General features: G+C 41.5%; 5 protein-coding genes and 16 non-coding genes across 23 annotated transcripts; 10 read left to right on the top strand and 11 right to left on the bottom strand.

Moving 5' to 3' along the window:
- Positions 1-4,368: 4,368 nt before the first annotated feature.
- Positions 4,369-4,450, bottom strand: TRNAS-AGA (transfer RNA serine (anticodon AGA)). The gene has a single exon. It is a non-coding gene; the product is annotated as a tRNA-Ser (tRNA).
- Positions 4,451-9,618: 5,168 nt separating this feature from the next.
- Positions 9,619-28,311, top strand: LOC132432681 (zinc finger protein 184). 3 transcript variants are annotated; one of them, XM_060023399.1, is made up of 7 exons: positions 9,619-9,764; positions 9,948-10,012; positions 10,308-10,451; positions 17,454-17,521; positions 20,942-21,068; positions 21,427-21,522; positions 25,204-28,311. In XM_060023399.1, exons 3-7 carry the CDS (start codon positions 10,445-10,447, stop codon positions 27,162-27,164), a joined length of 2,259 nt encoding a protein of 752 aa, XP_059879382.1. In that variant the 5' UTR covers positions 9,619-9,764; positions 9,948-10,012; positions 10,308-10,444; the 3' UTR covers positions 27,165-28,311. The 3 variants fall into 3 exon arrangements, with proteins under 3 accessions (XP_059879382.1, XP_059879381.1, XP_059879383.1); XM_060023398.1 differs by having other exon boundaries at positions 9,619-10,012; XM_060023400.1 differs by lacking the exons at positions 9,619-9,764; positions 9,948-10,012 and adding an exon at positions 10,021-10,062.
- A 7,625-nt stretch (positions 28,312-35,936) lies between these two features.
- Positions 35,937-44,169, bottom strand: ZNF391 (zinc finger protein 391). The gene is made up of 3 exons (XM_060023441.1): positions 44,145-44,169; positions 37,872-37,983; positions 35,937-37,091 (listed from the first exon to the last, which is right to left on the bottom strand). The coding sequence occupies exon 3, from the start codon at positions 37,011-37,013 to the stop codon at positions 35,937-35,939; it is 1,077 nt and encodes a 358-aa protein (XP_059879424.1). The 5' UTR covers positions 37,014-37,091; positions 37,872-37,983; positions 44,145-44,169.
- A 29,650-nt stretch (positions 44,170-73,819) lies between these two features.
- LOC132432955 (zinc finger protein 665-like) lies at positions 73,820-90,941 on the top strand. The gene is given in 5 exon segments (XM_069541058.1): positions 73,820-74,645; positions 74,648-74,854; positions 74,857-75,579; positions 82,657-82,788; positions 90,445-90,941. Coding segments are annotated over 5 exon segments (2,385 nt in total).
- Positions 83,947-84,019, top strand: TRNAK-UUU (transfer RNA lysine (anticodon UUU)). Its single transcript has one exon. It is a non-coding gene; the product is annotated as a tRNA-Lys (tRNA).
- A 411-nt stretch (positions 90,942-91,352) lies between the features above and the next one.
- LOC132432679 (POM121-like protein 2) lies at positions 91,353-94,403 on the top strand. The gene is given in 9 exon segments (XM_060023394.2): positions 91,353-91,658; positions 91,660-91,798; positions 91,801-91,889; positions 91,891-92,223; positions 92,225-92,372; positions 92,375-92,799; positions 92,801-93,635; positions 93,638-94,147; positions 94,150-94,403. Coding segments are annotated over 9 exon segments (3,039 nt in total).
- A 6,781-nt stretch (positions 94,404-101,184) lies between these two features.
- On the top strand, positions 101,185-101,258 carry TRNAT-AGU (transfer RNA threonine (anticodon AGU)). The gene has a single exon. It is a non-coding gene; the product is annotated as a tRNA-Thr (tRNA).
- A 2,241-nt stretch (positions 101,259-103,499) lies between these two features.
- On the top strand, positions 103,500-103,572 carry TRNAV-UAC (transfer RNA valine (anticodon UAC)). The gene has a single exon. It is a non-coding gene; the product is annotated as a tRNA-Val (tRNA).
- Positions 103,573-106,817: 3,245 nt separating this feature from the next.
- TRNAR-ACG (transfer RNA arginine (anticodon ACG)) lies at positions 106,818-106,890 on the top strand. Its single transcript has one exon. It is a non-coding gene; the product is annotated as a tRNA-Arg (tRNA).
- A 738-nt stretch (positions 106,891-107,628) lies between these two features.
- On the bottom strand, positions 107,629-107,702 carry TRNAI-AAU (transfer RNA isoleucine (anticodon AAU)). Its single transcript has one exon. It is a non-coding gene; the product is annotated as a tRNA-Ile (tRNA).
- Positions 107,703-108,231: 529 nt separating this feature from the next.
- TRNAI-AAU (transfer RNA isoleucine (anticodon AAU)) lies at positions 108,232-108,305 on the top strand. Its single transcript has one exon. It is a non-coding gene; the product is annotated as a tRNA-Ile (tRNA).
- A 2,243-nt stretch (positions 108,306-110,548) lies between these two features.
- TRNAM-CAU (transfer RNA methionine (anticodon CAU)) lies at positions 110,549-110,620 on the top strand. The gene has a single exon. It is a non-coding gene; the product is annotated as a tRNA-Met (tRNA).
- Positions 110,621-111,970: 1,350 nt separating this feature from the next.
- On the bottom strand, positions 111,971-112,052 carry TRNAS-GCU (transfer RNA serine (anticodon GCU)). The gene has a single exon. It is a non-coding gene; the product is annotated as a tRNA-Ser (tRNA).
- A 3,269-nt stretch (positions 112,053-115,321) lies between these two features.
- On the bottom strand, positions 115,322-115,393 carry TRNAM-CAU (transfer RNA methionine (anticodon CAU)). The gene has a single exon. It is a non-coding gene; the product is annotated as a tRNA-Met (tRNA).
- Positions 115,394-117,636: 2,243 nt separating this feature from the next.
- TRNAI-AAU (transfer RNA isoleucine (anticodon AAU)) lies at positions 117,637-117,710 on the bottom strand. The gene has a single exon. It is a non-coding gene; the product is annotated as a tRNA-Ile (tRNA).
- Positions 117,711-118,239: 529 nt separating this feature from the next.
- TRNAI-AAU (transfer RNA isoleucine (anticodon AAU)) lies at positions 118,240-118,313 on the top strand. The gene has a single exon. It is a non-coding gene; the product is annotated as a tRNA-Ile (tRNA).
- A 738-nt stretch (positions 118,314-119,051) lies between these two features.
- On the bottom strand, positions 119,052-119,124 carry TRNAR-ACG (transfer RNA arginine (anticodon ACG)). Its single transcript has one exon. It is a non-coding gene; the product is annotated as a tRNA-Arg (tRNA).
- Positions 119,125-122,369: 3,245 nt separating this feature from the next.
- Positions 122,370-122,442, bottom strand: TRNAV-UAC (transfer RNA valine (anticodon UAC)). The gene has a single exon. It is a non-coding gene; the product is annotated as a tRNA-Val (tRNA).
- A 2,241-nt stretch (positions 122,443-124,683) lies between these two features.
- On the bottom strand, positions 124,684-124,757 carry TRNAT-AGU (transfer RNA threonine (anticodon AGU)). Its single transcript has one exon. It is a non-coding gene; the product is annotated as a tRNA-Thr (tRNA).
- A 6,809-nt stretch (positions 124,758-131,566) lies between these two features.
- LOC132432678 (POM121-like protein 2) lies at positions 131,567-134,623 on the bottom strand. Its single transcript, XM_060023392.2, is given in 8 exon segments — positions 131,567-132,116; positions 132,118-132,334; positions 132,337-132,688; positions 132,690-133,181; positions 133,183-133,749; positions 133,751-134,086; positions 134,088-134,176; positions 134,179-134,623. Coding segments are annotated over 8 exon segments (3,048 nt in total).
- A 7,323-nt stretch (positions 134,624-141,946) lies between these two features.
- TRNAK-UUU (transfer RNA lysine (anticodon UUU)) lies at positions 141,947-142,019 on the bottom strand. Its single transcript has one exon. It is a non-coding gene; the product is annotated as a tRNA-Lys (tRNA).
- Positions 142,020-143,569: the final 1,550 nt, after the last annotated feature.

Raw genomic sequence — 143,569 nt, 5'->3', positions numbered from 1 at the left:
TTACTTAATATTGCAACATTTAGGAATTTTCTATTTATCTATGCTATTGATATTGATTTTTATTTAGTTGTACTGTGCTCAGAGAACATATTCTGTGTGATCTCAATCTTCTGAAATTTGTTGACACCTGCATTATGCTTACCATTTGGTGATTTTGTTAAATGTTTCATGTATACCTCAAAAACAGAGGTATTCTTCAGTTGGGTATAGTATTAATCCTATTGCTTAACATTTTCTGACTAAACTTTTGTCTGTTTGTTGCAGTAGTTATTTCTATAGAAGTGTTAAAATATTCAACTATGATTATGGATTTTTGTATTTCTCCATTTAGCTCTGCCAATCTTTTGTTTTCTATACTTTGAAGCAGTTATTATGTGCATATAAAATTGTTATATCCTTTTACTAAATTGACCCTGGAGGTTGTGAAATAGCCTCATTATTTCTAGTAATGCTACTTTCTCAAGAGTCTACAAATACCACATTATTATCACTAAAATGGTTCTGGTCTGCCTTTTTTGGTTACTTGTTCTGATATGTCTTGTACATTCTTTTACTTTAATCCTTTTTTTTTAAAACAAATATATTAAACTGTATGCCATATAAAGAACATGTAGTTCGGGGTAAATTTTTTCCAGTATGACAATCTTCGTTTTTTAATTGAAATAGTTAGTCTACTCACATTCAAGATAATATTTATTTAGTTAAGTTTAAGTCTACCATCTTGCTCTTCTTTTAATTTTGCCAGTATGTTCTTGTTCTCTAATTTCTGCTTTCTTAACCCCTTTTAGATTGAAAGTATTTATATTATTTTACTTCTTCTCTTTGGATTGATTTTTACTTATATTTTTATTTTATTAAATTTACTTTTATTAGATTTACTCTTAAACAGTTGTTGTTTTTGATGCTATTGAAATGGAAACTTTAAATTTCCAATTGTTTGTTGTTGGTACGTATTAACACACTTGATATGTCGTATACTGACCATGAAACCAGCTACTATGTTAATTCACCTATTAATTCCAATTTTCAAATCTTTTATTTTTCTTTAATCCAGGAATACCTTTTATTATGTCTTGTAATGCACAGCTGCAAGTGAGGAATTCTCCTTACTTTTGTTTGAGTTAAACCATCCTTACTTTGCTTTAATTTTTCTCATTTTCTAAATTTAGGTGTAATTTGCATACTGAAGAGACCATAAATCTTGATTATACAGTTTGATGAATTTTTACTTATGCATATACTTGTGTAATAATCACCATGATCAAGATATAGAATATTTTCTATTCTCTGAAAGCGTTTCTGTAAGATTGATATTATTTATCTCTTATTTGTATAGAAGAATTCACAAGAGATTCTACCTAGGCCTGGAGGTTTATAGGAGTGACTTTTTAAATTATGGATTTAATTTTTTAATAGGCATAAGACAATTCAGATTTCCTATTGCTTTCTGTGTCCCTTGTGATATACTGCATTTTTCAAAGAATGCATCCATTTTATTAACTGCTTCATGTATATTGACATAAAGATGTTTATGATACCATTCTTGTTTTTAAAATATATCTAAAAAATAAACAAATAAAGTATATCTAGGATATATATGAATATCAGCTATTTCCTTCCTGTTGTGGTATTTTGTGTTTTAACTTACTCTTTTCTTTATTAGTTATTCTTGTTTGGGATTTATCTATTTCATCAATTTTTTCAAAGAACCAACCTTTTACTTTGTTGATTTTCTCTGATGTATGTCTGCTTTCCATTTACTGATTTCTGCACTTATTTTAATAGTTCCTTCTACTTTTTGCATTTAAGTTCCCAATTTTTTATAGCTTCTTGAGTTAGATCACTGATTTCCAACCTTTTCCTTGTTCTAATACTTGCAACTAAAGACAAAAATTTCCTTCTAAAAATAGTTTTAGCTACATTAGACAAATTATGATGTGTCATATTTTCATTATCATTCAGCTCAAAGTATTTTAAAACTTCTATTGTGTTTTCTTCATTGATCCATGGATTATATAGACATGTATTGCTTTCTTTCCAAACATTCAGAGTTTTCTGGTAGTCTTTCTGCAATATACAAAGATTGAGCCTTTGTTATGGTCGGTCTATTTAGTTTTTCTTTACTCTGAAGACATAGCCCTTGCTCTTCTTGTTTGGTCCTTACAGCTGGGTTTGTCACTTACTACTTAAGAGGTATGCTTCTGAAGTCTCAAATGACAGCTGATAGTGTTTATCGGGTTCCCTCCAACTGGGAGAGGTATGAACTTAGTTCTCCAGAACTAAGCAGCTGCTGAATCTCTACAGATCATTAGCCTTCCAGCTGCTCTTTCCCACAGAGTTTTGGAACATCTTCCTGTGTGTGTACAATTTAGGAATTAGCCGATGCTGTAAGGAGAATTTATACATGGAAATTTGAGCTCCTTCTCTGTGGTTCCCTCATCATCTGAATTTTGACCCTAAGGTCCTATGGATTTTGGTAGCCAAACACTGACGAGTGTCTCCTCAGTCCAGGGCAACTGCTTCTTTCCACTTGGAGTCTATTCTAAAATGCTGCAAAATAGAACATGTCCCTCAAGGGCAAGCTCTTGTGCAACTCATATCATGTGTTTCCCTTCTCTCAAGGATGTGGCCCTTCAAGCACTGCCTGTGTTGATTGCTCATCCATGCCCTTATAGTTCTTATCTATGATCAATCATTTTTTCCTCTGTAAAAAATAAAAAAGAATATTTTGTCTATGATGAAAAGAATTAATAGTTAGAGACAAATGAGATTCAATGTTAGTTGAAAAGGAATGGACTTTGATCACTCAACTGTGCAACAGAATTACTGAAGAAATAATCTAGTGTCTGGCAGTGCTGCATAAAAATATTAACTTTTAAATTCTACTAAATTTTATAAAATGTTAAAAATTAATTCTAAATTAAAATTTCAAATTTATTCTTATATTTTGGAAGGATGTTCCTTCATTAAAAAGAAAAGCTGTTTGGCTTTGAACATGGCCCACAAAAATACTGATTTTAAGACTCATCCATTCAGCAATTGGTCCAAAGTATGTATCATGTTTTGAGTGAACATCTAATTCTGAACTTATTCATTATTATAAAGGAGCATAGAATAATTTGGATTATGGCCACACCTTCCCATCATACATGTTACTGCTGTTTTGAATTATAGTACCATCTTATTTTCATATCCCCAAATATAGTCATTATTGAACAATACTGTTTTAGGCACGCACTCTCTATTTAGCTCTTCTCATGGTTATGAATTTTCTTGCTCACTGTAGCAGTTTGCATCCCATTCCTTCATCAATTCTAAACTCTTATTCATTAATTTACTTCTTATCTCTTTTATATCTACGGTTCAAATTGCATATCTGTGCTTTTAAATGTCAATGAATATATTTTTCATTTATAGTTTTATTAGTCTTTTTTTCTTTTAACTTTTTATTTTAAAATAATTTAATTTTGAAATAATTTCAGAGTGACAGAAAAGTTACAAGAATACAGAGAATTCCTGGTTATCCCAGTCCCCAAATGTTAGCATATTTAGCATATTACTGCATTTTCTTTTCCTTTTCTCTCTGTCATATACATGAGAGAAAAGTACACACACACATATATATGCTTTTAAAATATATACTCTTAAATGTGTATATATGCATGTATTTTTAAGTACATATGTACACATAATAGTATATATTTACATCACATCAAGATGTAATCTTTACTTGTCACCAAACCGGCTGTATCACTTGGTATTTGTGGAGAGGCCATCCTCTCTTCATGTTACTTCCTGAACCCCAGTCCTTGGTGGTTAACTAGAAGAGAGACAATGGCCAACGTGTAGCGTAATTGAACTATGGTCTCCAGCATGACAGGTAGAGATATACACTACTGCACTAATGTGGAAAACACAGTATGCTACTCTGGAGGAATTTCCATACAGTTGCTCACTGTTGTCTTTATTACGTCACTGTGCAGGCTACGCTTCCTGCTATCAAGCATACATTATGCGATTCAGCGTCCGAGCCGAATCTGTCCAAGTCTAGCCTTGAGTCCACTCCAGTCCGTCCCTCACTTCCCAGAACAGGCAGCACAGAGGGGCGGCCGGCCATGGCGCTATGTGACAACCTTACGGTAAAAGACAAAAAGGAACCAGTGCACCGGTTCCTATCTATACTCACAGCCATGATCTGAATCTACTGAACACGGAGGTAGTTGCTAAACCCTACCAGGGGCATCCGTTGACTCCAGAAATACTTTCAAGTTTCCAAGGAAGGAAGTGCACAGAGGCAAAGGAAAAAGAGGTTGCTTGCAAACCTATATAGTCAGGTAATAAGCTTCGTATTTTGCTCGCTAAAGTTAACGTAGTCGGCAGGATTCGAACCTGCGCGGGGAAACCCCAATGGATTTCTAGTCCATCGCCTTAACCACTCGGCCACGACTACACGAGAAATACCGAATGCTGTTAAATACTTAAATAGAAATTTCACTGGCTGATGTAAGGTAAGGACAAAAAGGGAAGAAAGGATAAAAATGAGCTGGAGTGCAAGAAAACGCACTCTGCAAATTGGATAGAAACCCTCAGGTGAAGTGCAAGTTTGGCGTGGAGGCCAACCTCGCTGGGCAACTGCGGGAGTCGAGAGCCTTAAAACGGGGTGTCCTCACCGCATCAGCAATAGGTTTTCCAGACAACTTGAGGCCTCTGTAATGTCCTCACCTGGAACCAAACTAACCTCCCAACGAAGTGGAATCAGACTGTCATCCTAGTTTTAGGCCTGATACGTGTAGCTTTTGTTTGAAACTTTCAGGCACTGAAGCTCCTTGAAGAGCTAGTGGCTAGTGGCTTTCAGAGAGGAACTTAGTTCGATGACTTGCGTCCTGAGTAAAGGGCGAGGGAAATGATGCAGAAAAGCCTCCTTGCATCCCCTTGCTCTGGTGTCCCCAAGTGCCGAGCCCACATCAATCCTAAGGGAACATCAATCCCATTGTGTTTGCACCGTGGTTTGCATTTCACAGTGTGTTTCCACGCTCTCGTCACGTTAAGAACAAAATTTATAGATGGTTCGTGAGTTCCTGTCGCCCCTGGAACCTGGCTACCTTCTAAAAGGAAGATCCTAGTTTGATTTTTGGCCAAGACAGGAGTTCATGTTCTCGAAATCTAAACAACGCAAATATGTTTCCTTTCCCCCTTCTTACTTTTCCATCTGAGTCAAAACTGCGGGTCACGTGTTTTCCTGAGCCTGTCCAGTGCAAACAATACTGTAATTGGCTTTTGTCTACTTCTTGGTATTATTTACTAATGATTTAAGAAAAGAGGAAGACGATCACAAACAGAGAAACCACGTTGCCTAAACAGAGAAGTGAGGAAGAGGGACGAGAGGGAGAGGGAGAAGGAGAGGTAGAGAAGAGAGTGAGACGAAGACAGAGAGACGTAAGATGTCCAGTGGTTTTATGGCAGACGACCTGCTCTGACAGGAGAGGCATGAAGCAGTTTTGATAGAAATTATACTATAAAAGATTGCTGTCCATAATTTATACATATCACTTTATTCGATGTATAGATTTTTATCAAGCATATATATATATTTTTTTTTCCTTAAGTCATTTGGAACGCTAGTTTTGCCTGAAGTTACATACCAAAGAAAACCTTGTGCTTAAAAAAAAAATATATATATATATATATATATATATATATATATATATATATATATATATATGCAGGGGCTTCCCTGGTGGTGCAGTGGTTGGGAATCTGCCTGCTAGTGCAGGGGACACGGGTTCGAGCCCTGTTCCGGGCAGATCCCACATGCCGCGGAGGAACTGGGACCATGCGCCACAACTACTGGGCCTGCGCTCTGGAGCCTGTGAGCCACAACTACTGAGCCTGAGTGCCACAACTATTGAAGCCCACGCAGCCTGGAGCCAGTGCTCTTCTGCAGCAAGAGAGGCCACCCAATGAGAAGCCCGAGAACCGCAATGAAGAGTGGCCCCTGCTCACCGCAACTAGAGAAAAGTCCGCGCGCAGAAACAAAGGCTCAAGGCAGCCAAAAATAAAAATAAATAAATAAAATTAAACATATATATATATATATATGCAAAACAGAAAGCAATTAGTGATGCATTTGAAGCAAAATTATTTATCAACAGGAGTTTGTTTTAGGGTAACAGGGAACAAGGACTGGACACAGCTGCAACTTTTACTGCACTGAAAAAAAGTTTAAACATATCAGAATAGATCTCAGTAAAGGAAGAGCCAGGGTTGAGTTGTAAGAAACACAAAGTAGTCTAGTTATTATTTTAGGCCGAAACTCGAAACAACACAAATGTCCACCTACAGTAGAAAAGACATATTGAGAGGTTTTCCCAATGTAATACCACACCACGAGAGTGAATGAATTACAAGTACACACAACCACATGGATTAAATCTCACTAACTAATATTGAGTGGAAAAAGCCAGACAAAAAAACACATATTATAGTGCCTTCCAACTTTTGAAAGTTCAAAAACAGGTGAAATTAATGTTCCTTGTACAGTAGAAACCAGGGTAATGATTACCCTTGGTAGGTAGTGACTGGGAGGTCCCACTACCCTCGGAAGGAGTTTCTGGGATTCTGACAATGATTTTGGTTCTCAGATTGGGTGCTGGGTATATGGATGTGTTTGCTTTGTGTAAATGCATTGAGTGGTTCGCTTTCATATGTTTTTTGTGTGTATCTGCTAAGCTATGGTAAATATTTTTCTTTTAAAAAATTATTCATCAATATGATGCAATACTTTTGCTGCCATTAAAAGGCATTCAATGCATGAATATTTATTGATGACATACTAAGATATTCATTATGTATTTTTTGAGTAAAAAAATCTGGTCATTACCAAAATTATGGCCATTGTGCAAAAAGATACATTATTAAGGTAGGGTTGTATCTTAAATTATTAACCTATGCGTTTTCTGTGAATTTCCATCCTTTTCTGTTCTCTATTTGGTAACCGGAGTTAATTAAATGAGTTGATTCAAGTAAAGTACCTAGAGCTAGGAGCCAAGTAAAAACTCAAGAAACTTTGACTTTTATTCACTAGATTATACCTTATATGCAGAGAGTGTTTCTTATTAGTGTTCGGCACATAGTAGGTACTCAATATTTTGCATATACACTCAGGAAGTATCTATATGCTGCTTGCTATGGTTGCTTACTTTTTTTATGTGTACACCCAGTTGCTAAAACTACAAAGAGAAGTCACTGAGGACAGAAATTTTACATATATATATGTTTTTTCAATACATATGTATTTCAATTTGTATCGAAAGCCTCGTTTGTATAAGGTGTAGCTGAAAATTTTCCAAACGATCAAAAAAATGGCTCCTTTTGCTTAACAGGTCCTTTCTCAATTTGTCTCTCTCCTCACATATTTTGCTATAAATAGCACACAGAAACCAGGATGCACTTTCCACTCTTTGCTTGGAAATCTCCTCAGCTAAATATTCAAGTTCATTGCTTACAAGTTGTTTTTCACCCAACTGTAGAACACAATTCAGCCAAGTTCTGCCACTTTACAACAAGAATCAGTTTTCTTCCAGTTTCTAACTACACATCCCTCATTTCCTGCTGAGACCTTAAGAGAAGCACCTTTAACATTTACATATTTTTAAAATTAATACACTTTTTAAAAAGTTTTAGGTTTACAGAAAAACTCCATATGCTCTCACCACTGCCCCTCCCCCTAGTTTTCCCTATTAACATTCTTGCATTAGTACGGTGCATTTGTTACAACTGATGAGCAAATATTGATAAATTATTATTGACTAAAGACCATAGTTTATATTAAGGGTTCACTCTGTGTGTCTGACATTCTATGGGGTTTGACAAATGTATAATGACATAGAGCCACCATTACAGTATCATACAAAATAATTTCACTGCCCTAAAAATCCCCTGTGCTACAACCATTCATCCCTCCTTCCCTTCCCCAAACCCCTAGCAACCACTGATCTTTGCTGTCTCCATAGTTTTGACTTTTCCAGAATGTTATATAGTTCGAATTGTACAGTATGTAGCCTTTTCACTCAGCAATTTGCATTTAATGTTCCTTTGTGGAGTTTTTTGGTAGCTTGATTGTTCATTTCTTTTCATTGCTGAATAATATTACATTGTATGGTTGTACCGCAGTTTAGCCATTCGCCTATTGAAGAACATCTTGGTTGCTTCCAAGTTTCAGCAATTAGGTTTTCGTGTGCGCATAAGTTTTCAACTCATTTAGGTAAATACCAAGGAGTACAATTGCTGGATCATATGGTAGGAGTGTGCTTAGTTTCGAAACTAAGGACTGTCCTGCCAAACTGTCCTCTAAACTAGGACATCTTGCACTCCCACTAGCAGTGAATGAGAGATGCATTCTTTCTTAAACTTAGGAAATTGTTCATCTCTTTACTAGGGATTCTAGTGCTAAAGATTAAAAGTGGGAGCTTGGGACCAAAGTACTACATTCAAGTCTTAGCTTCCCCATTTATTGGTTATGTCACCTTGGGCAGGTTACTCAACTCATCTGTGCCTTAGTTTCCTTTGTAGTAAAGAAAGAATAATAATGAACAACTTCATTAGATTGTTTTAAGAATTAAATAAGTCAGGTGTAAAGCACTTAGAACACTGTCTGGCACATAGAAAGTGTTAAATGATAGCTGATTTCATGTGGTCTCTCCTTCGTGATGGGCAATCATCCACATGTTGGCTTTCCATCCTCTGTCCTTTATATCTATCTATCACTTTCTTCTATTTCATTCACCTTTTTCTTTTGAACCATGCAGCTTTAAAAGAATATCCTATACATAACTGATTCACTTTTCCATAGCATCAATTCAGTTCTTCTCCAGTACGATTTTAGTTATGTTCCTGCATTTTAAATATGCTTGCACGTGTTTTAATCCCTTTTCATATAATGTTTTTATTTCAGACTGTTCTCTCACAGCTTTCGTTCCTGTTTCACTTAGGCCATGTCTTCCTGATTTCCAAGTTTAGTGTTTTGTCAGTCAACAGGCTGAGTGACTTGACCTTAGCCCCACTATACAAATATGGAGATGCACTGAAGCACAGTAAAGTGCTTGGGCCACACATTTAAAAATACAGAAACCTACCTACTTCTGTTGGATTCTTTTCTCCCAAGAACACACCGACAGACTGGCGTTGGGCTCCATTTGAGAGTCGTGGTTGAGCGTCAATATAATGGGTCACGGCTAGAATTTTTTAAACAAAGGGATAGAACACTAAATACAATGCAGGACAGGTAATAAAGGCAAGTTATGCATTGTGAAATGTTTGCGTTTTTAAATTATATATGTGTGTAAATGTGTATTCTTAAAATCAGTCCGGTGACACACGCTTGAGAGTCACTGCTCTAACGCATACTTTTACCTGAGACGTGTACGAACAAACGACTAGTGGGTACAACACTCGTCCCCGCTCCACTGGATTTCATACGTTGGCTTTCTTCTGGGAAATGGAGTTTAGCGTCGTGGAGCACTCTGGGAATCGTAGTCCTATGTGTCCGCGGGGCGCGGTTTAACGCTAGCGAGCGGGTGGGGGGTGGGTGTTCTCTTCTCCCACCAGCGGAAGTGGCCGTTGAAGCCGGCTGTAGGCGTGAAAAGAGCTTGGCGAGGGGGAAAGTCCAGCTGCTTCGGCTCACTTCACTAGGTTTGGTGATTGTCCCAGAGCTTCTGGACCCGGGATCAGAGTGCGAAAATCGCTCTAGCGGGAGGGAAGCCCAGGTATCACTATGGCAACCGCCAGCCCCTCTGGCCGCGTGACGTCACCCCTCTCTCTCTCCGCTTGAAGCGGCCTCTGCGAGAGGGAGCTGGGGAGTCCTCGAAGGGGGCTCCCCTCTCCTCCTTTAGTGTGGGACTATTCCGCCCCGATCCCTGGGAGGGCTTTGTTCTTTTGTTCCGGCCTAGGAGGAAGGACGCGAGCCGAGCCCCGCCCTGTTTGTCCACCTTCCAGCTTTTCCGCTCCGCAACAGGTGTGTCTTCTTGAGCCCGCGGGGGTGTGAACCCACAAGTGTGCACCGAGGTAACCGTCCGAGTAGGTGGGCGCCTCTGCCCAGATTCTAGGGTAGGCGCCAGGGGTCTTTTGGAATCTGGGGCCGAACCTGCGTACTCGATCTCCATTCTGTTTTTGTTCAGCGGGAGTGCCACATGCCTCTTTACTGTTCTCTCCGGGCACTTCTCTTTTCCAAGGACCTCTTGGCCACTGTGCAAAACTCTTGAGGTGTGATTTTGTGACGGTTGCCGCTGACCCCATCTTGTGTCTTTTAGGGCAGCCAGCTTCACTGTGTGTAAGGGCACAGACTCGTGCCGGACATCTGGGCTCCAGAGAGAGGACCCCACTGGAGGGACGCTGCTTGGGAAACCCTGGTGTCCAGATTTCAAGAGGAACGGGATGAGCACCTGAGATGGAAGGTAGTGGGGACGACTTGGGAGAGAGTGGGATAAAGGGGGCAAAAGAACAGCCATGACATGAAGATTGAATACTTGACAGAGCTGGAAGAAGTGGAAGGAGGGAACCTTATATGACGATCGAGAAAAGAAACAATTACATCATAGGGAGAGATTCTTATTTACATTATAGGGAGAGACTTGGAGGAAGAGTTAATTCTGCTTGGCTTTGGGATTGGGGAATGAAAAGGAGTAATGATTCAGAATGTCTGTGACCCTCACATGATTTCTATTTATTAAAAATTAGAATGATAATCTTACAGTCAGAAAAAATCTTGGTAATCATCTCTTCAATGTAAGAATCAGTTCTGAAATATCCTTGGCGGATGACCATCTGTTAAGCCTATGCCTGAACAATTGTGGCATTAAGCTCCATTTTGGGTGCAGACTATTCCCTTGTTGGTGTTTTCTTTTTTTAGTTCCTTATATGAGGCAGAAGTGCCTTTCCCTGTAACTTCTGTGTTGATCTTAGTTCTTAGTCCCCAAAAGCAAGAGACTGCTCTCTCTTTAACATTGCTGCCCTTCAGATATGTGAATTCAGCTGTTACAACTCCTACTCACAGATTCTTTTTCTCAAAGCAAAATAGCCTCAGTTCCTTTGATGGGTCTCCATGCGATATATCTAGACCTCTTCTCTAAAAACTCTACTGCATGATAGCATGCTTCTTAAAATGCATTGCCTAAAACTAAACAGTCATTTAGATGTACTTTGAAAAATACCTTAAAGTGTGACATACTATTTCTTTTGATTTGGATATTTCTGCTGTTTAGTATCAGATTGTATTTGCTTTTTAAAAAATCAGCGATATTATGCTGTTAGTCCTAGATCTTTTTTACATAAACTGCTGTGAACTAGATTTATGTCATCCTTGTATAATAGACTTGTTTTTTATCCTTAATGTCAGGACTTCACATTTATTATGATTGTTCACATTTTTTGGCCAAGTGTTCCAGCTTGTCAGAATAATTAATAATTAATATTAACTTGGTTGTTCAGTGTTTTAACTGTTCTTTCCAACTTTATGTCACTAGCATATTTAATGAATATTCCTTCTCTTTCTTCCTATATGTCATTCAACAGGTCAGGGTAAGGACAGAGCCCTGTGATATGTCACTGTAGACTTCTTTCTGCATTGTCATTGTCTTTACATTCTGTAGGTATGGCTATGCAGTCAGGTTTGGTTTAACCTAGCTGCTATCATACAGTCCTTTTTCTCGGATTTGTTTAATATCATTAGAAATCTTAACATTATTTAGGTTTGAGCTATACCTTATATTTGTTCTCAGCTCTTTTTTTCTAAAGATACAAAGAATCTCTGTTTTATTTCTCACAACTGCATGTGTATCTACAATTATCTCAAAACAAAAAGTTTGATGAAAAAATCAACTGTTTCATTCTATCACCAATGAGCAATTGGAAATTGTAATAAAAATAATAATTCCATTTATAATAGCATCCAAAATATGAAACAAGAATATAAACCAACAAAAATATGCAAGATCTCTACACTGAAAGCTACAAAATTTTGCTGAGAAGTTTTTTCCAGCTTTATTGAGATATAATTGACCCTGACATTGTGTAAGTTTAAGTTGTCCAGTGTTATGATTTGACCCACCTATATATTGCAAAATGATTACCACAATAAGGTTAGTTAACCACATTGGTCACCACACATATTTGGTGGGGTGTGTGTGTGATGAGAATGTTTAAGATTTATTCTCTTAGCAACTTGCAAGTGTATAATACTGTATTGTTAACAATAATTACCATACTGTACGTTAGATCTCCAGAACTTATTTGTAACTTAAAGTTTGTACCCTTAATCCAAAATCTCCCCATTTCCCTCACCCTCCAGCCCCTGAAAACCCTCATTCTGCTCTTTGTTTCTGTGTTCGGACCTTTTAGATTCCACATATGAGATCATGCAGTATTTGTCTTCCTCTTATTTCACTTAGCATAATGCCTTCAGAGTCCATCCATGTTATCCCAAATGACAGGATTTCCTTCCGTTTTATGACTGAATAATATTGCATTATATATGTGTATGTGTATGTACATTCCCACTGTTTGTGGGAATGTAAATTGGTTTACCCACTATAAAAAACAATATGGAGATTCCTTAAGAAATCAAAACTAGAACTACCATATGATTCAGCAATCCCACTTCTGGGTATGTATCCAAAGGAAATGAAATCACTATCTCAGATATCTGCACCTCCATGTTCATTGCAGCATTATTTGCAAGAGCCAAGACATGAAAGCAACCTAAGTGTCCATCAGTGGATGAATGGATAAAGAAAATGTGGTATATATTTATATTTCCATAGTGGCTATATCAATTTACATTCCCACCAACAGTGGACAAAGTTTCCTTTTTCTCCACATGCTCACCAACACTTATCTCTTGTCTTTTTGATAATATTCATTCTAACAGGTCTGAGGTGATATCTCATTGTGGTTTTGATTTGCATGTCCCTGATGATTAGTGATATCAAGGACCTTTTCATATACACTGGCCATTTGTATGTCTTCCTTGGAAAAAAATCTATTCAGGTTCTCTGCCCACTTTTAAACTGGATTATTTGTTTTTATGCCGTTGAGTTGTATGAGTTCCTTATACACTTTGGATATTAACCTCTTATCAGATATATGATTTGCAAATATTTTCTCCCATTCCATAGCTTATCTTTTCATTCTGTTGATGCTTTCTTTAGCTGTGAAGAAGGTTTTTCGTTTGATGTAGTCCCATTTGTTGCTTTTTCCTTTTGTTGCTTGTGTTTTTTTGGTGTCATATTGAAAAGATCATTGCCAAGACTGATGTCAAGTAGCTTTTTCCTCCTGTTTTCTAGGAGTTTTACAGTTTTAGGTCTTGTTTAAATCTTTAGTCCATTTCAAGTTAATTTTCATGATTGGTGTAAGATAGGGATTCTGTTTCCTTCTTTTGTATGTGATTATCCAGTTTTCCCACCACCATTTGTTGAAGAGACTGTCCTTTCCCCATTAAGTATTTTTGGTCCCTTGTCAAATATTAGTTGATCATATATAGGAGACTTTATTTCTGGGCTCTCAATTCTGTTCCATTGGTATCTGTGTCTATTTTATGACAGTACCATATTGTTTTGATTGCTGTAGCTTTATAATATAGTTTGATGCCTCCAGCTTTGTTTTTCTTTGTCAGGATTGCTTTGGCTTTTAGGGGTCTTTTTTGATTCCATATAAATTTTAGAATTTTTTTTCTATTTCTGTGAAAAATGCCATTGGAATTTTGATAGGGATTACATTTAATCTACAGATGACTTTGAGTAGTATGGACAGTTTAACAATAGAAATTCTTCTCATCCATGAACACAGGATGTCTTTCCATTTATTTGTGCCTTCTTCAAATTCTTTCATCGATGACTTATAGTTTTCATTCCACAGATTTTTCATCTCCTTGGTGAAAGTTATTTCTAAGTCTTTTATTGTTTTTGATGCTGTTCTAAATGGGATTATTTTCTTTATTTCTTTTGCAGATATTTCCTTTTTAGTGTATAGAAACACCACTGATGAAATCACCTCCTCCTGTCTTTACTGATTGGCTTTGGGAGAGAAATATCCTCCATCAGCAATTCTGTTAGGGATTCTGAGGCTTTCTCAGATCTTCTATGCATACGTCTGCTCCATGCTTTTTGTTCCCTCTTGAGGGGGATTCTTAAGATTGTATGCCATCTCTTAATCCTGCAAAGCCAGGCTGGGTGCTAACAGCTTCACCTTTGCTTTTCCTTGGTGGTGCTAATGCTCAGGTGCTTTTGGTAGCTTTCTCCAAATCATGCAGAGTCAGGCTGGCTTTCTGTGTGTGTTCATAGCTATATAAAAGCTCCTCTTGCCACCATTAGGGTGTGCACAGAGAGCTGGCCATAGGTTGTGGGGAGGGTGTATAGGAGAGGTGCATGGAGCATTGCAGTTGGGAGGATCCACAAGTGAAGCATCCCCAGTGGCTCTTTGTCAGGCTTCCTGATTGAGTCTGTGAAGTGGTTAGTAGGATCCATGTTCCTTTGATATACCCTCCAAGTGCCACGGCTGCTGTTCTCCCAGCTGCTCTCTTCCCCTCATTCTCTTAGGACACCTCAGTATTCTGGATGAGGTGAGAAAGAAGTGGATATCTTTGGTGGTGTCCCATACTGCTGGGGAACCTGGGCACTCACATGCTTTCACTTTTTTCCGTGAGAGAAATCACAGGCCAAGAAGGCCGCCTTGGCACTGAGCTGTACCTCCTTGAGGGTGATGCTGGTAAAATGAAACTGTTCCTCTTACCCTCTTCAATGCATCCATGTTGGATTTTTTGTTGTTGTTGTTCCAGTGGTGTGCTGGAACTTCTGTGCTAGACTCCTGGACTTCCACAAAGACACTCTCAACCATGGATGATTGTCTAAATCAGTGTTTTTTGTGGGGAAGATGGTAGAAAATTCTTATTCCACCATGTTGATGACATCCCTTCTCCCCTTCTCAGCTCTTTGCCTCTTATATCTTTCATAAATATTCTTTTTAATTCTAACTTCCTCAGAATTAAATCAGCCCAAATGGTTTCATTTTAAGGCTTTGCCTTTTTTTTCTTTTTGGGATTTTCACGATTGTATAGTTAGGATTAACTTTCATGAGCCTCTGTCCCTTATAGTCATGGTAATATTTGTAACACTTACTGAGCATTTACTATTGCCAGGCACTTAGTTGGTTTCTATAGCTGTTACTGTTGTTGGTTTTGTCGGTTTCTGTTACTTGGAATCAAAATCATCTTACCTAAGACATTTCTCTTTATTCTATTTTCCTAAAGTCTTGGGTACATATCTGCCTATGTACAACATTTCCTCAACTTTCCTCCAACTTACATCTTCATTTTCTTCTCAAGATTTCTTTTACAAGACAGTTTTCCATTACTGGTCAAATTAAGTCTGGAATAATAGTTCCTTTTATTACTTCCTCTACTTTCTGAGAATCGGACTTTCCCGTCAACCATTACTCTGAATAGACTTCCCCAAGAGCAAAGTTTGTTTCTGTTTTGTTTATTGATGTGTAAGTTACTACATTAAGTGCACAGATCTTAAGCGTACCAGTTGATTAATTTTTATATATTATATGCCAGTGTAACCACTACCCACACTAAGATATGAAATGTTTCTAATGCCCCAGAGGTCTCTCTTGTGTGCCTGCTCAGTCAGTAACCCTCCAGAGGTAACCACTAGTCTAAGTTTTTGTACTTAATATACAGGCACACCTCAGAGATATTGTGGGTTCAGTTCCAACCACTGCAGTAAATCAGATATTGAAATAAACTGAATCTCATGAATTTCTTGGTTTCCCAGCGCATATAAAAGTTATGTTTACACTATACTGTAGTCTATTAATTGTGCAATAGTACTATGTGTAAAAAAAAAAGTATATACCTTAATCTAAAACTATATGTTATTGCTAAAATATGCTAAACATCTTCTGAGCCTTCAGCAATTTATAGTAGTAGCATCAAAAATTACTGATCATAGATCACCATTACAAATATAGTAATAATAAAAAGTTTGAAATATTGCGAGAATTACCGAAATGTGACACAGAGACATGAAGTGAGCAAATGCTGTTGGAAAAATGGTGCTGATAGCCTTGCTCGACATAGGGTTGCCACAAGCCTTCAATTTGTAAAAACAAACATGGTATCTGTGAAGTGCAAATAAAGTGAAGCACAATAAAACGAGGCATGCCTGTAAATGTACTCATACAGTATGCATTCTTTTCTTAAAAATTTTATTTATTTATTTATTTTTGGCTCGTTGGGTCTTCATCACTGTGCATGGGCTTTCTTTAGTTGTGGCGAGCAGAGGCTACTCTTCGTTGAGGTGCGCGGGCTTCTCATTGCGGTGGCTTCTCTCGTTGCGGCGCATGGGCATCAGTAGTTGTGGCGTGTGGGCTCTAGAACACAGGCTCAGTAGTTGTAGCCCATGGGCTTAGTTGCTCGGCGGCATGTAGGATCTTCCAGGACCAGGGCTCAAACCCGTCTCCCATGCATTGGCAGGTGGATTCTTAACCACTGCGCCACCAGGGAAGTCCCAGTATGCATTCTTTTGTGTTTGGCTTATTTTGCTCAGTATTGTTTATGAGATACATCCGTGTTGTTAGGTAAAGCAAGAGCTCATTCTTTTACACTGTGGGATAATATTCTATTGTATGACTATATCACAGTTTATCCATTCTGCTGAAAGACATTTGGATTGTTTCTAATCTGGGCATATTATAAATAAACCTGCTGTGAACAGTCTTGTACAAGTCTTTTGGTGGACGTAACCCCTCATTTCTCTGGATATATGCGCAGGAGTGGGATTGCTGAGTCATAGGGCAGGTGTACATATAGCTTTGGTATATACTGCCAAACAGTTTTTCTAAATGATTGGTAAATGTTTACTTCCACAGCAATGTACAAAAGTTCTAATCTCTCTGTATTCTTGCCAGTAGTTAGTATTGACCATGTGTATTTAAGTTTAGACACTGTGGTAGGTAGGTAATATAGATAAGTATATGTCGGTGTGATATGTAATTTATACTAATAGCAACGTTTCAAAGGGCATGGGAAGACTTTTGGAAAGTAATCTGATTATTAATTCATATTTTATATGTAGCAGAGAAGGCAGCAGAAATATTTTGCCTCACTTAATGAGGAATGTAGATTGAGTTGTATGATCCATGTGACTGTAAGTATCTAGGGGCAAAATTGTGAATCTTAAAGTAATGCTTTAATTCCTAAGCCTACCCATGAGAGTACGAGGGTCCTAGTCAGCAGTTACGTTTTTTTTTTTTTTTTTTGGATTTTGAGAAGGAAATGGCTTCTCAAATGGCAGAAATAGTTCCTGCTGTTTTCATATAGAAAAATAAGTGGATTTTGTGGATTGCTGGGAACAGCTAACTTGGACAGGATTCATTGTGGTTTCTTTTTCCTCCCCTAGATCTGTCTTCTCCAGAGTCTGCCCTTCTCCAAGGGGGACATACTTCACTCCCATCAGCTAGTTTTCAGGTAAGTTGGGATTTCCTCAAATGTCATTTCAGTCGTTAGAGTGGGATTGTGTATTCTTTTGCTGTGGGTTATGTTTAGCTGAAAACCAATGTTGGCAGTTCATTCTGGGCTCCCATCTGCCAACCACTTTTTTCTTAGCTCTGCCTCTCCAGCTTAACTAATATATTCACCACTTAACTTCTTGCTTACGTCTTGCCATGTGCCACTGATGAGAGAGCAGAAGAAGTACAAAACTTGATACTTTACCTGAATAGACCAAATAACTGCTAAATATTAAAAAGGTGAAATGAGTACCATGGAAAACAGAGACTCAACAAAAACGTATGTGGTCTGGAGGGGTTAGGAGAGTTTCTGCAGTTCTTGCTTTTTTCCTCTGTAGCTCTCTTCCCTACAGTACTCTGTGTGAACTCTAGTCGCCTTGACTTCCCCAAACTCTCAGCATTACCTCTTCAGTTCAAGGAGTCTGCTGGTTCGCTCCTGGGTTCCCCTTCCCTGCACCCCTGCCTGGACACTCTCAAGGTAGTAAGCTGGAGCAGTTGTAGGGCTCACTTCATTTGTTTACTGATTCTTGGGGATCACTATTCTTTGTTATCTGAGATTCAGTGCCTTGGAAACTGTTGTTTCATATGTTTTGTATGGAATTTGTTGGTTATTTTAATGAAGGAGGGTAAATTCAGTCCTGTTAATCCCATCTTGGCCACAGCTTGATCCTTTTGAGGTTTGGTTTTGAACTGTAAGCTTTGTTAGGGCTGACCTAGTGTAGGCTTATTCTAGGACTGTGTTTCATGGGGTCTGTGACTACACTTTAGTTCAGTGATATGCTAGGATGACCCACCCAACCCAGCAGCATAACTCAGGGGTAGGGATCATTACAACAAAGGATACAAAACGCATCAGAAGGACAAAGATATTTATAAGAATCCAAAGAAATCAGGTGCAGGCTTCCAAGTCCTCCTTGTGTGATGATCACACAGATGTACTTTCTCTAGAGCTGTTGTCCATAGAGACAGAGAAATGTCTCTACCCAGGAAAGTCTTCTTGAGTCTCACAGTCCAGAGTTCTTAAAGGGAGCTGATCACATACATCAGCGTGTACTTGCTCTTGACCAGCCATGGTGCAGACCTCAAACTAGGCACCACATGTGCATCGTAAATCTTCATGTATACTTTAAACAATGCTGACAGTCTGGTACATCCTGTCCCAGTGCTCCAGGCACACAATAACATCGTCAATGGGTGACTATATAAACATTAGTTTTCAGAGCTTGTTTAAGGTTCAGAAACATGGATCCAAGTGTCCCTGGAGATTAGCAAGGATTGGGCAAGCCGGACTTGCTGCTTTAACTCTTTCCTCACAGGCTAAACTTCTGCTGCTCCTAAAGCGCGCTGGAACTGTTTGTGGGAACTGATTGTGCGTATGTCTTCTTAACTCTGGGTTCAGTTATGTCACATTGGTAACTTGATATGGCCTGTGGAGATAGTATTTACACCAGAGTTTTGGAGCTCCTCCTCTTTGTATCTCCCTTCTCTCTAGTATCTACCCTGCAAATTCCCTGCCTCTGTAGTCCTGAGCTGCCACCTTTGTTTCCTTAGTTCAGTGAGACCACTGTGTCTTGCTCAGTTTCTGCCTCCAGGCAGGAAACTGAAGGGTCTGTGGGGCTCATGTGATTGTCTCCCTTCTCTCAGGGATCACAGTTCTGTTCTGTCTGCTGTTCAAAAATACGAAAGCACTTGTTTCAGTTTGAGTTTTACAGTTGTTTACTCTTGGAGAGCTAGTCCAGTAGCTCTGTCGTGGTTAGAAGTAGAAGTCCCAATAATTTATTTATCTATTTTGAAACAAAATTAACTCACTTGCCCAGTTTCAAATACATAATAAATAAAGAAAAAGTAGGAAGTTCCCCTGCATTGCCTCAAGAGTCCCACTAAACAGTCGCACTGATAATATTCGGTAGTGTATTCTTTTAGCTTTTTCTCTGCATTTACATACAAACTTTCCTATTCATAAAAATAAAAATGGGATAATACCATGTATGCTATTTTTAATATGATATATATTTCCTAATCAGTACATATAGAGACACTTTATTTTTAAAATGTCTACATAAGCTGCTTTAGTATGGATGTACCATGAATTCTTTAACCACTATCCTATTAATAGACATTTAAGTTTGCTTTTTTTTTCCCCTCACAATGTTGCAAGGAAATTTTTACATATGTCTTTGCACCCTGAGGTGTTTCTAAAGAATAAATTCCTACAAGCTATAAATCTGGATTGAATGATATATGTATTTAAAGTTTTGATAGATCCTGGCAGAGTGCCCCCTGATAGATTGCATTAGGGCCCTGTTCCCACCGTAATACACATGAGCACTTTAAGCAGTGTTCACTAATCTGGTATCTCATTGTTTTATTATGTTTTTCTTGGAGTGGAGCATCTTTTCATGGTTTGTTAACAATGGTTTGGGTGAATTGCCTGTTTGGGTTGTCGGCCTTTGTTGGTTATTGTTGTAGGTTGTTCATTTTTTCTGCTAATTAGTTGTAGCAACTCAGAATATTGCATTTTATTTATGGTTTTCTACAGAAGTTTTACATTTTTATGTGGTTTTATGTGTCAGTCTCTCTGTCTTATAATTTTTGCCTTCCACATATCAAGCTTATAAAACTATTTTTCTGTCTTTTATTCTATTTTATTTTTGCTTTTTCTTTAAAATTCAGTCTCTAATCCAGCAGATATTTTTGTGTATGCTGTGAAGTAGGGAACTCACCTTAGTTTCTTTTCTCAAATAGACAGCATTTGTTATGACACCATTTAGTGAATAATCCAGCTTTTTAAAACTAATTTGAAAGTTGCTTAATCCCATTTAGTTCTTATAAACATGGCTATATTTTGGGTTTCTCTGTTTTTCATTGAGTTTTATTCCATACTAGACCACTCTGTTCTAATTTATCTTTTCTTTCGGTATATTTTGGTATGTTACTTAGTATATTTTGAAATGTGGTAGGGTAAGTCTCCTCCTCAAATTCTTTCAAAAACGTTTTTGTTTTTGCACTTACAGGTAGTAAAACATATTATGGATGTTAATAGGTATATTCTTAATACTTGATATATCTTGGAACACAGAGATCATGATGATGATGATTATGAAGATCAATAACAACAATAACAGTGGCCAACATTGACTGAGCACTTGTTATATTCTAGACCTTAAATTAAGCATTTAATATTGAACATTGCTTATTTAATTCTTGCAATAGTCCTATGAGTCAGGTTTTGTTTTTATATTCATTTTACGAAGGAGAAAATATCAAAATCATTTTTCAGATAGCCCAGAGCTTGCCTTACTTCTGTCAGTATTGCTAACTTTACCCCTTTCTGAGGTAAATCCTTTATGGCTAAACAGAAATATGTTTGGTATTTCAGGAATCAGTGACCTTCAAGGATGTGATAGTGGACTTTACCCAGGAAGAATGGAAACAGCTGGATCCTGTACAGAGAGATTTATTCAGGGATGTGACATTGGAAAATTATACACATCTGGTCTCTATAGGTAAGGATGACTTCTCTGCGTTACTATCTGGGGGTGTGTAGGAGGAGGGTGCTCTTGTGCTTAGGTGAGTTTTGCCATTAAGGAACCAAAGATTCCTAAACTTTGAAAGGTTTTGAAAAGGTTTCTACTCTCTAGCAACTAGAAGGACAAACTAATAATTTTTCTGAACCCAGATCAGTTCCCAAGTTATACCACATCTGGGAATGTATAACATGGAAGCTATATGTGCTTTATATGCTTTACTCCATCTGATTTGTCCATGTATCCTTTCCTCTAAAGACAAAGTGATGAGACTGAACTCTGATACAGCACTTTTCTCTCAGTGCAGACAGGTAACTTTTTTTACCCCTATGAGCAGGACTCCAAGTTTCCAAACCTGATGTGATTTCCCAGTTAGAGCAAGGGACAGAGCCATGGATTGTGGAGCCCAGCATTCCAGTAGGTGCCCTTGGAGGTAAGTAATGGATACCCGGCAGATGAGTGTTATTGACACTAACCACCAGCCTGATGAGAGGATTTTACGTCTGAAATGTAGATGTACTTCTCTTTAAAGTGGCTCCTGTGGAGAATGGGAAGGCATCTGGACTCTCTTTTTTTTTTTTGCGGTACGCGGGCCTCTCACTGTTGTGGCCTCTTCCGTTGTGGAGCACAGGTTCTGGACGCGCAGGCCCAGCAGCCATGGCTCACAGGCCCAGCCACTCCGCGGCATGTGGGATCTCCCGGACCGGGACACGAACCCGTGTCCCCTGCATCGGCAGGGGGACTCTCAACCACTGCACCACCAGGGAAGCCCTGGACTCTCTTATGCTTTGTCAAAACAGTAAATGTCTCAACATGTATTCTAATTTTGTACTCCTTTCAAAGGAGTTATTATCCTTCTTGCTTTTTTCTAAAGGCAACTTCTTGACATGGAATCTGGATTCCTCCTTTCCCAGCCTCCTTTGGGGCCCTGGTCTCATAATTATTACCCCACTTTTCACCCTTACAGTTTTCTTTTTGGATCTACAGCCTCCACCCCCAGTACCTTCAAACAGAAATAGGTAACCTAAATTCCAAATACTTTCACTCAACACTGTTAATCTTTCTGGCTACCATCCAGTCTGCCTTCTTGCTTTCCCAACCAAACTGTGCAAAAGTGAGTTCCATACCTGTAGCTGTCATTTCTTCATCACCTGTTCCTGTCTTAATCTCATTGTGTAGCTTCTGACTCTATCACTTATTGGACTGCCCTTGAAATTTTGAATAACTTTCTTGTAAACCATCAATTCCCAAACTGCACAGAGAGACTTGTTCAAAGATCTGACCCTGAAAAAATGTACAAACTTAGTCACTCTAGGTAAGGAATGTATCTCCAGATTTAATGAGGTAGGAGTAGGGGCTCCTTTTTATGGGGAGAAACAATGCATGCCATGTTCAAATTTAGCAAGTACTGGATTAGCTAAAATTTAGCAGGTTTCTTACTGGAGGACCACTCAGAATTTTTTTTTAATTTGTAGTTGGGAATTATGAATTTCCAACAGAGTGCATAGAATGTAACATTTCTCTCCCCCGTCCTCCTAACGGTGATTCCGTTTTTTTTTTTAATATTGCACCTTTAAAATCTTTCTTTTAAAAGATGGTTTCATGGGACTGCCCTTGCAGTCCAGTGGTTAAAACTACTCCCTTCCAATGCAGGGGGGCGTGGATTTGATCCCTGGTCAGGGAACTAAGATCCCATGTGCTGTGCAGTGTGTCCAAAAAAAAAAAAAAAAAAAGATGGTTTCATGGAACACAATTTAGAAAACTAATTTTTTAAAAATAAGAACTTTATTAACTTGTGCTTATAGTTTGTTAACTTTTGGAAAGTTACTCTGAGGTGGCCACTGGCCCTGGGCCTTGTCTGCGTCATTTTCCTATCCTCTTCTTTAGGCTGTCTTGGTGACTTGGCCCCTGCAGAATTGTCATTGTATTCTGATATATATTCTGTCTTACTGGTCTATGTTGTTCTTTTACAACCTGGATGTCAGCACCTTCTATTATCTCTCCATGCACATGGGTGTCTGAATATTGTGGTCAGTGCGCTTCGACTTTGCATATAGTAAAGTGAGAATTGCTTCCTGCAGTAGGAATGGTGCTGTTCAGTCTGGCTTTCTGGAATTTTCTCCAATCCTTCATTCATTACCCCACCTCTGATATTCTGGTAACTCTTTTGGTTAGTACGTGGACAATATGACAATATGTATGATATTGGTCACAGTCTGTTGCATGTTTATTGCTTTCAACTGGAACTCCAACTTGAGCTAGAGATCAGTCACTCCCACACTCTTTTTGCCTTTAACAGCATCCGACTCCATGGTCTCCATATCCTTTTCCCTGTGAAGTACTTCCCAGGAGCTATTTTTTATGGCTATCTGCTGTACACGTATATCCTTAGTGTCATTTTTGTTGATGAAAACATCCATTTCTTATACTGATTGGCTGTTCCCCAAAACTTGTGTTACATTAATTGTCTTGTCCCTGCTGGAGAAGCACTGCTGTTGTGAGGCTGCCTGCACTTCTGCATGCTGATGCATGCTGTACCATTTCCCATGGTACCAGGTATGGAGAGGATGGTAGGCAGCTCTAGGTCCCTGCCTTGCTTCTTATGTTTGCAGTGATAATGGTGGTGACAATGACTGGGCTGGCAGCACAGGAGATTCAGGGTTCTCTGGGGGTCTGCTGTACCTTCCCGTTACCAGTGGAACCAAAGAAATGCTGTTTTATTTTATTTTATTTTAAATTAATTGATTTATTAAGTTGGCTGCGTTGGGTCTCCACTGCTGCACGCGGGCTTTCTCTAGTTGCGGCGAGTGGATGCTACTCTTCGTTGTGGTGCACAGGCTTCTCATTGCGATGGCTTCTCTTGTTGTGGAGCACAGGCTCTAGGCACGTGGGCTTCAGTAGTTGTGGCACACGGGCTCAGTAGTTGTGGCTCATGGGCTCTAGAGCACAGGCTCAGTAGTTGTGGTACATGGGCTCAGTAGTTGTGGTTCATGGGCTTAGTTGCTTCACGGCATGTGGGATCTTCCCAGATCAGGGCTAGAACCCGTGTCCCCTGCATTGGCAGGCGGATTCTTAACCACTGCGCCACCAGGGAAGTCCAAGAAATGCTGTTTTAAACACAGCCTTTTTTTCTTTACTGAATCTGCCAGCATTGACTACCCTGTCATCTTTCTTGTCTTGGCAAAAAACAAACTATCCCAGAGTAGACAGTAGAGTACTGTAACTCTATGTCCTGATTATGTACTTTTCTGGTTCTCATTTTCTTTTTAACAACTTTGGTTCTGTGTTTCTTATATTCTTTTGTTTGCTTGCTGAAAAACTGCTTTCTTTCGTTAGTATATTTTATTCGTCCCATTACCCTAAACATCCTCAAGGATCTTCCTCCATTGCTGCTTTTTTTTCACATACATTCTTATGGCTTTAGCTATTCTTTTCCTTCTTCTTTTGAGCTGATATTTTCTGTCCTATATTTGAACATTTTAGTTATCCTGCTACTTTTGGCATCTTCCACCCCCACAAACACCATTATAGTCTAGTCTTCCATTTCTCTTCCTAATTCTCAAAATGCCTAGTGTTGAACTCGGTATCTTCCTCCACCTAAATTACTTCCTTTACTATTTACAACTTTCTCATTTCTAGCAGTGATATGACTATTTTGTCCGTTTTCTAGGCTAAAAATCATGGAGCCATAGTCATGTCTTGTGTTTATCCTGTCTTGAAATCATGGTTCTTAGACTTTTTGTTGCTGTTCACTGGCAAGGAATCCCAGTTCAGACTGCCTCCTTTAGATTCAGTCCATCTCTGTCTCCTCTTATCTATCTCTGTGGTCACTTTCTAAATTTACTATCAACTTAAATGGAGTTCCCTTACTGGTTCTTAGAGATTATCTGTGAAGTTGAATTAGACATTCTCTTGTTACTCTCATATTTTATTTCTCGTTCTCCTTAGCTCTTTCCAAATTTCTCCCTAAATAATAGGGCTGTGTTTGAAAATCCTCAGAATTTGCTGTGGGCTTTATTTTTAGTTTCATTAGGTCATTCCCACAATAACACTTTTGTTGTTGTGTTTGTTTTTTTTCCCTCAATTCAGAGAATACTGACATTTTCTCTTTCAGACTGGGAGACAAGACCAGAAAATAGCATATCAGTCTCAGAGCTGGACGTTTCTGAAGAAGAGCCATTTCCAGAGGCAATAGTAGAAAAGCACAAAAGGGATGATCCTTGGGGTTCCAATGTCTTAGAAACTGGGGAATCTGAAGGCAGTCCAGAAAGGCAACAGGCAAATGAACAGGCCCTGCCAAGGGAAATAAAAATAACTGACAAGACAGTACCTACTTTGAAGAGAGACCATGTAAATAATGACTTTGAAAAAAGCATCAATGTGAGTTCAGACCTTTTAACACGAAAAGAAGTATCTCCAGAAGAGACCTCTACCAAAACAAGTGTCAAACAGAATTTAAAGCCAGTTAAAAAAGAGAAATCTTGTAAGTGCAATGAATGTGGGAAAGCTTTTAGTTACTGTTCAGCTCTTATTCGCCATCAGAGAACACATACTGGAGAGAAACCCTACAAATGTAATGAATGTGAAAAAGCCTTCAGCCGGAGTGAAAACCTTATAAACCATCAAAGAATTCATACTGGAGATAAACCATATAAATGTGATCAGTGTGGAAAAGGCTTCATTGAGGGTCCTTCTCTTACTCAACATCAAAGAATTCACACTGGAGAGAAACCCTATAAGTGTGATGAATGTGGGAAAGCCTTTAGTCAGAGGACCCATCTTGTTCAGCATCAGAGAATTCACACTGGTGAGAAACCATATACTTGTAATGAGTGTGGAAAAGCCTTTAGCCAGAGAGGCCACTTTATGGAACATCAGAAAATTCATACAGGAGAAAAACCTTTTAAATGTGACGAATGTGATAAAACCTTTACCAGGAGCACACACCTTACTCAACATCAAAAAATTCATACTGGAGAGAAAACCTATAAATGTAATGAATGTGGGAAGGCTTTCAATGGACCCTCAACATTTATACGTCATCATATGATTCATACTGGTGAAAAACCATATGAATGCAATGAATGTGGGAAAGCCTTCAGTCAGCACTCAAACCTCACTCAACATCAGAAAACACATACTGGGGAGAAACCTTATGATTGTGCTGAATGTGGGAAATCCTTTAGTTACTGGTCATCCCTTGCTCAACATCTAAAAATTCATACTGGAGAAAAACCTTACAAATGCAATGAATGTGGAAAGGCCTTCAGTTATTGCTCATCCCTTACTCAGCATCGGAGAATTCACACCAGAGAAAAGCCCTTTGAATGCAATGAGTGTGGAAAGGCTTTCAGTTATCTCTCAAACCTTAATCAACATCAGAAGACTCATACCCAAGAGAAAGCTTATGAATGTAAGGAATGTGGGAAAGCCTTTATTCGGAGTTCATCTCTTGCTAAACATGAAAGAATTCATACTGGTGAGAAACCCTATCAGTGTCACGAATGTGGGAAAACCTTCAGTTATGGCTCATCCCTTATTCAGCATAGGAAAATACATACTGGAGAAAGACCTTACAAGTGTAATGAATGTGGGCGAGCCTTCAACCAGAACATACACCTTACACAACATAAGAGAATTCACACAGGAGCAAAGCCTTATGAGTGTGCCAAGTGTGGCAAAGCCTTTCGACATTGTTCATCTCTGGCTCAACATCAAAAAACTCACACAGAAGAAAAACCCTACCAGTGTAATAAGTGTGAAAAGGCCTTTAGCCAGAGCTCCCATCTGGCTCAGCATCAACGAATTCACACTGGAGAAAAACCCTATAAATGCAATGAATGTGACAAATCCTTTAGCCGGAGCACTCATCTGACTGAACATCAGAATACTCATACTGGAGAGAAGCCTTACAACTGTAATGAATGCAGGAAGACTTTCAGCCAGAGCACTTACCTCATTCAGCATCAGAGAATTCATTCAGGAGAGAAGCCCTTTGGATGTAATGATTGTGGAAAAGCCTTCAGATATCGTTCTGCTCTCAACAAACATCAGAGACTGCACCCTGGCATATGACTCTTCTAGGAACATCATAAACACAGGGGATGCATTTACTCTAGTTTGTCCTTTTAAGTACAGAAGAATCAGGGTGGATTGAGAAACTGCCGAAAATATTTTTATTTTTCACCGTCATGCTGTGGAATGGAAAGTACATTGGGCTGAAGTAAGCCAATTATGTTGTTAAGCAACTTTGTGACATTGGCAAATTCAGCCATTTTAAGCTTCAGTTTCCTCTGTGAAATGAGGGATTTGGAGTAGGTCATTTCAAAGGTCGTTTGGAGTTTTATATTCGGTTTTGTATATTCACAATATATTCTTGAATAGGATTATTGTACATCAACATTTTGCTATGTTGCATCTAGAATGTATGTATTTATGCATGTTTTGCCAATAGAAAACATTTATGTTTCAGTAACTAGACTGGAGATCTATCATGCTCCTGTTCTAACACATTTAAGTTCTTTAAGTAACCGGTTCCTAATAAAAAGAATTGTAAAGTACCCTCAAATTAATAATTCAGTAATATATAATGGCTTAAGTCAGTACAAGTGTTAAACCTTCCTACTATTTTCTCTCCTAGTATGTTTTAACATTCTAGAAGTTTATCACAACTACATAGATCCTCTACTACAGCTTAAACCTGTGTTATTTAACCCCAGTTACATAGTGGAATCACTTAAGGAACTTTATAAAATTCTGTTGCCAAGACCCCACCCCCAGTGACTGGCCTAGGGGGTGGGATCCTGGCTTCAGTTCTTTTTTTAAACTCCTAATGTGTACCCTGGAAAGAACAACTGGATTAGATTTCAGTACTCATTTCCTTCGTAGCTTCTTGTGGCTCCTCCTAGAAGCTCACAGATTAGCTCTTCAGTACACATAATGTACTGAAGGGGATGTACACATAATGTAATTTTGACTGTTACCTTGTTTTGTAAATTGGTTTCTCATGAACTTTGAGAGGTAAGGTCAAATTTGTTTCCTTACCAAAGTACAGAAATTAAACGGCTGTATAAAATAATGGTCATTTTACTTGCTTTTCCTTGGCCACCTGTTATCACAAGCAGATGACAGTGTGAGTGACACTTCTGAAGATGGGCAGCCCACAGCCTGCATGGCCATTTGTGGCAACCCTGGTCAAGATAACATTTGAGCCAGAAATAAATATGGGTCTAGCCATAAAGAAATGGGCCCTTATATTTTCTCTAGATACAGTCTAATTATCAGGTCTACTCTTTTAAGAGTAACTGACAATTTCCTAGCCTGGCCTTGAGAGTAGGAGCTCTGAGAACAGGAGGTAGCACAGAAGTTGATCATTATTTATATAAAAGGAGCTCAAGACCCTTCCCACAAAGGAGGTTTGGGGGAGTGCGTGCTGCAGCTTTCTTCAAGTGAAAAAAAAATTCAGTCATTTTTGCTTATATAAATGCCAGTGACCTGCATCAGAATTTTGTCACCTCCTTAAAGAAGATGCCAGACAGTGAAGAACAGAGTTCAGGAGATAAAGTAGCCATTTAAATCTCAGGACTTTTTTCTGTCATAGTTTTGAAATATCTATGAAGAAATGTCATCTTGGTATTTTTTAATTTCTCAAGGCTTCCATTATGTAGGAATTTTATTGATCCCATAGCAGAGAGGTGGACACTAGCAGAGAGGAATGGATCTCAGGTTATAGGATATGCTTTGGTTGGAATCTGAGCCACTCCCACAGTATAAGGAAAAGAAGTTTGTATATCCAGGTGAAGGGTCCTCCTGTTTCAAAGGAGATCCCAAAATAGAGAACACCAGAGTCTGCCTGAAAAGGACAAAAAGACTCTTGTCCTTTTGCCACTATGATTCCTATATGAGGGAACAGAATTTATTTGGGAATTTGTCATTAACCATGGAAGATCCTACTTTGTTCCATTCATTTGATCTATTCATAGATACTGTCAGATCAAATGCAGAGCACCGAGAATGTGTGATCACTATCTGGAGGTTGCTTGTTAGTTCCGGGTTCCTTACCAGGACCTCCTGTTTTAAGATAACTGATGCAAGTGGTTACTATAGGGCCTGGCCAGCACGAGCTGTTTCGGTCAGTGGTTCCCCTAACAATATGACAAGAGGAAAGTCAAAGGAGTTTACCTCTCTCTGGATTTGTTTACATCTCAAGAGGATGGTGTGGAGAGGGGAGGGAAAGGGGGACTGATATGAATGACCTCACAGTGTGATGGAACCTGTATTCTAGACCCTGTCTTGGACACACCTCTGCCTCAGATGGGCTCAGACAGGTGCCTGGGCCATGGATGAACTCACCCTTGCACAGGGGCATTCATCTCGATCTTGGACTACTGAGAAAGCATGAAGGCTCAAGGTCCAGGTCCAAAATATGTATCATTACTGAGGCCTCTGAGCAATGTAGTTCTGAGCAGATTACTTTGGGGCCAGGAGAAATCTGGAACCACAGTTCTGGGAGGCTAATGGCCCAGCATTGCCCAAGAAGACCAGGAAACAAGGAGTGGGTCTATTGGTGAAGGACAGTATTTTCAGGGGCCACTTTTTATTTGGTCCATATTTTTCTTCACTCCACCTCTAGGCAGAGTCCCAGGCAGAAACTAAGGGCCATACTCAAGCAGTTTAATTGAAGAAAATTTAGCCAAGAGGGAACCAGCAAAGGACAGTGGAACACTAGCGTCTAACAATTGCAGGAAAACATTACCACCCCTGAGCCTGAAAGAGCAAGAGCAAAAGAAGAATGTATTCATTTCCTATGGCTGCTATAATGAATTACCACAAACTTGGTGCCTTAAAACAACAGACTTCTTTTCACAGTTCTGGAGTCCAGAAGTTTGAAATCAGTTTCACTAGGCCAAACTCAAGGTATTGGCTGGTTCACACTCCTTCTGGAAGTTCTAGGGGAGAATTAGCTTGGTGGCTAAAGCAGTATGTGAATTTAATGAGGATGTTTTTAAATAGGAGAGACATACTAGACTTGTTTAAAGTGATAATGAAATGAGTCACTAGAAAAGGAGAGATTGAAAAGTGGAAAGAGTGTGAGAGCAAAGTTCTAAAGGAGGCAGAAAGAAATGGTGTCTCTGACAATGTTGGGATGGATAGAAGCTAAGTGGTGGGCGTGGAAAGTGTGAAGGACAGAAGGTTGTGCGTGGGGAGCAGATGGCAGGCACCTTGTAAAAGCAGAGGCGGAGGAGGACTTCTGGAACAGGAATTAAAAAGGGAAGGATAAGATTCACCGGTGGGAGAGGAAAAGCACGGGCAGCAGATGCTGCATTACCCACAAGCGCGGGGATTCCTGCCTGCCAAGACCCCAGGGTTCCAGATAAAAGGCAGAATGTTTGCTGGATGATTCATCCACGTGGACATTAATTGATTCAACAAATGTTTACTGAGCAGTTACTCTGTCATGATGTCACTCAGAATGAAATGAGACGTGAAATACAGCAGAAAACTGTAAGCCAGATGCCAAAGTCATGTACATAGGAGATCAGGAGGAGACTAAGATGCAGGAGATCATGAAGGTAAAAGGAGTGTTCTGTAAAGAGTTGAGACTTACTTTAGTTTCAGATGTACTGTGAAAAAAGTAGTCAGAAGATGGGTCCCAGGAAAAGGAATCAGTCAGCATCAGAGATGACAATGGAAGTGAAAATTCTTCATTTGGGCAGTGGTCAAATGATGACTTGAACATGAGGTTGGAAGGAATTAGCTGGCCACACTGCTCCAAGAGGAATGCTGGTATACATTAAAAAAAAAATTATTACAGAAAATTTCAAATAGACACAAAATAGAAAAGTGAACTTCAGTGTATTCTTCACCCAGATTAAACAATAATCAACATTTGCCAGTCTTGTTTAGCAATCCCTCCCTGACTCCCCTTTTATTTATTCCTGGAATATTTTAAAGTTAGACCCAGACATCATTTGTCTCGTCAGTATGTACTTTTAGCCAGTAGGACTTTTTCTTCCTTTTAAACATAACCATAATATCATTATCACAACTAATAAAATTAACAGTAATTTTTAAAGTTGTTTTGACAACAGCAGACTGAAGCATTTGTTAGGGGTTCTAAATAAAATCACTGGTGTTTAGGAAGCCTGAAAAGAAATGCTTATACAGGGACAGGATTAGTTCTTTGACAGTACCATTAAAAATTATTTTGGAAAATATTAACATGGGGAAAGTTCAAGATGAATGTATATAGTAAATCCTTTGTTACGTATAAACTATAACTTTTTGTTATGTATAAACGTGTACACACAATCCATCTCCATATCTAGCATATGCAGATACACAGATATAAGAAGAAAAAAAGTCTGAAAGAACATTTACTAATATGTCCAGGGATTATCTGAGTGATGGGACCAGTGTTTATTTTTTGCTTTTCATCCCTTTATGCTTTTCAGCGTGTGTGCCTGTGTGTGTGTGTCAGGGTGAGGGGTTGGGCGGCAGGGAGAATGTTGAGGAAGGATCGTGGCCTCTTTAACGGAGCTGAATTAATATTTAGCGAAGAAAGTGACTCATCTTCAATCTCACAGTCCACAAATCAGAAAAGCGGATTAATACATAGTAGGCACGGAAAACACATGGTAAATGAATAAAATCTAACGGAAAAGGGTGGAAGCTTCACTCTAATTTATCAATTTTTTAGAAAAAGAAGTAACAGAGATTCAGGCTAGAAGACCATCCAGAAACGAGGCCCAGTGGTATCGCCACATCACGTTGCGTGGCAGCGCCCACCCCGCCAGCCTTTAGAATCTTCAGCAGAAAGTCGATGACGTCACATAAGGTTTTCAGTGAGGATGGGAATTGGTCCTAAGACTTCTGGGAAATGGAGTCTGGGCGCTGTGATGACTGCGAGTCTCCGAGGTTTCTGGGAATTGTAGTTCTCAGATGTAGGATCAGCTCTTTGGCCGATCTTGCTTCAGAGCGTCCCCGGGGAAGCGGGAAGATGGCGTCTGGGGTGGTCGCGGGACCCCATCCGGTGGTCCTAGGAGTGGCCATCGCAGCCTTGATGAGGGGAACTGGAGCACACAACGGTCACCATAAAATTCCGGGAGCACAGCCAAAGCGCAGAGCTCTGAGGCTCTTACCCCCGCGGTGGTCTTCGCACTCACGCGCCTCCTTCCCTACCCGGGTTCCCGAGGAATGGCCTAGGCGTCCGGACGTGCGAGGACAGGGACGGCAGCTGGCCTCCGCGGGAGCCACCTGCAGGGCTCGCAGAAGAGGGCCCACGCTGAGCGCCTAGATGTGGGCTCCGTGCAAGGACGGAGATTATTTTGAAGACATTGTTCAGTGTGAGCCGAGTCACAGTGCTTTTGGCTGCATTGGAAAACCCTCTGTTTCTCCTTAGAATAAAGCTCCCCACTCCAGATCGCTCTTATCTTCTGACCCGATTTCCCCACCAGAAATCCCAAAAGTTTTTGGTTCCAAATCGACTTTAAAGATGCAAGTTAATCATATCAGGCGTTCAGCTTTTTAATGTTTTGTATTCATGGCTAACTGCTGAGTGTGTATCAGAAATTCCTCCCTCCATACCCTAGGTAGCTTACAGGAAAGTTAACAACAGCAATTAAGGAAGTGCTGGTCTCTCTTCTTCCTTGCCCGTATCTAGTCACCAGTTTCATAGGATCCTTACTTTATACTGTCTCCTCATCTGACCACTGCTCTGTTCCACAATACCACTATTCTAATACTTCAGCTTCTCACCTAGTTTCTGCGTGCTGTCTCTCTCATTTCCAAACCACCTTGTCTCCTCTACCAAATTAATCTTCTCCCCGAAACCAAATTTTTATTACCATGATCAAAAACCTCCTGTAATTCCCTCATTGCCTAAATGATTAAATCCACACACAAGCTAGTACTCAGGGCAGCCACTGTCTAGTTATCCAATTCCAAATAAACTTTCTTATTTTTATTTCACTGAACTCCCTGCCATAGACAGTCCAGTTCATCTATTGGAACAAACAGAGCATTTTCCTACCTCTATACCTTTACTTACACAGTTCTTTCTTTCCCAGATCTTGCCAGGGCCCCGCTTAAGAGATCCAGTAGTGGGGTCAAATCCTGATCCTCGGGTAAGCTATTTAACATGTGTAAATTTCAGTTTCTTCATCCCATAATGTGGTAAGTTAAGAGCCTCAAAAAGAGCTTTTCTTCTGGCACCCAGTAATTACTTGATTATCTCTACCCTCTGCTCCTTCTAACCCCACTCCACCCCAAGAAGAATCTTTATATTTGCCTTTCTGAGACTTCTACTATGAACTAAATATTTATTTATTGGAAAACATACTATATGCTAGGTGTTGTAGAGAACACATAATTTAATTTTAATTTTTTGTTATCAAGCACATTGTATAATTACATGAAGGCCAGTGGAGAAATTCATCTTAACTCTATTAGGCTTTCCTTGAAGAATGGACATTTTCTCCCCTTCCAAATACAATGTAAGCAAATGACCATCTCACTTTCATACCTGAATAACTATCTGGCATACCATAATTTGTCATGATCTTGATCTTCTAGGCATTTTCTTCTTTAATGCTGATTTGTATTTTTTCAGTTTTGTATTTTATCATATCTTGTAAGCCGCCTTGAGTCATTTTTGACACACAATAGAGTTATAATAAAATAGATGACAATTGTCTGTGATGGCAGAAGAAATATCTTCTTACTTATTTGACTGTGATCCTAGTTTTCCATTCTGTGGAGTTACAGACCCTTTAGGGATGAAATGAAAGACTACAGGCAGATATGAAGGAATAGAATCATAACAATTAGCATTTATTGAACACTTACTATATGTCAGGCACTGTTTTCATCACTTTATATGAATAAACCCACATACTCCTTAAAACAGTGGAAAGCCAAGAGGCCAGCATCCCAGGAGCTCTGAAGGAGAGTCAGTCCCAAGGCTTAATGTATATAATTCAAGGTAGGACAAAAAGGACAAAAATATTTATGAGGTAATCTCACCATTCAAAAGAGTAAAGTGACTGCATTATTAAATTAAACCCTCCTGATTTAGATTAAAACTACAATCCAGGCCTGCATTGTACTATGTATTAGATGGGGCTTCTAAGAGATTTAAGACAATTTCTAACTTCAAAAAAGTTCATGGAAAAAAGCACCTGACAGAACCAGAGAACAGAATAAGAAAGTATGTAATACAGGAGAATAAGGGAAACCATCACTGTAAAGGACTTCTAAGGGGGGTGGTGGTGCTGAAATTATCACAGAGGAGGCAGGACCTGACCAGGGCCTTTTATAAAGTATGGATAGATTTCTGGAGATACAGGGAGGAAAGCAGGGTATGTAAAAGAGTGCCACGGAATAGTTTGAAGCGGAGCCAAGTGTGAAGAGAAAGGGTGTCGTAGAGACAAAGGACAGGGCTGCCCAGTTGTACTGGGGAGTAATGGAAAATAAGTAAATAGATCCAACTGTGCAAGGTCTTCAAGTTAAAGTACTTTGAACTTTTTCCTTGGGACAATGGGAAACCTGTGGATTCTTTCTGAACCAAGTGGTAGTTTAGTCAGGCAGCTATATAAAGACAGGGAGACAAGAGCAGCAACAATGTGTTTACTCTGGTAATCTAGGCCCAAACTACTGAGGACTTGGCAGCAGCAGTAGGAATAGAGAGAAAGAAATCAACTATCAAGACATTTCAAATAAATCCTAGCAGACTGATTACCCAGGATAGATAAAGAGGAATCAGTAAGCAATAATTTGGGGACATTTAGTGACTGCTCAGCACTGTGTGATGTTTTATAGGGATCTAAAACAAGATTTCTGTTTTCAAGAAGCTTACAATCTAATTGAATAACATGAAGTACTATAAGCCAATAAAATGAAATTATTCTGGTCCAACTCTTGCCCAAGTCACAGAGCTGATCATTGTTAATCAGAGAAGTGCTGGGAGGTAGGAAAAGTGTGGATCAGCACAGAACCATGGATCCCAGAAGCTCACGTTTTAAGGCATAGGAGTGGCCAAAATTACCAATTCTGCAAATGTCAAGTAGGAAGAGGACTGAGAAAAAGGCACTGAGTTTGTCTTTGACAGATCAACTTAACAAGGCTGGTGAGTGTCAGAACCAGATGGTATATGTTTCATGAAGTCTGTGAACAAAAGAAAAGTTTTTAAAATAGGACAGCAATTTTTTAAAAGATAATGGAGGAACTAAGATTTTTAGGACCTTCTTGGTAAGGATAAGATAAAATAACACTGGGATTAGTTAGGCACATTAGAACTATGGGCTATACTTTGAGGAAACTATGCTATAGCAAAAAAGGTAAGGGAGGAAGGAAGAGAAAAATTTGTCCATATAATTCGAGACTGAATTTTTTATCCCCAAACTGGTGGGAATTTTTTATCCTAATCTGAAGCCAGCTCCTTCTCTTCTGCCACTGGAGCCAGCAAGCATGAAAATACACACACATGGTATTTCCTCTTTTAAGTGAAGGAGCTGATGTGGTTGGGAAAGAGAGGGTTCACTAGTTGTTCAGGGATCCAAGCTCCATGGAATAGATAAGGTGAGGAACTGCAAGGTGTTAGGTAGCTGTATATTCTAAGATTGGAGCCCTCCAGAATATTAGAGTGAATGTTAGGTTTTAAAATTCATCCCCTTGTTGGATTGATCACTCATTTGAGCATTTAGTTTGCAAAAAGGAAGGAAGGCTAGCTTGAAACTGGCTTAGAGTTAGCTAGTAGGAAGGAAAATTCAAACAAGTATATATGTTTCTTTTCAGCTGTGGGAGGTTATGCTGTGTGCTCTTGTGCTAACATTAAGGAAAGCACAGATATTACTCTTTAGTGTGAAGTTGCTGATGTCTGATGAGAGATGAACTCTGACTGAAGGCTTTTCCACAGTTATTACACTTGTAAGGCTTCTCTCCGGTATGAGTTCTCTGGTGAATAATAAGGGAGGAGCTCCGACTGAAACCCTTTCCACACTCTCTACACTCGTGGGGCTTTTCTCCAGTGTGTATTCTCTCATGTTCAACAAGGGATGAACTCCGACTGAATACCTTCCCACAGTCACTGCACTCATAGGGGTTCTCCCCAGTGTGTGTTCTCTGATGTTCAATAAGAGATGAGATCCAACTGAAAGCTTTTCCACATTCACTGCATTCATAGGGATTCTCTCCAGTGTGTATTCGTTGATGCTGAATTATGGTTGAATGGTCACTGAAGGCTTTCCCACATTCATTACATTTGTAAGGTTTTTCTTGAGTATGAGTTCGCTGATGCTGACTAAGGTTAGTGCTTCGGCTAAAGGCTTTTCCACATTCACTACATTCATATGGTTTTTCTCCAGTATGGATCCTCTGATGTAGACTAAGGTGTGTACTCCGGCTAAAAGCTTTTCCACATTCACTGCATTCATAAGGTTTCTCTCCGGTGTGAGTTCTTCGATGTTCAATAAGGTGTGTACTTCGGCTAAAAGTTTTACCACATTCATTGCATACAAAAGGCTTTTCTCCACCATGAATTCTACTGTGGACAATAAGGTCTGATTGGTAACTAAAGGCTTTACCACATTCATTGCATTTACAAGGTTTCCTTTGCGGAAAAAGTTTTTGGTGTTTAATTAAGCCTGAATTATCTTTGGAGTTTTTCCTAGATATGGGGGACATAGCTCCCTTTGGAATTTTCTGCCGTGTATTAAGCTTTGAGCTTAGACTAAATTCACTGGATTCAGGGCCTCTCTCCCTAGTGAAAATTTCCTTGAGGGTCATTGACACTTTTCTGATTGCTGTTTTCTCAAAAGAAGATTTCTTCTGTGGAGGACATTTTGTCTGCCTTGATAACTGGCCCTCACTTTTACAGGCTTCTTCATTCATAGGACGTTGGGCAGTATTCCTTCGGAGACTTTCCATTGCTGACCCTGGAAACTCTAGTTCTTCAGAAATAGCCTGATTGGTGTTGATGCTTTGGTTCAGTTCAAATATCCCTATCTGAAAGACATTTAAAGTGCAAATGTCACCTGTGTCTAGTGTGGAGAGCAAGGAAAATAAACCAACAGGAAAAAAAGACAACTAATTTGCAATTCATGCACACTAGCAACTTTATATGGGCAGAAACTTAAAAGGGACAATGAAAGAGAAGTGAACAAGGCCAGAAGTGATAACAGAGTTTTCACAGTGGATGCACAGAGACATCAAGAAATACAGGTAGGGGCTTGGTTAAATGCTGAGCCCCCAAAATGGACATGAGCAGATATACCAATTGATGAGCAGAGAACAGGGGATTAGAAAGTAAAATGAGCTATTAGCTATTGTAGCCAATTAGTTATGGTAAATGAGAGACAGGAAAGGGATGAGAAAAGTAAAGACTCTCAAATGTAGAAAACATAACCACCACCACCCTGCCAAAATGCGAAAAGTGAGGAAGACTCTATCAAGCTTGTATGCAACCATTTTCTTGGCAAAGAGAGAAAACAGAATTTCAGAAATGCTAACTATTACCCTGCTATCCCCATTTGATCTCCCTTTGATCACCCAACCCTTCTTCCAGCTAGTTTAGGTACTCTTCTAAACAAGTCTACAACCACAGACTTCAGAGGATTAACAGAGCTCATCATAACAGATCTTAACTTAGAGTTCATCAAGGCCAACTTGCTTATTTGACAGATAGAAAACAGAGTAACTTAAGTCACCCAGCAAATTGCAAGAGCTTAGACTAGAACTCACGTCTCCGAAATTTCAAGTTAGTGGCCTTTTCATGATACTACTCACCTAGACAGATATTTTTGGTCACTCCCCTCTTCAGCTCCCTGAAGATCCAGTGTCTACAGTTGTTCTTTCTCCAACTGGGTGATCATGTCCAATTCACATGCTGGGATCCCTGCTGATTGTAAATGATTTAACACAAGGCTATTGGTGCTGGAGACACAGGGCTATTGAGAGCTCAACATTAATGCTTTGATCTATAGAAAAGATAGTGTGTGGGAATTCCCTGGCGGTCCAGTGGTTAGGACTCCGCGCTTTCACTGCCAAGGGCCTAGGTTCAATCCCTGGTCGGGGAACTAAGATGCCACAAGCTACACGGTACGGCCAAAAAAAAAAAACTCCAAACAAACAAAAACCATAGTGTGCATTTTTAGAGGCTGTGGCAGGAGGGGCTGGAGAAAATGGGTATCTGAAAGTTCTGGGCTAAAACTGGTTCCAAAAGAAAGGTTATACACATACCCATCAGAATCACTTATGGAACTTGTTACTCTAGATACTGGGCATTACTTCAGACCTAGTTAAGTACAATGAGGCCCAGGCATTTGCATTTATTAAGTTCATATGACTCGACAAGTTGAATTGTCCAAAATGAACCTTAGAAACACTCTCTAGGTTGCCTGAAAAATGTGTTCACTGGGACCAGCCTTTCTACCAAACATTCTTCTCACAGCCAGAGGGTCTAAAACATAAACTCAGCTTCCCTTAGGACAGGTGACTTCTTCCTTCTGCTGGAAGGGCCAACACTTCCCAAGGATCTCAAGGTTTCCAGGTATTAGGCAGCTAGCTTTCCCAGACGATTCCTTTAAAAAGCTAGCACCCCACATTCAGACTGTACCAAGCAGTCTGTTTATCTCCCCACTCACAAGGTTGTTCTAACACTTGCCTTATAATAAGGAAGAGCAGCAAGGCCCTCTCCTAGAATACTGACCTAAACTCGTGTATAGCAGAGCATCCTGGCTCTGGCAACCTTTCTGTTGGTAAAATGGGGAGGATATGGGAATCTGTGCCTACTCTTCCAGCCCTTCTCTGGACTCTATGTTTCCCCACTGAAGTTTTTTCTTTAACCCATTTTCTTGTAAATTCACTCAGAGCCCTTGGGCATGACAGTAGGCAACAAACTGTATAATAGTTCCTCTAATGTTTCTGCTCACAGCACAATTTAAGATCCACTAGGTTAAGAGTTGATCTGGTTTCACAAGTCTTGCCTTTCTCAGAGACTGGGAACCTCCCAAATGTGGAAATGAATCCTGGAGGATTTCACGAAGAAGCCATCCATGGAGAACCTCAAGAGCAACATGACGATGCTGTCTGTGTCCAGCTTTGCCAAGAACATGCCTTTCAACTGAAAGCAGGGAATGCAAAACTCTACCACTAGGTTGACTGAGAAGTCAGAATTTCTAATTTATTTAGAACCTTGCAATAAAATCCAGTTGCATACTTTTTGGCGCTAACATTCCTTAGTAGGCATTTGTCTTACTGCTTAGGTTGGCTGGCCTACATTCTTGCAGCCCAGATCCTTAAGCTACTCCATCATTATTCTGTTGGCAGTTCACTGTTACTTCTCTCCTCTATTACAGTAATCCTCAAGGCAGCAATATCACCTCCTAGGGAGAGTTTTGGGAATTTGTGAGGGTTTGTGTGTGTGGTTTTTTTAGTTCGGTTTGGTTTGGTTTTGGTTTTGGTTGTCATGTTGATTGAATGGGGCTATTAGAATTTAGTGAGGGCCAGGGATTCCTGTAAAACAAAGAATGTCCCTTATCCTGCCAGACTTTCAAAAGAGTTGTTAATGGTTACCTGAGACTGGAACTACTTTACAAATAAATACAAAGTATTTTGCACAACTTTGCTATGTATTGGAAAATCAAGGAAATATACTTCTTTTTCTTTGAATGATATTCGGAATTGTTCGCCATTTTAGGAAAATCAAGCCACTCATGATATTAGATTCACAAATACGACATTCACATATCCGTCTGCATTTGTAGCTGTTGTATTCACATGATTCTATGAATAGGTACAAGTGTCTATTTCATCCAATCATTTACATGCTGAAAAACTATTATTCTATTATAAATTACTTTCCTTTTCTTTCTCCTTTATATTACAGTTAAGGTAACGTAGTGATATTCTGGAAATTATATCTATAGGTAGTTAATATTATCTATAAATTTTATTTCAAGATAGTAAAGGGGATGGTAGGTTTGAAAGGTAGAAAATTACTTCTCTAGTGCAATAGAACTAAAGTATTAACAGTTACACAATAGATAAATAGTGACTGTCTCAGGCAGTAAATTGCAAAGCCTCTAAAGCCTTAAAGCAAAAGTCCTTGTCCCCAACAGAAGTCCTTGAAGATCTGAGAACACCCAGACTGCCATAAAGGTGACGTAGGAGCAGTGGGAATTTTGTACATAGTGGAACATTATTACATTATTACATATTACATTCCATCTTGGAGAAGAGATATTGTTGAGAAGAGATTTTGTTCAGGTTTTTGGAGACAAAGGGAAACCAGGAAGATCTGAAATGTGAAGATCTTTATAAACTGACTCACTAGAACCATTAAAACATAGGACATCTAAAAGTAGGCACGATCTCCTGAACAGAGAGAGAACTAGGACAGAGTTCAAAGGAGAGAGCCAATTTGAAGTTGAGGGTTTACTCTCATGCTTATTAATACCTTGATGATTGGTAAAATATGCCAATTTGATATAAGATAATTATAATTTAATGTGTATATAGTGTGCAGTACAAGAGTCCCAAGATGTAGTTGTTTTTGCATTTCAAATAAGCTCATGACATGTGTAACTGTATTATGCATTATGTGTTTGTATATGTGACACCTATGACAGACACACAGAAACCACATTGGGGAAAGTTTCTACATTAAAAAAAAAAGAACCCAACTGTGAAAGGAACGTGAGTTGGAGGTGCAGCCTCTGGAAAGGCCCGTTTTTGGTCTTTTCTCTTGGGTCTGCCTATTCTAAGCATTTTATGAATACAGACTCATTTTTGTCTCACAACAATGAGAGGGTTACTATTATTATTTCCACAATACAAATGAAGAATTTGAGGTACAGAAAGCATAAGTAATTTGGCCCAAGGCCAAGTGATAAATCCTGGACTCAAACTCACTACACTACATCATACTTACTGCTTCTCAACAAGCAGGGAAAAAACACTTGAGTCATGCTTTCCATTCATATGGCCTCTAAAGGGCCAAGAAACTAAACCACTGATCCCAGGACACCAGCATGACCTTGACACAAGAGTGACTACCTCTGAGAGATGACTATCCTGAGAGGCTGCAATAAGTCCCAACTACACTAAACGCCCTATCTGGGTAAACTAAGGATTAAATTTCCTGGCTTCCACTAAAGTGCCACCACAAAGCAAGTGGCATCCTTGGCATAAATCAGTGAAACACCAGATAGAGGCCCCGTGGTATAAATAATTACTTGGTATTACATTTACCAAGTAATCTGGATTTTGATCATAGCTCTGTTGGTAGCTAAATAAAAACCAAGGAAAAATAACCAGTCTGGTTTTATGTATCCTCATCTGTAAAAGGAAGATGTTGGACTTGATTAGTCCAGAGCTGTCTGATTCCTGGAATTTAATTTTAGATTCCAAACTCTGAGGCACAGACCCATCTGCCTAGACTAAGGGGATAAGACTAGAACGAACAGACTCTTTTTCAAATCCCCAGAGACATGTGAGAGCCTAAGGTCCATGTTTCAGAAGAAACTGTTTGAGAAAGAGGCCAATTGCCTAATGCTGAAATAGAGCAAGGGGGTGCTGAGGAAGGTATCAAAAGCAGTCAGCAGGCAACCAGGGACTAATCCCATACTGGGCAAAATTTGCCACACTCACCTAAGAAGGGACATTCTCTGAAAAGAGAAATACATGTGTCTCCATTTGGCGAGATGGCACAAACTTCCAGAAAAGAAGGAAGAATCCTTAACATACATGGTATACGACCTTATAGTGAGACAGAAAGTTGCCTTTCCCTCTTCCACCTCCTCTTCGTTTTCTTTCTGGTCAAGGGCAAACCTGGGGGATAACACGGGCTTCCCTGGTGGTGCAGTGGTTGAGAGTCCGCCTGCTGATGCAGGGGACATGGGTTCGTGCCCCAGTCCGGGAAGATCCCACATGCCGCAGAGCGGCTAGGCCCGTGAGCCATGGCCGTTGAGCCTGCGCATCTGGAGCCTGTGTTCTGCAACGGGAGAGGCCACAACAGTGAGAGGCCCACATACCGCAAAAAAAAAAAAAAAATCTGGGGATAACAGGTCTTATCCTAAGGTATCCAGAGTCACTGGTCTAGTAATGTCCACACTGGGCCAGGTGAATGCAACCCTAGGTATTAAGAGGTAAAACAAACTTCCCAAAGTAACCCCACCTCCTCCCAGACACAAAGAAAATGACAGTAGCCATTTATGTCTGGGTTTAAGTCCCTAGTTCTTTAATGAGAAAAGGTAAAGGGAATTGGTCTGGGCTGAGTCCAAACTCTCTCTAAACTCTCTAGGTGTTCCGAGGCATATAATCCAGTCTGCTTATCGATTTCCTCACATGGGATGTGAGTTCAAAGGGAGTAGGCAGTAGTCCCTTACTTCTTCCTGAGAGTCAAAACAGAAGGCAGATGATACTGCTCCACCACAGGGCAGTGCATCTCTGGGCAAGCCACTCACCTTTTTGAAAGGCTGGACCCACACTATAAAATGGCATTACTAGTACTCGCTTGTCTTTTCTCACAAAGCTTCTATGAATGCTACACGTTATAAATGGCAAAGCTTACTATAAAGAATATCATCTATGACATAAGGAGATATTACTGCTGTGCTTACCTCAAATGAATTAGTTTTTAAATTGTGATAGTATACATTTAGGGAAAGATGCTCTCAGAGGATTTGTGCTGCTGTTCTAGAGTGTAGACAGATGCATTCTTTTTCCTGGCTTTGGAGGATGCACATGAAATGGGGAAGGCAGAGCTGGTGGATATGACAAAGTTCTCAGGAGGAGCCCCCAGATATATTTCAGAGAGGCTAGGAGGTCTCTGTCTCCACAAGGTTAGGACAATACCCTTATCCAGGTTTCATACAAGGGGTTCCTCCACTGTGATGTGGAATGTTGCCTCTCCTTTTCTCTTTTTCTCCTTTCTTCCTCATACTTTAGTTTTATCTGGATCACCTTACTGGTCTATAGATATTGTAACCTTACCAAATCATTATTCTCGAAAGTACAGTGGTCAGAAAGTGCTGCAGCACCAGCAAAACCCATTCTCCTCTTTATATGACTAACTTTCCAGCCCGCACAGCCCTGACCCCCTCCTGTTACCCTAACCATCTGAAATTCTTTTGACCATGCCACTTTCTCTTATAATCAATTGCTGATCTTGGAATAATTTTCCCTTGAATATTAAGAAATTATCTCATTCAGAAGGAAGCAGGTTCTGAAGGTTCTGAGATAGCTCTTCTTCTGGTGCTTTGCTTTCTGGTATCAGGCTGACTACTTCCTGGAGCCTTTGTGAATACACAAGAGTCAGCAGGAGGGCCTAGGCAGCCTCTGTTCAACTCTAAAACAGAGACAGTCAAGTCTCCAGGCCTACCAAAAGATGGTCTTCAGACAACAGTGTCCTTGAAGATTGGTTCAAAGTCACAACAAATTCACAGAATTTGATATACAGCATTTGTCAATACCCCTAACAACATCTACTATACTGAAGTACAACCGTTATCATCAGAACCATAAGATAAATACTACTACTCTCAAGCTCTGTAACTTTAAGTAAGGTACTTCATCTCTGTGTGCCTCAACTTTAAAATCTGTAACATGAGGATAATAATCGGACATCTCATGGGGTTAACGCGAGGATTAAATGAGTTGACGCAGGTAAAAACTCTTAGAACAGAGCCTGGTACACGGTAAGCATCTGGGAAACACCCCGAGTACAGAAGCCCTTCCTCGCCCAGCTAGAGCGGAGCGGAATGAAACTCTGAGCTTTTCCATCTCCCAGGGGTTCACCGGAGAACACCACCTGCTGTCACTGCAGCTGAGGAACTAGGTTGTGCCCACCCGCAAGGCGAGCGCTGGGCGCCGCGCAGAGACACCATGCCGCGTCCCAGCCGCGGAGGCACCTCTCGGCCGGATCTGAGGCCACACCACCCTTGGACCTCTCGCCGGTCTCCCCCCGAGAGAGTTGAGTGTTCCGCACGACCAATTCCTAGAACCTCCAGGCCCACCCGTCCAGGCCCCGGGACCCGGAGCCCTACGTGCCCCACTCACCGGCCGCCTCGGGGCGAGCGCCGGGACACACCCTGGGCCGGACCCACGCTTAGACGGAACCTTAGTACGCGGGGCTTGAGGAAGCCGGAAGGATTAACGGGAAACCCTTGCGTCGACCCACTGCTCCCGCGCTCACCAAGGTTCCCGAGGTCACAGACACTCTTCCACTCAGACCCTTGGTCGTGTCCTTGTCAGTATGTGGGGCCAGTCATTGCCTGATCAACGGCCCTGACCTAATTCTCCTGGAGCAGATGATCTGTTAGAGAACAGAGACGATGAGGAGAATGGGCAGCACGCCAGAGGCCGTGGCTCTGCGCCTGCGCTTCAGAGTCCGGGACCGCCAGGTTGTTTCCCGGAGATTTTTGCAAAGCACTTTCCCTGGTGTGTGTGACGCCGAGATTGAGAAGTTGATGCTAGAGGCCTGAGAAAGTTGATGCTGGAGACCCTAGAAAGGTCCTGAAGATCTTAATACAGTCTATGCAGTATAGTCCAAACCAGTGGTTTAGTTTTAAACAGCATACCCGCAGAGCTGGTTAAAATGCAGATTCCCAGGCTTCGCACTCGTTGGTCAGAGGAAAATCCCAGAAACACTGCATTTTCAGGGGGCATCCCAGGTAATTCTTATGCAGGTGGTCCTCAGACCATCTCTGGGGAAACAGGCTTTTTTGCACAGTCTAGATGCTTAGATGCAATTAAGTGCAGGACACTTCCCAAATTCCATCAAGAGAAGTAAAGGTAAATAAAATCAGGAGCCTATTCTGGTCATGAAGATTTTTACCTATGTTTTATCCTAAGAGTTTTATAGTTTTACTCTTAAATTTAGATCTTTGAATTATTTTTTTGTATTTGGTGTAAAGTAAGGGTACAACTTCATTATTTTGCATGTGGATATCCAGTTTTCCCAGTACCATTTGTTGGAAAAGACTGTTACTTCCCAATTATGTGGTCTTAGCACTGGTTGAAAATCAGTTGATATATACGTGGAATTTGTTTTTTCTGGGCTTTCTTTTCTATTCCATTGGTCTAGACGTATATCCCTATTCCGGCACCACACTGTTGAGATTACCACTGTGTAGCTTTGTGGTAAGTTTTGAAATTAGGAAGTATGAATCTTCCAACTTGTTCCTTTTCAAAATTTGGTTTGGTTTTGAGGGTCCCTTGAGATTCCATATGAATTTTAGGATGGGTTTTTCTATTTCTGTAAAAAACATTGTTGGTATTTTGACAGGGAGTACATCAAATCTGCTTTGAGTAGTATTGCCATCTTAATATTGTCTTTCAATTCATAAACATGGTATGTCTTTCCATTTACTTAGGTCTTCTTTAATTTCTTTCAGCAATGTTTTGTACTTTTTGAAGTACAAATCTTTTTCCTCCTTGGCTAAATTTCTTCTTAGGTATTTTATTATTTTTGATGCTATTGTAGATGGAATTCTTTAATGAATAGGGCAACCAGATTAGTTTAAAAAACTAGAGGATTTGAGCAACAATATAAACCAGTTAGACCTAACAAAATATACATATAGAACATTTCACCCAACAACAGCAGAACACACATTCTTCTCAAGTGAACATGAAACATTCTCCAGGATAGAGCATATGTTAAACCACAATAAAAGCATTAATAATTTTTAAAAGATTACTATCATACAAAGAATATTTTCTGATCAAAATGGAATGAAACTAGAAATCAATAACAGAAGGAAAATTAGAAAATTCATAACTGTGTGGAAATTAAATAACATAGTCTTAAACAAAAAAGAACATAAAAGAAATCACAAAGGAAATTAGAAAATAACTTGAGAAGAATGAAAACAAAAGCACAACACACCAAAGCTTATGGGGTGAAGCACTGTTTTTTAAAATCCCCTAGGGGTTGGGAAGCCATTTCAGCTCTTTGGAGTTAAAACTATGGCTGGACTCTGTACTGGCTCCTCAGCAATCAAAAGCAGTGATAAGCAATCAAAACATTAAACCCCAGTGTTTAGAGTGCAAGGTTTTTATTGCCTACCACAGCACCAGAAAGCTACACCAGGAGCAAGGCCCATAGTTCCCACTGGCTGCCTGCCACAGTGCTAGGAGATGGGGGATGGTAGCCATTGCATGAAACAGTGAGATTCACCAAAATTTATCAATCTCTTCATCAGTCTCTCTTCTGGACTCTGCAAGTGTTTGACTAGACCCCAGATTTCCAAAAGAGTTGCTTCACACAGTCCTGCGAGCTCAATAGTTGTTTCTATGGAGGGACTGATTCCTGGACATTCCTACTCATCCCTCTTCCATGACATAACTGTCATTTCCTTTCACAAAATCATGGAATGAAGAGTGAAATGACACAGACAGATACAAGGCTAGAATTAAATCTTGTGTTCTTTAAGGGGGAAAGGGTCTCCTGAATATAAAGAGTTTAAGCAATATAAGGAGAGAAATTGGTTGGAAGAAGAGGGACAAGAAAAAAATTTTAATCTTAAAAACAGAAGAAATGCTGAACATACTTAACTTACACCTTTCTATGTGACTTCTTGGACTCGTGTCTTTACAATTTTTGTACTGCAGAGAAATTTAAAATCCATTTGTAAACAATTGCTGTGAATTTTGAAATGGCACTTTTATGGACTTCTACCAAACTTACCTTTAAGATTTTCCCAATTTGTATATCTGTTGCTTCATGTGAAAGAAACTTCTTAAAATGAATTTAATAAAATAAAGCATTCTTCCTACCATACGACCCAGTAATCCCACTACTGGGCATATACCCTGAGAAAGCTGTAATTCAAAAAGCGTCATGTACCACAATGCTCATTGCAGCACAATTTACAATAGCCAGGACATGGAAGCAACCTAAGTGTCCATCGACAGATGAATGGATAAAGAAGATGTGGCACATATATACAATGGAATATTACTCAGCCATAAAAAGAAACAAAACTGAGTTATTTGTAGTGAGGTGGATGCACCTAGAGTCTGTCATACAGAGTGAAGTAAGTCAGAAAGAGAAAAACAAATACCGTATGCTAACATATATATATGGAATCTAAAAAAAAAAAAAATGTTATGAAGAACCTAGGGGCAGGACAGGAATAAAGACGCAGACGTAGAGAATGGACTTGAGGACACGGGGAGGGGGAAGGGTAAGCTGGGACAAAGTGAGAGAGTGACATGGACTTATATATACTACCAAAGGTAAAATAGATAGCTAGTGGGAAGCAGCCACATAACACAGGAAGATCAGCTCAGTGCTTTGTGATCACCTAGAGGGGTGGGATAGGGAGGGTGGGAGGGAGATTCAAGAGGGAGGAGATATGGGGATATATGTATATGTATAGCTGATTCACTTTCTTATAAAGCAGAAACTAACACACCATTGTAAAGCAATTATACGCCAATAAAGATGTTAAAAAAATAAAGCGTTCTTCAATCAGCTACAAGGGATGATAAATTGACAAATCTGGCTATACTGTCTATTGAAGGTGACTATACAAACAGGATAAATTTTGTCAGTCATTGAGAAATTTGCAGAAGACTCAAAAACAGAAACTATGAAGTTATTATTCATTACTGCAACACACTAATATGTAGGTGAGTTTTTTTCATCTTTTCCCAGAAATACATTCATGTAATTAAAAATACCAATCCATTATTTAAAAACTTTTTGGCCTATATTAAAAACTTTTTTAGGGCTTCCCTGGTGGCGCAGTGGTTGAGAGTCTGCCTGCCGATGAAGGGGACACGGGTTCGTGCCCCGGTCCGGGAAGATCCCACATGCCGCGAAGCGGCTAGGCCCATAAGCCATGGCCGCTAAGCCAGCACGTCCGGAGCCTGTGCTCCGCAACGAGAGAGGCCACGACAGTGGGAGGCCCACATAACGCAAAAAAAAAAAAAAAACTTTTTTAAAACTTTCATAATTGTATGTGAAGTGAAATAAAGACTATTTCACTGGCCATTATTATTATTCATTCCATTTCAGGATTATTACTGAAAATAATTTTTCTTGTACAGAGGAGAGAAGTGTTTAAAAAAATTATCTGCTCTTGATGTTAAATAAGCCTTGGTAAGGGTACCCAGATTATGTTCCTAAAGAACATAAATGGAACCTGAGACTCTGGTTTTACGCAGGCGTTATTCTCTGCCAAGAAGACGAAGACATGGGAGGATAAACAAAACTGGATTGCTAGCAGGAAGACAGGCGGACTTAGAGTGCTAAGCTTGACCCTTGGTTCCTAGGCTCAGATCAAAAACCGCTGCCTTGAGCGCTGGGACCAATCTGGCTGTTTCCATGGAGACGGCGGGAGCGGCTGGTTGCACAGGATTCCCGGCGCCTCTGTTGCGTCATTTCCCACCGCTGGCCCTTGCCTCCGTCGCCCCAGCTCGCGTTAATTGGGAGGGTGAGTGTCTGTTGGGAGCCTGAATAGTGTGTTCCGGAGTATTGGCTGACAGTACGCTTTGCCCTTTCGGAAAAGCTTTCTATGGAGATGCCCCACTGTCAGTTGTGAGGCTGCGGCACCACAACGCTCCGGACAGAGTCGTGGGAGTGTCTGGATGGATAGCTACGTATCCTGGCAACCGCCTGTCCTCCAGGTGAAGTCTCGAGTTTTATCGCCAATGCTGGGGTTTGTTCCAGGCAAGTGTGCACATCAAGGCCTTTCTTTAGCACTTGTCTGCCTTTTCCGTTCTGTTTTTCCTCGTAGGTTTCCCCATTGTGGGATCTGTGTTGCTCCCTGTTCAAGAGATCGGTTGGGACACACGCAGGATGACTGTTTCTGCCAGAGTGATTTTGGGGACTCATGCTTTTTCTTTAATAACAACGTCATGCACCTACTTTACATCCTTAAAATGGGCTTTATAAAAATCATTTGGCCATTCTTGTTACCTCCCGGAGTAAGTAGGACTTGAGGATGAAGGCTGCAGTATTCTTTCTCGAGCTGCAGAGTGAGGGTTCTCTCCACAGAGATTCATTTTTTTGTGTTGGACACTTCTCATTGTTTCTTTTAATCTCCAGGTCCCAGAGCCATAGAAATAAAGTGCTTCTTCAGAGTGAAAGCATTTTTTTACCCAAATGGAATAGAAAGTATCAGAGAGCAACACATATAGAAAGGGCAAGTATTTGTTTCGTGAAGCTTTTGTGTATTCAAATGTGTGTAATGGGTTATAAAACGTATTACTGTGTGGTCAAAAGTAGACACTGACTTACAACGAACTATATGCCATATAGGAGGACAGAGGAGACACGTGAGACACAGAGAACTCCCTTTGTCAGGAGATAACCTTTGGCTCGAGATTTTCAGATGGACAAAGTCCTCTGGTGCTAAGGAATGCTCTGAACAGACTGCTGGGAAAGATTAGCATTTAGATGGTGGCACAGTATCTGAGGATCAGAGAAGCTGTAGCGACTAGTGTTTTTCAAACTTTGGGACCATGTGAGTTATGAAATCGATCCAGTGGCTTGCAAACAGCGTTTTAAAAAAGGAAGAAAGAAATAGAATAGCAAATATGTATACCAGAGTAGCTTATACACACAATAAGAGTAACAGCAAACATGTATAGTAGGAATAATTGTTGTTTTGTGAAATTTTGGCTCAGACACACACCATACACACATAGAGGCAAGTTTGTAGTAGTTGCAAAGTAAAATGTATTTCTGAATGGAAAGAAAGTACTTCACTAGTAGATGATTAAACTGAAATGCTTGAGGGTTATAGATGAGAATAAAGGGAAAGATGCTGGTATTCTCAGAATGAGTAAAATACAGCCATTTCAAGGATTGTGGTAGAAGTGAGGGACTCTGAAACTGAGATTCAAGGAAAGAAAAGTAACTCTATCCTTAGGGATTGAAGATAGATACTGTTGGCTTGTGCCAGTAAGAGTGTATCATACTTTATTTCTTTTTCAACTCTTCTGTGTCGGTCACCCAGCCACTAGACCAGGAAAGGGAAAAAAACTTAGAAGAATGTTAGAGATAATCATATATAATTTTTAGGGTTATTTTCCTTCTTCCTCCCCCCTCCCTTCTTTCTCTTTTTGCCCCCTTTGGTAGTATGTCTTAGGAGAAGGAAATTATCCTCCTTATTAACCTTATGTTTTTTAAAAATTATGGAAAGATCCAACCACACAAAAGTACAGAACTTTGCACAATTAACCCCTTAATTTAAGTTGGTATGATGACTTTGGAAATAAGTTTGGTATTAACTAAATTGAAGATATATATATTATGAGCCCATAATTCCCTTCCCAGGTAAATTCTCAACAGTGATACATATACAAGTGTCCTAAATCATGTACATGAATGTTCATAGCTGCATAATTTATAGTAGCAAAAACTAAAAATAACTCAAATATCCAAAAAAAGTACAATGGATAAATAAATTGTGGTATTGAATACTACATCCACCTTTTTGTGTTTTTTAACGTGGACATTTTTAAAGAGTGAAGGTCAGTTGCTTTGTAGAATGTTCACAATTAAGATTTGGCTAGTTATTTTCTTATGATTAGATTATGATTAAGCATTGTTGGCATGAGTATCACATATATATCTCCCATTGCATCACATCAGAAGGTACTTTATGTCACTTTGTCCCACTGTTGGTTAAGTTTGATCACTTAGGTTAAGGCGGTATCTGCATAATGTTAAGGTACATTTCTCCCCTCTTATCAATATTTTTATGTCCTCAAGCATTCTTTTAAAAATTCAACATGTTATATGCATTACTGTCATCATTCTTTTGATTCTCGAATTATCCAAAATTTTGCTAAGTCAGCTTTAAGTCAGCTTCTTTAAGCTTTAAGTCAGCTTCTGTGTCTTTTTGCTGTATTTTCAGAGACCTTCCTGGAGGCCCCTCCACTTTTTTTCAGTTTGTTTGTTTGAATTAGTCCCAAATGAGGTGCACACATTGTGTTTAAGTCTTTCTCTTTTTAAAAGATAAACTTTTAATTCTAAATATTTTTAGATCTATTTAAATTTAAATCTACAGAAAAGTTGTAAAGATAGTATAGAGAGTTCCTGAATACCCCTGACCTAGTTTCCCCTATTGTTAACATCTTATACCACTATGGTATGTTTATCGCAATTAAGAAACCAACACTGGTACATTATTATTAACTAAACACTACACTTTATTAGGATTTCACTGTTTTCCCCTCATGTTCTTTTTCTGTTCCAAGACTCTTTCCAGGATACCATGTTACATTTACATGTCATGTTTCCCTAGTCTCCTTTGATCTATGCATTTTCCTCAGGCTTTCCTTGTTTTTGATGACCTTGACCTGGTCAGGTATTTTGTGGAATGCCCCTCAATTGGGATTTTTCTAATTTTTTTTCTCATGATTAGACTGGGGTTATAGGTTTGGGTACGAAAGACCACAGAAGAGAAGTCCCAATCTCATCACATCAAGGATACATCTCATATCAAGGATCATGCTATTAACATGACTTATCACTGATGATATTGTACTTGATCACCTGACTGAGGTATTATTTACCAGGTTTCCCCACTGTAAAGTTACCTCTCCTTCCATATTCTATTCTTTGAAGCAAGTCAATAAGCATAGCCCATAGAAGGAGTGGGAGGAGAGGAAATTTACCTCCCCATCCTGCAGGGGAGAGTAGCTATATAAATTATTTGGAATGCTCTGTAAGGGAGATTAGTTTTTTAATCCCCTATTTATTTATTCAATTATTTATATCAATATGGAGCCATTGATATTTATTTTATACTTTGTGTTATAATACAATAGCACACTATTTTATTGCTCAAATTATTTCAGCTTTGGCCATTGGGTGCTCTTAGGTTGGGTCCTATGTCCCTTTGACATTCCCCCTACCCATTTCCCCATTATTTTTTTAAGCATTTTCTTACTTTCTGTCAATACAAGATGCTCCAGGTTCATCTTGTATTTTCTCTGTCCCAGTCCTGGAGTCAGCAACATAGGGTGTGTTCATTGTCACTGAGGTGTCACTGCTTCTGGGCTCTCTCAGCTGCCAGTGTTAGACTATACTATATATGTATACTAACCAATATATCCATACATATCTATAATTATTTCTGTATCCATCCATATCTATATTAAGCTAGAGGTGAATACATGCTGATGTCTCTGACTCTAATCCAATACCACGTGTATCATTTTAACCTTCCCTCTAGCTTATTTGTAACTTCCCTGCCCAATAGTGAGAAACCTGGCACTCACAGTCAACCATCCATTTACTTATCTGTTCAACTCCAGTGTACATGTACAGCTGTTGCAGAATTTGTTTCTCATATTCCCAAGAGAAACAAATATACCAACTAGAGTGCTGTGTGAAGTTAATTCCTTTTGTCTGAGTCTTACAGTTTCCAGTCATTTCCAAAGATACTTAAATCATTCCCTTTATTCTCCATCCTCCTTAGTTAGGTCATATCATACATTTGTAACACAATTAGAATCTTTTTTCACATCTTACAATCTATCCTAAGATCCCCCAATCTCCTGGTTGGGTTTTTAAACATTCTAATTTATTAAAGTTCATTCTTTACGTTGTAAAGTTGTTGGTTTAAAAAACTGCATAGTTTTGTATATCCAAACTACAATATGATACAGGTTAGTTCCATCACCCTAAAAAATCTTCTGTGCTTCCCCTAGTCAAATACCTTCCTCTCCCCAAACTACTGGCAACCACTGATCTGTTTTCCATCCCTCTAGTTTTGCCTTTCTAATAGAACGTCGTGAATGGAATCATGTAGTATGTAGCCTTTTCAGTTTGCTTTTTTCACTTAGCAAAAAGGATTTAAGATTCATCGATATTGCGTGAATTAATCTCTCATTCCTTTTTATTGTTGGATAGTATTGAATCCACAGTAGTTGGGCGTACACCATTTGTTTATTCATTTACCTGTTGAAGGACATCGTGATTGCTTTGAATTTTTGAAGATTATGCATAAAGCATTTATAAACATTTGCATGCAAGTTTTTGTGTGGGTTATGCCTCTCTTGTTTTATTGGGGTAAAATTCACATAACATAAAATTTAACCATTTAAGTGTATAATTCATTAGTTTTTAGTATATTCACAATGTTGTGCAACCATCATAGCTATCTAATTCCAGGACATTTTCATCACCCCAAAAGAAGCTTTGTACACACTGAGCAGTCACTCATTCCACCCTTTCCCCAGCCCCTGACAAACACTGTTCTCTTTTGTCTATGAATTTGCCTATTCTGAGCATTTCACATAAATAGAGTCATACAATATGTGGCTGTTTGTGTTTGGCTTCTTTCACTTTCAAGGTTCACACATATAACATTTATTAGCACTTCATTTGTTTTTAAGGCTGAATAATATTCCATTGTGTGTATATACCACATTTTGTTTATCCATTAATCTGTTGATGGGCATTTGAATTTTTCCCACTTTTTCCTATTATGAATAATGCTGCTATGGAAATTCATGTATAAAACTTTGTGTGAATGTGTTTTTGTTTGTTTATTTGTTTGCTTTTCTGTTTTTCAGTTTTCTTGGGTTTATGCCTAGGAGTAGAACTGCTGGATCATATGGTACCTCTATATTTAAATTTTCAAGGAAATGTCAAACTTTTCCACAGCAGCTGCACCATTTTACATTTCCACCAGCAATGTGTAAGGGTTCCATTTCTCAACATCCTTATCAATATTTGTTGAAAATCAAATTGTTTTGAGTATAGTTGTCCTAGTGGGTGTGAAATGGTATCTTGTGGGTTTTATTCACATTTGCCTAATGACTAATGGTATTGAGCATTATTTTATATGCTTATTGGCTATCTGCATGTCTTCCTTGGCAATATGACTATTCAGATCCATTACCTGTTTTAAAAATTGGATTGTGTTTTTGTTGCTGGGTTATAAGAGTTCTTTGTGTATTCTATATACTAGACCCTTGTCAGATATATTATTTGCAGATATTTTCACCCATTATATGGGTAGTTTTCATGCTTTTCATAGTGGCCTTTGATCCACAAATTTTTAAATTTGATGAAGTCCAACTTATCTATTTTTTTTCTTTTGTTACTTGTGCTTTTGGTGCCATATTTAAGATAATTGCCTGATCCAGTGTCCCAAAGGTTTATAGTTACATTTCCTTTTAAGAGTTTTAGTTCTTACATTTAGGTCTTTGATCAATTTTGAGTTAACTTTTGAATATGTGGGCATAGGGGTCCAAATTCATTCTTTTGGATGTGAATTTGTTGAAAAAGTGATTCCGCAAAGTGACTCCCCATTGAATGGTCTTGAAGCCCTTGTCGAAAATCAATTGACCATAGTCACATAGGTTTATTGACTCTAACTTCTGTTCCACTGACTTTTGCTCATACCACACTATTTTGATTAATGTAGCTGTGTAGTAAGTTTTGAAATCAGGAAATGTCAGTCTTATTTTGTTCTTTTCAAGATTGCTTTCCCTATTTGGTGTCCCTTGCAATTCCATATGAATTTTGGGATCAGCTTGTCCATATCTGCAAAGAAGGCAGCTAAGATTTTGAATCACTGAGTCTGTAGATCATTCAGGGAATATTGCCTTTAAAACAATATTAAGTGTTCCAGTGCATAAGCACCAGATATTTTCCCATTTACTTTGATCTTTTTTTTTCTTTTCTTTATTTTTGGTCACATTGGGTCTTCGTTGCTGTGCAGGGGCTTTTCTCTAGTTGCGGCAAGCAGGGGCTACTCTTCATTGAGGTGCGCGGTCTTCTCCTTGCAGTGACTTCTCTTGTTGCAGAACACAGGCTCTAGGCACACAAGCTTCAGTGCACACAGGCTTCAGTAGTTGTGGCACGCAGGCTCAGTAGTTGTGGCTCGCGGGCTCTAGAGTGCAGTCTCAGTAGTTGCAGCACACGGGCTTTGTTGCTCCACAGCATGTGTGATCTTCCCTGACTAGGGCTCGAACCAGTGTCTCCTGCATTGGCAGGGGATTCTTAACCACTGCGCCACCAGGGAAGCCCTACTTTGATCTTCTTTAATTTCTTTCAATAGTGTTTTATAACTTTCATTGTAAAATTTGTGCACTTCTCTGGTTAAATTTATTCCTAAGTATTTTTTCTTTTTCATACTATTATAAATAGAATTGTTTTCTCAATATTATTTTTGGATTATTCCTTGTTAGTATGTAGAAATACAACAGAGTTTTGCAAATTGATCTTTCAATTTTATCTTATCCTGCAATTTTGTTGAACTCGTTTGTTGGAATAGTTTTTATGTGTGGGTGTGTGTTGTGTGTGTGTGGATTCTTTAGGGTTTTAGATATAAGATTGTGTCATCTGTGAATAGAGATAGTTTTACTTGCTCCTTTCCAATCTGGATGCTTTTTTTGTTTTTGTTTTTTTCCTTTCTTTCTGAATTGCCTTAGCTAGAGCTTCCAGTACAGTGTTGAATAGAAGTGGCAAGAATGGACATCCTTGTCTTGTTCCTGATCTTAGGGGGAAAGCTTTCAGTCTTTTACTATTAAGCATGATGTTAGTTGTGGTTTTTTTTCATAGATGCCCTTAATTAGGCTGAGGAAGTTCCCTTCTTTCCCTAGTTTGTTGTGTGAGATATATATATATATATATATATATATATATATATATATATATATAGTATATAATATATATAATACATATATATAATATATATATTTATTCATGAAAGGGTGTTGGATTTTTGTCAAATGCTTTTTCTACATCTATTAAGATGAACTAGTGGTTTTCCCCCTTCATTCTGTTAATAAGGTATATTACACTGATTTTTTATGTTGAATCATCCTGCATTCCTGGGATAAATTTCACTTGGCTGTGGTATATAATATTTTAAATATGCTACTGAATTCAAGTTACTAGTATTTTGTTGAAGATTTTGACATCTGGATTCATAAGGGATATTGTTAGGTAGTTTTGATTTTTTTTGTGATGTCTTTTTCTGTCTTTAGTATTACGGTAATATTGGTCTCATACAATGAATTAGTAAGTGTTCAGTCTTCTTATATTTTCTTTGAGTCATTCCTCCATGAACCCACCTGACAGGTAAAAACAAAAAAACCACAATTCTTTGTGGATGAGGTCTATTCCATTCCCTCTGGTACTAGTACCCGTGCTGAAAATGAGGGCTATTATCTTCAAGGCTACAGCCAAACTAGGGAGTGTAGAATGGGACCAGTTAAAATGCCATAAAGCTCACTGTTCTTACTAAGATTCAGATGATTTTCCTTGATTTTTAAGCATTCCAATGGCTGCTGCAAGTTTTGGTTAATCTCTAGAATTTTAAAACAGTTGATTCTGACAGTTTTTTTCCAGAATTGCAATTGTTGCTTTTGTGGAGGGATAGACTTTTGGATTTCTTTACTCTGCCATTTTCTCACAATCTCCTTTCTTTTTTTCCCCATGCCATTTTTGTTGTTGTTGAAGAAACAGGGTCATTCATCATGTAGAATTTCCTACATTTTGGATTTGGATAATTACATATTAGTGGTATCAATTAACAGTTCTTTTTAAAACAATTCTGTCTTCTGTAATCTCTACAAGCTAATGGTTATATCTAAAGACTATATTTAGATTTAGATTCAAGTTCCTGACAAGAATACTGATACCTGTGGCTTTGTCCTTCTTTTTGCAGGAGGCATATGATGGCTTGATGTCCCACTGTTCTGCTTGTCCATCTGATTTATATATAATAAAGGTTCCTGTCAACCTTCCCCCTAATAGTTTAACATCTTTTAAAAGTTTGGAATCCTGGTGTCCTCTACAGAGTACTGTTCAGTAAATGTTTGCAGTTGTGTTTCTGCCCACAGATTTTCTGGATAGAGGCCTCAGCTTGGAACTTCAGAGGTTGAAAGTACAGCTCAAATGCCTGAGATGGAGGTGAGCCTCCAAAGAAATTGCATCTTGGAAGAGGATTTGCAGTCTGAAGAGAAGCTTTAGCTTCCAGCTCCTTTCAGACATCTTCTGAACCCTTGTGTGGAGGAAAAGCTAGTTGTGCAGGATCAATCAACAGACAAATTGACCCAGAGGTCTTTAGAGCATTGGCACTGGCAAGATCAAAGAAATGGTGAAATTACTTGTGCTGAAACAGTTTCAGATCCTCCTGAACAAGGAGTTTAAATTTTGTCTCAAAACTCTGAAAATAATGAAGATTGTGTCTCTGGAGGATTTAACCCAAATGAGGAAGAAATAAGTATGGCTTATAGAAAAAATGTACTAATGGAATAAGCTTAGAAGAAGGCAGTCTGCAAAGTAAAAGTAGGAAACATAAGTTTTCCTTACCCTTCTTTAGGCACAGAGTCAATCCTAGGTAATTTTATTTTCTATTACTGCACAAACTTTCCAACAAGAGTGAAAAGGGCAAAAATCAGCCAGAATCTTATAACACATCAAGTATATTTTCCATGTTTCTTTCCACTCCCTGCCTAGATAAATGCATACTTTTTACTCAATTTTAATTGTAGAATAGTCACAATAATTGTTTAAGACATTTTCATTCTATCACAAGTATTTTATATGTTGGCTGTGTAGTTTTCATAATTATTTTGATAGATGTGGGCTGTTCCCTCAAGATGCCGTTTTAATACTTTGTAAATTTTATTTCTTTTTATGACATATTTAGATTGTTTGGAATTTTTGATATTTTAATGCTTTCTGCAGGGATCGTCTTTTAACCTGCGATTTGTTTTTGTTTTTAAAAGATTCTGTTTTGTAAAAAATGATTCTCTTATAACTACTTGTTAAGAGTACTATCAACAAAATGCTGCATGATTCTGTGGTATGAGGGGTCAAATTACTCTCCAAAAAGGATATAACACTTTATACTACATGAACACCTTACTGAGGTTAAGTTTCTCCTTAATATTTTCATCTTCCTTTTTTGTATCTGATTGTCACCTCCTAGTGTTCCCTGCCCAGGCATCCTATGTCCTCATGCTTCCCTCTCTGTTCCTGCCCCCGATAGCACCCAGATAACTGTTACCTGCAACCCACTCTAATAACAGAGATAAGAATTCCTTTCTCTGAAACTTAGGAATTGGGAGTTATATCTGTCCTTTTGCTTCCTTTGATAGCTTTCTTTGGAGAGAAGGTAGGGGCCACATCTCTTGTTCTGAGGGACTTGCTGGTCAGTAGTTTGTCCTCAGGAGTCCATGTTCATTTGACATCCCTGTCTTCCCAGGATTCTTCCTTCCCTCAAAATGGAGCCCAAAGGAGAGAGGCTGGCTACCATGCATCTAACTGCAGGACACCAGGTAAATATGAGTTTATTCCCCTCAGAAATGCCATTCCAGTGTTCAGAGCATTAACACATTTTATCCTCTCACCTTAAAATTTATGTTCCCATATATACACTTCTGAAATCAAATCTAAAGTTATTTGACTTATTGTAGTAAATGGTAGGTTCTGTAGAAAAAGCTCCTTCTCAACAGTACCATTCTCTAGTAATCACCTCTTCAAGTCATTGGTTTACTTATCCATCCATTAAACATTTTGTGTTAGGTTCCTGTTGCTGCATAACAAATTACCACACATTTGGCAGCTGAAAACAACACCCATTTATTATCTCACATTTTTGTAGGTCAGAATTCAGAACAGGGCTCAACTGGGTTCTCTGTTCAGGGCTTAATACAGGCTGAAATCAGGATGTCAGCTGGAACCACAGTCTCATCTGAGGCTTGAGATCCTCTTCTAAACTCATTTAGTTTGTTAGCAGAATTCAGTTCCTTATGTGTAGGACCCATTTTCTTGTTGGCTGTTGGCTGTTGGCTGGGCATTGTTCTTAGCAACTAGAGGCTGTCCTTTGGTGCTAGCCACATGGCCCTATCACAGTGAGGCAGCTGGCTTCTTCACAGCCAGAAGGACAATCTGTCCATTCTGCTACCATAGAGTCTTATATAATGTAACCTAATCAAGGAAATGACTACCCCACCATAGTCACAGGAGCTATGCACACTCAAAGGGAGGAGATTATACAGAGTTAGTACCACAGGAGTGGGCATCTTGGAGCTATCTTAGAATTCTACTCAATGGAATATGTGCAGAAGTGTCAGGTGGCAGCTTCTGGGAAACTTTCTGAAGAAATGGCTGATCTTTGCCCTTCTTTATCCCTTCTGTTCTCCTTATAATCTTGGAGTATGAGGTCAAGTTTATACATGATGGACAAACAAGATAGAAGAGCCTGGGTCCCTGACACTTTGGAATGCCATGATTGCCCTCACCATCTACCTAGACTCTTGTGTGGTCCATGGTTATAAAACCCCACTGTGTGCAAAACAGTGTCACCTTGAAATTGTAGAGAACAGATTGGGAGAACGTAGATGGCTGCAATGAGGAGAGACTGCCAGCTATGAAATTAGTCAGGAGACACATAATTTAGGCACGAAGACCTAGATTTTAAGTTCAGATACCTTCCCACAGTTATTATACATATGCATGTTTCAAATGGGCTAGGGATTGGGGGAAAGAGAGCCTCTTTACCAAATAAAAAGAAACCCTGAAAATTTCTAAACTAATTAGCCAACTGTCTTCAAGCTTGAAACTTAGGTGGTCCTACAGAGCAGGAACAGATGCAGCATATCTCACTGTGGCTCACCACATTCCCCAGGATCCCCCAACAAAAGCCAGGTACCTGAAGATGACATTGTTTTGCACATGGTGTACCACATAATTTTATAGTAGGGGCATTTGTCACTATTCAGGAAGCCTGCTACTTTCATTTAAAGAAATGTTTACTCAGGGGGCTTCCCTGGTGGCACAGTGGTTGAGAGTCCGCCTGCCAATGCAGGGGACACGGGTTCGTGCCCCGGTCCGGGAAGACCCCACATGCCGTGGAGCGGCTGGGCCCATGAGCCATAGCCGCTGAGCCTGCGCGTCCGGAGCCTGTGTTCACAACGGGAGAGGCCACAACAGTGAGAGGCCCGCGTACTGCAAAAAAAGAAAAGAAAAGAAATGTTTACTCAGATTGGGCTTTCCTGATTCTGATATTGAAAACACCAGCAGGAGGTGATATTCTCACTCGACTGTAAAAAGTGAAATAAGTGCCCAAACATCTCTGAGTAATTGCTTTGCCTCCAGCTTTCCAGTATTCTCTCCCCCACCCCACTACCCCCAACCCCAGTCATTTCCCTGCAACTGGCATGACCATTTTCCTTTTTTCTGGTCCATCTGTCTAACTTCTGATGATGCTTCCCACTAGATCACCTCCCTTCCTTCTCTCACATTTTGAATTATGCATATAGATTGATGTGGCCCCCTTTCATACCATTCTTGTCCTGTGTATATCTTCCTTCCTCATCCCTCTGTGATGTTAAATGCAAAGACATATTTCAGAGTGTAAGAGCCATATATATCTGTGGACATGTTTTCATGATATCACTTCACCTTCACCAGTGCTGTCACTTCACTTGGGCTGTCACTCAGCACAAGACACGTGCATTAAAAATTTTTTCTTTCAGGCTGAGAAAATAATCTTGGAGACCAAAAAGTCTATTGAAAATCAGGATGTTTCTGAATAAGACCGCCTTGGGAACAATGAAAAGACTTACCAAAGATGGTCCCTGAAACCTAAACTTGAGAGAAGATGGGGAATGTAAAGAATAGGTTGGAGAGCCAAGAGAGGGAGGCCAGCAGAGTATAGGATCAAATGTCAGTTGCCAGCAAAAAAATACTCAACAAAGAGAGGGGCCAGGCAAAAAGAAAATTTGCAAGAATATATCCTATTATACAACAAAAATTCCTATAGGAAAGAGAGCATATAAGTGTGATGTGACTGAAGGTATTTTCAAACAGAATACAGAACTAATGAAACATAAAATGTGCAGTGTAGAGAAACAATACAATTGTAAGGAATGTGGGAAAATTTTCAGTTACTATTCTTTTCTTAATAATCATCCAAAGAGTCACCCTTTATCTTCTCATTTTGGAGAGAAATCTTCTGAATGTAATAGTTGGAAAATCTTCAGTGAGAATGTAACCTTTACTCAGCATGAGAAAATCCACTGTGGAGAGAAACCCTTCAAATTCAATGACTGTGGGAAAACTTTCAGCAGGAGTTCTCTTATTAAACATCAGACAGTGGCTCCTCTGGTGGGCCAGTGGTAAAGAATCTGCCTTACAATGCAGGGGATGCAGGTTCCATCCCTGGTCAGGGAACTAAGATCCCACATGACCCGGGGCAACTAAGCCTGTGTGCCACAACTACTGAGCTCTCGCGCCTCAACTAGGTCCCACATGCCACAAACTACTGAGCCCATGTGCCCTGGAGCCTGCATGCCACAACTAAAGAAGAGAGAACCCGTACACCACAACTAAGGAGAAGCCCACGCACTGCAACGAAAGATCCCGCATGCCTCAGTGAAGATCCCGCGTGCCACAACCAAGACCCAACACAGCCAAAAATAAATAATAAATAAATAAACCTTTTTTAAAATACACACACACACATCAGAGAACTCACACTGGTGAGAAACCCTATGGACATAATGAGTGTGGGAAGTCCTTCAGCCAGAGCTCATCACTTATTAAACATAAAAGAATACACACTGGAGAGAAACCCTCTGAATGCAAAGTTATAATGTAAAAAAGCCTTCTGAAATTGGTCAGCTCTTATTCAGCATCACAAATACACACTGGAGAGAAAACATATGAATGTAATGAGTGGGAAAGGCTTTGGCCAAAGATCATCCCTGACTCATTATCAGAGGACTCATAATGGAGAAAACGTCTTTAAATGTGTTGATTGTGGGAAGGCTTGCAGAGACCACTCTGCTCTCAGAAGTCACTACAGAACTCACACTGGAGAGAACCCGTACAGGTGTAATGCATGTGAGAGAGCCTTCAGCCAGAGTTCACACCTTACCATACATCAAGTAATCCACACCAGAGAGAAGCCTTATAAATGTGGGAAAGCCTTTAGCCAGAGTGCAAATCTTGCCAAACATCAGAAGACACACTGGAGAGAGACTCTGTAAATGTAGCCAGTGTGGAAAAGCCTTCAGCCAGAGTTCACACCTTACCACACATCAGACAATACATACTGGAGAGAAACCCTATGAATGTGGTAAATGTGGTAGTCTTTAGCCAGAATGCAAGTCTCACCAAACACCAAAAGAATGCTCACTGGAGAAAGACCCTGTGAATGTAGTGAGTGTGAAAAGCCTTCAGCCATAGTTCAGTTCTTTTAAGCATCTGCCAACTCACATGCCTAGAAATTTCATGAATGTGATGAGTACTAATGACTTCTGGTAAATATCAGTCATCACCAGATATCAAAGATTTTAACATAAGGAAAGTTTACGTAAGATTTGACGTTTCATGAAAGGTCAGCAAGTTAATATTCTGAGCAAGAGAGCACTAAATAAATTTTGTGAGATACTATACTTGAGGACAGGTATTGTGTGGTTCTGATATTCCTTAGCAGCTTTTTCTTAGGGCTTTGTACAGTGACTCTGTAGTAAATGCTTGTATCGTTAATAGATTTTTCGTCAGATTTGTTGTACTCCCATCCTCAGAAACTTTTTTAGGCTTTTAAAAATAGGAATGCCCCAACTGGAAATAGAATCACCCAAATAAAATTGAGAAACTGCTTTTAATTAGGAAGAGCATCTCAAATTCTGTATCTACAATTTCTATTCAGAGAAGCCAGGAATCCAGGTATCTATAACATGGGTCTTCTCCACCATAACAGAGACAATAACAGAGGACCTGCAAGAGCAAGAGGATACCTTTTAAATAACTGATCCCTTTAACAGAGCAATTCCATCACTATGCTTCTCTTTACCTTCTCATCCCCAACACCACGAGGTTTTATCTAAGGAAAGACGCATGGACAGAGAGTGATTTTCAAGATTTATTTCACAAAAATACATTCTACAGGATGTAAGCATGTACTCTTTGAAGTCTATCTTCTCCCCTTTGAACATACCAGTGAGCAAGTAGAAGATTGGGAAAAACAAAGATACTAAATCTCCAAGCCTATTTCTTATTACTTTGTACTTGGTTTACAAAGCACATCATTTTAAGAGATTCGGCCTTAGGTAGAAAGGTATGATGATAATAAATCAGATTTCCCCTGAAATACCCACAACATAGAAGAATAAAACCAGAAATCACCTAAACATGATGGAACTAGGGGACTTGGTTTACTCCTTCTGTTCCTTCTCAGAACTGCTCTGCTTCCTCCTTAAACTTTATTTCTATTTAGTTTTAGTTGACTGTTAATCAGTGTAAGTTCAAATACAACTTAAAATATACTCTAGATTGTATGGCACTGCAACATTTACAATACAGCCTAACATTGGCAACAGAAATAGCTTAAATATATTGTACAAAAATTATTTCTCTAAATCTTTAGGTCAATATTTAGTGATAATAAATGGAAAATACAAGTTAAATTTCAACTAACTTCAATTTAAGCTATCCATTGATGGGTTAATGACATTGTGGTTATTTTGGTACAGTTCTAACAACTGGTATTTTGGACGGTTTGAGTATGTAAAAGTCAATAATGCTGATTTTCATTTGCAAAATCATTTAGTTAACAAATCCAAGAGACATAACTTCAAATAAAGTACTATATAAAATTTTCATTATAGAATCTATGATTCAACTGTATTTTTAATTTTAAAAATTCTGATTTCATATATTTAATGGGAAATTGTTAAAATGTTATATACAGGGATACTGATTGCAAAAGGGTCTCTAGGAAACTTTCTGTAGAGAGAGATGGGGGTGGTGGTTACTGAAGTGTATACATTTGTCAAGTCATTTACCTGTATACTTAAAAATTATACATCAACAAATATTTGAAATTTTTTTATTTTAATAGCCCATTCAATAATTTCTGTTGTTTCTCTTTCAGGTAATATATTTTTTCTTTAAGATCTGTAACATTCTTAAAAAGTTTTTAAAACTGGGTCTTTATTTAAATTTGAAAATCTACAGGATCCAGATTCAAATTCAGCAGCATTCATTTCTCTTTTTCTCTCTATACACATATCACATGCACACATATATGTATATACATATTTCCATCTCTTGCTGCATCATTGAATATCATAAAATTTAATCATGCCTATTTTATTTTGACAATGATTTTCTAGTTTTTAATTTTCCCAGATAGTATTCCTTGTACTTTTCTTATTTTGCTTTATTTGAATGTCCATGGCAGTTTTTATTGAGGTCCTAGATACTTAATTATGAGTTCCATTTGACTCTCTCTTAACTGTTCCAATTTCCTTGAGATGCTCCTGTGTCATTTGCCAGGCTGTGGTCTCAGCAACATTACATTACTAACTCGTTTAATCTTCACAACCGCCTTAGGAACCACTAAGGAACAATCTTCAAAATGTACTACGGGAGAACGCCATACCTTGTGAGGCTCTCAAATTCTGTCCATTCTTAATCAAAAGATATGAGAGACTTGCTTAAATATAAGAATCTAGAAATGTAGAGAACCAATCCCCTAAATCCACTGATGGTGGTTTTCCCAGGCTTGTCCATTTAGGAAGGAACTGAAGACATTTTAAGTGATGCTGACAAAACAACACTTATTCAGTACCAGGCACTGTGCTTTTCTGTGCATTACTGATTTCTCACAATAACCGATATGCTTCTCAGTGTGAGGCCCCTTAACATTCATCACTGCTAGAATGAACAACAAAAAACATCAAGGCCATACCTTACCAAGGGATGGCACCTAATTTATTTTCCATTTTAAATATGAAGGTATTGGATCTCAGAGATATTGTCATGCATGGATAAATAGTATACAGAAGTCTATACAAAATCAGGCAGATGAGCTAGATTGTACACACAAACATACATATCCAGAAAGTACAGTGACGTAGAGTAGGAAAAGAACTGGACTGGGATTAGATAAGGACTCTAATTGTAGTTTTGCCATTTGCTATTTGTGAAACGTTAAGCAAGTAACATCTTGGGGCTGTTTCTTTGCATTTGGAAAGTAGTTGGGCGCAAAACACAGCAATTAAGAATATGAGTTCTTGTAGCCAAACCATATGGGTGACTTTGGGTGAGTTACTTAGCCTCTCTGAATCTGTTTCCTCATCTGTAATCTGTAAAATGAGGAAACAGATTACATAAATCATTAATTATTTGATTACAATGTGGCAGTCTCTGAGCTTATGTTTTGAAGTAAAATGTGTTAAAACACATCTGATAAGGACTACCAGAGATAAACTTACAGTCCAACAAAATTAGATTTATTCACTTGCTACCAAAAGGTCACCAGCAGAACCATGGAGCATCTCACAAAGGGTGAACCAGGGTTATTGTAGCATTTTAACAGGCTCATTGCAAGGCATGTTTGGATTAAAAAATGGACTCCAGGTCCTCTCTCTTTAGAAATCTCAAAGTTATGGTAAATGTGATATGTTGTGTCTGAAAATGCTGTATCTGAAGCTCTGCACCTGGCTTGGAAATTGAGATTGTTTTTCTTTCAAAGAGGGCTCTGATCTTCCAGGCAAGAGTGAGACGTTCATTTTTCCTGATAGGATGTCTAATAGTTTGACAGTCTGTGATTTTAGCAAGCAACATTTCTCAGTATTTTTTTTTGAAGTGGGAGTAGCAAAGCAAAGATGGGGATGTTGCATTGGTAAGAAAGCAGTATTTAAAGAGGACCATTATGACACTTTACAGCTGCAGTATGATTTGGGGGAAAGATTGTTTGCTATTAACTTTGCAGCAGGCTTTATCAGTGTCATCTGAGTCTGGTTAATGGCAGGGCTGATTTTTGCTTTTTCAGATGAGATAATACATCTAAAGTGTAAGAGTACCTGGCACACAGTATGTGCTTAATAATCACTGGCTATTGTTATTATAAAGTAAAGGAGATTGCTTTTCCTATGACACTAATTTTTAATTAGTGGTTTAATGTAAGTCGTAAAAAGTTAATAGGAATCTGCCTTTGTCCTTTGCTTACTAGAGAACAGTGAATGCTGTAATTTGGAAGAACTTTGTTTCATGCAAATTATTCACGTAAATCCCAGTCATCGTGGAGGTGTCACATAAATCAGGACCATACTGGGAAAACTCCAGGCAAGCGACGCTCTCCAGTGGCCACGCCTAGTTCTGCCCAATTAGGATTACAGGGGTCGAATCTAGACACGCCCCTGCCCCTGAATCAGAGCAGCCGCAGACTTGCTGGGAAATGTACTCGTTGGAGGGAGAACGGGTTCAACGGACGGCTAGAGGCGCGCAAGCGTAGTTCTGGGACGGGGGAACACTGTCAGTGCTTCCCGCTGCGAGCTGTCTGGGGTTCCCCTAGCTCGGGACAAGTGGGTCAAGCCTCGCAGAGTCTGAAGCTTCGCTGAGGGTAGGCCTTGCTCTTTCAAAAGTGGGGGCGGAGGTTCACCTTTTTACCTGTGGCTGTCGCTAACCCTTGAAGGGCCCCGGGGGAAACCAGGACGCTCCCTCTTGGCCATCGGACTTGCGGTGTGTCTCCGCGGAAACTCGAGCCAGCTCGGGGGCCGTGCAAGATCGGGGTTTCAGGAACCCCGGGATTGCGACGGCTTCTGGGCGTTGGAGCCTGGCGCTAAGGGGACCATCCAGAGAGTGACAGCAGCTGGCAGGCGCTGGTGATAAAATACTAGGCCCTGCCTGGCCTCCAGATGTCAGAAAGAGGTAGGTGCGCGAGAGGGAGGGGCAGAGGCGAATTCTCTAAGAGCCTCAAACTGGATAAGAGAAAGCCCCCTAGCCCGGACCAGGGGCTCATCTGGTGGAGGCCCAGCGTCACTAAGGAAACAGAACCAACGATAATACAGAGAACAGAGCCTTCGTGATGTCACAGCAGCCAGAGCACTGCAAGGTGGAGGCGACGACTCTGCATTAAAAGAGAGGTAAGAAATCGATGAGATCGAGTGCGAGAGTGACCTGGAGACTGAATTTGAGGAAAGGTAGCTTTCCTTTTCCTCACCTTGATGGGTGAGAGGAGAACATAGGGGCAGGAGCTTTGTGTGAGAAGGTGGGAAGAAAACTTCCGGGCTTGCGTGGTGGGGTCTGTATGAGAGGGGATGCCTGAAGCCTCGACCAAAATAAAATCACTCCTTGTGTTGCCTCGAGTAACCCCATTTTTCCACGCCAGTCTTTTATCCACCATGGCACAGAGAAAACGGCCTGGTTTAGTTAGTTTTGTAATTATCATACAGTAAAATCTATCTGAGAGGGGCATACGGTTCTACATCATTAACCCCTGGAAGTCACTGATTATTCACCATCTCTGTAGTTTTATCTTTTCCAGAATGTCTTGAATGGAATCATACATTACATAACATTTTGAGACTGGCTTCCGTCATTCAGCACAATGCCTTTGAGTTTCATCCATCTTGTGTGTGTCAGTTCCTTCTTGTTCCTCAGTAATATTCCACTGAATAGATATACCACAGTTTTGTTTTGTTTTCTAAATCCATTTACCTGTTGATGGACATTTGAATTTTTCCAGTTTTTGGTAATTATGAATGATGCTGCCCTAAGTGTTCATGTACAGGTTTTTGTGTGAAAATCGTTTTCATTAAGCCTGGTGTTTGAAGGCAAACAAGTCTGAATTTGAATCCTAGCTTTGAGACTTATTAACTGTGTGGTGACTTTGCACAAGTTATTTAACTTTGATGAGTACCTTCATCAGGGTCTTGTGAGGTTAAATGATGCAATAGATATCAGTGGCTCTCAACTCTTTCAGACTGAACAGTCCCTTTTTATAAAAAATATTTTGTAATGCTTTCATTTCTATCCTGAAATAAAGTTTATTAAATTAGTAAAATTAACCTACATACTTTTTTTAAATAAATTTATTTATTTAGGCTGTGTTGGGTCTTTTCTTGCTGTGCACAGGCTTTCTCTAGATGTGGTGAGCGGGGGCTACTCCTCTCTGCAGTGCACGGACTTCTCATTGTGATGGCCTCTCTCGTTGCGGAGCATGGGCTCTAGGCACACGGGTTTCAGTAGCGGCGGCACACAGGCTCTAGAGCACAGACTCAGTGGTTGTGGGCATATGGGCTTGGCTGCTCCAGCAGCATGTGGGATCCTCCCAGACCAGGGCCTGAACCCGTGTCCTCTGCACTGGTAGGCAGCTTCCCAACCACTGCGCCACCAGGGAAGCCCCAACCTACATACTTTTAAAAGCTATATAATGCTCCAACTCTAAAATAGAGGAGAAATAAAAAAGGAACACACTGCATCTCAGGCTGATAAAATATCCAAATGTTAGTAAAATTCAGAAAAATACCTTGATTTAGACTGTAGTTACCTTTAGTGAAAAATCATTGTATATTAGCACTGGAAAAACAAACACAAAACTCTGTAGTCGTGTGTAAAAAAGAGTTATGTTCTAGGCTCTGCTAATTGTCAACAGATTTACACCCATGTGAATGTCCTGCAGGACATTTGAAAATTGTATGGGACTATCCTATGCTGAAGGGCATCTAGCATCCTGGCTCTTACACATTAATTGCTAGTAGAGGCCCTTTCCTCCAGTCATTATAAGGGCCAGTTCCTGCTCATTGAGATCCTGAATTATGTGAAATATTCAGTATATTTACTAGCTCATGGCACCTGCAAGCAGCAATGTTCTGAACCTCCAAGAGGAAATTCTCATTGCTTGGTAATTTGGGGACTGGCTCAACAATTTCACCTTCTTCTAAACCAGTGCTTCTCAAACTTGAGTGTGCATCAGAATCACCTGAAGGATTCATTAAAACACAGATTACTAAAACCATTGCCAGTTTTTATTCAGTAGGTCTGGGGTGGGACTTAAGAATTTGCATTTCTGGGGCTTCCCTGGTGGCGCAGTGGTTGAGAGTCCGCCTGCTGATGAAGGGGACACGTGTTCGTGCCCTGGTCTGGGAAGATCCCACATGCCGCGGAGCGGCTGGGCCCGTGAGCCATGGTGGGGCCCGTGAGCCATGGCCGCTGAGCCTGCGCGTCCAGAGCCTGTGCTCTGCAATGGGAGAGGCCACAACAGTGAGAGGCCCGCATACCGAACAAAAAAAACAAAACAAAAAAAACCAATTTGCATTTCTGGCAAGTTCCAAAGTGATTTTCAGACTGCTGGTCTAGGGACCACATTTTGAGAAGCAGTGTTCCAAACCTCTCCCTTCAAATTTAGTGGGCCTTTAAAATTTTTAAATCTTGCTTAATCCCTACAAAATTCTGTAAAACAAGGGGAACAGATACTGTTAAGCCTATTATTTTGTTACTGAAGAAACCAAGATTCAAACTGACTTGCTTAATACTTTTACAGCATTTTACTCAGATATTAGAATCCAGGGTCCTTTATCTCCAGCTGAGTGTTTTTTTTTTTCCATTAAATAACACTGCCTATGATAATAAAGCCAGTATGTCCTATACTGTAAGAATTTAACAAGCAAGTTCTCCCATATCCTTGAAGAATAAGGGAGATGGCATTCCAGTTGTCCCTCGGTATCCACAAGGGATTGGTTTCAGGACCCCCGTGTATACCAAAATCTTGGTATGCTCAAGTCTCTTCTGTAAAATTGTTCAGTACAGTTGGCCCTCAGTAACCGTGGGTTCTGCACACATGGATTAAACCAACCTCAGATCCCGGGGGCTGGCTGTATTTTACACCACATAATGATCCATTCCTCATTTCTTACACTCTCCTAGCTTACTACTCTCTCCAGGTACGCTGGCCTCCCATTCTTCCCATAGCATCCTGAAGTTATTCCCACCTCAGGATTCTGATGTAGAGATCTTGTACTTGCTGTTCTCTGGGTCTGTCCTCAGATATATTCATGGCTCACTCCCTCTTTTTACTCAGGTCTGATCAAATGTTTCCTCCCATAAAAATTTTCCTTGGCCATCCTATCTACAATAAAGATCCTCTTTATTCCTTATCCCCTTACCTTACTCTTTTGATAGCATTTTTCACTACCTGAGCTTCTATATGTATCTTTATCTGTCTATCTATCTATCTATCTGTCTGTCTATTTATGCTGCCCCTTTCTTCGTGTATGAACATAAGTTTTCAATTCATTTGAGTAAATATCAAGGAGCACAATTGCTGGATCATACGGTAAGAGTATGTTTAGTTTTGTAAGAAACTGTCAAACTGTCTTCCAAAGTGGCTGTACGTTTTGCATTCCCACCAGCAGTGAATGGAGTTTCTATTACTCCACATCTTCCCCAGAATTTGTTTTTGTAAGTGTTCCAGATTTTGGCCATTCTGGTAGATGTGTAGTGTTATCTATTTGTTTTAATTTGCATTTCCCTGATGACATATCATGGTGGAACATTTTTCATATGCTTATTTGCCATTTGTGTATCTTTGGGGAGGTGTCTGTTAAAATCTTGGGTCCATTTTTTAAACAGAGTTGTTTTCTTATTGCTGAGTTCTGAGTTCTTTGTATATTTTGGATAACAATCTTTTATTAGATGTGTCTTTTGCAAATATTTTCTTCTAGTCTGTGGCTTGTCTTCTAATTCTCTTGATATTGTCTTTTGCAGAGCAGATGTTTTTAATTTTAATGAAGTCCAGCTTAATAATTATTTCTTTCATGGATCATTTTGTATCTAAAAAGCCATCATTATACCCAATATCATCTAGGTTTTCTCCGATGTTACCTCATAGGAGTTTTATAGTTTTGTATTTTACATTTGTGTCTATGATCCATTCTGAGTTTTTGTGAAGGATGTAAAGTCTGTGCCTAGGTTAATTTTTTTTTTCATGTGACTATCCAGTTGTTCCAGTGCTATTTGTTGAGAATTCATCTCTGCTCCATTGTGTTGCATTTGCTCCTTTGTCAAAGATCAGTTGACTATATTTATGTGGGTCTATTTCTGGGCTCTTTATTCTGTTCCATCGATCTATTTGTCTATTCTTTTACCAATTATTTTACCATGCTGTCTTGATTACTGTAGTTCTATAGTAAGTCTTGAAGTCGGGTATTGTCAATCCTCCAACTTAGTTCTTCACTTTCAATATTATGTTGGCTATTCTGGGTCTTGTCCCTTTCCATATAAGCTTTAGAATCAGTTTGTTTATATTCATAATATAAGTTGGGATTTTGATTAGGATTGCACTGAATCTATAAATCAAGTTGAAAAGAAGTGACATCTTGACAATACTGAGTCTTCTTATCCATGAGTATGGTATATCTCTCCATTTATTTATTTCTTTGATTTCATTCACCAAAATTTTGTAGTTTTACTCATATAGATCTTATATATTTTCTGTTAGATTTATACCAAAGTATTTTATTCTTTTCAGTGTTAATATAAATGGTATTGTGTTTTTAATTTCAAACTCCACTTGCTCATTGTTTGTATATAGGAAAGCAATTGGCTTTTGTGTATGAACTTTGTATCTTGCAATCCTGCTATAATCTCTTATGAGTTCTAAGAGTTTTTGTTGATTCTTTTGGATTTTTTACAAAGGTGATCATGTTATCTGTGAATGAAGAGCGTTTTATTTCTTCTTTTCCAGTCTGTATACCATTATTTCCTTTTCTTGTCTTATTGCATTACCAAAGACTTCTAGTACATTTTTGAAAAAGAGAGGTGAGAGTGGACATCCTGTCCTTGTAACTCATCATAGTGGAAAAGCTTCAAGGCTCTCACTATTAAGTATGATGTTAGCTGAAGATTTTTTAAAAATAGTCTTAGCAAGTTGAGAAGGTTCCCCTCCATTCCTAGTTTACTGAGAGTTTTTATCATGAATATTGTTGGATTTTTTTCAAGTGCTTTTTCTGCATCTATTGATGTGATCATATAATTTATCTTTTTTAGTCTGTTGATGTAATGGATGACATTAATTGAAACTAGCCTCACACAGCTACTTTCTAAGTGTTCTAAGTGCTTTACATATTAACATATTTACATATTTGTTACATATTAATTTATCTAATCCTTGTGATAAGCCTGAGTTGTAGGACTTGTTATTGTCCCTAAAATATGGGCTTCTTATTTAGTTGTGTTTTGATTTTTGGATGAAAGTAATAAAGAAGTTTCAAATAAAAGATTGGACAGATATAAATAAAAAGGAAGTTAAGCTGCAAGTTGATTTCAAAATAGACTTCAGGTGGGGGGAGGGGGGTTCCCTGGTGGCCTAGTGGTTAGGATTCTGGGCTTTCATTGCCATTCCCCAAGTTCAATCCCTGGTCAGGGAACTGAGATCCCGCAAGCTGCCCAGTGCAGGGGGAAAAAAATTATATATCTGTAACATAAAATTATTAAAAATGGAAGATATATTGACAAGCATGCAATGATCACATGCCTTTCATACTACTGGACAAAATCAAACAAGCAAAAAATAAAGATGAGGAATGTCTGGATAATTCATTAAAGTTGATTTTGTACCTCTACAAATGGAAAATACATTTTCTACTATAAAGTCCAGTAAGAATTATGAAGTTAATCATGTATATTAGGCAACCAAGAAAACCCTAATAAAGTTGCAGATTTTCAAGTTCAGTTATCTGAATCTCATCCTCATTTTAGTCTTAGCCTCTTTATTTATGTACTTCCATCTACTGTGCATCCTTTCTTTTACACCAATCCTCATGGCAGGTATTTACACAGTTCCACAGGATAATACACAAAAAAAATTGTTTATGCTAATAGTTATATATTTAGTTGAATTATTTGTAATATTCATGATCTTGATGTAAAATTTCCTTTAAAATGCAAGTAATTTTTGAAGCAAGTCAAATAATATTAAAAGTGGTTGTTAATGTTGCTCTTTTAATGATCACACAATCACTTCTTGACTATAATTTCTGTTTATCTTTCACCACTGTGTTGCAAATATGCTTATGGAGGGCATTTCTCCTTTTCTTTCAGAAAGAATCTGATTATCTTTTCCTAGCCCTCTTTTATTTTCTCCGATAAAATTGATTGAGTTCACTGTCCTTTATGAAACCATCTTTTCATGCTGTGCATGACAGTGTAAAGCTCTGACACACCTAAATTTCCAGCTACTCCGTGGGTTCCTTCATGGTTTCTGAAGGAAACTGAAGGAACTGAACTGTAAACTGAAATTTGTTTCAGTTTACAGGTTGAATATCCCTCTTAGCATTTATGCCTGTAATGATTTTAAAAGGAGATGCTCACTATCAAACATTATTCTTCCAAGTATTAGGATAGTGGCTTTATCTCAACTTTTGCTTTAAGTAATTTCTAGGGCTTAGTTTTAAAAAAAAGTGGACAGACTAATTTTTAAAAACTGCTATCATTGTGGCATTCTCATAAAAAAAACCACCAAACGTTCCTCATGCATATTCTATATGTCAGATACTGTGTTAGGAATTGACAGTTAAAAGGTTAAAGACTAGTTTATGATCTCCAGAAGCTCAAAGTCTAGTAAAAAAGACTGATGAGTTCTCTGATGGAGAATATGCTGACACAACATGGGGACCAGTCGTGAAGAAGGTGGACTCTCTCACCCAGCTGACTGGGTTGGGTCCTGGCTCTGCCATTAACTAGCTCTGTAGCATTGAGCAAATGTCTAATCTCTCTAAACCAGCACTGATCAATAGAAATATAATACAAGTCACATATATAATTTAAAATTTTCTAGTAGGTTTTTTGGTTTTGTTTTTGATGCACCACACTGCATATGAGACCTTAGTTTTCTGACCAGGGATTGAACCTGAACCCCCTGCATTGGAAGCACAGAGTCTTAACCACTGGACAACCAGGGAAGCCCTACTATAGAATAGCATTGCCATGAATGTGGTACACTGGAAAAATGTTCAAACAAAACTCAGATTTAATTATACAAAGTAAATGTGATGTAAAGAAACCTTGTAAATATAGTGAATGTGGGAAAACCTTCAGAGATTACACTACTCTCACTCAACATCAAACAAGTCATACTGGAGAATGACCCTTTAAATGTAATGAATGTGAAAAGAGATTTAACCAGAGTTCCCATTTAACAAACCATGAGAAAACTCATACTGGAGAAAAGCCCTACAAATGCAATGAATGTAGGAAGGGCTTCAGTTATTGCTCAGTCCTTATTCAACATCAGAGAATTCATAGTGGGGAAAGACCTTACAAGTGTACTGAATGTGGCAAGACATTCAGTCGTAGTATATAACTTACTCAGCATCAAAGAATTCATACTAGTGATAAACCATATAAATGTTTTGAATGTGGAAAGGCTTTTAGCCAGAGCACACATTTTACTCTACAACAAAGAATTCATACCGGAGAGAAACCTTATGAATGCAACGAATGTGGTAAAACCTTTAGTCAGAGTGCACATCTTACTCAACATCAAAGAACTCATATAGGAGAAAAGCCCTATGAATGTAACGAATGTGGGAAAGCCTTCAGTGATCACTCAGCTCTTACCCTACATCATATTGTCCATACTGGAGAGAAACTTTTTGAATGTAATGACTGTGGGAAAGCTTTCAGTTACTGTTCAGACCTCATTCAACATCAGAGAATGCACACTGGAGAGAAACCATACAAATGCAATGAATGTGGGAATGCCTTTAATGATTGTTCAGCCCTTATTCAGCATCAAAGGACTCACACTGGAGAGAAGTCTTATGAGTGCAGTGAATGGGGAAAACCCTTGGTAACTACTCAGCTCTTATTTGACATCAAAGAACTCATACTGGAGAGAAGCCATATGAATGTAAGGAACGTGGGAAGGCCTTCAGCAGAAGTATGTACCTTACTCAACATCAGAGAAGTCATAGAGGAGAGAAACCATATAAATGTAATGAATGTGGGAAAACTTTTATCCAGAGTTCATTCCTTACACAACACTGAGGGTTCATACTGGAGAAAAACCTTACAAATGTAATGAATATGGGAAAGCTTTTAGTGACCGCCCAGGGCATATTCAGCATCAGAGAACCCACACTGGAGAGAAGTGCTATGAGTGTAACAATTGTGGGAAAGCTTTCAGTTTCTGTTCAGCCCTTAGTCAGCACAAGAGAATTCATACTGGAGAGAAGCCCTTTAAATACAATGACTGTGGAAAAGCCTTCAGTGATTGGTCAGCACTTATTCAATATCAGAGAACTCACACTGGAGAGAAACCTTATAAATGTAATGTATGTGGAAAAGCCTTCAGTCAGAGTACAAACCTCACAAATCACCAGAAAACTCATACCATTGAAAAATCTTATAAATGCAATGAATGTGGAAAAGCTGTTAGTTACTGTTCAGGCCTTATTCAACATCAGATCATTCATACTGAAGTGAAACCTTATGAATGCAATAAATGTGGCAAAGCCTTCAGCCAGAAGACAGACCTTAAAAAACATCAGAAAACTCATACTAAAGAAAAACTCTACAAATGTAATGAATGTGGGAAAACCTTTAGCCAGAACACATATCTTACAAAACACCAGAAAATTCATAGTGGAGAGAAGGCAAATATACATACTGAGTGTAGGAAAACCTTTAGACAAAACTCTTCTTTTGTTCAACATGAAAAGCTTCACAATGGAGAGAAATCCTCTGAATGCCTTGGAAACTTGGCTAGTATGGAGACCTTCCCCAGGGAAACAGAAAGAAGATCCTGAAAACTGTCAACTTCAGGACTTCCCTGGTGGTGCAGTGGTTAAGAATCCACCCGCCAATGCAGGGGACACAGGTTCAATCCCTGGTCCAGGAAGATTCCATATGCCACGGAGCAGCTAAGCCTGTGTGCCACAACTACTGAGCCTGTGCTCTAGAGCCTGTGAGCCACAACTACTGAGCCTATGTGCCACAACTACTGAAGACCTCACACCTAGAGCCTGTGCTCTGCAGCAAGAGAAGCCACTGCAATGAGAAGTCCATGCACCACAACAAATAGTAGCCCCCACTCGCCGCAACTAGAGAAAGCCCAAGCACAGCAACGAAGACCCAACGCAACCAAAAACAAAACAAACAAAAAACTGTCAACTTCCTAGAGTGACCACATAGTTCAGTGGAAAGAGCACATGTCTGGGTTTTGGAAGTCCTGGATTCTAATCTCAGCTCTATTACTAACTAGGTCTATTCGTTATTTTGAGGTAAGTTGCTTTACCTCTTTAAACTTTGATCTACTCACCTGAAAATTTGGAAGGCCTGATTAATTTATATTTAAGTTCCACATTTATTGTTTTTATTACTAATGCAGGCTTCTGTAGATGTGGTTCTTAAATTGTGACTTATTTATTCTACATCAAGTGTGATTCAGTGAAGATACAGACCATATGCCATATATGCTATATATTACCCTTGTACTTTTTCTCCAAAATGCAACATATTATGAATATTGAAGAATATTGAGATAAAATAGTATAAATTCCTTGATTTCAGTAGGAACATTGAGATCTTTTCTTAAGGATATGATGTTGGATAAAACCCCAGCAAAGAATGAATCGAACTGTTGGTATATAAATCTAGCTTTCGGGACTTTCCTGGTGGTGCAGTGGTTAAGAATATGCCTGCCAATGCAGGGGACACAGGTTCCATCCCTGGTCTTGGAAGTTCCCACATGCTGCAGAGCAACTAAGTCCGTGTGCCACAACTACTGAGCCTGTGCTCTAGACCCTGAGAGCCACGACTACTGAAGCCCGTGTGCCTAGAGCCCGTGCTCTGAAACAAGAGAAGCCATAGCAAAGAGAAGCCCACGCACCGCAATAAAGAGTAGCCCCCACTCGCCACAACTATAGAAAGCCCACGCGCAGCAACAAAGACCCAACACAGCCAAAAATAAATAAATACATTTATTTAAAAAATCATAAAATAAAGCTAGCTTTCCTAGAATTTATTCAAACTTAATCTTGCAATGTAACTTTCTCAACTTTCTCTACTAAATTGAGTAGTGTTGCCATCATCTCCCAGATGAAAGGGAACTAGAAATATGTCTTGGGCAGATTACCAAGAAAAGATGAAATTGGGAAGTTCATTTGTTATTTACACACCTAAATATGTAAGGGTCATCTGAATGAGAATAAATTTTGAGTTTCAGAACATCTAGAAAAGTCCGTTGGTCTGTTGTCTGACTTCTTCCTGTGGTTATAGAGACAATGGCCTGAAAATATGAAGATTTACCTCAGAATCCTGTGATTTTAAATTCACTTCCTAGGGACAGAAAAAAATCCACTTATGGAACTTATCCAGTACATGGTTTTGGAGAGTAGTCCAGACTATCAAAGTTTGGTGTTTGTTTTGGTGTCCAAGAAGACTGTTCACACAAAGCATAAAGTGTAATGGACTTGCTACAAAAGTTTTGGGAAAACCTGGACTTAAGGCGGCAGTGTTTAAGCTTTTCTGAATTTATGTATCCTTTTAAGAACCTATGAAAGTCGCAGACTTTCTCACCAGAAAAATGCATGACACGTTCACACAATTTTGTAAGCAGTTACAAAATAAAGTTAATAGTACTACACATACGTATACACTATACTAACAATAATTTGAAAATGTAATGGAAAAGAGATTTTATTCACAATAACTATAGAAACAAAAAATATTTAGGAATGAATTTAGTAAGAAATAGGCAAAACCAAAAAAAATTTGAGCAGTCTGCACATTCTCTTGAGGAATAGCTCATTTGAGGGAATTGGTATGGAAAATGGTTAAGGGCACCAATTTCTCAACCTATCAGTTGTGTAACCTATCAGTTGTGTAACTTTTGGTCAGAGAATATAACCTCTCAGAGTTAGTTCCTTCATCTGTAAAATAATGACAAGGTTACCTGTCAACAGTTACCTTAGGGATTAAATGAGATGATATATAAATGTGCCAGACACTTTGTGGGAAGTTTACTATTGTAATTATATAACATATATAATATTATATGTTATTAGTTATATAATATAACATACTGTAATATATAGTATATAATATACTACAATATACCATAATAGTTATTACAGTAAGCTATTATAGTATACTGTACATATTATATAATAACTTATGTGAACTATTTTATTATGTTGTGACCTCAATGATGGCATAAATTATAAATTAGTCAGTCAAAAAATGGTAGGCTCAGAAGGAGTAGGAAATATCCTTTCTATTGAACAATAATAGTACCTAATGGCCCTGAAACCAAAATTGACTGGAAATGTAACTTGCCAAAAGACATTTTTTAAAGTCAGGTTTATTGGGGTATACTTGAATCAATAATTTAAAATCTTCCCACAAAAAAGGCTCTAGACACTGGTAGATTTACCAGTGGATTTTGTCAAACAGTAAAGAAAGAACTGTTCCATGCTTCCAGAGAGTAAGAGAGTCTGCTCTTCCCAACTCATTCTGTGTCTAGCATAGCCTTCATACAAAAGTCTGAAAAGGACAATATTTAGAAAGGAAAATTCCAAGCCAGTCTCATTCATGATCATAGATGCAAAACTCTTGAACAAACTATTGACCCACTGTCTATCCACATAAGTGTGAAAGATAATACAGCACTACCAAGTTGGATTTATCCAAAGAATGAAAGTTGGCTGAAGATTATAGAACCAATCCACATTAATTCATCCCACTGAAAGATCAAAGAAGGGAATTCCCTGGCAGTCCAGTGGTTAGGACTCCACACTTCCATTCCAGGAGTCTCAGGTTCGATCCCTAGTAGGGGAACTAGGATCCCACAGGCTGCACAGCTATAAAAAAAATTCTTTTAAAGGAATATTAACATTATTTTTAAAAAATCAAAGGAGAAACACATATGATCATTTCAATGGATGCAGAAAAGGTTTTGATAAAATTCAACATACATTCACCAGTAATAATAATACTTCTAAGCAAACTAAAAATAGAAAAGAACTTCTTTTGTTTGAAAAAGAACATGTATAAAAAGCTAAGGGCAGCATCTCATTTGTGGTAAAATTGTGAAAGCTATCTCAGCTGTCTCAGAGTAGTAAGGCCACTACCATTCAATGCTGTACTGTAGGTCCTAGCCAGTGCTGCAAAGCAAGACAAACAAAAGAGAATTGTAATGAAGAGATAAAATTCTTATTATTTAGAGTTATTACTTCAGTATGCAGAAAATTTTAAATCCACATAAATAATTAAAATCAGTAAGAGATTTAGCAAGATTGCTGGATACAAAATAAATTGTTTTTCTATGAATTCTAACATTAAACTTAAAATGGCATTAATATCAAATACTCAGGAATAAATTTAAGAAACAATGTAAAATTCTTCATAGGAAAAATAAAACTCTATTGAGGGGCATTAAATAAGACCTAGATAACTGAAGTTACATATTATGTTTATGGATTGTAAAATAATACAATATTGTAAAAATATTTACTCTTCTAAAATTGATTAATAGATTAATGTAATTCCAGTTAAAATCTCAACATTTTTTTGAATTTAATAATATCTTTCTAAATATTTGGGAATGCAAAGAGCCAAGAACAGCTAAAAAAGTCAAGAAAAAGGAAGAAGAGAAAGAGGAGGAAGGGGACACTTTCTCAACCATACCCGAAAACTTCCTTTAAAGCCTTATCAACTCAGACAGAGTGGTATTGGTACAAGGATAGACAAATGGACCAATAGAACAGAAAAAAAAAAGAGCACATCTTGTATGTAATAAATAGGACCCTGTAGAAGAGTAAGGAAAGGAAGGACTTTTCAATAAATTGTGCTGGCATAATTAGATCTCTATATGGAAAATATACACCATACATAAAAATTAATTCAGCTGCATTAATTAATTTGTTGAAATGTAAAAGGAAAAAGTATAAAGCATTTAGAAGAGAATATTTCAAAATCCTGGAGGACATTGGGATAGGAGAGGGTTTCTAAAGGAATAAGACACAACAGCACTAAACATAAGGGAAAATTTGATAAATTTAAGTGAAATGAAGAACTCTGTTAATCCAAAAAAAACTATAAAATAATGGAACACAGAATGGGAGAAGATATTTCCAATATAAATTACCAACAGGAGTAGCATGAAAATATGGTATAAAGAACTTTTATGAGTCCATGACTCTATGAAGTCTATGACTTCTTGAGAGAGTGAGACAGGCAGAAGATGTTTGTCTTTTATTTAGCTTGAGATGTCAAACACAGCGTCACTTAGGCTTCATTCTGTTTCTTAGAAGCGAGTCACTAAGCCCAGCCCATAGTCAAGGAGAAGGCAATCAGACTCCACCTATTGAAAAGAGGAGTGCCAAAGAATTTGTGGAAATATATATATTTTAAAACCACAGCAACCAACTTTATTAGAAATTAGGAAAATGCAAGTTATCCTATAATTAAATACTACTGATCTTTCACCAGAATTACTAAAATTAATATGACAAGAAGTACTATTTGGCAAAGATGTGACAATAAGAACTTTCATCACCACTATTGTCTAAACTGATACAACTACTTTAGAAAACAGTTCGACTCTATCTAGTAAGTTGAAGATACACATACCCTATTAACCTAAACATACACCCAACAGAAATATGTGCACAAGGAGATTTGTATAAGAATGTTCATAGTAGTATTGGTTGTATAGCCAAGAACTGGAAACAACCTGAATGAACCTTTACAGTAAATTGGATACATAATGTTGAAAACTATTCAACAATTGACAATGAACAGATCAGAGCTACACACAAAAATATGGATGAATCTTACAAGCATAATTTTGTGAAAAGAAGACACAAAGGAAACACTTAGTATGATTATACTTATATAAATGTAAAAACCACAAAATTATGATACATTGTTTAGGGATGTATGTGTAGATGGTAAAATGTATTAAGAATGTAAAAAATGATTACAATAAAAGTCAGGATTGTGGTTTTCTGGGGGGATAAGAAGAGTGTGAAGGCAGGGTGAGTGGAAGGGACATACTGAGGGCTTCTGGAGTGCAGCAATGTTCTGTTTTTTTGGGTTTTTTTTTTTTTGCTCCTGAGTAATGGTTAAAGGGGTGTTCAATTTATAATTAATTGTTAAGTTGTAGAAATAAGGTTTTATTTACTTCTCTGTATGTTTTATTTTGCAACAAAATGTAAAACTGAGCAAAGACAAACAAGGAAGCTTTCTATGTTATCAATGTGTAAAGTTTTCCAAAATATACTGTGAGGTATCAAAAGCAACACCCAGAACATTTGAATCTATATATTTACATGCAAATGGATAAAGAAACTCCAGAAGGTTAAGTAACAAATTAATAATAGTAGAAACCTGTGGAAGGTGGAGAAAAGAGAAGGAACCAGGTAGGTGAGTAACAGGGATGGGAAGGAAACTTTTAACCGTATAACAATTTATACATTTTTGAACTCTATGAGTGTATTACCTTTTCAAAGTACAAAACAACCAAATAAATAAAATTTCTTAAAAGCACTATTCAGAAGCCCTATAGGAAAATGTGTCCTCTTTAGAACAGATTCCCATTCCCTTGGAGCCTCATGTGTTATCTTCATCCAGCCTTAGCTCCAGTAGCTCAGGAGTCAGGGTTTATTCCTGGACAGTTGAAGGTCTGGAAAGTGGAACAACTAGTGATTACACAGATCAACATCTGCAGCTCTCCAGATGGGATTAGAAGTATTAGGTGCTGAGTCCTAACTGCAGGGTCAAGCTTTAATTCCTTGCACAAGCACTGACTAGCAATGGTGGGTCACATAATTAAACAGAAGACCCACGGTTAGCAACTCACTCAGGTTTGTACACACACCCACAACAGGGAGCCATATGAATGGAATTCAGAACCTTTACCTATGAACAGACCATTCCTGTCCCCTTTCAGGGTTAAACACTTGAAATTTGCTTGTACATCCACCTGTGGAAAAACTCATTTATCGTACCCTGGTAGACCATCCATTCAACATGTATTCAACAAATTGTTAATGAGTAGCTGCTATTTAACATGTACTTCTCAAGATACTGGGACTAAACCTGTGAACAAAATGGGCAAAACTCTATTCTCATGGAGTTTGCATTGTAATGGGAAATGCGGACCAATGAATAAGTAAAATATATAGTGCAGTAGATGGTGATAAGTATGAATGAAAAAGTATAGCAAAAAGATAATAGCGATGGCTTCTTTTTCTTTTTACTGTCTTGTAATTTTAAATATGTTGAACAGGTAAGCCTGCACTGAGAGAGTGATATCTGAGCAGACCTGAAGGATATGAGGAAATGAGTTAGGCACATATTTGGGAAAGGGTGTTTCCAGGCAGAGGAAGCAGCCTGTGCTAAGGACTGAGGCAGGAGTATGTCTGACTTGTCTGAGGAAGAGCAAGGAACTAGAGAGGACGGTGGAGGGGAGGCGGGGAGGGCTCTTGCAGGCCACGAGAAGCACTTTGGTTTCTTTACTGAACAGGAGGGAAACTATTGGAGAGTTTCAAACTGCCTCGCGGACGCAGAGGCAGCCGCGAACAGGAGCCTTGGTGTACAGAGGCTTCCAAAAGCCCTATTCCGAGACCAACTCCGAAAACAAAAATCCTGTTTTCAGACACAGGAATTCCTGTGCCCTGTCGAAACGGATCCAAACGTTATCCAATCGGAAATGGAATTCTGAAAATCTGCCTCCCTTGCAGGCAAGGAAAAACCTCTTGAGATTTTTGACAGTTTCTTCTCAAGCGAGGGTTTCCTCAAGGCTTTGCCCTGCCGGCTCCTCCTACGTTCCCCCTGCAGCTCCTCCTGTGAGCCCAGACAAGCTTCTGAAGAAGCGGGTTCAGAGACTGAATATTTGGCGGATTGGAAACGGGCAGACTTGGAGGCGCTACTGGAACCCTGTGGTTCTCATGGGGACCGAAAAGAGGCCGAGTAAACGGAGGAGTGAGCTGAACTAGGGGGGAGGAAGAAAAAGACGGGGGAAAACGAAAAGAGAAGAAGCCATTCTTGTGTTTGAAAACCCAGTTGTGATAACGGAGTTGAATACCGACGAGGGAACATCCGTTTATAAGCAGAGTGGACCAGCTGAAGTGTGTTGGACAGGAAACCCAGAGATCGATGCATCGGAACCAACCTTGGCTGCAAGTTTTATAGCAACTCCATTGTTAAGCTGTATTCAAACAGTTGAACTAAATCTACTTCTAGATCTTACATCATATTTCGCCTTTCCTAAGGTATTTACCTTTCAAAAGTCACCTCTCAGAGGATCAGCCTGCCATAGAAGTGTGGCACGTAAGTCCCACGTTCTCACCTTTCATGGAAAAGTCTCGCCCTTCTGCTTGATAAATTAAGACATTTCTGATAAATTAAGACTCATTTGGCTGTGGCACAGTGCCCCGGGGTGTAAATATGCTCTCCTCTCGGACTCCCATCACGGGAACAATGGGAAGAACTGAATCCTTCAGTAGACGTAGTCTTGTACACGATTTCATGGAGGAGGGAGGAGGACAAATTCCACATTTATTTCCATTATGTGCTCCATTAAAGGGTGTTTAAATTATTATCTGTTTATCATCTCTGATTAATTATGTGCAAGTAGATGCAGATATAGCACAATCCACAAGAAGTATTTTTAATACAGATTTGGGTTCAAAAGAAAAACATCAGATTTCAATGTTTATACCTGGACTTGGTAGAGAGAAGCATCGTAGGAAAATCAAGAAGACACTAAATATAAAAAGATGTGGTATTGGAATAAAATTCTATGGGAGACACGGGCTGGAAATAACGAATTCAAGGAAATAAAAGATCAAAGGAAAATCTTTTACAGAAGTTTAACAAGGGCTTTCTCTTCTCTCTCTTTCTCAAGAGATGTTGGTAAGTATTAAATTACTATAGTTTTAAGATTCCTTTGATATAAGTTACTCTATCCTTCAGAAAAATTGAACCTTATGAAGAAGAATGTTACATGTCCACTGGAAAAAAATGTGAGGGGGAATATCGAATTTATCAAAATTCTGTTGGGGGTTAAGAATGCCTCCAAAGCAATTGAACCGTACAAAGGAGAGCTAATAAAACCATGCACACAGAGCCTGGGTAGCTCAGTCGGTAGAGCATCAGACTTTTAATCTGAGGGTCCAGGGTTCAAGTCCCTGTCCAGGCACTATAGACCTCTGTTTCCTTGGGCCACTAGTACTTAAGCTTTTCTCCCACGGAAAATTTGGGTTAAACTTCGATGACTTTTACCAACCTACCGTGAGAAAAAGCCCAGAAGTCAGCTACCTTCAGCCTTAACTAGTAGTTGAGGTTTGATATTCTGTTCCAAACAAAAGATGATTTTAGCAGTTTATAATAATAGAGACTTCCTGAGGAATGCAGTACAAAACCCTTACAGCCCATGAAATATAAGAAGGCTATCTCTCTAGACTAGGGTGCTTTAGAAAAGGAACTGGAAACTATATTTGTTGGGTAAAGTATTCTCTGGGTCAGGACCTTTAGATTTTCAGTTCTTCATTCTCACAACTGACCTACTTGGCAGATGGGAAAGCCCTCCACTAAACCGTGATAATGTCATATTCTAATGATAAACCCAAAAGGTAGGGAGTTATTTCACAAATACTGCAGTATGATCTTTAGGTGAAATGCTCACCCTACCCAGAAATATTGGCATACTTTACCATACGTTTCTGCAATTTTGTCCTGTTGTGTGTTGGTGGTGCAATTTCTTGCTCAGTGGATTGTATTTCTCTTTAGAAATATACATTTCCCCCCTCCCTCTCTGTGGAAGGATTGTGCTTCCCATGCCATTTGAAGATTATGTGATGGTCTGCATAGAAAATGCTAAGGAACCTAAAAACAAACAAACAAACAAAATTCCTCCTGGAACTAATAAGTATGTTCAGCAAAGTCACAGAATACAAGATCAAAATAGAAAAATCAATTGTATTTCTATATACTAGCAATAAACATGTGAACACCAGAATTAAAATGCAGTACTTTTTGTAAAAAAAGAAAAGAACACTTAGATGAAAATCTATCCAGACATGTGAACATGTACATGCTGGAAACAACAAAACTATAAAATTCTGATGAAATAAATCAAAGACCTAAATAAATGGAGAGAGATTCCGTGATTATAAAACTCAACATAGCTAAGATGTCAACTCTCCTGGAAATGATATAGAGGTTTAACATAATTTAACATAATTCCTATCAAGATCCAGGTAAGATTTTTTGTGGCTATAGACATGACTATTCTAAAATTTATATGGGAAGAAAAATGAGTTAGAATAACTAGAATTATTCTGAAAAGCAGGAATAAAGTGGAAGAAAATATTCTTATTATTTCAAGACTTATTATACAGCCACAGTAATAAAGAGTGTACATTTTTGGCAGAGGGATAGATATATGTCGATGAAACAGTATAGAGAACCCAGAAAACACCACATGCAAGTACATCTAAATTAATTCTTACAGAAGTGCAGAGGCAATTCAGTAGAGGAATAAAAGTCTTTTCACAAGATTGTGGTGGAACAATCCATAGGCAAAAAAAGCCAACTGCCGCCTAAACCTCACACTTTATTTAAAAAGTAACTGAAAATGGTTCATAAATTTTAAAATAAAACATAAAACTATAAAACTTTTAGAAAAAATGTGAGAAAATTTGGGGGACCTGGGGCTTGGTGGAGAGTTCCTAGACATAACACCAAACACACAATCCATAAAAGACAAATTTGACTGACTGGGTTTCATCAAAATTAAAAACTTTTGCTCTGCAAAGGACTCTGTTAAGCAAATTAAAAAAGCAAGCTACAGACTGGGAGAAAATATTTGTAAATCACATATCTGGCAAAGACATATCTAGAATATACAAAGACCTCTCACAACTCCACTTTAAAACAACACTCAATCCAATTAGAAAATGGTCAGAAAATATGAAAAGACTTTTCACCAAAGAGGATATACAAATGGGAAATAAGCACATGAAAAGATGTTCAATGTCACTAGTTATTTAGGAAATATATATTAAGACCATGGTGAGATATCACTACACACCTACTGCAAGAGATAGAATAACAAATGGTAACAACTGCCAAAGGTTGGTAAGAATACAGAGAAACTGGATCTGTTATACATTGCTCATAGGAATGTAGAATGGTGTAGCCACTCTGAAAAATAGTTTGTCAGTTTCTTAAAGGGCTAAACACACACTTACCATACAACTCAGCAATTCCACTCCTAGGCATTTATCCCAGAACAATGAAAACTTATATCCACACAAATCCCTGTGCATTATTACTTATAGGAGCTTTATTTGTAATAGCTCAAACCTGAAAACAACCAGAATGTTCCTTAATAGGTGAATAGGTTAAACAAGCTGTGATCCATCTATACTATGGAAGTATACATCCATACTCAACAGTAAAAAAAAAAAGAACTGTTGATACATGCAACCTTGATACATTATCTTTCCAACTTCATGTGAATTTATAACTGTAAGTATAATTACTTCATGTGAATTTATAATTATTTATGATTATTTCATTGAAATAATATATTTATTATATAATATACACACTTCCTCTTCCTCATGGACTTGGCCATGTGACTTGATTTGACTAATGAAATGTCAGTGGAAATGTCCAGTCTGACATATCAGAGAAGTTAAGAACCATTATGTGGGGTTTAGGTAGAAGAGCCGTTGGTAATCAAATCACCTGGTTCATAGATAGGTGAGTTCTGTATGTTGCTGTGAGCTTTAAATGAACTGCTGTGACACAATCTCCCATTCAGATGTAACCCTGCAAGATAATGGTGAAAAGAAATCCTCCCAGTGGCTAGAGCTTTAGATGGTTCATTTGATGTTCCTCTTTACATGGAGAGAGAAGTGGCCTAAGATAAAGTTGTGTATGGGATCCTAGGCAAAAGGGAATGGTTGGCTGGAAGGTCAGGAATCTGAAAAGCATAAGATTTGAAGATTAGAGACCAGAGGTGTGGAGAAATGCATGTGGATTGACTTGTGGGAATTGTCAAAATGTTGAGGATCTTTTATCATATATTAATACCTTCCAGATAAAATCTACTTCAGAACAGCCACTGAAAAATTAGCTGCACAGATCAACTCATCCAGTAGATGTCATCACCCTCAGGCATCAATAACAGGAATTTCATATTTTAAAATATTATTAAAAGATTGAAGGAAGGTTTTTTACCTTCTTTTTTTTTCTTTTCCTTCTCCATGTGGGGCTGAAGTTTGGTGAGTCATGTCTCCGGTATCTCAAATGATCCCAGATACTTTAAGGTTGAAATTTCCAGTATACAAACATCTAACTGATGCTAGAGAGCCATAAACCACAGCTAGCCAGAGTAAATGCTGAATGAATGCGGTAACATTGCAACCAGTGCACTGTGACAACACAGCAAAGGCAGGTGAGGATTATTCATCCTAGAAGAAATGTTAGGAGAACTTAATAGACAAATCGTTTGAAGTAGTCATGGAAAATGGAGAGCAGACTGCATTTGTCCAAAACCTCTGGATCCATTGATCCCAACATTTGAACAAAAGCTTGAAGGAGGCCAGGGAGTAAATCTTATAGATATCTGAGGTAAGAATTCTCTACACAGAGGATTCTCTACACAGAGGATTCTCTACACAGAGGATTCTCTACACAGAAGATTCTCTACAGCATCAGAACAATATGTTGGACACGATAAAATAGAGGAATAAAAGCAAAATATTCTCTAAGAGGTGAGGACAAATACCTACTTAGTCACACAGGCAAGAATCCTTCAGCAGATGAGGAGGAAAAGAATCCACATCACAACTGTGGAATAGAGGTGGGAAAAAAATGGAATCAGAGAGGACTGTTTAGAATAAGTGTGATTTCCCTTCACTAACTGCAGGAAAAATCACAGATGGGGCATGTGGAGTGTAGTCTCTGGGAGAGTTAACATTGTGTCCTGTTTGATACCAAAAAAAAGCTGATGGCCTTAGAACAATTTCCTTAATTCTTTGACCACTGTGGAACGGTCACTGTCTTTCACATCTTCCTTATCTGACTCTAAAAGGAAGAGACATTTTGAATACCATTATATAAGTGACAGTGTTTTTCAAATCACTCAGAAGTGAATGGGTGTAAAATCAATGTAAAAAAAAAAGTCATGAATGGTATTTTAATAAATGAAATAGAAGATATAGGAATAGAAATAGGAAATATCAGAATAAACCCATACAGTAAAATACTGTTTGGTAGAGTTTGGTCTCTCTGTCTTTCCAAATATCTATCATCTATCTATAGCTATATCGATATTGGTATAGATGATAGAGATAGATTCAGATAGTTATCTCTCTCATATATATATATATAAATCTCTCTCATATGTATAAATGTATATATACATATACATACATTTGTTTGCATATTGTACTGAGTTGTGACTTAAAATGTATTTCGACACTGAGCTGCAGTCAGAAAAGTTTTGAAAAAAGACTTTCTTGAGAGGGTATAATTTGAAGATGGCAGCATCTCCTTGAGATGACAAATATCTGGGGGTGGGGGGTCGGGGTAAGAGCCCCAAAGGAATAATGGAGTTTCGCTTTCCTTGGCTGGGGTAGCTGCATAGCTGGGCTCAGGTGCGCGTGGCTGCGGACCCGAGGAGGGTCCTCTGCTGGTGCGAGCTGCTAAGCTCGCCACTCCACCATCGCTCCTTAAGTTTTATTGTGGACGGGGACATGGAGTACAAGGAGAAAAAACAAACGAACAAAACAAACAAAAACACACTAGCATACAAGCCTCGGCCTAGCTATGTGACTGAAGGAACACTCTGCGCTCACTATCCAAAAGCTTCCAGTACTAAAGAGAAAAGATTTACAACCTTCCAGACGGGCCCCTTCTAGCCTCATCGCAGAGGCAGCCGCAAATGAGAGCTGTGTTCAGGAACTTCCCAAAGGTTCTGCTCTCTAATATAAGCCTCAGGAAAAGGAAGGTCCTATCTTATTTTTTAAAATGTATTTGTTTGTTTAGTCCAAACGGCCCCAAACGAGATACAGTCGAAATTGTGACCCCCGTGTAATAATTTGAGAAACAAACTGGGTGAACTCTATTTCAGGCGCACCGTACTGAAAATCTTGCGCCCTTGCGAGCAAGCAAAATGCCTCTCTTTTATTCAAAGTGTCATCTATAAGATTTTTCGACAGGTAACAGAGGAGACGGTTAACACGTTTCCTTTCCGGTGACAGCAGAGTTGGCTCCACGACTTCCGATCTTCTCCCCGAGAAGGGTCCACCCAGAGTTTTGCTCCGCGGGCTCTTCCTCCGCTCTGAGAGGCTAGTGGCTCGAGGGAGTGGGAGGGGTGCTGGGGAGGGGGTTCAATGACGAGCTTTGGGCACTCTTGGGCAGATTGGAAAACTGCAGACCCGAAGGTGATGACCCGAGGTCATCTGGTTGCGGAAGAGCTGATCTACGTGCCTCGAGAGAGAGGGGCGACAGAAAGAAAGGAAATCAGAAAGAAAGGAAATCGAAAAAAATGTTCAGCGCAGAAACGGTGACATAATCATTTGAAGGGAAGAAAAGTGACCTCCCCTGTGGGTTAAGCAGAGTGGCGCAGCGGTAGCGTGCGGGGCCCATAACCCAGATGGCCAGTGGGTCGAAACCATCCTCTGCTAGAGAGCTTTTCCATCCCTTGCTATTAAAACTTTACTCCAACTCGGCTACAAGCACGCATAAACACCGAATCAATTCCTACCTCTTCCATGTTCAACCAGTTAACATTCACGAGTTTGAGAATCCTCTAGTTTGGCTTCTTGCTTCCCAACTTACTTTGAAATCCCACCATTCTCTCACTAGGCAATTCCAAAACCCTTCTAGCTATCTGAAGTGACACACTGCCCCGAATTGTAAAATTCCTTCCATCCCTGGTGTCCAGTAGAGGAGCAATGGAAATATTCCTTCAGCGGAGGCGGTCTTATATCAATATATTGTATGCGACCTCTTGGAGAAAGAGGTGATAAATTCCGTATTTACTTCTGTTACAACTTCCAGTAAAGGCCCTTTCAACTTTGTTATCTACTTACGATGTTTTCATTGATTGCATTCTATTAGTAAATGCAAATATAAATGAAACCAAAACAATTAATTATAACAGATTTGTGGTTCTGTCACATATCAAAATTTCAGATTTCAGTGTTTATACCTATATTTGGTGCAGACTAGTATAGTAGGACGATCGAATAAAGACTTTAAGCGTAAGCATACATTATATTGGCATGAAATTCTGTGGAAATACAAATTCAAGGAGAAAGAGATCGGTGAAGTGGGAGATGTCTGGACCCATTTTTGGACAGTGTGGGTTTTGAATGGAACTCGTTCTCCGAGTTCCTTAACTTAACAAACTTAAAATGACCTTTCTTGAAAGAATCGTATTCAATCCGTGCCATTTTTATTGTTATTGGAAGGAATGGTGTTACAAATCTTAAAACGTTATTCGTTTTTCAATTTCTCAGAATGTTAGTGCCCTAGTTCACTCACGCTAAGCCTGAATATTCAGCCGCAAATTAAATCTCCCACTTCTTTGCTCCCCTCCTGGAGCTCCGACCCCACCGGGCTGTGTGAGGATCGCGATTGGAGAGGGTGGCCGGGGCGGGGGGGCGTGGCTGAGCGAGGGACAAAGCCGGGTGCCTGCGGAGGCGCTCAGGCTCTTGGTCGGTAGACAAGAAATCCCTTTGGCCCCCTCCGGAGCCTCGCGAGCCCGCCAGAGTGCCATCGTACCCGCATACTCAAAGTGCGAACAATCGAGGGCGACACACATTCAGCCTCGGGGAGGCGGATGGAAAAGGAAGGAAGGAAAAGGTAAAGGCAAAGGAAAGGAAGAAGGGCGGGAATCGCCAAGCAGCAAATCCGGCCTCCGTTATTCCCCGCTGCTGGCGCCACGAACGCCGTCTGGGCTGCCCAGGTCCACGCGCCCGGGTCTCCGGTCCCGCGCTCCCGCCAGCGCCCCGCCCCTCGCCCCCAACCTCCACCCACTCACCCTGAGGGGCTCGGACTGCCCTCCCTACTCCGACTCCGGGGACGGGCGGGCGGACTAGGTGCAGGGCCGGGAGCCGGAGTCTGGAGACCCAGCGCCTGCTCGACTCTAGCTCTGGGACTCTAGCTCTGGGACTCCACCCGCGCGCGTCCTCTCCAATCCCTCTCCTCGTGCCGCGCGCTGCAACCCGGAGAGGAGAGAAGAGAGGCCAGAGCGGCCAGCTTAGGCCTCAAACTAGCAGAGCAGGCTACGGGGGCTGCTGAGGTCCCGCGTGTCCTCTGTTTCCACCGGCCGCTCACTTTCGGATGCAGGACCTGGAGGGTGAGGGGCTCCCCGAGACCCTTTCACTTTCCTCGCGCAGGGATCCCAACCGACACCGGAAAACTTCGACTGCGGCTGAGTCACCAGGCGTCAGAAACCTCGGGAGCCCAAACCCGAAGTCAAAGTCACCGACCCCGCCTCACTGCTCCACATGGGCACTTACGTGGGCAAGCTGGGACTCTGGCTGTCACTCCCAGCAGGGGGGCGCACAGACTTGTCGGAGAGGCCCTTGAACCGCCGGCCAGCTCAGCCCCTTCATCAGGTCCCCCGGGTTCAGCACGTCCATCGTGCCCACCCTGCCCCTCGGCACAGACCTGCGAGGAGCCTGCCGAACTGGGATCCTACCAGTCCCAACGCGTGCGTGGTCAATGAGGCTTGGAGGCCCTTTCCCATGAACAGGTCCCAGAATTCCATCATGGGGCCTCTTCCCTCAGACTGGTGGGAAAGTTACTTCAAGGGGGAGTATCTGGTCTCTTCGGCACCCCAGGGCAACAAGGAGCCCGGTGACCATGAGGCTCCCTCCTCGTGAGCGGACAGCGCCCCCCTCCACTGCCCCAGCAGAGGTAATGAACTCTGCAGGGGTCTCACCTTCTGAGAAGCCCCAGACCCATGTGCGAAGGAGACAGTGCTGAGGGCCCTCGGAGAGTGCAAGAAGGGGAAAGTGAGGTGGGAAGAATCACTTGTTCCATGAGAGCTTGGACAGTAAGAGGATTCCAGAGACCAGACCATCTGCGTTTAAGCCTCTGACGAAAAATGGAGTCCTCACTTCTTTTGTGCCCAGGCCTGGGCCTCTGAAGAGAAGCCTCGACTGCTGGGGCTCAGATCACAGCTTGCATAACAGGCCCAGCTGCTCCTCCATGGACTCCTTGGCCAGCACACACACAGGTGGCCCCCTTAGCTCCCAAAGAAATGCTATTACAAGCTCTTACAGCTCTTCTAGAGATTTCTCTGAGGCTTGGAAGAGTATTCCCAGTACATCACTCCAGGTACCAGAGTGGCCAATGAAAAGGAAAGAACATTGGTCATCCGTCTCACTCTCCAGCCCCACTGGTATCAGATGAGTCCCCAGAAACATCTGGCAGCTCTGGGCAGCAAAATCAGATTCCCCTGCTTCTGTCAAACCCCGGGATCCAGTTGTCCCTGACTCCGCCTCCTCAGCTCAGTTATGCGGTCCCGAAGACCTGGCCTCAGGGAAGAAAGCTGGGCTCCAACGGAGCAACAAAGCCAGAGAAGATACGACTGAGGTCACCACAGACTCTGTCCCTGACACTTGGTCTGCTATTCAGCCTCCCCTGTCCCAGGGCACTGATCCTCAGCTGGAAATCTTACATAAAATGCAGAAGTCTCCAAGTCCACTGGCCTTCCCACAACCTACTGGAGAGGTAATCAGTGTGGCCCACTCGCCTCTGAAGACAGCGAGCCTGCTGGCCTCACATGGGTGCTCCCAGTCAGAGCCCCTTTCAGGCACCTCTTCAGACTCAAAACCCACCACTACTTTCATCCTTCTGACCCTTGTTTCTCCCACAGCACCAGTCACTGAGACCACGTGGCCACTTCAATCTCTCAGGCTGCCATACCCCGAGACTCCCCTGCCATTACCCTGCAGCACCCACTATGCAAAGCACTTCGTTTGGATTGATGAGCAGCCCAGCCCCCCATCTTCCTGCATCTGCACCTCCTGTTGCAACTTCTGCTGACCGCATGTCAAAACCCATCATGGGGCTCCCAGCCAATAGTGAGACAGGAGGCTCCTCATATTCCAGAATTTCAAGCACAGCTGCAGCATCTTCACCTCCGGGTATCTCAACTCCCACCTTCAAGCCTATCTTTGGCAGCATAAGACCACTTAAAACTATGCCCGTGAGAGCTCCTTTCTCTTTCAAGCAGACCACTCCTCCACCTACTCCTGCTTCTACCCGTCTCTTCCATGGCCTGGTCAAGGCTACCTCTGTAGTCATGTCCACCACCTCAGCCAGCACATCCAAAGGCTCCTTTAAGCCGCCTTTGGAATTTGGTGTAGTGAATGTTACCAGTACCATGGGCCGCACTTGCTCCAGTCCTTCCACTTGCCCCCCTTTCCCTCTCGGGGCTGCCTGTGCCTTCAGGGCCAGCTTCTCCCCAGATGCAGGATTCACTTTCCCACTGAGCCAGCGTCCAACCATTCCTACTGTGCACACAGTCACCATCTTTAGCCAGGTTCTTCCCAGTGCTGTCCAGATATCCCCTACCAGGAGCACTGCCGATTTTAGCGCTGTGGGTGGCCCTCCGGCAGCTTCAGCCCTAGTAACCACCAGCCAGCCTGCATCGTCATCCAGGATCTCCAGTTCGACGTCAGCATTCACAATTCCCTTGGAGTCAAGCTCAAGGCCACCTTCCCCACTAACCCTGGGAGCCACTCCCCAACCTGCATTTGGGGCTGCATATATGCAGAAGCAAGAAGCCCCCAGCCAGCCCTTGGCCCAAGCTTATGTAGCTCTCCCATTTTTGGAAACTCAACAGTGGCCTCCTCAACCCCAACACCAACCCCAGCCCAGCCATCCTTCAGCGGTACCACGCAGTCAGCCTCTGGGAGTTTGGCACCACCAGCCTCCACCTTTCACATCCCTGCCAGCTTCCGGCCGGCCTTTGACAGCACTCCAGTAGGTTCCCTTTTGGTCTAATACGAATGGTTTGGGAGTTGTCACCCAAACAACCAGACTGGGGCTTGTGGCTCAGTGTTTGGCAGCACATCCCCACGACCATTTGACTTTGGGGGATTAGTGAGCCCTGTGGACTGTGAGGAGACTGGGCTCAGCGTCACTGCCCCAGACGTGAGCTCCAGCTCCGGAGCACTCAGCCCTGGAGCAGTGCCAAGTGGGAGCACTAACGCCATCACACCCTTGGGGAAAGGCTGGGGCCCAGGCAGCCAGGGCCGGACCAGCCAGGGCACACCTTTGGCCCTGGGAAGGCCAACATTTCTGCAAGAGAAACTATGTTTGGGGACCCCTCCATGGCCCCCTTTGCTCAGAGCACCCCTGTCACTGGATCAGTTAAGGCAGGCAGCAGCCTTGGCTTTGGGATGCCCTCTCCACCGCCCCAGGGCTCTGTTGGGAGAAGATCTTTCAGACTGTCAGCCCCTTTGTTTCCCATTGGTGCAAAATCAAAAACCCCAAAGAATGGGGAGCAAGGGCATTCCCGAAGGCATCATGCCCACAAGAAATAACTTGTTTTCCTTGCCACTCGTACTCTGATTTGGACCTCAGCATAGTAAAGTGCCTCAGTCACTTTTAATTCTCTACAGCGAAAATACCCCAGTTCTAAGGTGAGAGGTTTGCACATTCACCTTGTGGTCCTAATCTACATTCTACAGGAAAATGAAGGGCTAAAATATCTAGCGGTAATAGCAGAATGAAAGTGAGTGGAACCAAAGCTTTGGAATTGAACGGAGGAGCCTTGCCACTCCTTTCTGTGTCAGGGGTGAGCTCAGTCAGGACACTGCCTCCTGCTTTTTTCTCTGGGAACAGACGTGCCAGGGAGGCTAAAAGTACAACCCATATTCTCTTGCATCTTTGGAAGGAGGAATAGATTCTCTCTAAATCTTAGCCTGCTTTTATTTGGCTCAAAGAAGTGGTTCCTTTATCTGGTCCCCTAGGGAGGCCGATTCCTCATTTCTTGCTGTTTTGCTCCTCAGTTGGCTCTTGGAGAAGATTTTTTTTAGCTTAATTTATATATTTTGGAGAAGCTTTTAATGCAATTTGACCGTGAAGCCAACTTTTCCTTGAGGATCAATGGTCTACCCATGAGAGCATCCATGGGAAGGCCAGGGGAGGAAAAACAGAGTGGTGCCACCTTGCTTCTTTTCTTTACACCATAGGTCATAATTCCTCCATAATTACGAATGAGAAATGCTCAAGTAGGGAACCAAAGCTTCTACTTTTCTTTTAATTTGTACCTTATAAAATCACCCTCTACCTCACATCTCTCCCAGATAGGGTGGGTAGGGCAGGAAGACTCTTGGGCCTGAGAACAAAGGGAGAAAGGGAGGAAGAGCAGATACCTAAGCTGACCTCTGTACTGTAACCAATGGGAGGTCTATGAGTAGCTACGACATATTCCATCCTGATGGAAAAAAAGAAAAGGCAAGAATGATTCCCTGAATGCATCTATCTCCTGTTTTATGGATACCTTGGAAGAGACCTAACTGGAAAAATAAGCAATCTTAAGTTGGTTGATAAAATAAAAATAAATTGTTGAAATGAGTTTATGATACAGGAATTGCTATAAAACTCATATCTATTCAGAGGCAGAAGGATATTAAGAAACTTGCCCAAGCTCAACCAGTCAGTAAAGGTTAGATTTGGGATTTCAACCCTATTGGCTCCAAAGTGTGTGTTCGCTTCTCCCTCACTACAGCAAATCACCAAAGTCAGAACTCTAACCCAGGTATATACGACTCTAAATATCCATGCTGTTTCTACTTTGAAAGGCATTCCACAACCCAAGATTGCCATCTTACAGTGGGGGGGGGGGGTCAAGAGGAAAAGTATTAGACAATTTCTACAGCTCTTTACATGATAATTTAACATTTATACAGTGATGACTGTATACCTTGTATCGTGCTTTGCACCAGCCATTCAGAGGTGAAGGAAAACTTCTGCTTTGGAGATTACAATTTAGTGGGGAGACTGGTAAGTAAGCCAGTGATTCCATAACAAGCGACAGGTACTAAGGGAATGGAAGCAGGGCAGAAGGTCATCTTATCTAAGTCTTGAAACTTGAATTCTGTCTTACGGTGTGTGTTCTCCAGTTCTAGCAACTGGAGAAGGGTATTTCAGGCCAAAGACAAAACACGTGCACAGGAGGGTCTGGAAGACAGAACGCATCTATCTGGGTAACTTTCAAGGAGTCAGATATGGTTTGGGAGAAGAAGGGGCAGATCATGGGTATGTTTATAAACCATATCGTGCAGTGTGCACAAGGTTCCAAATACAATGGAGAGTCATGGAAAGATTTTAAGTAGGAAAGAGACAAGCTTGGGTTTAGATTGCTCTAGCTGTCATGTGAGGGAGGAGTCAAACGGGGACAGGCTGGAGGCTTGGAAATGTGTGGGAGGCTGCGGAGACACCAACAAAGATGAAAGATACAATACATTCAAGCTAGGTAATTAATTACCTGGTTAACAGGGATTGTTAACCAGGTAGTTAACAGTGGGCGTGGGGAGGCAGTAGAGAGAGGAGGGATTAAGAAGCAGGACTTGGTGACCGATTGCACCGTGTGGGCGTTGGAGATGGGCAGAATAAGGGTAAGGGGGAGTTCGAGAAGACCGACCCTTAGCCATTTGACTTGGAGGATGGAAAATGTAATTTTGGCAGAATACATGGAATGTTTATAGACTTGAGTGTGAAATGACTATGGAATATGAAGGAAATATTTGTCATATTCAATCATTCATTCACTCAAAAAATACTGGGCATCTGATACTGGTTACTAGGCACTCTTCTAATATTTGGGATGTTGCCAGTGACATAAAATTCCTGTTCTTCTGGAGTTTATGTTCTAGTATGGGGCGTGATTAAAAATAAACAATAAACATAATAGGAAATAACTCCCATGTGAAAGAGATTGCAAACGGCCTGGCAAAAATATAGAGCAGGGTAGGTGGGTTAAGATGGCGCTACAGTTTCATCTGAGCTCTTATGAGAGGTTGACATCTGAGCAAAGACTTGAATTCACTGACAGACTCAGCCATGCCAGAGTATGAGGGAAGAGGATTCCAGGCAAAGAGAAAACCTGATGGAAGTCCCCAGGAGTGAGATGTGGAACAAGCAGAGGCTTTGGGACAAATAAATGACATGACTTGACTCACTGTTAGGATTGTTCTGGCTGCTGGCTGAGCTGGGACGGTAGAGGAGTGAAAGCGGGGAGACTGGGAGGAGGGTTCTGCGGGAATCCACTGGGATTCAATGGTGGCCCAGACGAGGATGCTTACAATGCAAGTGGTGAGAAGTGGTCAGATATATATATAAATATATATATATATTTAACCGATTTGCTCTTAAAGGGGTTGTGAGGTGTGAGATGAAGAGAGGAATCCGGGATAAAGCAAAGGTTTTTGGTTAGAGCAAATGAATGTATGGAGTGTCTGGTGAGGGCTAGGGAAAGATTGGAGCGTTGTCAATGTACCTTAGAATATCGAAATCTTGGGAAAATGTGAGATCCCTTACGGGGAGGGTATAGAATATGAAAAAGAGGGCTAAATTCGTCGCTTTAGAACGGCAGGAAGTTAATGAACTTTTCAAGTGCAGTTGGTACAAGTAGAAAAACTCTTCAAAAAATAAAAAAAAAAGCTGCTTCATCTCATACAATTAATAAAAATGAATTCCAGATGGATTAAGGACTCTGATAGTATGAAATAAAATTATTTTTAAAATAATTTATTTTTATAAATTATTTTAAATAGGTAGGAGGAAGGAAGCCTCCCTGGGTGAATCTGATCTTTTGGGGGGCTCAGAGTCGTCAGTTGGAGAGAGGTCCCCAAGAAGTAGAGTTCAATCAGGCCAAATGTTTTGTTCCCTTTTTCTTTTTCCTAACTCCGAGATGAGGCAGAGTGAAATAGGAAGAATGTGGAGATTTAAAAAATTAACCTTACTTTTCGGTTGTTTCAGTTCTTTGTGTTCCCTTTCCTTCTCCTCCCTCCCCGCCTCCCCCCGCCCCATCCCTCCGGACCCCCGGACCCCCGCCCCGAGAATTTGAAGAAACCATTTTGTTTCCCTTGTATTGAATTGCCTACAGAGAAACAGGCTACCGGTTAACTCAGTTGGTTAGAGCGTGGTGCTAATAACAGCAAGATCGTGGGTTCGATCCCCGTACAGGCCAATTTGTATGACGACGCTTACCTCTTACACTTCTACACAGATGAGAGTTCTTCCAGTCTCAGGTCCACTGCGATATCACAATTAATGTCAGGGAGACAGACGAACCTCCCGCTGAGAACTTAAAAACTTTAAACACACATCTTTGTTTTACCCCAAGGTTGAAGTCCTCCTTTGAATCCCATCTACAGGGTGAAAGGATAGTAGTCAGTGACTAGCAAGGGAAAAAGAGCCGCTATGGGTATATTAATTTTCCACTGGGTAACTGATTCTTGCAAAGAAACTGACCCTACTGGATTATTTTCGTCCTAAAATAAACTGGGAAACCATCCACACTTTCTACACTTCCACACTCGGGTCTTAACTAGTTCAGCGAAAGGTGAAACAAGATTTTTTTAATATGATGTGTGAAAAAAATATTTATTAATATCAACACAGTAGGAAAGAAACAGCTTTGCCAATTGTCTCTTTATAACAGGGAAAGAGCTCCCAATGACCAAAGCTGGAACAGTTTGAACAACAGATGGTGTGGTTTTGGATTATAATCCAAAGTATAAAATACATATTCATGAGTCCATACTGATATAAATAAATCAATCAATGAATACAGGAGAAGGGAAACATTTTCCTTACAGAAGCATTCCAACTAATATAAGTAAATACTCCCCCCACCCCCCCCAGGAGATGAAGCTTAATCCCCTCCCTTCCGGAATATGGGCCATACTGAGTGACTAATATCTAAATAGTAGAGTAGGAAGTAGAAGAAAAATAGGAACTTCACAAGGGAGAAAAATGGCAAACACTACCTTAAAAATGATCAAGGTTGGCATCACCAATGGTAAGCTATGCTCCTATCATGTACCATCCGATATGATGCGATGGGACAAGTAGTTTATCTTTGTGGTCTCCCACAAAAACCTATAACCCCAAACCAATCATGCAAAAAACATCAGACAAACCCAGATTGGAAAACAGTCAAGTATGCTACAGAAATACTTCATCAACACTGAGAAACTGTCACAGACTAGAGGAGGCTGAATACAATGTAGGATCCTGGAAACAAAAGGGACATTAGTGTAAAACCTGGTGTGATATAGTCAAAGTCAGGAGTTTAGTTATTAGTAAAGTACCCACATTGGCTTCTTAGTTTAAACAAAGGTACCATGATAGTGGAAGAAGCTAATATTAAGGGAAACTAGGTAATGGGTATAAGGCAATTCTCTGTATTGTCCTTGCAACTTTTCTAAAATTATTCCAAAATAAAAATTTAATTTTAAAAATTACAATAAGAAACATGTCTCTTTGCCACCACTGAAATCAGTGTTGAGGCAAACGCCTGGTTGACAGTACTTCCATGACAGGTCGTTGTTCAAGGCTGAAGGAATGTGATATTGATGTCTTATTTTGGTGAGGGACATGGCAGAGATATTTATATGGTTATCTGTGCTAGATGACGTATACTTGTCCTGCCAAATACTCTCCTAGAGTCCCATTCGCACACTGAAGTGCAAACCAGACCAATGAGATTTGTCTTTAGCGTGTAAAAGACATCTGAAATGGAGCCATCAGGTTTATGTTGAACTTGAAGTTCGGTGGGTTTCTCTCAAAAAGTTTCACCTCACACCCAAAGGGTTTTCTTTCCTATCTTGGGCCTAAAATATTTCCATTTGGGCCAATAAACAACTGAACCACTTCTCTTTGTTACATCCTGCCCCACAAAACTGGGTTTATCTATCACACCAAGGTCCCATCATAGAATCCAAGTTTTTCAGAAAGAACAGTGGCCAGTTCAATGTTCTTTGGTGGGTTTTTCACAGAGCTCAGACTTCTCCCAGGTAGTATTAATCATGCCCTCTTTTTTGTTCTTAAAGACTTCATAGATTACTTTAATGCTGGGTGGATTTGTGTGTGTGTGTCTGTGTGTGTGTGTGTTTTAAGTTTTAGGCATCTCTGATGTGCATAAATGCAGGTGGTTCCTAATTTAACTTAGTCTTCCCATTAATACACATAATACCTGATACTTAAAATACAATAGGAGAGGTGTATTGCATTGGGCAGAAAATTTTAAATCTTACAGATTTGATTACAACGAAAGAGTTCTTCAAATAGAAATGAGTGAAAAGTGTGACCTACCTTTACAGAAGTACTCGAGCTGTTGAAATAAACAACAAAAGGAAACAAATTGCAAGAGATACAGGCAGTTTCCTTACACTGTTCTCTGTCAGCTCAGGAAGCAATGCTGTGTACCTGGCCTAGATCTAACACGCCTGTAGAAGTCTTATAGATTGAGGCTAGTCATAACCCACACCATCTGCCAGCACTCCCCAAAGAATTTGAGTAAATGAAAACAGGAAATAGAGATTTTACATTATTTTCCCAAGGTCCCAAATATAATGACAGGTTTGGGACAAAGAACCAATGGAGCCTGACATCACAGTTTGTGCTCTTAAGCATCATTCCATACTGCCTCTCATTCTCAAAGGGCAGGACAACTCTCTGATATTTATGCATTGATTGTTGATTTCAGGAACTAGGACCAGTTAAGAACTTTATGACATTTTTAAGTAAGACATGTCTACCTAAGTTTTATATTGTCTATATCTCTGTGTCAAACATCGTTCTTAACATGTATACATTTGCTGAATTCTTACCTTCGTTTTTCCATTTGCATGCCTTTACCTGCCACATAGCTCCAAAATCAAGATTGGGAAGCACGTTTCTCTTTTGTAAGACATGCTTTTTCACAGTAAGAGTAGAAAATGGTGTGGTGAAGTCCTTCAAAGTGCTCCAGTTCATGTTATGTTTCAAGACCGATAAGCACCATCATTTCCCCATTGCAGATTTGAAACTGAGAAATATCTCCTATAACGAAGTTGTAAAAGCTCCTAGAGGTGAAATGGTTTGGCTACCTATTTCAAGGGTCCAGAGGCTCAGAAAGTTTTTCTTGTCTTGGCACAGCACGTAAACTTCTGTGCATATTTCAGGCGAGAGAAAGTAAAAGAACTTGATAGAAATTCTGAGAAGTAGTCCCGAGACTCTATCATTAATCAAAAATCCTTGAGAAATGCATTGGTGAAACAGGAAAGTGACATCTCCTTCAAATACTGTAAGAATGAGTTTGGTGTCATAGTTGGCTCCGTGGCTTAGTTGGTGAAAGCGCCTGTCTAGTAAACAGGAGATCCTGGGTTCGAATCCCAGTGGGGCCTAAGGTGGCTGTGTTTTAAACATGGCAAACAAAAATTGGAATTAACTGCAGTTGACATGCCTTCAAGTCCTAGGAGGAGATAGGGACAGCATTAGTCCCCTTGCTTAAAAAATAAATATAATATCAACAACTCTCCCAAGAGCGTTACTTGCCCTGAAATCATGAGATGAAAATTAGAATTGCCTAGAGTGCGTCTTGGTCTTTCCTTTACCTTTTAGATCAGGTGTCAGACATTGCCAGTTCGGTTTCGTGCGATCTCTTCAATTATTTTTGCCTCCTAGAACTTTTTAACACAATGGAGATGTTTGTTTCTCTTGACTGATTCATTGCATGGTCAACCTCTCCCCTCAGATCCCCCCAGTTTTGCGCCAGATAGCTTTTTGGCACATTGAATAGCGCCTTAGAGCCATGCTTCTCAAAATTTTGTGAGCATATGAATGACCTGGTATGGTCCATTACAATGAGGGTTTTAGATGACTACATCTGCAACAGGGCCTGAAAGTCACCACTTCTACAGTCTCCCAGATGAGTGACCGTCTACACTACTGTTACGTGGACCATCCAGTGTGGGGCAAGGCTACTGAATTAGTGATCTAGTTTCGACGGGTGTGCTTTCAAGTTCTGCACTTACATATGTTTACAGCTATTTTCCACACCCATTACTTAGTCTGGAGTTGTTTTTACCCATTTGCCTTTAGTCAAATCTAATCCAAAACCAATAAAAGAACAAGGGAAAAGTTCTAATATAAATTAGAGTAGTGTAAATCAAGTAGTGTTATAACCGTTTCCTCTTTTCTTTTTAGTTTATTTTTACTGGAGTATAGCTGCTTTACAATGTTGTGTCTGTTTCCGCTGTACAGCAAAGTGAATCAGTTATACGTACACATATATCCCCTCTTTTTTTTAGATTTCCTTCCCGTTGAGGTCACCACAAGCACTGAGTAGAGTTCCCTGTGCTATGTGGTAGTTACCTCTTTTACACATAGCCGTGTATATATGTCAATCCCAATCTCCCAATTCATCTCACTCCCCCTTCCCCCCTTGGTTTCCATAACTTTGTTCCCTACATCTTTGTCTCTATTTCTGCCTTGCAAATAAGTTCATCTGTACCAGAAAATGAATGACCATTTATCTCTGTGGTTTCATTTGGCAACTTTAAAAATAATTAACTGATTTCGTGCAATCTTATTATAATACTCAGTGCATGTGCCCTTTGCTACCTCAGGCTTGCATACTTTTTCAGGACATCTGGTAGGGTCAGGACTGGCCACGTTGGGGGCCACTCATTGACTGCTTTACAGTAAACTTCTAATCAAAGTACTGGAAAATAATAAATCATCATTTTTGCTGCCAAGTCCATATCAGGGAAAAAGCGGACTCCAGTCTTGCTAACTGGGAAATACTGTCTCACTTCTCTGTTTCCTGCAACCTTGGGACCAATCCAAGTTTGAGTTGCTGAGAACAGGAGTTTTCAGCTTGGCTCTTGGTCAGACGTGCTGATGCAGAGCTGTCCTATCACGAAATTCTCACCGAGAATTCGAGGAAAGACCATGGTTTTGCTGCTGAGCACCTCCCTGATCCTTGAGGTAAAAGCTGGGAAGTGGACAAATACAGTGACGAAGGTCAGGTGAAGTGAGGAGAAAAATAAAGTATAGTCTAGTACGTCAGCTGTTGCACAGATTGACGTCGCTCAGAGCACAGGCGTTCCAGGCCAGTGTGAGTGACACTGGATAAGAAGTTGACTGACGACTCCCACCTCAACCTACTCGGCACAGAGTCCGGTCCCATGAATTCCCAAACACTACTCCTTTTGTCACTCCCTCCTGGGGCACAGCCCACTCCGCCCCTGCTCAGCAGTCTCCTCCGGACAAGCATGCCCTCTCGGAAGTCTGGGGGTCTTCGGGGCTCTGTGTGTTATGTCCTGGGTCCAACGGTGAGCAAGAGACATGGAAATGAAAGTCACAGGGTACTGTCGGGTAGTTCCTTGTAATCACATGCCCTAGGAGCTTGAAATTACCCTGCGTGGTGTTGGGGAAGGAATTTGGACTCTGCTTTTGAGTTACGTTTGGTTATGAGTCGTAGAGTTCCTATATTCTTATTTTAACACGTTTTTAAAAAGGAGGGTAAGCAAAGTGAGTGAGTGATAATATACTAAAAGAGAAATACTCAAAATTATTAGACTTGGGGAAGCACCAAGGAAATGCCGTTTTATTGGACTTGTAAAATGCAACGTGCGTGTGACGTTTCCGTGGTGCAGCGGTCAGCACGTTCGCCTTACACGCGAAAGGTCCCCGGTTCGAAACCGGGCGGAAACAGTGCCCTTCCCAGGCTTTTGCCACTTTACCCACAAGTACAACTACTTCCTTACTACCTTGCTGCCCTCTCTAAGGTGCCCGACCTCAAAACAAAGGGTTTCCAACCTATCCTCACAACAGCAGTGCTCAGAACTACATCTTGTTAAAGTACTTACTGCACTTTAACATTTCTGTAGGTTCCTCGGACTCCAACGTCTTTTACATTGTGTGAATTATGAGTATGTCCTTCCAGTCTGTGCCTAGTGTTTTTCTCTCCGAATGGACTTTTGAGGAAAAACGTGCTCAGTTTTTGTTGTTTTGTTTTGCGGGGTGGGGGTGGGGGTGGGTACAGTGTAGCAATCTTTCTTGTATGCTTGTATGCTTATTATGTGCTGTCTAACATATAGTTGCTCATCTCAAAGGCATGGAGTATTCTGCTAAATTTTCTTCAACAGACTTTACTGTTTTCACTTTCACTGTAGAGGCAAATGATTTGAAATGCAAGCAAATGGCCAGGAAGCAGCTGAGGTACGCTTACCGCAATTAGAAATGAATAAGTGAATGAATGCCATCAGACAAACAAGGATGTAAATCAAACAAACGAAAACCAAAAGGTGATGTTTCCAGATGTCTTCCATCTCCGGCATTTTCTTTTTTTCCTTGCCAGAAATATTTTCAAAAACCTTCAATATAAAATTTGTGTGTGGAGAAGGTGGAAAGCAATGGAGGAGGGGGTGGAGGAAATGAATCAGAAACGTTTCCCGTCCCCAGAAAGTACACGTGGATTTTGTGTCCGGCAGAGGCCGTTGCTTAACCTCACTGCCCTTTCCTTTTTCTCCTAGTTCCCGGGGTCCGCGTTGGTACCCCCGTCAATACTCTCGGGGACTCGGTCTGCAGTCCGCCTTGATCCGGGTCTCCCTGCTCAGGTGTTTGCACAACGCGGTCAAGGCCAAGCCGCCCCTTCTCCGGAAGCCCAGGCTGCGCGCCGGGATCCGTAGGCCGACTCGCCTCAGCCACCTAGGCTTGCCTGGGAGGGGTGGCCGCTCGCTGCCACGAGTTGTCCTTTGGGCGCAGACACCTGTCGCTTACGTGGGTTCAAAAGGCAGTTGCCTTTAGGCACAGAACAGTCCCGGCCGGGCTCGGAAAGGGGTTAGGGTGGGTTTACCGGCGTGTGTGTGTTTAGAGACAAGTCTGTGGGACAGACGTACGCGGAATGGGGCGCGGGGGCCCTCGCAGGCAGGGTATCGAGGCCGGCAGGGGCTCCTCTCGGACACTTCAGGGGCTCGGCATCCCGCTCAACTCAAGGTGCGCGCCCGGCGGGCGGAGATGGTCCGCGTTGCCACCAGGAAGCCCGCCTCTTCCCGGAGTCAGGACCATGAACAGCGCACTCTGCATTTGCCGGGCTGTGTGAGGGATTTCTCAGAAGAGAGAAAGGACAGGGGGGAATGTTCTGGTATAGTATATTGAGCTGGTGGTGTGTGTGTTTTAGGCACCGATTTTTTTTATTTACAAAACACAGGAAGTACCGCATACAGTATTTCTACTTGATGGTTATGGAAGAAATGTTCATATATTAAGGTGTGGGGAAGTCATGGCTTACGTATGATTTAACTAAAACTTAACCCTGACTAGAGCAGCCTGTTTTGCGACCTATTAAACATACCTTTTACATAAGCTTTCACCGTTAAAAAAAAAAAAAACCCAAAAAACATAAAACAAAACCATACCGTTACATCTGCTTTAACCATTTAACTTCTACCATTACCAGAAGTAAAAATGTCTGTTTTAAAGATGAAGCTTAAACGCCTCCCTTCCTGGGACGCCAGTGCCAGTAGTACTTCCCCTCTACAGGGACCCTGGCTCTTGTCCCTCGTGGACTAAGGGGAGTCACATGATCTGAATGCCTGGGAGTTTTCTCAAACCTTTGGGGGAATTTTAGCTGGCTTTTGCTTAGACTAGGTCAGACTAGATCTCAGATTCTGTGAACTTTGAGAGGACAAAAGTATGACAGACAGAAAGCAGTGTTTCTAAAAGAGTTGCCTATCACCTAAACATCTGATGGCTATTTTATTATGTGGCCCTGAAGATTATGGCCTGAAATCCTCTCCACGGCCACTCCTGTGTCTTCAGCTTCATTTCGTACCTCACTGCCCCCTCTCTCCCAACCAGCAGCCCTTCGTCCTACCTGCCAGCAGTTCCTCTTGTTTCCCAGGGATGTGTGCACATATCATTCGTTCTACCCCAAATACTCCTCTATACCTAGTGAACATCTCCTCAACCTTGAAACTTGACCTCCGCCATTACTCCTTCAGACAAAACTTTCTAAGTAAATCTTCACATTTCTGTTAGCACTGTACCCCTCTCTTTTATTGCAAAAGCCAGTTAGGTGAAAGATGGCAAGGCTGGGATGAGAACGCATTGCACTCTGGATTCCAAGTTTGGGCCGTCAAGAACATTACCGTACCGTGCCTGTCTCTCAACATCCAAGGTCCTTCTCTCGAGGCAGTTGTACATTTTGAGGCATCTCTTTTGCCCAATTTGAAAACTAAAATAAACATGCAACCAAATTGTCTAAAAAGAGCATGTCTGTCTGTTTGAAATGTATGTGGTATTAAATCAGTTCCTAAATTCCCACATGCTATGTCAAATTTGATTTCTGGAATGTGTGTACCTTTACTGAAGGACTGAATTCTTGCCTCGTTTTGCCTTTACCGTTGACTTTTGCATGCTTTTATCCGATGCATGGTTTATCACAGAATTTGCCCATGATTCTCCCTCTTAGTGAGGCTTACTCTTTTAACAGTAAGAGGAAAAGATGTGATTCTTACAGCCGAACGCATTTCCAAACCAAATAGATGTGCACTATTTTTTTAAAGCTTAATTAAAGAGAATACAGGGCAGTCATTAGTCATCCGCGCACACATCATCAGGGTCCAATAGAAGTACATCCGAATATATGACGCGGGTGGAAGCATGGCAGATTAACAGATTGATTGCAAAAATTTGCAAAGAGCACTCGCAGGAGAAAACTTGCTTTCAGGGAATGACATTCTTGCTATCACGTATGCAATGTTCTAAGGGTTACAATTCTTATGATTTTAAATATAGAAATTGAAAACAACGTTGTAGTATATACACTCACCGCGAATCACATGAATCTGTCGGAGTCAACGGTTTTGCGGTTATTTCCATCCTCACTCCGGAACCAGCGACTTCGGAGGTTTCATTTAATTAAATAGGCATGCTTAAGGTCCTGTTTCACGCAGGGGCCAGTGGCGCAATGGATAACGCGTCTGACTACGGATCAGAAGAGTCTAGGTTCGACTCCTGGCTGGCTCGGAACCCTTTTGACACCCAATCACCTTGCAATTGACACGCCGACCAATTCTTCAAACTTCTCTCCGATCGCAATGACGTGCTGGGAAAAGCTCCCTCACCTTCCTTCTTGTTGCCCCACAGGGCAATCAATCCCGCCTCTTGCGCAACCCGGAAGGACCCTTCAAAGGCGATCACAGGAACGTTCACAATCTAACCTTTTCTGGTTTCAATCTCATACCGCAAATATGGAGAAAGGTTCAGTCTCACACGGCAAATATGGAGAAAGGATCACACAGAGACACCTATACACAGATTCAAATCAAAGAGGCTTTAAGAAAAAAGAAGAGGAGGAGGAAGAACAAGAAGAAAGAAAGAAAGAATCAATGTGGATCTACGAGTGTCTTCACCAATATTAGCTTCACTGGGTTACCCCTCAACCCCTTCCGAATAGAGAGACGAGAGGCTTTGACTGAGGCAATGGTAAATCTAGAAAGGCCGGGCTTGTGCGGGCCGGATATTGGAGCTGGTCCTGACCACCACGCTACTCCACATTCCATGCCGCAGCTTGCTTTCCAGGACCGCGACTTCCAGAAGAGCTCTGGTTAGGCAGTTCCAAAATGCCGGGGAGGGGGGAGGGTGTAACGTGAGTGACGTGTAGGATTTTTTTGTTTTTCTTTTTCTTTAAGTAACCTGTGCCTTCCAAGTCTCAGAGACGTGTAACCACCTTGGGTGGTGAGGAGTAAAAGCAAGTGAAAGGAGTGGCCCGTACGGGGATCGAACCCGCGACCTTGGCGTTATTAGCACCACGCTCTAACCAACTGAGCTAACCGGCCGGGACGTGAGGTAGCTTTTCACTTCAAACTTTTAACCCCACCGTTTCCCGCAGTACCTCTTCGGCCAAAGACAAACGTTTACTTTTCACGGTCCTCGGACACCTAGCTGCTCCATGTGTAACCCACCAAAGATCTGCTGTGCCCTCTACACAGAGAGCCAAACTCGGACAGCAGCGCTTTGTCCAAAAGGAAGCCTTGGGTTGCACGGCGCCGAGCCATTTACACAACAGCACATACTTCCATGGATTCCCCCGGCCGTTGGCCGCAGCTTCCTCCAAAAACGTCGGCTTCCTCTTTCACGTCCAGGAGTACGACTGAAAATTGGTGTGCCTTCTTTCCGTTTGGTTTTCTTTCAGGAGACAGCGTCTCATTCTGTTTATTTTGGGTGGAAAGCAACAACCACCACCAAATTCTCCTGAGAGAAGCTACACTTGGAACTTAACCTTTGAAAGAGGTTGGGGGGTGGGGACGGGGAAGGAGAGAGGGCGCAAGAGGAACGAAAGAGGAGAAGAAGGGCTGGGCGGTCGGGGGCCGGTTAGCTCAGTTGGTTAGAGCGTGGTGCTAATAACGCCAAGGTCGCGGGTTCGATCCCCGTACTGGCCACTCTCCTCACCCACCTGCGCAGGGAACCTCCCCTGCCGTAATCCCTCAGGAGGAAACTTGGTTCCTAACCCACGCACACCTGCGAAGACGGTAGAGTCCTCCCTATAATAACTAACATGTTCCAAGTCCACCATCCCTCGCGGACCTTTTATCCACTCCTTACCCAAACTCGGCTCTCGGCCCACTACAACTTCAACATTCTTCCCAGCAGGCAGTGTACTCTTTCCTCCGGGACCAGTGGCTGAGGACAGAGACACTTGCAGGGCCAGAGGACGCAAGAGTGGGAGCTCGACCTAACACGAAAAGTGGGCGGGAAAAAGTGGAAAAGACTACTGGCAACCTTTGGCAGCTCTTTGAACACTTTGAGCAAGAAACACAAAACACAGACTTTTCTTTTCTTTTCTTAAGGACAGGAATCGAATCTGGATTCCTTAGACAGACGTGCATCTCATATCGTTGCTTCTGACTTGAAAGGACAGTTCAGTATCATGGTAACTTCTCTGATCTTTGTGGGAAGTCCTTCCCCAGACTTGTACAGTTTCCCTACCTGCGTGCGCTGACCAGTGCTAAGCTCCACGTGGAGTGCTTTCTGGAGGTTTCTCTTCTCGCGGCTCTCTCCTTTCCGGTACTCTGTCCTGCCAGCTTTAGCTGCCTTGGTCTCCTGGACTATCCGCCCCGTCACTTCAACGCAGGGAGTTCACCAGCCTCCGCCTGGGTTCCTGTTCCACGCACTGGGGCCTGGAAACTCTCTCAAGGCTGCAATCCCAGGTCTCACCTCATGCCCAGAAAACTCGCTCATTCCTTTCTTTCTGTCAGGGAGCACCATCCTTCTTTGCCTGATGTTTGGTGTCTTGAAAACTGTTTCGTCTATTTTGTCAGGTTTTGCTTCTTTCAAGCAGGAGGGTGTGTCTGATCCTTGAGATTTCGTCTTAACTGGAAACAGGACTCTCTGCCCTTTAGAAGACGGAGGGGGATAGCTGAGGCCTCTTCGGTGTGTGCTGGGGGTTGCAGGCTCCGAGGGAGCAGAGGCAGGCGGGCTGCTTAGTGCAGCGGCCTGTCTCAGGGCAGTTGGCATTGCCTTCCTGGGAAACGTGGGGCCTCATATTGCGTGTGGCAAGCAGTGTGCTCAGGTATTGCACTGGGGCGCCAGGCTGCAACTGGGCCAAACTGTCTGGAGGGCTCAGGCTACAGGCCTCAGCGCCGGTCAGGTGGTTTCCTCTGGTGTGTGAGTGTGATGTGTGTGTGTGTGTGTGTGTGTTGGGGGGTGGGGGGGGCGGGGTTTGGGCCAGGGCTGTCTGTGGGAGAGGAGGGCTCTTGTGTGAGAGCAGGGTTGAGTCCAGGAGTGCTGAGGGGCCGATGCCGCCAAAACGGGCATTCGGATCTCTGTCCGGCTGGAAGGCTGAAGGTGGGAGTTTTCTGATGAGGGGGTGGGAGCCTTGGAGGGCGTGGGATCCGGGCACTCTTTCCTTATCGCCGCCCCGCTGTCGGCCGCGGGGCATCGGAACACCTACGTGCTCCGTCAGTGCCTCACCGTGGGTGAATTCCGGTCGTCCTCTTGGTGGCCTGGAGATGACTGCCACTTAGCACAGCCTCAGAGGCTGAGATTGGATGAATCAGTGGGACCCGCCCAGCACCCGAGTCCACCGGAATGACCCCGCTCCGTCCTTCCTTCCCTTGCTGCCTCTAGTACCCTTTCTCTCTCTCTCCCCACACACACCCCCGTCTCTCCTTTCCATTAGGTTACTACTTCTCTGTGGTACCCTTTTCCCAATACTTTATTGAAGTATATTTTTAAATGAAAAGCGTTTATGTGTAGTTTGAGCTGATAAACTTTACCGATGTATCCTACTCCCATGTGACCACCACCCAGATGGAGACTGAGAACATTCCCATTAGTCCAGAAAATCGCCTTATGCCCCCTTACCAGACAAGACTGCATCCTGCAAGCTAATCGCTGTCTGATTTCTAGCACCAGACAGTTTGCCTGCTCTTGAACCTCATAGAAGTGGAATCATATAGCATATCCTACTGTGAGGCATTTTGGGGGTCCAGCATGATATTTCTGAGAGTGATCTGAGTCCTTCCACGTGCAATAAGTCACAGAACTTTGTTCCGCTTATTGCTGGGAAGTTGATTCTTTCGATTTTATAAACAAACCAAAATTTGTCTGTATATACAAGGACGCATGACATAGCTCATGAGGTTCATAGTGGGGGAAAAGGAGCGCAGCGTGACGGCCTGTCAGCAGAGTGGCGCAGCGGGAGCGTGCTGGGCCCATAACCCAGAGGTCGATGGATCGAAACCATCCTCTGCTAAGCTTCCTTCTTCTAACGCCCAGTTCTTTTCTCCTGGATCGCAGGCACGACATAGCGAGAAGAAATTTCGTCAACTTACACATGCACCTTCTTCTTCGACCACCTCTAGAATCCATTGCCACCCCCTACCTAACCACTGAAAACCAGTTAGCGTTTTCCTTTCCCCTCCTTTTCCTTTCCTTTCCTTTTCTTTTTTCTTTTGCCAGTTGGGAGGGGGGGACGGGGGTGGGGAGCACAATCCACCCTCCTCACTCATTTCAAAAGAGAGGCGAATCTCTAGCCCTTCTCACTCGAGAATACTTTAAAAATTTACCGTTCATTTCCAATGGATCAGTATCATTTCTTCCAGGAAATAAAATACACACTTCACTCCAGTTAGGGTTTTATATTTTCTTTACACTCGAAAGAAAAACATTTTTTCTTGATTTCTGCCCGATGACTATGTCGCATTTTTACTTGGGCTCGAGTCTCCTACCCTTTGTCGCCTCTTTTTTCGCTCCTACGCATGATTTATCAAATTTAGATCAACTTAATGCGAAAGCTTTGTGAATCCTTTTTGAAAGCAATACATGTTGCAATTACCATGAAGACGCCATTCGCGTGCACTCTATGGGAAAAACAGAAGCAAAGGAGTTAAACGTGAAATGGCAGGAGAAAATGAAATGAATGTGTTAAAATAAAAACATCTGTGCATCACTATCTAACTGTCAAGCTCAGGGGGGAAAAACACACACATGGAAGTCTTAGGAAAAAAAATTTTTTCCCGTTTTTTGAGGAAAACTTTTTAGTGAAAGTACTCTTTAATGAGTCCTTACATCATGACAAGGAAGTATAAATTCCTCCAAAACAGGAAGCACTCTAAATAATGAGAATTTTAAAAAATCAAATGGAAAACTAGAAATGAGCTGAAGATGGCGATAGAGGGACCTGTTCTCTTCCTCTACCTGTTGCTTTGAAGGTGTTCTTATCTGGACGTCCACTAAACCAACACTCTTCCACTTATTTTGCCTGCTTACCCTCTAAATTGTTCAGAGGAGGGAATAGCCAGGTTCTGAGCAAAACTCTGGGTCCTTTGGCTCTGCAACGTGTGCCACCATGTGATGGAAGGGAGGGTTTACGCCTTCAAGACACCTTTCCTATGGGTCCCCAAGAGGTCGAGGCCACATCACTTCCATGTGTGAGATGTGATGAGATAAGCAGTAAACCACGCTCTAAGAGTAGAGAGCAATTGCACTCAGCCAGCCAAGCAAGAACACTCGAGTATCTGGGAAGGACACGTGCAATGCACAATTCTTTTGTCAAGATAGAAGATAAAAGAGCAAATGGCACAGTCCCCACCACTGGAAAAGTCGACGAGGATGGGATTCGAACCCACGCGTGCAGAGCACAATGGATTAGCAATCCATCACCTTAACCACTCGGCCACCTCGTCCCACGGTCGGAAAATACTTTTGAATACTTTTTAAAATCTTGCTTTTGGCAAAGCCTTACCTTTTCATCTTTCTGTACAGTACCGTTCTCCAAAGTGCAGTCATTTTAAAAGAATTTTCACACAGAACCAGTTCTTTCCCCCTTTCTCCTGGGAGCCTTTCACACTTTGATAATCTTTTAACCTGCTCGTATCTCCAGCCTTAATTGTCATCCTTCCTCAGTATTCGCATTGCCTTCCAGTCAAGATAAAATTTTTTCTATTCCCCCCAAGCTCCATAATCTTCTCATTCTTCACCGGCAACACTCTAGTCCCCACCTCTGCCCTCACTTCACCTGTCTTCATTCTCTACACGTTCCTCAGATCTCAGTTTGGGCCTTACAGCTCTCCTCCCCGTCTCCCTCCTCTCCCCCTTCCCTTCCTCTTCCCCCCCACCCCTCATCCTCCGTCGAAAAGCCCTTCTTACTGAGCTTTTACAGTTGAAAAAATTTCGAGAATACGTTTTCTCTCAAAACATATTCTCATTCCGTTTCTGCCACAGAATTTTATCCTAATACTATGTATTTTTATGCTCAATTACCCAATCATGCCACTATGCAATAGAAAGTATTTATTTACATTAACTGGAATCTAAATTTCAGTTATTTCCAGTGACTATAAATCTGTGTTTAAGTGTTTTTTTCTTCTGACTTGAATTACCTTCACATTTAGTAAGAGCATTCAGTAAAAATATTAATAGCTAATTTTGATAAGGAAGTTGCTACATATGTAAAGTAGAATTGCATTAGTAAGACATTTTTTAGTGAAAGGGCAGGGAATATTTTCTCCCATCAATTCATGCGTTTGTGGATGAAAACTTCTTATGGCTGGAATAAGAAGAATTCGGTGAAAATTAGCAAAAAGACCATTAGTTTTGAATAAGTGTGTGGCTTACAAAAGGTGCTTTTATGATTATTTAAGGTGCATTATTAAAAGTAGAATGTTCAATACATTTCCACTGTTCATCTAAATTTAACAAACGGTGGCAATAAGTAGGAGTGATAGTGAGCAGGGGTCTAGTAATTATATAAAAATTATTTTTACAAAATATGGATTTCTATTTGACAGAGTCAAGGAGAATAATTTTTTTACGAGTCTGAATAAGTGTAAAAATATTAAAGCACTAACTTTCTGTGATATATATGTATGTTCCCTTCATTAAAACTGTAGTGTTCGTAGTTGGAAGTAGATGAAGAATTTGTCACTTTCTCCTCTGTGAAACTGTATAAAATACACAAAGGAAACGCAGCCCTGTGTCTTGTTTACAGGTGAGACTTTGGAGACACCAATATTCCCATTTGTTTTTTGTCAACAGGGAATATTTTTACCCCTGAAGTAACGTGCCACAGTAAAATGTTGTATAAAAAGTAATAGAATGGCATGATTTGCAAGGGAATGTGAAAGTAGAATCCGTTCACATCCTTCGGGAGCCAGCGCGCGATCAGGAAGATACATTTTAGGAAAATGTTTCACTTTCTCCTACTGGATCTGGCCATCTCCAGAGTAGCAACGCTGTAGTTGAGTTGCTCTGGGGTACAGTGTTCTCGCTTTTTCCATCTTCCTTAAACACTAGAGCTGAGTTATCCTGTTCACATTTCTTTTCTCCTCGCCTCTTCCATCCCGGGCTCTCTCCAAAACTAAACGACCCCAGCAATTCCTAGGACGACCACTCTTTTCGAACAGGCAGAAGAGGGTCCGAGCTCTGGGCCAGACCAGGAACCGCAGAGAAAGCCGAGGAGCAGTGCGCCCAGCAAAGTCTTCAGGGAACCCTCGCTAGGAAATGTCGGGGTCGCGTGAAGTAAACTCCGCCGTCAACAGGGAAAAGTCTATATAATTCAGTTCATTTGCCCGCTTTTCGAGAACAGGCAACGTTCCAGGTGCAAACGCCAAAAGCGGTGCGTGCAACATTCCTGCTTCAATTCCTCCCACCTCCCACTCGCTTTGGTCAGGTATTTCACGTCCTTCCCAGATACTCGAGTGTTCTTGCTTGGCTGGCTGAGTGCAATTGCTCTCTACTCTTAGAGCGTGGTTTACTGCTTATCTCATCACATCTCACACATGGAAGTGATGTGGCCTCGACCTCTTGGGGACCCATAGGAAAGGTGTCTTGAAGGCGTAAACCCTCCCTTCCATCACATGGTGGCACACGTTGCAGAGCCAAAGGACCCAGAGTTTTGCTCAGAACCTGGCTATTCCCTCCTCTGAACAATTTAGAGGGTAAGCAGGCAAAATAAGTGGAAGAGTGTTGGTTTAGTGGACGTCCAGATAAGAACACCTTCAAAGCAACAGGTAGAGGAAGAGAACAGGTCCCTCTATCGCCATCTTCAGCTCATTTCTAGTTTTCCATTTGATTTTTTAAAATTCTCATTATTTAGAGTGCTTCCTGTTTTGGAGGAATTTATACTTCCTTGTCATGATGTAAGGACTCATTAAAGAGTACTTTCACTAAAAAGTTTTCCTCAAAAAACGGGAAAAAATTTTTTTTCCTAAGACTTCCATGTGTGTGTTTTTCCCCCCTGAGCTTGACAGTTAGATAGTGATGCACAGATGTTTTTATTTTAACACATTCATTTCATTTTCTCCTGCCATTTCACGTTTAACTCCTTTGCTTCTGTTTTTCCCATAGAGTGCACGCGAATGGCGTCTTCATGGTAATTGCAACATGTATTGCTTTCAAAAAGGATTCACAAAGCTTTCGCATTAAGTTGATCTAAATTTGATAAATCATGCGTAGGAGCGAAAAAAGAGGCGACAAAGGGTAGGAGACTCGAGCCCAAGTAAAAATGCGACATAGTCATCGGGCAGAAATCAAGAAAAAATGTTTTTCTTTCGAGTGTAAAGAAAATATAAAACCCTAACTGGAGTGAAGTGTGTATTTTATTTCCTGGAAGAAATGATACTGATCCATTGGAAATGAACGGTAAATTTTTAAAGTATTCTCGAGTGAGAAGGGCTAGAGATTCGCCTCTCTTTTGAAATGAGTGAGGAGGGTGGATTGTGCTCCCCACCCCCGTCCCCCCCTCCCAACTGGCAAAAGAAAAAAGAAAAGGAAAGGAAAGGAAAAGGAGGGGAAAGGAAAACGCTAACTGGTTTTCAGTGGTTAGGTAGGGGGTGGCAATGGATTCTAGAGGTGGTCGAAGAAGAAGGTGCATGTGTAAGTTGACGAAATTTCTTCTCGCTATGTCGTGCCTGCGATCCAGGAGAAAAGAACTGGGCGTTAGAAGAAGGAAGCTTAGCAGAGGATGGTTTCGATCCATCGACCTCTGGGTTATGGGCCCAGCACGCTCCCGCTGCGCCACTCTGCTGACAGGCCGTCACGCTGCGCTCCTTTTCCCCCACTATGAACCTCATGAGCTATGTCATGCGTCCTTGTATATACAGACAAATTTTGGTTTGTTTATAAAATCGAAAGAATCAACTTCCCAGCAATAAGCGGAACAAAGTTCTGTGACTTATTGCACGTGGAAGGACTCAGATCACTCTCAGAAATATCATGCTGGACCCCCAAAATGCCTCACAGTAGGATATGCTATATGATTCCACTTCTATGAGGTTCAAGAGCAGGCAAACTGTCTGGTGCTAGAAATCAGACAGCGATTAGCTTGCAGGATGCAGTCTTGTCTGGTAAGGGGGCATAAGGCGATTTTCTGGACTAATGGGAATGTTCTCAGTCTCCATCTGGGTGGTGGTCACATGGGAGTAGGATACATCGGTAAAGTTTATCAGCTCAAACTACACATAAACGCTTTTCATTTAAAAATATACTTCAATAAAGTATTGGGAAAAGGGTACCACAGAGAAGTAGTAACCTAATGGAAAGGAGAGACGGGGGTGTGTGTGGGGAGAGAGAGAGAAAGGGTACTAGAGGCAGCAAGGGAAGGAAGGACGGAGCGGGGTCATTCCGGTGGACTCGGGTGCTGGGCGGGTCCCACTGATTCATCCAATCTCAGCCTCTGAGGCTGTGCTAAGTGGCAGTCATCTCCAGGCCACCAAGAGGACGACCGGAATTCACCCACGGTGAGGCACTGACGGAGCACGTAGGTGTTCCGATGCCCCGCGGCCGACAGCGGGGCGGCGATAAGGAAAGAGTGCCCGGATCCCACGCCCTCCAAGGCTCCCACCCCCTCATCAGAAAACTCCCACCTTCAGCCTTCCAGCCGGACAGAGATCCGAATGCCCGTTTTGGCGGCATCGGCCCCTCAGCACTCCTGGACTCAACCCTGCTCTCACACAAGAGCCCTCCTCTCCCACAGACAGCCCTGGCCCAAACCCCGCCCCCCCCACCCCCCAACACACACACACACACACACACATCACACTCACACACCAGAGGAAACCACCTGACCGGCGCTGAGGCCTGTAGCCTGAGCCCTCCAGACAGTTTGGCCCAGTTGCAGCCTGGCGCCCCAGTGCAATACCTGAGCACACTGCTTGCCACACGCAATATGAGGCCCCACGTTTCCCAGGAAGGCAATGCCAACTGCCCTGAGACAGGCCGCTGCACTAAGCAGCCCGCCTGCCTCTGCTCCCTCGGAGCCTGCAACCCCCAGCACACACCGAAGAGGCCTCAGCTATCCCCCTCCGTCTTCTAAAGGGCAGAGAGTCCTGTTTCCAGTTAAGACGAAATCTCAAGGATCAGACACACCCTCCTGCTTGAAAGAAGCAAAACCTGACAAAATAGACGAAACAGTTTTCAAGACACCAAACATCAGGCAAAGAAGGATGGTGCTCCCTGACAGAAAGAAAGGAATGAGCGAGTTTTCTGGGCATGAGGTGAGACCTGGGATTGCAGCCTTGAGAGAGTTTCCAGGCCCCAGTGCGTGGAACAGGAACCCAGGCGGAGGCTGGTGAACTCCCTGCGTTGAAGTGACGGGGCGGATAGTCCAGGAGACCAAGGCAGCTAAAGCTGGCAGGACAGAGTACCGGAAAGGAGAGAGCCGCGAGAAGAGAAACCTCCAGAAAGCACTCCACGTGGAGCTTAGCACTGGTCAGCGCACGCAGGTAGGGAAACTGTACAAGTCTGGGGAAGGACTTCCCACAAAGATCAGAGAAGTTACCATGATACTGAACTGTCCTTTCAAGTCAGAAGCAACGATATGAGATGCACGTCTGTCTAAGGAATCCAGATTCGATTCCTGTCCTTAAGAAAAGAAAAGAAAAGTCTGTGTTTTGTGTTTCTTGCTCAAAGTGTTCAAAGAGCTGCCAAAGGTTGCCAGTAGTCTTTTCCACTTTTTCCCGCCCACTTTTCGTGTTAGGTCGAGCTCCCACTCTTGCGTCCTCTGGCCCTGCAAGTGTCTCTGTCCTCAGCCACTGGTCCCGGAGGAAAGAGTACACTGCCTGCTGGGAAGAATGTTGAAGTTGTAGTGGGCCGAGAGCCGAGTTTGGGTAAGGAGTGGATAAAAGGTCCGCGAGGGATGGTGGACTTGGAACATGTTAGTTATTATAGGGAGGACTCTACCGTCTTCGCAGGTGTGCGTGGGTTAGGAACCAAGTTTCCTCCTGAGGGATTACGGCAGGGGAGGTTCCCTGCGCAGGTGGGTGAGGAGAGTGGCCAGTACGGGGATCGAACCCGCGACCTTGGCGTTATTAGCACCACGCTCTAACCAACTGAGCTAACCGGCCCCCGACCGCCCAGCCCTTCTTCTCCTCTTTCGTTCCTCTTGCGCCCTCTCTCCTTCCCCGTCCCCACCCCCCAACCTCTTTCAAAGGTTAAGTTCCAAGTGTAGCTTCTCTCAGGAGAATTTGGTGGTGGTTGTTGCTTTCCACCCAAAATAAACAGAATGAGACGCTGTCTCCTGAAAGAAAACCAAACGGAAAGAAGGCACACCAATTTTCAGTCGTACTCCTGGACGTGAAAGAGGAAGCCGACGTTTTTGGAGGAAGCTGCGGCCAACGGCCGGGGGAATCCATGGAAGTATGTGCTGTTGTGTAAATGGCTCGGCGCCGTGCAACCCAAGGCTTCCTTTTGGACAAAGCGCTGCTGTCCGAGTTTGGCTCTCTGTGTAGAGGGCACAGCAGATCTTTGGTGGGTTACACATGGAGCAGCTAGGTGTCCGAGGACCGTGAAAAGTAAACGTTTGTCTTTGGCCGAAGAGGTACTGCGGGAAACGGTGGGGTTAAAAGTTTGAAGTGAAAAGCTACCTCACGTCCCGGCCGGTTAGCTCAGTTGGTTAGAGCGTGGTGCTAATAACGCCAAGGTCGCGGGTTCGATCCCCGTACGGGCCACTCCTTTCACTTGCTTTTACTCCTCACCACCCAAGGTGGTTACACGTCTCTGAGACTTGGAAGGCACAGGTTACTTAAAGAAAAAGAAAAACAAAAAAATCCTACACGTCACTCACGTTACACCCTCCCCCCTCCCCGGCATTTTGGAACTGCCTAACCAGAGCTCTTCTGGAAGTCGCGGTCCTGGAAAGCAAGCTGCGGCATGGAATGTGGAGTAGCGTGGTGGTCAGGACCAGCTCCAATATCCGGCCCGCACAAGCCCGGCCTTTCTAGATTTACCATTGCCTCAGTCAAAGCCTCTCGTCTCTCTATTCGGAAGGGGTTGAGGGGTAACCCAGTGAAGCTAATATTGGTGAAGACACTCGTAGATCCACATTGATTCTTTCTTTCTTTCTTCTTGTTCTTCCTCCTCCTCTTCTTTTTTCTTAAAGCCTCTTTGATTTGAATCTGTGTATAGGTGTCTCTGTGTGATCCTTTCTCCATATTTGCCGTGTGAGACTGAACCTTTCTCCATATTTGCGGTATGAGATTGAAACCAGAAAAGGTTAGATTGTGAACGTTCCTGTGATCGCCTTTGAAGGGTCCTTCCGGGTTGCGCAAGAGGCGGGATTGATTGCCCTGTGGGGCAACAAGAAGGAAGGTGAGGGAGCTTTTCCCAGCACGTCATTGCGATCGGAGAGAAGTTTGAAGAATTGGTCGGCGTGTCAATTGCAAGGTGATTGGGTGTCAAAAGGGTTCCGAGCCAGCCAGGAGTCGAACCTAGACTCTTCTGATCCGTAGTCAGACGCGTTATCCATTGCGCCACTGGCCCCTGCGTGAAACAGGACCTTAAGCATGCCTATTTAATTAAATGAAACCTCCGAAGTCGCTGGTTCCGGAGTGAGGATGGAAATAACCGCAAAACCGTTGACTCCGACAGATTCATGTGATTCGCGGTGAGTGTATATACTACAACGTTGTTTTCAATTTCTATATTTAAAATCATAAGAATTGTAACCCTTAGAACATTGCATACGTGATAGCAAGAATGTCATTCCCTGAAAGCAAGTTTTCTCCTGCGAGTGCTCTTTGCAAATTTTTGCAATCAATCTGTTAATCTGCCATGCTTCCACCCGCGTCATATATTCGGATGTACTTCTATTGGACCCTGATGATGTGTGCGCGGATGACTAATGACTGCCCTGTATTCTCTTTAATTAAGCTTTAAAAAAATAGTGCACATCTATTTGGTTTGGAAATGCGTTCGGCTGTAAGAATCACATCTTTTCCTCTTACTGTTAAAAGAGTAAGCCTCACTAAGAGGGAGAATCATGGGCAAATTCTGTGATAAACCATGCATCGGATAAAAGCATGCAAAAGTCAACGGTAAAGGCAAAACGAGGCAAGAATTCAGTCCTTCAGTAAAGGTACACACATTCCAGAAATCAAATTTGACATAGCATGTGGGAATTTAGGAACTGATTTAATACCACATACATTTCAAACAGACAGACATGCTCTTTTTAGACAATTTGGTTGCATGTTTATTTTAGTTTTCAAATTGGGCAAAAGAGATGCCTCAAAATGTACAACTGCCTCGAGAGAAGGACCTTGGATGTTGAGAGACAGGCACGGTACGGTAATGTTCTTGACGGCCCAAACTTGGAATCCAGAGTGCAATGCGTTCTCATCCCAGCCTTGCCATCTTTCACCTAACTGGCTTTTGCAATAAAAGAGAGGGGTACAGTGCTAACAGAAATGTGAAGATTTACTTAGAAAGTTTTGTCTGAAGGAGTAATGGCGGAGGTCAAGTTTCAAGGTTGAGGAGATGTTCACTAGGTATAGAGGAGTATTTGGGGTAGAACGAATGATATGTGCACACATCCCTGGGAAACAAGAGGAACTGCTGGCAGGTAGGACGAAGGGCTGCTGGTTGGGAGAGAGGGGGCAGTGAGGTACGAAATGAAGCTGAAGACACAGGAGTGGCCGTGGAGAGGATTTCAGGCCATAATCTTCAGGGCCACATAATAAAATAGCCATCAGATGTTTAGGTGATAGGCAACTCTTTTAGAAACACTGCTTTCTGTCTGTCATACTTTTGTCCTCTCAAAGTTCACAGAATCTGAGATCTAGTCTGACCTAGTCTAAGCAAAAGCCAGCTAAAATTCCCCCAAAGGTTTGAGAAAACTCCCAGGCATTCAGATCATGTGACTCCCCTTAGTCCACGAGGGACAAGAGCCAGGGTCCCTGTAGAGGGGAAGTACTACTGGCACTGGCGTCCCAGGAAGGGAGGCGTTTAAGCTTCATCTTTAAAACAGACATTTTTACTTCTGGTAATGGTAGAAGTTAAATGGTTAAAGCAGATGTAACGGTATGGTTTTGTTTTATGTTTTTTGGGTTTTTTTTTTTTTTAACGGTGAAAGCTTATGTAAAAGGTATGTTTAATAGGTCGCAAAACAGGCTGCTCTAGTCAGGGTTAAGTTTTAGTTAAATCATACGTAAGCCATGACTTCCCCACACCTTAATATATGAACATTTCTTCCATAACCATCAAGTAGAAATACTGTATGCGGTACTTCCTGTGTTTTGTAAATAAAAAAAATCGGTGCCTAAAACACACACACCACCAGCTCAATATACTATACCAGAACATTCCCCCCTGTCCTTTCTCTCTTCTGAGAAATCCCTCACACAGCCCGGCAAATGCAGAGTGCGCTGTTCATGGTCCTGACTCCGGGAAGAGGCGGGCTTCCTGGTGGCAACGCGGACCATCTCCGCCCGCCGGGCGCGCACCTTGAGTTGAGCGGGATGCCGAGCCCCTGAAGTGTCCGAGAGGAGCCCCTGCCGGCCTCGATACCCTGCCTGCGAGGGCCCCCGCGCCCCATTCCGCGTACGTCTGTCCCACAGACTTGTCTCTAAACACACACACGCCGGTAAACCCACCCTAACCCCTTTCCGAGCCCGGCCGGGACTGTTCTGTGCCTAAAGGCAACTGCCTTTTGAACCCACGTAAGCGACAGGTGTCTGCGCCCAAAGGACAACTCGTGGCAGCGAGCGGCCACCCCTCCCAGGCAAGCCTAGGTGGCTGAGGCGAGTCGGCCTACGGATCCCGGCGCGCAGCCTGGGCTTCCGGAGAAGGGGCGGCTTGGCCTTGACCGCGTTGTGCAAACACCTGAGCAGGGAGACCCGGATCAAGGCGGACTGCAGACCGAGTCCCCGAGAGTATTGACGGGGGTACCAACGCGGACCCCGGGAACTAGGAGAAAAAGGAAAGGGCAGTGAGGTTAAGCAACGGCCTCTGCCGGACACAAAATCCACGTGTACTTTCTGGGGACGGGAAACGTTTCTGATTCATTTCCTCCACCCCCTCCTCCATTGCTTTCCACCTTCTCCACACACAAATTTTATATTGAAGGTTTTTGAAAATATTTCTGGCAAGGAAAAAAAGAAAATGCCGGAGATGGAAGACATCTGGAAACATCACCTTTTGGTTTTCGTTTGTTTGATTTACATCCTTGTTTGTCTGATGGCATTCATTCACTTATTCATTTCTAATTGCGGTAAGCGTACCTCAGCTGCTTCCTGGCCATTTGCTTGCATTTCAAATCATTTGCCTCTACAGTGAAAGTGAAAACAGTAAAGTCTGTTGAAGAAAATTTAGCAGAATACTCCATGCCTTTGAGATGAGCAACTATATGTTAGACAGCACATAATAAGCATACAAGCATACAAGAAAGATTGCTACACTGTACCCACCCCCACCCCCACCCCGCAAAACAAAACAACAAAAACTGAGCACGTTTTTCCTCAAAAGTCCATTCGGAGAGAAAAACACTAGGCACAGACTGGAAGGACATACTCATAATTCACACAATGTAAAAGACGTTGGAGTCCGAGGAACCTACAGAAATGTTAAAGTGCAGTAAGTACTTTAACAAGATGTAGTTCTGAGCACTGCTGTTGTGAGGATAGGTTGGAAACCCTTTGTTTTGAGGTCGGGCACCTTAGAGAGGGCAGCAAGGTAGTAAGGAAGTAGTTGTACTTGTGGGTAAAGTGGCAAAAGCCTGGGAAGGGCACTGTTTCCGCCCGGTTTCGAACCGGGGACCTTTCGCGTGTAAGGCGAACGTGCTGACCGCTGCACCACGGAAACGTCACACGCACGTTGCATTTTACAAGTCCAATAAAACGGCATTTCCTTGGTGCTTCCCCAAGTCTAATAATTTTGAGTATTTCTCTTTTAGTATATTATCACTCACTCACTTTGCTTACCCTCCTTTTTAAAAACGTGTTAAAATAAGAATATAGGAACTCTACGACTCATAACCAAACGTAACTCAAAAGCAGAGTCCAAATTCCTTCCCCAACACCACGCAGGGTAATTTCAAGCTCCTAGGGCATGTGATTACAAGGAACTACCCGACAGTACCCTGTGACTTTCATTTCCATGTCTCTTGCTCACCGTTGGACCCAGGACATAACACACAGAGCCCCGAAGACCCCCAGACTTCCGAGAGGGCATGCTTGTCCGGAGGAGACTGCTGAGCAGGGGCGGAGTGGGCTGTGCCCCAGGAGGGAGTGACAAAAGGAGTAGTGTTTGGGAATTCATGGGACCGGACTCTGTGCCGAGTAGGTTGAGGTGGGAGTCGTCAGTCAACTTCTTATCCAGTGTCACTCACACTGGCCTGGAACGCCTGTGCTCTGAGCGACGTCAATCTGTGCAACAGCTGACGTACTAGACTATACTTTATTTTTCTCCTCACTTCACCTGACCTTCGTCACTGTATTTGTCCACTTCCCAGCTTTTACCTCAAGGATCAGGGAGGTGCTCAGCAGCAAAACCATGGTCTTTCCTCGAATTCTCGGTGAGAATTTCGTGATAGGACAGCTCTGCATCAGCACGTCTGACCAAGAGCCAAGCTGAAAACTCCTGTTCTCAGCAACTCAAACTTGGATTGGTCCCAAGGTTGCAGGAAACAGAGAAGTGAGACAGTATTTCCCAGTTAGCAAGACTGGAGTCCGCTTTTTCCCTGATATGGACTTGGCAGCAAAAATGATGATTTATTATTTTCCAGTACTTTGATTAGAAGTTTACTGTAAAGCAGTCAATGAGTGGCCCCCAACGTGGCCAGTCCTGACCCTACCAGATGTCCTGAAAAAGTATGCAAGCCTGAGGTAGCAAAGGGCACATGCACTGAGTATTATAATAAGATTGCACGAAATCAGTTAATTATTTTTAAAGTTGCCAAATGAAACCACAGAGATAAATGGTCATTCATTTTCTGGTACAGATGAACTTATTTGCAAGGCAGAAATAGAGACAAAGATGTAGGGAACAAAGTTATGGAAACCAAGGGGGGAAGGGGGAGTGAGATGAATTGGGAGATTGGGATTGACATATATACACGGCTATGTGTAAAAGAGGTAACTACCACATAGCACAGGGAACTCTACTCAGTGCTTGTGGTGACCTCAACGGGAAGGAAATCTAAAAAAAAGAGGGGATATATGTGTACGTATAACTGATTCACTTTGCTGTACAGCGGAAACAGACACAACATTGTAAAGCAGCTATACTCCAGTAAAAATAAACTAAAAAGAAAAGAGGAAACGGTTATAACACTACTTGATTTACACTACTCTAATTTATATTAGAACTTTTCCCTTGTTCTTTTATTGGTTTTGGATTAGATTTGACTAAAGGCAAATGGGTAAAAACAACTCCAGACTAAGTAATGGGTGTGGAAAATAGCTGTAAACATATGTAAGTGCAGAACTTGAAAGCACACCCGTCGAAACTAGATCACTAATTCAGTAGCCTTGCCCCACACTGGATGGTCCACGTAACAGTAGTGTAGACGGTCACTCATCTGGGAGACTGTAGAAGTGGTGACTTTCAGGCCCTGTTGCAGATGTAGTCATCTAAAACCCTCATTGTAATGGACCATACCAGGTCATTCATATGCTCACAAAATTTTGAGAAGCATGGCTCTAAGGCGCTATTCAATGTGCCAAAAAGCTATCTGGCGCAAAACTGGGGGGATCTGAGGGGAGAGGTTGACCATGCAATGAATCAGTCAAGAGAAACAAACATCTCCATTGTGTTAAAAAGTTCTAGGAGGCAAAAATAATTGAAGAGATCGCACGAAACCGAACTGGCAATGTCTGACACCTGATCTAAAAGGTAAAGGAAAGACCAAGACGCACTCTAGGCAATTCTAATTTTCATCTCATGATTTCAGGGCAAGTAACGCTCTTGGGAGAGTTGTTGATATTATATTTATTTTTTAAGCAAGGGGACTAATGCTGTCCCTATCTCCTCCTAGGACTTGAAGGCATGTCAACTGCAGTTAATTCCAATTTTTGTTTGCCATGTTTAAAACACAGCCACCTTAGGCCCCACTGGGATTCGAACCCAGGATCTCCTGTTTACTAGACAGGCGCTTTCACCAACTAAGCCACGGAGCCAACTATGACACCAAACTCATTCTTACAGTATTTGAAGGAGATGTCACTTTCCTGTTTCACCAATGCATTTCTCAAGGATTTTTGATTAATGATAGAGTCTCGGGACTACTTCTCAGAATTTCTATCAAGTTCTTTTACTTTCTCTCGCCTGAAATATGCACAGAAGTTTACGTGCTGTGCCAAGACAAGAAAAACTTTCTGAGCCTCTGGACCCTTGAAATAGGTAGCCAAACCATTTCACCTCTAGGAGCTTTTACAACTTCGTTATAGGAGATATTTCTCAGTTTCAAATCTGCAATGGGGAAATGATGGTGCTTATCGGTCTTGAAACATAACATGAACTGGAGCACTTTGAAGGACTTCACCACACCATTTTCTACTCTTACTGTGAAAAAGCATGTCTTACAAAAGAGAAACGTGCTTCCCAATCTTGATTTTGGAGCTATGTGGCAGGTAAAGGCATGCAAATGGAAAAACGAAGGTAAGAATTCAGCAAATGTATACATGTTAAGAACGATGTTTGACACAGAGATATAGACAATATAAAACTTAGGTAGACATGTCTTACTTAAAAATGTCATAAAGTTCTTAACTGGTCCTAGTTCCTGAAATCAACAATCAATGCATAAATATCAGAGAGTTGTCCTGCCCTTTGAGAATGAGAGGCAGTATGGAATGATGCTTAAGAGCACAAACTGTGATGTCAGGCTCCATTGGTTCTTTGTCCCAAACCTGTCATTATATTTGGGACCTTGGGAAAATAATGTAAAATCTCTATTTCCTGTTTTCATTTACTCAAATTCTTTGGGGAGTGCTGGCAGATGGTGTGGGTTATGACTAGCCTCAATCTATAAGACTTCTACAGGCGTGTTAGATCTAGGCCAGGTACACAGCATTGCTTCCTGAGCTGACAGAGAACAGTGTAAGGAAACTGCCTGTATCTCTTGCAATTTGTTTCCTTTTGTTGTTTATTTCAACAGCTCGAGTACTTCTGTAAAGGTAGGTCACACTTTTCACTCATTTCTATTTGAAGAACTCTTTCGTTGTAATCAAATCTGTAAGATTTAAAATTTTCTGCCCAATGCAATACACCTCTCCTATTGTATTTTAAGTATCAGGTATTATGTGTATTAATGGGAAGACTAAGTTAAATTAGGAACCACCTGCATTTATGCACATCAGAGATGCCTAAAACTTAAAACACACACACACACAGACACACACACACAAATCCACCCAGCATTAAAGTAATCTATGAAGTCTTTAAGAACAAAAAAGAGGGCATGATTAATACTACCTGGGAGAAGTCTGAGCTCTGTGAAGAACCCACCAAAGAACATTGAACTGGCCACTGTTCTTTCTGAAAAACTTGGATTCTATAATGGGACCTTGGTGTGATAGATAAACCCAGTTTTGTGGGGCAGGATGTAACAAAGAGAAGTGGTTCAGTTATTTATTGGTCTAAATGGAAATATTTTAGGCCCAAGGTAGGAAAGAAAACCCTTTGGGTGTGAGGTGAAACTTTGTGAGAGAAACCCACCGAACTTTAAGTTCAACATAAACCAGATGGCTCCATTTCAGATGTCTTTTACACGCTAAAGACAAATCTCATTGGTCTGGTTTGCATTTCAGTGTGCGAATGGGACTCTAGGAGAGTATTTGGCAGGACAAGTATACGTCATCTAGCACAGATAACCATATAAATATCTCTGCCATGTCCCTCACCAAAATAAGACATCAATATCACATTCCTTCAGCCTTGAACAACGACCTGTCATGGAAGTACTGTCAACCAGGCGTTTGCCTCAACACTGATTTCAGTGGTGGCAAAGAGACATGTTTCTTATTGTAATTTTTAAAATTAAGTTTTTATTTTGGAATAATTTTAGAAAAGTTGCAAAGACAATACAGAGAATTGCCTTATACCCATTACCTAGTTTCCCTTAATATTAGCTTCTTCCATTATCATGGTACCTTTGTTTAAACTAAGAAGCCAATGTGGGTACTTTACTAATAACTAAACTCCTGACTTTGACTATATCACACCAGGTTTTACACTAATGTCCCTTTTGTTTCCAGGATCCTACATTGTATTCAGCCTCCTCTAGTCTGTGACAGTTTCTCAGTGTTGATGAAGTATTTCTGTAGCATACTTGACTGTTTTCCATCTGGGTTTGTCTGATGTTTTTTGCATGATTGGTTTGGGGTTATAGGTTTTTGTGGGAGACCACAAAGATAAAGTACTTGTCCCATCGCATCATATCGGATGGTACATGATAGGAGCACAGCTTACCATTGGTGATGTCAACCTTGATCATTTTTAAGGTAGTGTTTGCCATTTTTCTCCCTTGCGAAGTTCCTATTTTTTCCTACTTCCTACTCTACTATTTAGAAGTTAGTCACTCAGTATGGCCCATATTCCGGAAGGGAGGGGATTAAGCTTCCTCTCCTGGGGGGGTGGGGGAGTATTTACTTATATTAGTTGGAATGCTTCTGTAAGGAAAATGTTTCCCTTCTCCTGTATTCATTGATTTATTTATATCAGTATGGACTCATGAATATGTATTTTATACTTTGGATTATAATCCAAAACCACACCATCTGTTGTTCAAACTGTTCCAGCTTTGGTCATTGGGAGCTCTTTCCCTGTTATAAAGAGACAACTGGCAAAGCTGTTTCTTTCCTACTGTGTTGATATTAATAAATTTTTCTTTCACACATCATATAAAAAAAATCTTGTTTCACCTTTCGCTGAACTAGTTAAGACCCGAGTGTGGAAGTGTAGAAAGTGTGGATGGTTCCCAGTTTATTTTAGGACGAAAATAATCCAGTAGGGTCAGTTTCTTTGCAAGAATCAGTTACCCAGTGGAAAACTAATATGCCCAAAGCGGCTCTATTTCCCTTGCTAGTCACTCACTACTATCCTTGCACCCTGTAGATGGGATTCAAAGGAGGACTTCAACCTTGGGGTAAATCAAAGATGTGTGTTTAAATTTTTTTTAGTTCTCAGCGGGAGGTTCGTCTGTCTCCCTGACATTAATTGTGATATCGTAGTGGACCTGAGACTGGAAGAACTCTCATCTGTGTAGAAATGTAAGAGGAACGCCCTGTCGTACAAATTGGCCTGTACGGGGATCGAGCCAGCGACCGTGGCGTTATTAACACTACACTCTAACCAACTGCGCTAACCGGCCAGCAAACTGGTAGCTTGTTCCTCTGTAGGCAATTAAATAAAAGGGAAACAAAATGGTTTCTTCAAATTCTCGGGGCGGGGGGCCGGGGGCCGGGGGGCCGGGGGGCCGGAGGGGTGGGGCGGGGGGAGGCGGGGAGGGAGGAGAAGGAAAGGGAACACAAAGAACTGAAACAACCGAAAAGTGACCTTATTTTTTTAAATCTCCACATTCTTCCTATTTCATTCTCCCCCATCTCGGAGTTAGGAAAAAGAATAAGAGAACACAACATTTGGCCTGATTGAACTCTACTTCTTGGGGACCTCTCTCCAACTGACGACTCTGAGCCCCCCCCAAAAATCAAAGTCGCCGAGGGAGGCTTCCTTCCTCCTACCTATTTAAAATAATTTATAAAGATAAATTATTTTTAAAATAATTTTATTTCATACTATCAGAGTCCTTAATCCATCTGGAATTCATTTTTTTAATTGTATGAGATGAAGCAGTTTTTTTTATTTTTTGAAGAGTTTTTCTACTTGTACCAACTGCACTTGAAAAGTTCATTAACTTCCTGCCGTTCTAAAGCGACGAATTTAGCCCTCTTTTTCATATTCTATACCCTCCCCGTAAGGAATCTCACATTTTCCCAAGATTTCGATATTCTAAGGTACATTGACAACGCTCCAATCTTTCCCTAGCCCTCACCAGACACTCCATACATTCATTTGCTCTAACCAAAAACCTTTGCTTTATCCCGGATTCCTCTCTTCATCTCACACCTCACAACCCCTTTAAGAGCAAATCGGTTAAATATATATATATATTTATATATATATCTGACCACTTCTCACCACTTGCATTCTAAGCATCCTCGTCTGGGCCACCATTGAATCCCAGTGGATTCCCGCAGAACCCTCCTCCCAGTCTCCCCGCTTTCACTCCTCTACCGTCCCAGCTCAGCCAGCAGCCAGAACAATCCTAACAGTGAGTCAAGTCATGTCATTTATTTGTCCCAAAGCCTCTGCTTGTTCCACATCTCACTCCTGGGGACTTCCATCAGGTTTTCTCTTTGCCTGGAATCCTCTTCCCTCATACTCTGGCATGGCTGAGTCTGTCAGTGAATTCAAGTCTTTGCTCAGATGTCAACCTCTCATAAGAGCTCAGATGAAACTGTAGCGCCATCTTAACCCACCTACCCTGCTCTATATTTTTGCCAGGCCGTTTGCAATCTCTTTCACATGGGAGTTATTTCCTATTATGTTTATTGTTTATTTTTAATCACGCCCCATACTAGAACATAAACTCCAGAAGAACAGGAATTTTATGTCACTGGCAACATCCCAAATATTAGAAGAGTGCCTAGTAACCAGTATCAGATGCCCAGTATTTTTTGAGTGAATGAATGATTGAATATGACAAATATTTCCTTCATATTCCATAGTCATTTCACACTCAAGTCTATAAACATTCCATGTATTCTGCCAAAATTACATTTTCCATCCTCCAAGTCAAATGGCTAAGGGTCGGTCTTCTCGAACTCCCCCTTACCCTTATTCTGCCCATCTCCTCCGCCCACACGGTGCAATCGGTCACCAAGTCCTGCTTCTTAATCCCTCCTCTCTCTACTGTCTGCCCACGCCCACTGTTAACTACCTGGTTAACAATCCCTGTTAACCAGGTAATTAATTACCTAGCTTGAATGTATTGTATCTTTCATCTTTGTTGGTGTCTCCGCAGCCTCCCACACATTTCCAAGCCTCCAGCCTGTCCCCGTTTGACTCCTCCCTCACATGACAGCTAGAGCAATCTAAACCCAGGCTTTTCTCTTTCCTACTTAAAATCTTTCCATGACTCTCCATTGTATTTGGAACCTTGTGCACACTGCACGATATGGTTTATAAACATACCCATGATCTGCCCCTTCTTCTCCCAAACCATATCTGACTCCTTGAAAGTTACCCAGATAGATTCGTTCTGTCTTCAGACCCTCCTGTGCACGTGTTTTGTCTTTGGCCTGAAATACCCTTCTCCAGTTGCTAGAACTGGAGAACACACACCGTAAGACAGAATTCAAGTTTCAAGACTTAGATAAGATGACCTTCTGCCCTGCTTCCATTCCCTTAGTACCTGTCGCTTGTTATGGAATCACTGGCTTACTTACCAGTCTCCCCACTAAATTGTAATCTCCAAAGCAGAAGTTTTCCTTCACCTCTGAATGGCTGGTGCAAAGCACGATACAAGGTATACAGTCATCACTGTATAAATGTTAAATTATCATGTAAAGAGCTGTAGAAATTGTCTAATACTTTTCCTCTTGACCCCCCCCCCACTGTAAGATGGCAATCTTGGGTTGTGGAATGCCTTTCAAAGTAGAAACAGCATGGATATTTAGAGTCGTATATACCTGGGTTAGAGTTCTGACTTTGGTGATTTGCTGTAGTGAGGGAGAAGCGAACACACACTTTGGAGCCAATAGGGTTGAAATCCCAAATCTAACCTTTACTGACTGGTTGAGCTTGGGCAAGTTTCTTAATATCCTTCTGCCTCTGAATAGATATGAGTTTTATAGCAATTCCTGTATCATAAACTCATTTCAACAATTTATTTTTATTTTATCAACCAACTTAAGATTGCTTATTTTTCCAGTTAGGTCTCTTCCAAGGTATCCATAAAACAGGAGATAGATGCATTCAGGGAATCATTCTTGCCTTTTCTTTTTTTCCATCAGGATGGAATATGTCGTAGCTACTCATAGACCTCCCATTGGTTACAGTACAGAGGTCAGCTTAGGTATCTGCTCTTCCTCCCTTTCTCCCTTTGTTCTCAGGCCCAAGAGTCTTCCTGCCCTACCCACCCTATCTGGGAGAGATGTGAGGTAGAGGGTGATTTTATAAGGTACAAATTAAAAGAAAAGTAGAAGCTTTGGTTCCCTACTTGAGCATTTCTCATTCGTAATTATGGAGGAATTATGACCTATGGCGTAAAGAAAAGAAGCAAGGTTGCTCCACTCTGTGTTTTTCCTCCCCTGGCCCTCCCATGGATGCTCTCATGGGTAGACCATTGATCCTCAAGGAAAAGTTGGCTTCACGGTCAAATTGCATTAAAAGCTTCTCCAAAATAAATAAATTAAACTAAAAAAAAATCTTCTCCAAGAGCCAACTGAGGAGCAAAATAGCAAGAAATGAGGAATCGGCCTCCCTAGGGGACCAGATAAAGGAACCACTTCTTTGAGCCAAATAAAAGCAGGCTAAGATTTAGAGAGAATCTAATCCTCCTCCCAAAGATGCAAGAGAATATGGGTTGTACTCTTTGCCTCCCTGGCACGTCTGTTCCCAGAGAAAAAAGCAGGAGGCAGTATCCTGACTGAGCTCACCGTTGACACAGAAAGGAGTGGGTAGGGAGGGGAAGGCAAGGCTCTGTTCAATTCCAAAGCTTTGGTTCCACTCAGTTTCATTCTGCTATCACCACTAGATACTTTAGTCCTTCATTTTCCTCTAGAATGTAGATTAGGACCTCAAGGTGAATGTGCAAAGCTCTCACCTTAGATCTGGGGTATTTTCGCTGTAGAGAATCAGAAGTGACTGAGGCACTTTACTATGCTGAGGTCCAAATTAGAGTACGAGTGGCAAGGAACACAAGTTATTTCTGGTGGGCATGATGCCTTCGGGAATGCCCTTGCTCCCTATTCTGTAGGGTTTTTGATTTTTCACCAATGGAAAACGAAGGGGCTGACGGTCTGAAAGATCTTCTCCCAACAGAGCCCTGGGGCAGTGGAGAGGGCATCCCAAAGCCAAGGCTGCTGCCTGCCTTAACTGATCCAGTGACAGGGGTGCTCTGAGCAAAGGAGGCCATGGATGTGTCCCCAAACATAGTTTCTCTTGCAGAAATGCTGGCCTTTCCCAGGGCCAAAGGTGTGCCCTGGCTTGTCCGGCCCTGGCTGCCTGGGCCCCAGCCTTTCCCCAAGGGTGTGATGGCGTTAGTGCTCCCACTCGGCACTGCTCCAGGGCTGAGTGCTCCGGAGCTGGAGCTCGCGTCTGGGGCAGTGACGCTGAGCCCAGTCTCCTCACAGTCCACAGGGCTCACTAATCCCCCAAAGTCAAATGGTCGTGGGGATGTGCTGCCAAACACTGAGCCACAAGCCCCAGTCTGGTGGCTTGGGGTGACAACTCCCAAACCATTCGTATTAGACCAAAAGGGAACCTACTGGAGTGCTGTCAAAGGCCAGCCGGAAGCTGGCAGGGATGTGAAAGGTGGAGGCTGGTGGTGCCAAACCCCCAGAGGCTGACTGCGTGGTACCGCTGAAGGATGGCTGGGCTGGGGTCGGTGTTGAGGTTGAGGAGGCCACTGTTGAGTTTCCAAAAATGGGAGAGCTACATAAGCTTGGGCCAAGGGCTGGCTGGGGGCTTCTTGCTTCTGCACATATGTAGCCCCAAATGCAGGTTGGGGAGTGGCTCCCAGGGTTAGTGGGGAAGGTGGCCTTGAGCTTGACTCCAAGGGAATTGTGAATGCTGACGTCGAACTGGAGATCCTGGATGACGATGCAGGCTGGCTGGTGGTTACTAGGGCTGAAGCTGCCGGAGGGCCACCCACAGCGCTAAAATCGGCAGTGCTCCTGGTAGGGGATATCTGGACAGCACTGGGAAGAACCTGGCTAAAGATGGTGACTGTGTGCACAGTAGGAATGGTTGGACGCTGGCTCAGTGGGAAAGTGAATCCTGCATCTGGGGAGAAGCTGGCCCTGAAGGCACAGGCAGCCCCGAGAGGAAAAGGGGGGGCAAGTGGAAGGGCTGGAGCAAGTGCAGCCCATGGTACTGGTAACATTCACTACACCAAATTCCAAAGGCGGCTTAAAGGAGCCTTTGGATGCGCTGGCTGGGGTGGTGGACATGACTACAGAGGTAGCCTTGACCAGGCCATGGAAGAGATGGGTAGAAGCAGGAGTAGGTGTAGGAGTGGTCTGCTTGAAAGAGAAAGGAGCTCTCACGGGCATAGTTTTAAGTGGTCTTATGCTGCCAAAGATAGGCTTGAAGGTGGGAGTTGAGATACCCGGAGGTGAAGATGCTGCAGCTGTGCTTGAAATTCTGGAATATGAGGAGCCTCCTGTCTCACTATTGGCTGGGAGCCCCATGATGGGTTTTGACATGCGGTCAGCAGAAGTTGCAACAGGAGGTGCAGATGCAGGAAGATGGGGGGCTGGGCTGCTCATCAATCCAAACAAAGTGCTTTGCATGGTGGGTGCTGCAGGGTAATGGCAGGGGAGTCTCGGGGTATGGCAGCCTGAGAGGTTGAAGTGGCCACGTGGTCTCAGTGACTGGTGATGTGGCAGAAACAAGGGTCAGGAGGATGAAAGTAGTGGTGGGTTTTGAGTCTGAAGAGGTGCCTGAAAGGGGCTCTGACTGGGAGCACCCATGTGAGGCCAGCAGGCTCGCTGTCTTCAGAGGCGAGTGGGCCACACTGATTGCCTCTCCGGTAGGTTGCAGGAAGTCCAGTGGACTTGGAGACTTCTGCATTTTATGTAAGCTTTCCAGCTGAGGATCAGTGCCCTGGGACAGGGGAGGCTGAATAGCAGACCAAGTGTCAGGGACAGAGTCTGTGGTGACCTCAGTCGTATCTTCTCTGGCTTTGTTGCTCCGTTGGAGTCCAGCTTTCTTCCCTAAGGCCAGGTCTTTTGGGACCGCATAACTGAGCTGAGGAGGTGGAGTCAGGGACAACTGGCTCCCAGGGTTTGACAGAAGCAGGGGAATCTGATTTTGCTGCCCAGAGCTGCCAGATGTTTCTGGGGACTCATCTGATACCAGTGGGGCTGGAGAGTGAGACGGATGACCAATGTTCTTTCCTTTTCATTGGCCACTCTGGTACCTGGAGTGATGTACTGGGAATACTCTTCCAAGGCTCAGAGAAATCTCTAGAAGAGCTGTAAGAGCTTGTAATAGCATTTCTTTGGGAGCCAAGGGGGCCACCTGTGTGTGTGCTGGCCAAGGAGTCCATGGAGGAGCAGCTGGGCCTGTTATGCAAGCTGTGATCTGAGCCCCAGCAGTCGAGGCTTCTCTTCAGAGGCCCAGGCCTCCGCACAAAAGAAGTGAGGACTCCAGTTTTCGTCACAGGCTTAAACACAGATGGTCTGGTCTCTGGAATCCTTCTCTTACTGTCCAAGCTCTCATGGAACAAGTGGTTCTTCCCATCTCACTTTCCCCTTCTTGCACTCTCTGAGGGCCCTCAGCACTGTCTCCTTCGCACATGGGTCTGGGGCTTCTCAGAAGGTGAGACCCCTGCAGAGTTCGTTACCTCTGCTGGGGCAGTGGAGGGGGGCGCTGTCCGCTCACGAGGAGCGAGCCTCCTGGTCACCGGGCTCCTTGTTGCCCTGGGGTGCCGAAGAGACCAGATACTCTCCTTTAAGTAACTTTCCCACCAGTCTGAGGGAAGAGGCCCCATGATGGAATTCCGGCACCTGTTCATGGGAAAGGGCCTCCAAGCCTCACTGACCACGCACGCGTTGGGACTGGTAGGATCCCAGTTCGGCAGGCTCCTCGCAGGTCTGTGCCGAGGGGCAGGGTGGGCACGATGGACGTGCTGAACCCGGGGGACCTGATGAAGGGGCTGAGCTGGCCGGCGGTTCAAGGGCCTCTCCGACAAGTCTGTGCGCCCCCCTGCTGGGAGTGACAGCCAGAGTCCCAGCTTGCCCACGTAAGTGCCCATGTGGAGCAGTGAGGCGGGGTCGGTGACTTTGACTTCGGGTTTGGGCTCCCGAGGTTTCTGACGCCTGGTGACTCAGCCGCAGTCGAAGTTTTCCGGTGTCGGTTGGGATCCCTGCGCGAGGAAAGTGAAAGGGTCTCGGGGAGCTCCTCACCCTCCAGGTCCTGCATCCGAAAGTGAGCGGCCGGTGGAAACAGAGGACACGCGGGACCTCAGCAGCCTCCGTAGCCTGCTCTGCTAGTTTGAGGCCTAAGCTGGGCGCTCTGGCCTCTCTTCTCTCCTCTCCGGGTTGCAGCGCGCGGCACGAGGAGAGGGATTGGAGAGGAAGGGCGCGGCCGGAGTCCCAGAGCTAGAGTCCCAGAGCTAGAGTCGAGCAGGCGCTGGGTCTCCAGACTCCGGCTCCCGGCCCTGCACCTAGTCCGCCCGCCCGTCCCCGGAGTCGGAGTAGGGAGGGCAGTCCGAGCCCCTCAGGGTGAGTGGGTGGAGGTTGGGGGCGAGGGGCGGGGCGCTGGCGGGAGCGCGGGACCGGAGACCCGGGCGCGTGGACCTGGGCAGCCCAGACGGCGTTCGTGGCGCCAGCAGCGGGGAATAACGGAGGCCGGATTTGCTGCTTGGGGATTCCCGTCCTTCTTCCTTTCCTTTGCCTTTGCCTTTTCCTTCCTTCCTTTTCCATCCGCCTCCCCGAGGCTGAATGTGTGTCGCCCTCGGTTGTTCGCACTTTGAGTATGCGGGTACGATGGCACTCTGGCGGGCTCGCGAGGCTCCGGAGGGGGCCAAAGGGATTTCTTGTCTACCGACCGAGAGCCTGAGCGCCTCCGCAGGCACCCGGCTTTGTCCCTCGCTCAGCCACGCCCCCCCGCCCCGGCCACCCTCTCCAATCGCGATCCTCACAAAGCCCGGTGGGGTCGGAGCTGCAGGAGGGGAGCAAAGAAGTGGGAGATTTAATTTGAGGCTGAATATTCAGGCTTAGCCTGAGTGAACTAGGGCACTAACATTCTGAGAAATTGAAAAACGAATAACGTTTTAAGATTTGTAACACCATTCCTTCCAATAACAATAAAAATGGCACGGATTGAATACGATTCTTTCAAGAAAGGTCATTTTAAGTTTGTTAAGTTAAGGAACTCGGAGAACGAGTTCCATTCAAAACCCACACTGTCCAAAACTGGGTCCAGACATCTCCCACTTCACCGATCTCTTTCTCCTTGAATTTGTATTTCCACAGAATTTTATGCCAATATAATGTGTGCTTACGCTTAAAGTCTTTATTCGATCGTCCTACTATACTAGTCTGCACCAAATATAGGTATAAACACTGAAATCTGAAATTTTGATATGTGACAGAACCACAAATCTGTTATAATTAATTGTTTTGGTTTCATTTATATTTGCATTTACTAATAGAATGCAATCAATGAAAACATCGTAAGTAGATAACAAAGTTGAAAGGGCCTTTACTGGAAGTTGTAACAGAAGTAAATATGGAATTTATCACCTCTTTCTCCAAGAGGTCGCATACAATATATTGATATAAGACCACCTCCGCTGAAGGAATATTTCCATTGCTCCTCTACTGGACACCAGGGATGGAAGGAATTTTACAATTCGGGGCAGTGTGTCACTTCAGATAGCTAGAAGGGTTTTGGAATTGCCTAGTGAGAGAATGGTGGGATTTCAAAGTAAGTTGGGAAGCAAGAAGCCAAACTAGAGGATTCTCAAACTCGTGAATGTTAACTGGTTGAACATGGAAGAGGTAGGAATTGATTCGGTGTTTATGCGTGATTGTAGCCGAGTTGGAGTAAAGTTTTAATAGCAAGGGATGGAAAAACTCTCTAGAAGAGGATGGTTTCGATCTATCGACCGCTGGAGTTGTGGGCCCCGCACGCTACCGCTTCGCCACTCTGCTTAGCCCCTGACAGAAGCCACTGTTATTCCCTTCAATGATTATGTCACCGTTTCTGCGCTGAACATTTTTTTCGATTTCCTTTCTTTCTGATTTCCTTTCTTTCTGTCGCCCCTCTCTCTCGAGGCACGTAGATCAGCTCTTCCGCAACCAGATGACCTCGGGTCATCACCTTCGGGTCTGCAGTTTTCCAATCTGCCCAAGAGTGCCCAAAGCTCGTCATTGAACCCCCTCCCCAGCACCCCTCCCCACTCCCTCGAGCCGCTAGCCTCTCGGAGCGGAGGAAGAGCCCGCGGAGCAAAACTCTGGGTGAACCCTTATCGGGGAGAAGATCGGAAGTCGTGGAGCCAACTCTGCTGCCACCGGAAAGGAAACGTGTTAACCGTCTCCTCTGTTACCTGTCGAAAAATCTTATAGAAGACACTTTGAATAAAAGAGAGGCATTTTGCTTGCTCGCAAGGGCGCAAGATTTTCAGTACGGTGCGCCTGAAATAGAGTTCACCCAGTTTGTTTCTCAAATTATTACACGGGGGTCACAATTTCGACTGTATCTCGTTTGGGGCCGTTTGGACTAAACAAACAAATACATTTTATAATAAGATAGGACCTTCCTTTTCCCGAGGCTTATATTAGAGAGCAGAACCTTTGGGAAGTTCCCGAACACAGCTCTCATTTGCGGCTGCCTCTGCGATGACGCTAGAAGGGGTCCGTCTGGAAGGTTGTAAATCTTTTCTCTTTAGTACTGGAAGCTTTTGGACAGTGAGCGCAGAGTGTTCCTTCAGTCACATAGCTAGGCCGAGGCTTGTATGCTAGTGTGTTTTTCTTTGTTTTGTTCGTTTGTTTTTTCTCCTTGTACTCCATGTCCCCGTCCACAATAAAACTTAAGGAGCGATGGTGGAGTGGCGAGCTTAGCAGCTCGCACCAGCAGAGGACCCTCCTCGGGTCCGCAGTCACGCGCACTGAGCCCAGCTATGCAGCTCCTAGGGTCTGCAGCTAGGCTCACCTGAGCCCAGCTATGCAGCTACCCCAGCCAAGGAAAGCGAAACTCCATTATTCCTTTGGGGCTCTTACCCCGACACCCCACCCCCAGATATTTGTCATCTCAAGGAGATGCTGCCATCTTCAAATTATACCCTCTCAAGAAAGTCTTTTTTCAAAACTTTTCTGACTGCAACTCAGTGTCGAAATACATTTTAAGTCACAACTCAGTACAATATGCAAACAAATGTATGTATATGTATATATATATATACATTTATACATATGAGAGAGAGATTTATATATATATATGAGAGAGATAACTATCTGAATCTATCTCTATCATCTATACCAATATCGATATAGCTATAGATAGATGATAGATATTTGGAAAGACAGAGAGACCAAACTCTACCAAACAGTATTTTACTGCACGGGTTTATTCTGATATTTCCTATTTCTATTCCTATATCTTCTATTTCATTTGTTAAAATACCATTCATGACCTTTTTTTATATTAATTTTACACCCATTCACTTCTGAGTGATTTGAAAAACACTGTCACTTATATAATGGTATTCGAAATGTCTCTTCCTTTTAGAGTCAGATAAGGAAGATGTGAAAGACAGTGACCGTTCCACAGTGGTCAAAGAATTAAGGAAATGGTTCTAAGGCCACCAGCTTTTTTTTGGTATCAAACAGGACACAATGTTAACTCTCCCAGAGACTACACTCCACATGCCCCATCTGTGATTTTTCCTGCAGTTAGCGAAGGGAAATCACACTTATTCTAAACAGTCCTCTCTGATTCCATTTTTTTCCCACCTCTATTCCACAGTTGTGATGTGGATTCTTTTCCTCCTCATCTGCTGAAGGATTCTTGCCTGTGTGACTAAGTAGGTATTTGTCTTCACCTCTTAGAGAATATTTTGCTTTTATTCCTCTATTTTATCATGTCCAACATATTGTTCTGATGCTGTTCCCTCTGTGTAGAGAATTCTTACCTCAGATATCTATAAGATTTACTCCCTGGCTTCCTTCAAGCTTTTGTTCAAATGTTGGGATCAATGGATCCAGAAGTTTTGGACAAATGCAGTCTGCTCTCCATTTCCCGTGACTACTTCAAACGATTTGTCTATTAACTTCTCCTAACATTTCTTCTAGGATGAATAATCCTCACCTGCCTTTGCTGTGTTGTCACAGTGCACTGGTTGCAATGTTACCGCATTCATTCAGCATTCACTCTTGCTAGCTGTGGTTTATGGCTCTCTAGCATCAGTTAGATGTTTGTATACTGGAAATTTCAACCTTAAAGTATCTGGGATCATTTGAGATACCGGAGACATGACTCACCAAACTTCAGCCCCACACGGAGAAGAAAAAAAAAAAAAAAGAGGGTAAAACAACCTTCCTTCAATCTTTTAATAATATTTTAAAAGATGAAATTCCTGTTATTGATGCCTGAGGGTGATGACATCTACTGGATGAGTTGATCTGTGCAGCTAATTGTTCAGTGGCTGTTCTGAAGTAGATTTTATCTGGAAGGTATTAAAATATGATAAAAGATCCTCAACATTGTGACAACTCCCACAAGTCAGTCCACATGCATTTCTCCACACCTCTGGTCTCTAATCTTCAAATCTTACGCTTTTCAGATTCCTGACCTTCCAGCCAACCATTCCCTTTTGCCTAGGATTCCATATACAGCTTTATCTTAGGCCACTTCTCTCTCCATGTAAAGAGGAACATCAAATGAACCATCTAAAGCTCTAGCCACTGGGAGGATTTCTTTTCACCATTATCTTGCAGGGTTACATCTGAATGGAGATTGTGTCACAGCAGTTCATTTAAAGCTCACAGCAACATACAGAACTCACCTATCTATGAACCAGGTGATTTGATTACCAACGGCTCTTCTACCTAAACCCCACATAATGGTTCTTAACTTCTCTGATATGTCAGACTGGACATTTCCACTGACATTTCATTAGTCAAATCAAGTCACATGGCCAAGTCCATGAGGAAGAGGAAGTGTGTATATTATATAATAAATATATTATTTCAATGAAATAATCATAAATAATTATAAATTCACATGAAGTAATTATACTTACAGTTATAAATTCACATGAAGTTGGAAAGATAATGTATCAAGGTTGCATGTATCAACAGTTCTTTTTTTTTTTACTGTTGAGTATGGATGTATACTTCCATAGTATAGATGGATCACAGCTTGTTTAACCTATTCACCTATTAAGGAACATTCTGGTTGTTTTCAGGTTTGAGCTATTACAAATAAAGCTCCTATAAGTAATAATGCACAGGGATTTGTGTGGATATAAGTTTTCATTGTTCTGGGATAAATGCCTAGGAGTGGAATTGCTGAGTTGTATGGTAAGTGTGTGTTTAGCCCTTTAAGAAACTGACAAACTATTTTTCAGAGTGGCTACACCATTCTACATTCCTATGAGCAATGTATAACAGATCCAGTTTCTCTGTATTCTTACCAACCTTTGGCAGTTGTTACCATTTGTTATTCTATCTCTTGCAGTAGGTGTGTAGTGATATCTCACCATGGTCTTAATATATATTTCCTAAATGACTTGTGATATTGAACATCTTTTCATGTGCTTATTTCCCAGTTGTATATCCTCTTTGGTGAAAAGTCTTTTCATGTTTTTTGACCATTTTCTAATTGGATTGAGTGTTGTTTTAATGTGGAGTTTTGAGAGGTCTTTGTATATTCTAGATATGTCTTTGCCAGATATGTGATTTACAAATATTTTCTCCCAGTCTGTACCTTGCTTCGTTTATTTTCTTAACGAGTCCTTTGCAGAGCAAACGTTTTTAATTTTGATGAAACCCAGTCAGTCAAATTTGTCTTTTATGGATTGTGTGTTTGGTGTTATGTCTAGGAACTCTTCTCCAAGCCCCAGGTCCCCCAAATTTTCTCACATTTTTTCTAAAAGTTTTATAGTTTTATGTTTTATTTTAAAATCTATGAACCATTTTCAGTTACTTTTTAAATAAAGTGTGAGGTTTAGGCGGCAGTTGTCTTCTTTTGCCTATGGATTGCTCCACCACAATCTTGTAAAAAGACTTTTATTCCTCTACTGAATTGCCTCTGCACTTCTGTAAGAATTAATTTAGATGTACTTGCATGTGGTGCTTTCTGGATTCTCTATACTGTTTCATCAACATATATCTATCCCTCTGCCAAAAATGTACACTGTTTATAACTGTGGCTGTATAATAAGTCTTGAAATAATAAGAATATTTTCTTCCATTTTATTCCTGTTTTTAAGAATCATTCTAGTTATTCTAACTCATTTTTCTTCCCATATAAATTTTAGAATAATCATGTCTATAGCTACAAAAAATCTTACCTGGATCTTGATAGGAATTATGTTAAATTATGTTAAACCTCTTTATCATTTCCAGGAGAGTTGACATCTTAGCTATGTTGAGTTTTATAATCACGGACTCTCTCTCCATTTATTTAGGTCTTTGATTTATTTCATCAGAATTTTATAGTTTTGTTGTTTCCAGCATGTACATGTTCACATGTCTGGATAGATTTTCATCTAAGTGTTCTTTTCCTTTTTTACAAAAAGTACTGCATTTTAATTCTGGTGTTCACATGTTTATTGCTAGTATATAGAAATACAATTGATTTTTCTATTTTGATCTTGTATTCTGTGACTTTGCTGAACATATTTATTAGTTCCAGGAGGAATTTTGTTTGTTTGTTTGTTTTTAGGTTCCTTAGCATTTTCTATGCAGACCATCACATAATCTTCAAATGGCATTGGAAATACAATCCTTCCACAGAGAGGGAGGGGGATATGTATATTTCTAAAGAGAAATACAATCCACTGAGCAAGAAATTGCACCACCAACACACAACAGGACAAAATTGCAGAAACGTATGGTAAAGTATGCCAATATTTCTGGGTAGGGTGAGCATTTCACCTAAAGATCGTACTGCAGTATTTGTGAAATAACTCCCTACCTATTGGGTTTATCATTAGAATATGACATTATCACGGTTTAGTGGAGGGCTTTCCCATCTGCCAAGCAGGTCAGTTGTGAGAGTGAAGAACTGAAAATCTAAAGGTCCTGACCCAGAGAATACTTTACCCAACAAATATAGTTTCCAGTTCCTTTTCTAAAGCACCCTAGTCTAGAGAGATAGCCTTCTTATATTTCATGGGCTGTAAGGGTTTTGTACTGCATTCCTCAGGAAGTCTCTATTATTATAAACTGCTAAAATCATCTTTTGTTTGGAACAGAATATCAAACCTCAACTACTAGTTAAGGCTGAAGGTAGCTCACTTCTGGGCTTTTTCTCACTGTAGGTTGGTAAAAGTCATCGAAGTTTAACCCAAATTTTCCTTGGGAAAAAAGCTTAAATACTAGTAGCCCAAGGAAACAGTGGTCCATCATGCCTGGACAGGGACTTGAACCCTGGACCCTCAGATTAAAAGTCTGATGCTCTACCAACTGAGCTACCCAGGCTCTCTGTGGGCCTCTTTATTACGTCTCCTTTGTACGGTTCAATTGCTTTGGGGGCATTCTTAACCCCCAACAGAATTTTGATAAATTTGATATTCCCCCTCACATGTTTTTTCAGTGGACATGTAACATTCTTCTTCATAAGGTTCAATCTTTCTGAATGATAGAGTAACTTATATCAAAGGAATCTTAAAACCATAGTAATTTAATACTTACCAACATCTTTTGAGAAAGAGAGAGAAGAGAAAGCCCTTGTTAAACTTCTGTAAAAGATTTTCCTTTGATCTTTTATTTCCTTGAATTCGTTATTTCCAGCCCGTGTCTCCCATAGAATTTTATTCCAATACCACATCTTTTTATATTTAGTGTCTTCTTGATTTTCCTACGATGCTTCTCTCTACCAAGTCCAGGTATAAACATTGAAATCTGATGTTTTTCTTTTGAACCCAAATCTGTATTAAAAATACTTCTTGTGGATTGTGCTATATCTGCATCTACTTGCACATAATTAATCAGAGATGATAAACAGATAATAATTTAAACACCCTTTAATGGAGCACATAATGGAAATAAATGTGGAATTTGTCCTCCTCCCTCCTCCATGAAATCGTGTACAAGACTACGTCTACTGAAGGATTCAGTTCTTCCCATTGTTCCCGTGATGGGAGTCCGAGAGGAGAGCATGTTTACACCCCGGGGCACTGTGCCACAGCCAAATGAGTCTTAATTTATCAGAAATGTCTTAATTTATCAAGCAGAAGGGCGAGACTTTTCCATGAAAGGTGAGAACGTGGGACTTACGTGCCACACTTCTATGGCAGGCTGATCCTCTGAGAGGTGACTTTTGAAAGGTAAATACCTTAGGAAAGGTGAAATATGATGTAAGATCTAGAAGTAGATTTAGTTCAACTGTTTGAATACAGCTTAACAATGGAGTTGCTACAAAACTTGTAGCCAAGGTTGGTTCCGATGCATCGATCTCTGGGTTTCCTGTCCAACACACTTCAGCTGGTCCACTCTGCTTATAAACGGATGTTCCCTCGTCGATATTCAACTCCGTTATCACAACTGGGTTTTCAAACACAAGAATGGCTTCTTCTCTTTTCGTTTTTTCCCCGTCTTTTTCTTCCTCCCCCCTAGCTCAGCTCACTCCTCCCTTTACTAGGCCTCTTTTCGGTCCCCTTGAGAACCACAGGGTTCCAGCAGCGCCTCGAAGTCTGCCCGTTTCCAATCCGCCAAATATTCAGTCTCTGAACCCGCTTCTTCAGAAGCTTGTCTGGGCTCACAGGAGGAGCTGCAGGGGGAACGTAGGAGGAGCCGGCAGGGCAAAGCCTTGAGGAAACCCTCGCTTGAGAAGAAACTGTCAAAAATCTCAAGAGGTTTTTCTTTGCCTGCAAGGGAGGCAGATTTTCAGAATTCCATTTCCGATTGGATAACGTTTGGATCCGTTTCGACAGGGCACAGGAATTCCTGTGTCTGAAAACAGGATTTTTGTTTTCGGAGTTGGTCTCGGAATAGGGCTTTTGGAAGCCTCTGCACACCAAGGCTCCTGT

The sequence above is a fragment of the Delphinus delphis genome, chromosome 10 (genome assembly GCF_949987515.2).
Source record: "Delphinus delphis chromosome 10, mDelDel1.2, whole genome shotgun sequence".
NCBI classification, from domain to species: domain Eukaryota; kingdom Metazoa; phylum Chordata; class Mammalia; order Artiodactyla; family Delphinidae; genus Delphinus; species Delphinus delphis.
The sequence above is the reverse complement of the archived record's forward strand: the minus strand, read 5'-3'. Positions and strand labels throughout refer to the sequence as shown.

Coding starts and splice junctions, on each gene's coding strand:
- ZNF391 (XM_060023441.1), bottom strand. CDS start 37,013: ATGGAAAGTCTCCGAAGGAATACTGCCCAACGTCCTATGAATGAAGAA.
- LOC132432681 (XM_060023399.1), top strand. Junction 17,522..20,941: donor TCCCATCAGCTAGTTTTCAG/GTAAGTTGGGAT, acceptor TTGGTATTTCAG/GAATCAGTGACCTTCAAGGA. Junction 21,523..25,203: donor TCCAGTAGGTGCCCTTGGAG/GTAAGTAATGGA, acceptor TTTCTCTTTCAG/ACTGGGAGACAAGACCAGAA.